The 144179-nt window shown below is 37.8% G+C and overlaps 5 protein-coding genes across 10 annotated transcripts; 4 read left to right on the top strand and 1 right to left on the bottom strand.

The window, feature by feature from the left end:
• Window positions 1-55267: 55267 nt before the first annotated feature.
• Window positions 55268-55804, bottom strand: LOC149072953 (uncharacterized). Its single transcript, XM_089247257.1, has one exon. It carries the CDS (start codon window positions 55802-55804, stop codon window positions 55268-55270), a length of 537 nt encoding a protein of 178 aa, XP_089103383.1.
• A 9815-nt stretch (window positions 55805-65619) lies between these two features.
• LOC149072952 (uncharacterized) lies at window positions 65620-66255 on the top strand. The gene has a single exon (XM_089247256.1). The coding sequence runs from the start codon at window positions 65620-65622 to the stop codon at window positions 66253-66255; it is 636 nt and encodes a 211-aa protein (XP_089103382.1).
• A 4785-nt stretch (window positions 66256-71040) lies between these two features.
• On the top strand, window positions 71041-118560 carry LOC149072949 (uncharacterized). 6 transcript variants are annotated; one of them, XM_089247435.1, is made up of 6 exons: window positions 71056-71162; window positions 77024-77171; window positions 77636-77837; window positions 96806-96938; window positions 108744-109892; window positions 118371-118559. In XM_089247435.1, the coding sequence occupies exons 5-6, from the start codon at window positions 108779-108781 to the stop codon at window positions 118541-118543; spliced, it is 1287 nt and encodes a 428-aa protein (XP_089103561.1). In that variant the 5' UTR covers window positions 71056-71162; window positions 77024-77171; window positions 77636-77837; window positions 96806-96938; window positions 108744-108778; the 3' UTR covers window positions 118544-118559. The 6 variants fall into 6 exon arrangements, with proteins under 6 accessions (XP_089103564.1, XP_089103561.1, XP_089103563.1 ...); XM_089247440.1 differs by having other exon boundaries at window positions 71066-71162; window positions 115280-118478; XM_089247439.1 differs by having other exon boundaries at window positions 71066-71162; window positions 115193-118478.
• LOC149072951 (uncharacterized) lies at window positions 73501-76356 on the top strand. The gene has a single exon (XM_089247255.1). It carries the CDS (start codon window positions 73501-73503, stop codon window positions 76354-76356), a length of 2856 nt encoding a protein of 951 aa, XP_089103381.1.
• On the top strand, window positions 84274-84771 carry LOC149072950 (uncharacterized). The gene has a single exon (XM_089247254.1). It carries the CDS (start codon window positions 84274-84276, stop codon window positions 84769-84771), a length of 498 nt encoding a protein of 165 aa, XP_089103380.1.
• Window positions 118561-144179: the final 25619 nt, after the last annotated feature.

The raw sequence follows: 144179 nt of genomic DNA, 5'->3' as shown, positions 1-144179 counted from the left end.
CATTAAGAGTTACAAGCGGCTTTGATGCTTTATGATCAAGTCTACGAAATAGGAAGTAAATAATGATCAGCCGTTGCCACCAGAAGAAAAATATACATAAAGTTAATAAATAACTATATGACCATATTTCACGGGACATATATAACTCTAATTTTGATCAAAAAAGATGACCATACATCCCGTATTTTCAATGAGGCTTTTCAAATAGACGTCATAATCATCATCAGCATCACTATGAGGGACAAACACTAGATGATCCCCATAGAGATCAATGTTAAAACTGCCGATTTTAGCTTAGAAATGCGTGTTTTCCTCCACATCAATAATTTTAAAAATTGAATTGAATTTTTGGTTTTCGAAAAATTGAGTTCGCTTAGAGATAAAAAGCCCAGAAAATTAAATATAAAATAATGAGTCAGACTCACTTTTGTGGTGGATATTCATGCAATAACATTGATTTCAACTTTTTATTTATATCTTCTCAAGCGCGAAAATGATAATATGTCTCCGTTTTGTCTTATATTATCCAACTGAATCAATCCATATAGTTTAGGATGTTTTTAAATTAATTATGGGCCCACATAAATTTTACATTGAAGAAATCCCGCAGCTTTAATCAAGCATTTTTTGATGAAAAAAACATTAGATCGATAACTTGAAGTTGAAAAAAAATTCGAAATATCTAGCTTCCATTAAAAAGAAAAAAACTGTTCATTTCTATGCTTCTTCAATTTAGGTTTGTTTCTTTCCTGAGTCGCACAGAAAGTCGCCATATTGGTTACCTTGTATGTCCCTCAAGAAAAATGGAAATATCACGTGATCCAAAAAGCCTACGGCAGTCCCGAATTTTTTCTTCTGGCAGTTCGGACTTTTTTGCAAAAATGTCCCGGTTTTTCACGTATTTTCAACAAAGACAGCTTGGAATTTTATTCTTCGAATCAACGATTCAAATTATCTTCCCAACTCAGAAATGGCATTACGATAATTACGACGGCAAATAAAAATATTCATCCAGCTCTGATTCATCCCACATATTTGTCATGGTTGTCTTAATTCACTGCAATTCGAAGTGGTGCTTCATTTCCTGGGATTGGTGACTTTTGTGTGATTTTAGCCAACACCACACTAGAAGTATGTAGTGTATATTTAGTGTGGTGTTGCCTACATCGAAAGTATTGGTTTGTTTCCGTTTTCGTTTAACAAAGCTAATTTGAATTTAATCGCTGTTGAAATCATGGATAATGCTAATTGCAATAACTTATGAATATTATCATGACAATTCGACCACATAAATATAAATTTTCGTCTCTTATATTAGGCATGTTTAAGTTTTTCTTTGAAGTGTACTACATTGCAGCTCACTGCGATTTGCAGCATTCCTTTGTCCATCGGCAATTTTAACTATGAATTTCAATTTTTTTCCCCACATTCAGCGACTTTTTAGCGTATATATAAGCTGACCATATTTTGACCATGGAAAAATACGGGATATTGCCAATCATCGCAAATTTACCAACTCGTGCTTAAAATCACAGAAAAGCCTCTAAGTTTGTCGGTATATTAACAGAACACCCTGTACAGTATAGCGACTTGTTAGTCGCTCCCAGATACCACATTTGTAACAGAAAAAAAAAACATTGGAGGGGGTTTCCCCGAGCTGTGAAAGTTCAGCGCCTATGGCCTTATGACTTAAAACTCCGCTTGACGTTCACTCCTCTTTTACGGTCAAATAATAATTTAAATTTTATGATAGAATTGCGCATTTCAAATCCCTGATTACAGTCACTCCTCCATTACAGACGAATATTTTCGTCCCACCGGAGTCCGCAATTTGTATATTCATTATTTTTGCATACCGGGTGCACCGTTGGAAAAAAAGAATTGATAGTCTGAGGTTTTGTCAGACTGAGTCACTGTGGTAGTCGAGTAGTCATAGTGACGGACTCGCATCGTGAGGATCTGTGTTCAAATCCCCACCGACACTACAGTGGTGGTAGGATGAAGTTGGTTTTCTGTGGTTCCCAACTTGTAGGCAAGAATACGAGCCGATCACTAAAAAAGTCTTAGCACAAAGAACAACAGGCCTAAAACGGTACAGTTATGCAACCATTGCACTTCACTCATAGTTAGAAAGAGTTTGTTTCTGCTTCCTCACGAGCTTCGTGTGGAGGTGATGTGCTATAGATGGTGTTGAGGGATCTCGCAGGAATCAACCTCGAGTGTTGTTTTCATCCAATTTTCTTTATTTCAGAGTATAAGAGGTAACCCTGCCATCTTCCTTCCCAGACAACTTGAGCTTCGAGGCAACTTGATTTCTTGTATTCAGAGTATTTCGACGGTTATTAGCCAAAGCGTATAAAAATTTGCGGGGGAAAAACAGATGTATTTCAGAGTGGAAAAACAAAAGAAAAATAATTTCTTGAAACCTGAAAAAACAAGGAAAAAGGGGCAAATTTTCTAAAACGTAAGGAGTACACTTGAAATGACATCATAAAGAAGGACAAGTACTTCTAAAGACGTACAGGTGAGAAGGACGTGTGGTAATCTTACCCATCGGTATTATTACCTATTCTGGTTTGGGTACTAGGCTTGCGGCCTTTTTTCGTAACGAAATTGTTTTACGCTCTCACTCAGCAAGTGCGCGACGCAAATACAAGCCAATGTATCGTCTATAACAGTAAGACTTCGGTATAACGTCATCACTTTTAACGTAGTCTGGCCTATAACTTACAGGGTTACCAAATGTTCTTTTTCTTGATGTCATTTCAAGCGTCCTCGCTTTCTTTCTCCAGAAATATTTTTTTTTTGCTGGGGAGATTTTCTTCTCACTGAAACATATCTCTTCATTGATATGAGTGTGTTTATGAGGTCCCCCATCCCATACACACGCGTTAAAACGTTTTGACAAATTGCCGTTGGACTTCCCAGAATATAAGAACCCAATTTCCTTCCAAGCAGGGCAAATGCTATTCTAACCATGACCCAACTTGCTCCAGGAGAATATGAAAAAGACAGTCCGAAAAAAAACAAGCTTGAAAGAAGAAAACCTCAACATCCATTGTGAGAATACCATTAATTACTCACCATCAGCTAAGCGGGTGATATTACCTCTTCCATTCAGAAATAAAAAAATAGGCGACATTCTATGGCAAAAAAAAATGCTCCCGGAAGGGGGAAAAAGCTCCTAAAGGTAGAGCTGAACAAGACTATTAAAGTTCTCAGACATGCCAATAAATGTGAAAAAAGACAAGATTGTTGGCCGAAAAAACCTCTTTTCATGTTCCAGACAAAGCAATAAAACTGACTAGAGGGGGGAAACAGCCCCTGTGGTGGTCGATTGGTCATACTAACGGACTACCATCGCGAAATCCTGGGTCGACTGAAGTTGGCTTTCCATTGTTCCCAACTTTAAGGCACGACTGTGAGCCGATCTCCCTGTTGAAAAGTCTCACCACAGAGAGCAACAGGCCGAGAAACGGTACAAATATTCAATCGTTACACGTGACTTTTGAAATTTAGATGGCAGCACTGAAAAATCAGACAACGAAGATACGCACTCAGACTGTTACGTACACACACTTATACTTCCGGCACAACTCACTAGGTAGTAAATTGTTCATGTCAATAGAACTGGTTTGTGCACAGCTTGAAAGAAACGGAAGGAAAAGAGGGTGTGAACAATTAACACCATCTATAGCAGAAGGCCTCCACGCGAAGCTCGTGACGTCATTGAAGAAGCCTATTTCACCTATAGTCATTGGATATACTGCAAAAAAAATGAAAAGATATCGCATGCGTAGGCCTGCTATATCCAATGGCTACAGATGAAATGGACTCCTTCAGTGACGTCGAAGCTTCGCGTAAAGGCCTTCTGCTATAGATGGTGTTGGAACAATTCATCATGAGGGGAAAAAGGCGAGTCTTTATTTGTTCCTTTTTTTTTGCTTTTCATAGGGATTCTGTTTTAGTTGGGAAAATTGTTGTGGTGGTGGATTTTTGCTCATATGGTAGTGACATCTGTTGGGAAATTGGAAAAAATGACGTTACCAAGAAAGCGCACGCAGGCGTCCTCATTCCTCAGTTTTCGAATCTAGTAACCCTACCTATAACGTCACTTTTTTTCGGTCCCTCCAGCATATTAGTGAATTGGCATAACTAATTATTAAGTTACAATGCTTATAAAATCGTTTTTGTTTGGTCCCCACGGGTGACGTTGTATCGAGTTCTGATTACAATAATCTCGATGTGTGTAAAACACACCCCACAATAACCCATTGGTGTTATAGTGAAACCTCAATATAACGATTCTCAGCGAAAAAATATCGCTGTAAAGAAGTTATCGTTGTATCAAGAAGTAGCATTATCATCAGTCGCCACCAAGTTTACACTTCATTCACAATTTGAAATATAGATGGCATTACTGAAAAATCAGACTAGACTAGATACGCACTTGGACTGTTAGGTACGCACGTACACACACACTCTATCGGAAACTGCCATGAAACTGGGCTGGAATAGATCTCGGCAACGGGATAAGTCCGGTATCAGAGTCCTGGCGTTCATTCATTCAGTGTTTTAAGACGTATCCACACGTTTGTACTTGCTGCCGTGTCATCGGAAATGTTTGGCGCCGAAAAAAAAAGTAGCCGAGAATTGATAAGCTGCCCCTTATACCGAAGCTGTTCAGAATGGCTTGATTTCAACAAATAGGGCAAAACCTATAAAAACCATCCGCAATTTTGGAAAAAAAAATTTTTATTAGGAAGTAAATTTTAAAACAAGTATCATATATAAAAATAGAGAAAATGGCGGATTTGTTTACCAATTGCAAAACAAAACCAGTATGATGCTGCCATCTCTGACAGAAAATCTAAATCTTAAGCTATTTAATAGATATTTAAATCTATTAGAGTGCGAAAATTAGTTATTTTTTGATGGAATTTTGAAAAGATGGTTTCACTATGAGGACACCGTGCCGGAAAGGGTTAACATGGTGAAAAACTATGATCTAATAGAAATATCGTTAGAAATATTATTTACAAATCAAAAAGCTCAAGTTTGACTTGAAAATGCTAATCCCGAACACTTGATGGTGCAATAATAACTGCAGTAAACGTTACTTTCATTATTAATTGCATATTTATGCGGTGTATTTCCCTGGTTAACGCCACCTATTGGTAGTATTTACTTTTCTCTGACGAAAAAGTTTTCTTATGGACGATACAATACTTACACTGACAATCGCATCTCGATGCGGTTATTTCTACAATTTTTATTTTTTTTAATGTAATTTTTTCCACCCTGTACATAAAGTATATTTCCACATACGTGCATTTATGCCACATACTGTTAGTTTTCACATTAAAGGATCTCCTACCTTTTAACATGGTGAAAAACTATACTCTAATAGAAAAATCATTATAAATATTATTTAATAATTGATTTATTTTAAATTTGGTGCAGATATATTCTATCGTATGTGCTATCCTTATGATAGTGCAAATTTTTACGTATCTATAATACTTACTTTTTCTTTTTTTATATATTTTCAAAACATGAATTATTAAAACCTTACGTGCATGACAAAACAGCGCGGCATCAATGTAAATTGATTAAGAATTGATTCAATATAAAGAAAACTGTCCAGTTTAGACAATGGTGAAAAAATTGATTCATTGACACAAACTTATTCAAAATTAAATTTTAAAACTAAAAAAAAATTCAATTTTTATACCACCCAAGTACAGTATTAATGAATAAATTCGAATCTCTTCCGTCATTTTCTGAACTGAACAGTTTCCTTTATTTTGAATCAATTTTTCTTCAGTTATGTATATTGATGTCATACTGTTTTATCACACGCGCAAAGCGATAAATGCATTTTCTTTTTTGGAAATTTACTAAAAAAAAAAACCAAACAAATAATGGTGATATGTAAAATACATTGTATTTGGGAAAGGATAGCACATACAATCAAAAATATGTATGCCAAATTTGAAACTAATCAAAACTTAAATGATATTTTTAATAATATTTCTACTGGGGAGAGCCATAGTTTTCATCATGTTAAAATATTGGAGACCCGCAATCACACGAACGACATCCAGCTTCTTTTGCCAACGTCCCTGCAGCTGAACAATGTTCTATCGATAAAAATCGAGAATTTCGTCTTTGATGAGCGATTTTTTTAAATATATTATTGCTCATGGAATTAAATTTCTAGTTATCAAATATTAAAAATACATTTTAATGTGTGAAATGTGTGAACATGGTATCCCGATTTTTTTGTCTCTTCAAAAGGGCTGATTTGAAAATGATAATAACTACTCCTTAGAAAAAAAGTTATTTATACAAAATACCGTAGAATGTTATTCAGAGGTTTGCTGAAAATAAAGATTTTAGTTTCGAGAAGCTGTTTCTTTTTGTCATAGAAGGTTAATTTGTGAGAAATCTATACGCTCTTGAACAATTAGAATGTCTTATAAGAGACTAAAATGTTTTAAAAATACTAGGAAATTTCCAATTAGTGTTTCTTATCAGAATACATATGCCAAGAGTCTGAGTAACATGTATTGCCATCTTAATACTGAAACCCTTTAAGTAGCATTTGTTGGCTATAGGGCTATGATCATGATTCACACGGGCAAAACTGTGAGGGTTTTTTTTTATTACTTAGTAGTCATTCACACACACACACGTTTCCGTGAAGGTTTCCCATGTTTCCAGCAATATCTGTCGACGGAATGTTCTGGAAGAGTCTTGAACAGTAAAACGAATGGAGTTCACTCCATTGCGACCATTTTATCATGAATTTAGTCGGATAGAAATGACATTTGGTGGAAACATCCGGTGTTTAGACCTGTCAACTGATGGCGACCTTCGACATTCGAATCTACTTTCTAAATACAGTTAAATCTCGATTAGTCGAATGTGTAGCAGCCGACAAAAAACCTTTTCGAGTTCTCGTTAGTTCGATTTATCGGAAATTCGTATTTCAGAGGGGGAAAAAAAGAAACATTTATTAAAATAACAGTGTGATTTACGAAATTTAATCGTATTAGTTACGGTACATGCTGGTACCCCATTTGCTGTCTACCAGCATTCCAAGACATCCTCTATAAAATTCGCCTTGTTTCTACAAGATTGCAAATACGGGTTTTTCGAAAAATCGTAAAGGATTGGAACACTCGTTTAAATTGTAAAAAATTTTCCCAGATCGTTCAGCAAAAAAACCGAATCTGTAAAAACTCTACTTTGAATACCCACAGATTTGTCATCTCGCTGCCATTTATCATCGCTAAAATCACGGGTGAGTATGCAGAATCGGCTTTTGCAGTGACACAAGTATTTCTTCCACAAAGATTGTGGGTCACTAACATTCAAAAAGAATTTTAAATTAACAGATAGTATAAGAATGTATTTTTGTAGCCCCCCTCCCCCCCCCCCCCAGATTTGGACTTTGGTGAAAATTCGCGGTTGTGGAACCCACGATTGCACAGTGGTAATCGGCTAAAAATATGATTGATTTTCTAAGGTTTTCCAATTTTGAGTTGTCTATTCCTTTGAAAAAAAGCTCTGGTTGTGCCATGACGATCACACGGACCTACCACACAAATATGTACATTAAATTTCAAATCCATGAATATTTTACCAATTTTGAGGATAGATGCAGGGCCACAACTAGGGGGGTAGCAGGCGGGTCTGGTGCCCCGGACTCTGAACTAGAGGGGGGCGCAGAATTCACTCTTTATAACTGCTTCATCTCTACTTTACACGGGGGCTCCAAAATGCGTGCTTGCCTATTTCAGATAGAAGTTATTTGCGGTCTTTGGATAGATGGCACCACCTACTGAACATAAAACACGCCAAATGCTGGGCACACTTTTAAGTTTCACTAACACAAATCTGACAGCTCCCATATTCATATGTGAAAATATGTGGCAGTTAAATGGTGACAGATCAGGGAGGGAAAAAATCATACCACCAGGAAATAGCTTGGGACCACGAAAATAAGTCGCACTAAAACATTATAAGTGGAATCGACTGCATATTTGTTTTAGATTTATTACATTTGTTTACTTCCATATGTTAAATTCTCAGTGCTAATGGGCTTCTTTTACCTAATTATAAGCTGGTGAATTGATTTTTTTAATGCACCTTTGCATAGAATATGTTTTTAGAAATAAATTATTTGATTCACAGAGATAACTCCTCCTCTTACCCAGAACATGGCACGCTGCTCTGTCTCAATGAAGAGATATAAGCAGATGATCGCAGACCTAGACCATGCTGGAAAAAATTCACAGAGATACCAGTGAATAACGGGGGAGGGGGCTATAATTTTTTTTCGAGAGGGACCCAGTTTCACTCAAAAAGGTTCTGCAGTTTTACTGCAGTTTACTGCAGAAATGCCGGAATTAGTGGGGATTTCCCCCATATCAATAATTTTAAAAAATGAATTCTCTATTTTCGAAATATTGAGTTCGCTTCGAGATTCAAAGCAAAGAAAATTAAGTACAAAATAATTGGCCGGACCTACTTTTGAATTGGATTTCAATGCAATAACATTGATTTCAACATTTTATTTATATCTTGTGTGAAAAACTTGAAATTTATGTCCCCATATTGCCTTTTATAATGTTCACCTCTATGAATTCATATAAGATAATTATTTTTAAAAATTAATAATAGTTCATAGATTACATTGAAATAATTCCACAGCAATTGAGATGATTGGGCACACAGGCAGATAGATAACTACAACTTTAAAAAAAAATCGAAATATTTAGCCCCCACAGCAATGAAAAAAATCTATTTCATTTCTACATTTCTTTTTACAACATTTATTCTACATTTATTTCTTTCAGTCGTTCATGAGCTGTCGAGGAAGTCGCCATGTTGGTTGCCTTGGATACGGTTAGTATTTCCCTCAAAGAAAGAGGGAAATATCACGTGATCCAAAAAGCCTCCTTTATCTCGAGAAAATACGGTCAGCCTACATCGAAATGTTTTAATTTGTTTCCGCTTTTTTTAACAAAGCTAATTTGAATTTGTAATCTCTGTTAAAATCATGGAAGCAGATAATTTCAATAACTTATGAATCACATTATGACAATTATGACCGTAGATATAATTTTTCATCTCTTGTTTTAGGCATGTTGTGTTTTTTTTCCGTGTATATAACTACATTGCAGCTCACTCCGATTTACAGTATTTCTTTGTCCATTGGCAATTTTTAACTATATAAATTTCAATATTTTTCCCACATTCGGCGACGTTTTAGCCCGTATATACAATCTCTGTGCAACAACGTGACCATATGTACCCGTATTTCTCGAGACAGTCCCGGTTTTTTTGCTTTTTTCCAGCTATCCCTTTTTTTTTTGCCAAAAATGTCATTGTTTTTTAGTCGGAGTTTTCTTGAATTTGTTATTTTCCCAAAAAAAAAAAACACATTGATACAGGTAATTTTCATCATTCGATAACTATGAGTTCAGGAGTTGACATTTATTTTGAGAGATACTGTATATATGCAGTCAACCCTCCGTTTAATTCGTTCCTGAAGTCTGTTCGTAAATCGTATCGTTCGCAAACCAAAACAATTTCTCTGTTGGGAATCAATGCAGAATGAATTAATCCGTTCCTGAAAATCAGCACATTTCTAGCGTTAATTTTTACAGGGGCTCCTGTGCATAACGAAAAAACCAATAAATTTATCATTGAACTAACACTGAGAGAGATTTTATGGGCATCTTTTTCTCAGCCACCTCGTTGGGCATTTTGCCTGTTGTGGCGTTGTATTTGTATAACTCTTTGATCTATCTCATTTATGAAGTAATTTTAAATTAACACAGGACAGGTTCGTTGTCATCTATAACCTTAGTAACAAAAAGCCCTCACAAAATCTCCGCCAGTCAAATTCATGGTTCTTTAAAACATTATTGTCAATTTTTGTCAATAAGAACTATACAATGTAGGGTATTAAAAAAATCGACATGTGGCCACGGAGATCTATAATATGCGTTTTCGCGATTTAGTCCGTTATGTATCATTGTCAACAAAAACTAGTTCGTAAACCGAATCATTTTGTTCTGTTCGTAAAGTGAATTGTCACAAACCGAGCCGTTTGTAAACCGAGGGTTAACTGTACTTGTATTTTCTCTGAACATTACACATATTACAACACTTTGAGTATCTTACTAACGCCTCAGAAAGATTTTATATCTATTTGGACACATCGTATTTATTTGGAAACATTAATTACCGTCATTTTCTTTGTAGTTGCATTGTACTTAGTTAAAAATTGAGTTGAAGCATTTTGAAATTTAAGTGAGGCAGTATTACTCGAAATATATACATAAACCATAGAGTAGTATGCTTGTTGACATTCTTTCTCCTTTTTTGTCAGAAGCCTGCTGCTTTGGACATTTAACAGGAAGCTGTGAACAAATTGATTCATTCGACAGAGTTCGTGCAATATCCTATACGTTGAGAGTATAACATTGATTTTTTAAATAAAACTTGGACACGACCGGGAATTTCACCGAAAATCCCTCTTTTTTATTATGTAGGTTGCAGAGTAAATACATTCTGAGCACAAAGTAAAAATATAAACGCATGCTGGTAATGTCCCGTATTTTTCCTTAGGAAATATGGTCAGCTTTTGCCTAATGCTCTTTTTTCTCGATGAAATATTGTCGGCGGCATATGTCGTAGTAAATCATCGAACATTGTGTGACTACGAAGGATTTAACAACTGGCTGTTGCGAAGATATATTTTGGAAAGAGAGAAAATTCAACTGCCCTACGGGGAATCGAACCCACGTTCTTTCACTTTCCGGGTGGACCACTAGACTACAGAGGCACCGAATCTCTCAATCTTTCCTTGGAGCTAGTGTACACTGAAAGGGGCCATACATGGACGGCCGGACCAGACTCAGGCCAAGCTCACAACTGCTGACGCTGCCACCAGATGTCGACTTATGCAAGGATGACGTCACTCTCCGCTTCCATACGAAGGATTTAACAACTGACTGTTGCGAAGATATATTTTGGAAAGAGAGAAAATTCAAGATTGATTGAGAGTTTTTCGGTGCCTCTGTAGTATAGTGGTCTAGGGCGTTCACCCGGAAAGTAAGAGGACGTGGGTTCGATTCCCCGCAGGGGCAGTTGAATTTTCTCTCTTTCCAACATATATCTTCGCAACAGCCAGTTGTTCCAAGGGCGTAGCGAGGGGGGGGGACTTGGGGGTCTGGTCCCCCCCCCCGAAATGTGAGAAAATGACCGAAAAAAGGGAAAAAGATGGCCAAATCCATTGTTCTGTCACTTTGGTCCCCCCCCCCCGAAATGAAAGTGGTCCCTCCCCAAACGAAATTTCTGGCTACGCCCCTGAGTTGTTCAATCCTTCGTATGGAAGCGGAGAGTGACGTCATCCTTGCATTGTGTGATTACACGTCCCGTATTATCCAGGACAGGCCCGGTTTTTTTCCTTTTTTCTCGCCGTCCCGGTTTTTCCTGTTTTTTAAACGAAGCCTACTTGAGTTTTTATTCTTTATCGAAATCAAAGATTGAAATTATTTTCCAACTTATAAATTAAATCATGATAATTACAAATACAAATAAAAATGTTGATCTCATAGTCAACGATTTATTTCAGGGAATTCATTTTAATCTGTAATAGTGCCCCATTTGTTGTCATTCGGGATTTTTCTCATTTATTTCAGCAATATTTGACAACTTTGCTACTTTTTCGCATCATTTTTGGTGATAGTCGGCGATGTCCCGTAATCGGAATCCTAATCTCCCGTAGTTCTTCTGAAGAAATATGGTCAGCTCAATCTAACAGTCTTTAGAGTACAGTAATCTTTAGAGTTACTATCAGTCCTGTATTTTTTCTCGCCATCTATGGTTTTTTCAGTGATTTTAGCAATAGTTGGCGGCTTTGTCTAATTTTTGCATCATTTTGGCAATAATTCACGATGTCCGTATTTCCCCGTATCTTGAATCCCAATATTCCGTGTTTTTCTCGGTGAAATATGGCCAGCCCAAACTGACTGCGATTCGGCTAGTCAACATAACTTCTTTTCTCGGTTGAAGCGCAAGCATCCTAGCTCTTCAGCACTCGAAGTGTCCGCTTGTAATTTACGAGAATTCGCTCAACAAAGTATAAGAAAATTGCAGCAAGTTTTGATGGAAGAAATGGATCTACCTGCTGAAGTTCCAGGTTGGTAATTTTTATACCGTTTTTGTAAGATAGAGAGTTAATTTAACATTGGAAATTTTGGGAGTGAAATTTGACTCGATGTAATTGTTCATGAGCTCACATGGAAGGGTTGATATGTGTCTAGAGCCAGGTTCTGAAATGAATCTTATTATTATTATTATTATTATTTTTTACCCTATAAATCCCACCCCGCCCCTCTGAAGAATATCATGCGTACGCCTATGTATATTTAAGAAGCATTTGAACCTTCCAAACGGACACTTCCCGTTAGCGGACACCTCCAGTTAGCGGACAAATTTTTGAATAACGTCGACGGGCGATTAAATGTATTATATTATCTATTTTTATATTATTTTAAAATCTCCGCACGGGAAGGAGGTTTTCATGATCCAACCCCCCCCCCCCCCACCTGCGTATGTAATTGGGCGTATATGTGATTTTTTTTTTCTTCATGAAAGCGGCGAGCTAATGTCTAAATTTACTGTTTAAAATTATCATTAACTATACGTTGTTAAAAATGTATTAAATGCAGTGAAATGACCATTGCTATAGAGTACAACAACGTGTTGGTCACTCCCTCGCGTATACCAGATTTGCTACTCTGCTCTATGCAGCGGCACCAAGACGAGAACACCTGGTGGGGGGGGGGGGGGCTCTCCGAGCTTTTGACGTTCAGCACCTATGCAGTGCCGTCTTAACGCATGGGCCCACCCGGGCACGGCCCGGGGGCCTCACAAAAATGAGATCCGGTTGAAATTATCTAGGAATTACCAGGTAGGGCCTCAGAAAAACCACTTGGCCCTGCACCTATGGCCCTGTGTACAGTAAAACCCCTCAAAAGAGGTCATCCCACTTTTACAGTCAAATAATAATTTACATTTGATGATAGAAACACACATTTCGAACCCCTGATTACAGCCACCCCTCCGTTACAGACGAATATTTTCGTCCCGCCGGTGTCCGCAATTTGTATATTCATTATATGTGTATTCCGGGTGCACCGTGGGGGAAAAAAATTGATGACTGTCAGGCTGAGCCGCCGTGGTGGTCGAGTGGTCATAGTGACGGACTCGAATCGCGAGCTCTGGGTTCTAACCCCCACCACAGTGGTGGTCGGCTAAAGTTTGTTTTCTGTGGTTCTTAACCTGGAGGCGTGAGTGAGAGCCGATCTCCCTGGTAAAAAGTCTAGCAACAGAGGCCCTTCCATTTGTAATAATCTTTTGCACACTGGCCGTTATAGTCTTGATCTCGCAATCGTGTTTTTATTTAATGCAGACTAAACCCAGCTGATTTAGACGAAACCCTGAAAGCTTTTTTTTGCCCTGATAATTGTATCATTTAAAAAAGAGAACCCTGGTTTTTATTATTTTCAATCCGGTATCTAGACTAGAGCATGTTATATTTTTTCTATCTCCATCCCTTATTCATTCCAAGAATGTTGTTTTGTTTGTTATTGTTATTACTACCTAGTACTACTATCGTAACTACTTAGAATGAGACAACCGTAAATATATTTCATGGGAATTGTATAATATTATATATTGTTTCTAGTTTTTTTTAATTTGGTTGCTGTATTTTAGAAAGATATGGCATCCATATTTGTTATCGGCATTTTTTTCTCAGCCACCTCGTTGGGCGTTTTGCCTATTGTGGCCATGTATTTGTATTTCTCAAAGCGACTCCGTTTCACTCTTGGCGAATTATTATGTGCTCTCGGGCGTTTTTCTTGCCAAAACAAATCGCCAACACGTCGCTAAAAAAAAGATAGCTGCTCCCAAATTAGTAATGCTCACTTCGATTATATACACACTACGTATATATATATATACAAGCTACATATATAGACAGGCTACACATATATATATATATAAAACTAAAGTAACTAAACATAAATAAAACATATAAACTAATGATGGAAATATGGAACCAGACCAGAATGAAATTTTTCCTCCCTTGCCTGGCCCTTGCGGGCCATCTGCGGGCTTAAAAATGGTAGCCTCGGGGACTACGTATGAAGGGAAAGACTAGGGCATAGATGTATGTGTTTTAGTGAGTGCGTGTGGGAGGAGAGAAAAAGTTTTGTCGAAATCGGGAAATATGGTCACCGGTCAAAATTTAAATTTAAAATTTTCCTAGTTGTTAAATGACACCACAAACCTTCAGCGATTAGTATTATCATTACGTTAGTGCTTTTTGCTGTGAAAAAGCTCGGTCGAGCAACGTCTTGAAGTTACGCTACTGCTAGCCTCCCATTGGTCGAGGCGTTGACTGGATCCACAATGGCTGGATTCTTCCTGTAAATAAATGAAGTTAGTGGAAGAAAAGAAATTTTAGAGACAGTATTAGTCTAGTTATTTTTATAGTCCAGAAAAGATAGTGGGAGGGAGACAGAAGAAACAAAAAAATTTTGAATAAATAAGTATATTTTTTCGATTCTTTTCAGAAGAATCCTTATTTTTCACCACGTTTTTTTGAAGTTTTTTTATTTTTTGATAGAGAAAGATGGTTAAAGGAAATTGGAGAAAAGTTGAGAATTTCCTATTAAATAAAAAGGAGGTTTCTGCATGAAGTAAAACAGGAACCATCAAGTTAGTACGAGGCCTAATTTTTCAATAAGATGTTTCCTGCCTGTACTAAAAATTTATCTATGACTGCAGGTCTTTCTTTTTTTGTAGACATCTTCATTATGTCTTCAAAACATGTTTTTGCGAATTCGAACATGTCGTATGTTTAATTACCGCTTGCCACAAAATCCGAGTCAGAAGAGGTGGCGATGGTTCGGCTAGGGCAGTGGTCGGCAAACTCGTTAGTCTGTGGCGGTGCTGTCGGCAAGAGTCCGTAGGTGTTGGCATTCCAATATTATAAATCTGCCAACACATCGTTCTCTTGAGCGCGCCTTTTCTTTACCTCTCTTTCGCTGTTCCAGAGAGAAGGCTTTCGTTTTTTGCAGAGTCAAGATGTCATTTTATATGTTTCCGTGTATTCTCGTTTCTTTTTATATGCGAACGTACCGTGTGTTTCTTCAAATTAATAAACTTTTATATTTAGCCATCCTCTGGAATTTAAGTATATTTTGTGAGTCAGATTTACGCTATCTACGGACAAGTCACTATTTGAATTTAAGTGTCAGCACTCAACTTTCTACGCCAGTGATACATCTACATAGGTGACTATGCCAAATATCAACAGTACAACGATTGAAATTTTGTTTTGAGAGCCAAATACACTCATGTCCATAAATGAAGGATAATTCAGAATCACACGGAAATCGAAATCTAAAGTAAAAATTTCACCTGTAGAATTATGACACACATCTGCAAGAATGATACGCAAATTTCAGGAAGCCACCAGATGATGCCGATAGTACGTCACAATGACGAGAGTGTAAGAGGGGGGTATATAAGGAATGGTGGCAAAGAAGTGAAATTGTTCACAAGAGTTCTGTAAGGCGCTCAGTGCCATAAGCGAATAGTTATGACACAGAGGACGCATGTGGATGATTTTTTACGTGGTAGAATTATCAGCCGCCTGGAATGTGGGCGTACTCAGATGGAAGTATCCGAGGAACTTGGAATTGCCCAAAGTGTCATCTCTAGGCTTTGGCAACGATTCCAAGATAACGGAAATGTCAGTAGACGTTACAGTACAGGTCGCCCCCGAGTTACAACGCCGAATGAAGACCGGTATTTGGCAGTAACTACCAAAAGAAGCAGACGGAGCACAGCATCCGACCTGTCTCGTCAGCTATCTGCAGCCACGGGTACCACAGTTTCAAGGCAAACCGTGTACAGACGTTTGGGAGATATTGCAGGCCTGTCAGATGTGTTCCGCTCACGGCAACTCACTGTCGGCAGCGATTAGCCTGGAGTAGAGAACATGCAATGTGGACATCGTCACAGTGGGCTTGTGTGATGTTTTCCGACGAGTCCAGGTTTAGCTTGCAGTCTGATTCACGTCCGACTTTCATATGGAGAACGCCAGGTACCCGTTACCACCAAGACAACATCATTGAACGACACCGTTACGGTGGTGCAGCATTGCTCGTTTGGGGTGGAATTATACTGGGTTCCAGAACAGATCTGCATGTTCAAACCGGAACCATGAAAGTCCAAATTTATCGGGACATCATTCTGGAACAACATGTACGTTTGTTTAGGGGTGCCATGGGCGCAGAATTTGTGTTTATGGATGACAACGCCCGTCCTCACCGAGCAAACATCGTGAACGAATGCCTTGAATCTGAGGAATGGCCGTATGGAATGGCCAGCATTCTCACCTGACTTGAATCCGATAGAGCATGTGTGGGATATGCTTGGCCGACGAGTTGCAGCCCGTCAACCACCTCCTACATGTGTACCGGAACTTCGGAGAGCATTGCTTGCTGAGTGGAGTGATCTTCCCCAAGATCAGATCGATAATTTGATACTCAGCATGCCTAGGCGTTGTACGGACTGTATTTCATCGCATGGGAGACATACAATGTATTAACCATCATACCAGCCATGTAATAGTAAGTTTTTGTAAAGGAGATATTTTTTACAATTGCTCCAGGGAGCAAAAATCATAGTTTTTATGAATGGTAACATACATACACCATCGTTTTTGTTCTTTATCTTTTGTTTAATAAATGGACTTTATGAATAAGTAACGTGTTTGTTTTGTTTCTGAACCTTTATTTGCCGGAGCTGGCATTATCCTCAATTTATGGACATGAGTGTATTTTAAACTATATAGGTAGGTACATTGTTATTAACTTAATTAGGGTACTCCTAAGTTGGCCTTTGCTAAAAACGTCCTCGATCTGATTAAGGTACGTTCGCTGTGTTCGACCCCTTCCAACTCTCTCATTCACACTCGTCTTGTATACTTGTTTCGTCTATCTCCTTTCGTTCATCCTCTCTATATGTCCAAACCATCTCAACATTCCTTTCTCAATCCTCGACACTACGTCTTCTTTCACCCCACAACGCTCCTTAAAATTAACTTAATAAACTTTACTTAAAGTTTTAAGTCTTAGTTAAACTATAGGTACGTTGAATAAAACTTGATATCATACTTAATAACGATATTATTTATTGATGAAATTGAATTGTAAGGTATCCATAAAATTAAATGACAATGACCGACAAACACTAATGTGAAAGTCAGGTTTGTATTTTGTTGCTTTTTATTTTATGCACGATTCCAGGTTCTCATCAACATCAATTTACTCTTGATAAGGTTCATGCTTGAAAATGATTGTTCGCATGAATTTACAGTTGATCATTTCATCATTTTTGTCGCACCACGGTCATTTTTTGCACACGAGGGCTAATTAGACCGGGACCTACAATTTTTATTGCCGATTCCGAACGGCAGGCTTGTTTTTCATACTCATCGAGAGGTTGGTGCGCTAACCCCTCGATGGGGGACTCCCTGCGGTAGCATTTTTTGCTGCGGTCAAGTCGCCGTTTTTTGTTGTACCCCTGTGTCAGGAAAGTGTATTTTTTACAGACCCGAATAAAAAAAGAACAGCAAACGCTAGGTTTTTCAGTTGATTATATGAGTCAGGAATACTATATATTCCAAGTGTTAAAAATCCACATATCTTCTTTCTCCAGGTCTTTCAAAGCAGACCACTTGTGCTGTGAACGAAATTCACATTTGTTTTTCTCCAATATTTCCTTATCAGCGCAAAGACGTTCAAATTTCGAGCTCCACAATTCTTTGTTTTCTAAATAAAGCAATTGCATTTCAAAGTTGCTAATATCAATATTAAAGGGAAAAAATTTAATTCCGTTACATTAACATTGAGATTTATTTAGCAAAGGCTAACGTCGCTTTGCTGTTACTGAATTCCCGAAACCTGTTGAGAATAGCTTCCCTCATATTGAAAAGTGTTGTTTTGAAATAGCAAATGTCAATATCAGAATTATTTTCTTGGCGATGTTTCAACAGGCTTGGAAAGTGAATCAAAGTTTCTCTTTCAACATCTTGAGCAAAAAGTGATTCCATCTCCAGTTTGCTGGGTCAATAAGTATGTCATGGAAGAAGCAGCTAAAGTAGAATTCTTGAGGGGGGGGGGGGTGAGGGCATTACTTATTTAGGACATTACAGATAAGAATTAAAACAGCAAGGGCTATTCCATTTATATTAAGGTTCAATTTACACTTAGGACCCGGCTGAGTACTGGCCGTGAGTTATCTTCTAGGAACCGAAAATTTTTGCATCCGTCCTCTACAGAGAATGGGGAGTGTATTGTGTGTGTCGTCTTTTGAGAATTTTTTCAAAAAAAAAAAGGAAGTATGGAACAAAAACGAAAAACACATGAAATTGGGCTTCGAAATACGGGAAAATATGGGACATTGGCAATAATCGCCAAAAATGATGCCAAAAGTGAGTAAAGTCGCCGATCGAGGAAAATGAAGCACCACTTCAAATTGCAGCGAACTAAAAAAAAAACATCGCAATATGTGTGAAGTAAATATACTTATTTGCAGTCGCAATTACCATAATGTAATTTCTGAGTTGTGAAGATAATTTTTATCGTTGAATGGAAGAATAAGTCAGGTTTGCTTCTAGAAAATACATGAAAAACTGGGGCATTTTTGCAAAGAAAGTTTTCCAGCCGGAAAAAAAAAACCGGGACTGTCTCAGACAATACGGGACGTATGGTCACGATGTTTTACTCTCTCACTCGACAAGTGCGTGACGCAAATAGAAGCCGGTGGTATTGTCTAATACAGTAAAACCTCGATATAACGTCATCACTTTTAACGTAGTCTGGTCTATAACTTATAGGGTTACCAAACGTCCTCCTGTTGATATTATTTCAAGCGTCCTTCTATGCTTCGGAAAATTAGCTTTTTTTTTTCTTTGTCCTCCTTTCCGGGTTTCCAGAATTATTTTACTTTTTTACCGACTAATAAACGGTTTGCAGGGTTAGTATCGCTAGGTCACGGGAATTTTTTCAAGACAGGAAAAAACAAAAAAAACAGCCGATAGGTGGTGCTTTTACGAGTGACTTCGGTGAAAATATGCAAATGAGACGGTTATAAGAAGGTGCGCTCCTAATCCACAACCAGTTCACCGTTATAAACCGTGTATGTGGACCTCTGCCGTTGCTGGATTTGTGATTCGCTAGCAATGTGTTATACCCTGTGGTGGTGGTCATGTGGAACACATACTGCTGTAATAAACTATTTGGAGGCATTCTGTTCGTTATTTGCGTATCTTTTTTTTTTAATTGTGTACGTCAACGCCACCTATCGACTGTTTTTGAGTTATTTTTTGCCTGTCTTAAAAAAATTCCCGTGACCTAACGATGATAACCCTGCAAACCGTTTTTTATTTCTGTTATTTTTCCGGTTTTTATGAATTTTTAAAGTTTTTACGGACTTTTTGCCCACCCTGTATATTGCGGCCCACAGTCCGAAGAATAGTATCTTCGGGACACTTCGAAATTTGCTGAGACTTCACCGATTACTTTGCAGAGACGCTAGAATTCGTACATGTGATACGTATATATCAAAGCATTATTTTTTAAATTAATTATATATGCAGTCGAATCCCGTTTTAACGAGCTCCAAGAGACCGGAGAAATCACTTCGTTATAACGAAATTTCGTTATAAAGGAATTCCAGGTTTTTGCTTTGTTCCCATGTAAACGTATCTGGGGGATTAGAAAAGTGTTCGTTAAAACGAGATTTTCGCTATAACGGTATTCGTTAAAACGGGATTCGACTGTATATCAGTTAGAAAACAGTTCATTTAATTAATCAATCTAACTGATTTAGTCAATAAGCTCAAGTTTGTGTTGAAAATCTTTATTATGCTCGAACACTTCAATGGTGCAACAATAACTGCAGTAAACATTAACTTCCTTATTAATTGTGTATTTATGCGGTGTATTTTCCGGGTCAAAATGCCACCTATCGGTAATATTTACTTTTCTGTCGCGAAAAACCTGCCTTACGGACAGTGGCGGATCCAGACAGGGGAGGTGGGGCGATCGCCCCCCCCCAAGAGCCTTCAAACAATAGGCGATGGGACGATCGCCCCTCCAGAGAGCCTTCAAATAATAGGCGATGGGGCAATCGCCCATCGCAAGACCCTTCAAGCAAACATAATTCCAGTCACCTCATTTTTTTCTTTATATTAATCCTTAATTTTTTTATTAATTCTTTTTTCTTCTCAACTCTCCTTTCGCTGAAATTGGTGCACCCCAGGAAGTGTAACACTGAGCTTTCTTATGGTGGTAAAGTCTTAAGAGAATAAAAGAAGCCATAGCCGGAGCATGGCCGAAGTTTGTTCTAAGCTCGAACACTTGATAGTGCAACAACAACTGCAGTAAACATTAATTTCATTATTAATTGTGTATTTCCCGGGTCAATGCCACCTATTGGTAGTATTTACTTTTCTGCCATGAAAAACCTTTCTTATGGATGATAAAGTACTTACACAGCCAATCGCATCTCAATGCGGTTATTTCTACAATTTTTATTTTTCTTATATACTTTTTCCATCCTGTATGTAAAGTTTAAAAGTATGCCACATACGTTATTTTTCAAATTAAAGGGTCTCCTACCTTTTTTACACGGTGGAAAACTATGCTCTAACAGAAAAAATCATTAGAAATATTATTTAACAATTGATTTATTTTAAATTTGGTGCAGATATATTCTATTGTATGTGCTATCCTTATGCCAGTACAAATTTTTACGTTATCTATAATACTTTTCCTTTTTTTATTTATTTTCCGAAACATGCATTATTAAAACCTTACGTGCATGACAAAACAGCACGGCATCAATATAATTGATTAAGAATTGAATCAAAATAAATAAAACTGTTCAGTTTATAAAATAGTGGAAAAATTATCCATTGGCACAATCTTATTTAAAATCGAATTTTAGAACTAAAAAACATTCGATTCTTTTTACAACCCAAGTACAGTATTAAGTAAGCATAAATTTTCATTCAATCATGTACATTGATTTCATACTGTTTTATCACACGCGCAAAATAATAAATGCTTCTTTTTTTTAAATTTTTCAAAAGAAATAAGTGCGGGAAATATGCAAAATACATTTTATTGGCATACGACAGCACATACATTCAAAAATATATATACCTAATTTGAAATAAATCAATGCTAAAGGATAGGAGACCCCTTAATCATCAATGGCATCCAGCACCTTTTGCCAACATGCCTGTTCAATAACAATGTTCTATCGGTAAAAATCGGAGATCATGGACGCGAAGGAGTGTCTGGTGTTAATGCTGCAAATCTACCTTAATTCAAGGATTTCCCACGTGTTTGTGACACTGTGTCATCTACCGTGCTCCCCGCACGTTTTGCTAGATTATCCCTTGATCTATTCTCTTGACAATGATCTTCTTGGAAAACACTTCGCTAATGAGGCAGGATTGCTGAAAATACTCACGGATCCCTTTCTGTCCAAGATCCCGATTTTTACTGCCTAGCTGTAAACATACTGGCAAAAGCTACTGAATGCTGATAGGGATCACTTTGAGGAATAACGATATGTGACTTTTGTATGAGTATGGCCTTTTTATAAGTGGCGTAAGTATCATTTTTTTCTAAGTGACGTAAGTATCATTTTTTTCTAAGTGACGTAAGTATCATTTTTTTCTAAGTGACGTAAGTATCATTTTTTTCTAAGTGACTTAAGTATCTTTCTTTTACTGTTACGATCGAAAAACCGCATTTTTTCGTTTTTTTCAGTTTCTTTGTATTGCATGTTTTAATGTCAGGATTTTGTTCCTGTGTTGTATAAAGATGTTTATTTTCCATCTTAATTTTCGTTCTACTTTCATCCCACAGAATGCTTCTCGTTGTCCTCTGATGAAGATGAAAAGGAAAAAAAGGAACCTGCGAAGAAAGAACTTCCGGAGACTTTCTCCAATTTGAATTACCGTCACGGAACTTACAGCATATTGATTAATCAACAAGACGTAGATTGCTTGAAGGAAGGAGAGTATCTAAACGATAGCATCATCGAATTTTACCTCCACTTCTTGATGTTCACGAATTTGACAGCATCGATGATAAAGGATATCTTCATATTTCCCACCCAGTTCTACACTAGACTAGTCGATCAAACTGCTGAGAACAAAGATTTTCTACTGAGGTACAACCGCGTCAAGTCCTGGACGAAAAATGTAGACATTTTTTCCAAAGATTTCCTAGTATTCCCAATCAACGTCAATTCACCTTCATTAAAACATTGGTATATGGTAATAATCACCTCGGCAGGAGTAGTTCCGGATTTGCCTTCACCACCTGTGGGACAGAGATCTATCATGTACATCTTTGATTCAATTCCGTCCAGTAAAGTTCGACTGAAAAAAACTCGGAAAGAGCTTCGGAAGTATTTGTCAGCCGAATATCAAGACAAAAAAGGAGTTGCTTTTGAATTTAATCGTCATAACCTTCGCTACCACGTGCCTGATGTCCCAAACCAAGAAAGTGACGTTGACTGCGGAATTTACTTGTTGCAGTATTTCGAGTCATTTTTCATAAAAAGATATAGTCTCAAATCTTTGGATCTGAGGCATTGGTGTCCGAACAATGAAATAGCAAATAAAAGAAACCTGATCAAAGAGACTATCATGAACTTATCCTCAGAGCAAAACACTGTTCAAGAAACAACGAGAGATGGTTCACCAAAGCCATCTACATCCCAGGACAGGATTGATGAGAGCTTTTAATCGCAGGAAAGATGTTATCCCGGTAACCCTGTTAAGAATGCAATACTGTGGACTTCCAGAGTAGTAACAATGATTCAATGCTAGCTCAACATTCTTATAGGATTGTTGAATTTTGCGATAATATATGGGAATTTTTAAACATTTTACTTTGGCACATATAAACCAGTAAATAACAATTTTAAATTTAATCTATCTATACTGGGAGTTGCAGTCACTCATGCATTCGTGTTTTATGATGCAAATTTATATATATATCAATTATTTTCAGTGTCTGTGAAAAAAAATTGTTTCAAGTACTTGACATATAGGTGTGTGTGTGTCTTTGATGAGCGATTTTTTTAATATATTATTGCTTATGGAATTAAATTTCTAGTTATCAAATATTAAAAATACATTTTAATGTGTGAACATGGTATCCCGATTTTTTTAAGTCTCTTCAAAAGGGCTGATTTGAAAATGATAATAACTACTCCTTAGAAAAAAAGTTATTTATACAAAATATTGTAGAATGTTATTCAGAGGTTTGCTGAAAATAAAGATTTTAATTTCGAGAAGCTGTTTTTTGTTGTTGTTGTGTTTTTGTGTGTGTGTATGTATGGTAGAAGGTTGATTTGTGAGAAATCTATACGCGCTCTTGAACAATTATAATGTCTTATAAGAGACTAACTAGAATGGAAATTTTCAATTAGTTTCTTATCAGAATACATATGCCAAGAGTCTGAGTAACATGTATTGCCATCGTAATACTGAAACCCTTTCAGTAACATTTGTTGGCGATAGGGCTATGATCATGATTCACACAGGCAAAACTGTGAGGGATTTTTTTATAACTTGGTGATGTCATTCATGTTTCCGTGAAGGTTTCATGTTTCCAGTGATTTCTGTTCGACGGAATATTATGGAAGAGTCGAAACGAATTGTGTTCATTGCATTCCGACCATCTTATCGTGAATTTAGCCGAATAGAAATGACATTTAGTGGAAACATCCTGTGTTTAGACTGTGCTTAACCTGTCAACTGATTACGACCTTCAACATTTGAATCCACTTTCTAAATACTGTCAAATCTCGGTAAGTCGAATGTGTAGCTGCCGACAGAAACTTAAAAACGATTTATCGGAAATTCCGATTTCAGAGTTGGAAAAAGAAAGATTTATTTAAATAACCACGCTATTTACGAATATCGTATTAGTAAAACATGTCACACTACTGGAGATGAAGAAATTCGAAAAGATGAGTTATTCTAATTCGATCATATTTAATTATTCAATGAGAATATTTAGAAATAAACTAGACGTACACCTACTGTATTATACAAATACAACGCCACAACAGGCAAAATGCCCAACGAGGTGGCTGATAAAAAGATGCCCATAAAAATATAGATGTCATATGTTTCAAAAATACAGCAACCCAATTAAAAATGCAATTAACACAAATTATAAACAATATATACACATGATAAAATATTATACAATGCCCATAAAGAATACTTATGGTTGTCTTATTCTAAGAATGGATAGCTTCTCGATTTACCCCAACATGTTTATCGTATTTCTTTTTAAACGTGTCAATTGTGTTACAATTTACTACCTCCGGGGGTAAGCTATTCCATTTATTAACAACCCTATTAGAGAGCATTGTCCCTCACCAATCGGTACTGGTGTCCCCTTGTAAAAGCAGTCGATTGGCGGTGTACTAAAAGTTCATGGTCTATCCTATCCATCCCATTGAAAATTTTGAACACTTCGATCATATCTCCTCGACACCTGCGTTCATCCAATGTAAACATATTCAAAAAATGAAGTCTCTCTTCATAACTCAAGCCCTGTGTGCCAATAAGGACACGCGTAGCTCTTCTCTGCACCCCTTCAACCAAGTCTATGTCCCTCTGTAGGTATGGTCTCCAAAACCTTACAGCATATTCCAGTTCAGGACGAACTAAGCCTCGAAAAAGCGGAAGAATGACTTTAGGAGAATGCGAAGAGACCTTTTTGAAAATGAGACCAAGCATTCTATTCGCTTTTTTGACCACCGCTGAACAATGTTCAGAAAACTTAAGTCGCTCGTCAATGAGAATTCCCAAATCGGTGACTCTAGTTGCATCCGGGATAGTGACACCATTCAACTCGTAAGAGAACCGTGGGTTGTTCGAACCAAAATGAGCGACCATGCACTTATCTACGCTAAACGTCATGCTCCATTCATTTGCCCATGCTGCAATCCTGTTTAAGTTGGTCTGGAGCAACTCCCTATCGCTTTCATTCCCGATTACCCCCATTAGCTTCACATCATCTACGAATTTGCTAGTAATCCCATCGATACCCTGATCGAGTTTATCGATAAAAAGTGAAAAAAGTATGGGGCCAAGCACACTTCCTTGAGGAACTCCACTTGTGACGCCTGTCCAACCAGAGAATTCCCCGTTCACCATAACTCGTTGCGACCTATCTCTTAACCACGATTCTATCCAATTCAGCAATTGTTGCCCCCTATCCCAATCTCGTGTAAACGCTTCAAGAGTTTACCATGTTGAACCCGATCGAGTGCCTTCTGGAAATCAAGGTAAACAACATCTAAATTTTTGCCCTCACCCAAAGCCTTAGTCACGTGATCATAGAAGCAAAGGAGGTTAGTCACACATCACTTCTTCTTCCTGAACCCATGCTGATTACCCGACAATACATTGTTCTCGTCTATCCACTTCACAAACTGCCTTTTGATAATAATTTCCAAAATTTTCGAGAGGGAGCTCGTCAATTTCACTGGACGATAATTGGACACAGCTTCTCTACTACCCTTCTTAAATATCGGAACAACATTAGCAAGTTTCCAATCCCTTGGGACGATACCCTCAGCAACACTACTCCTGTATATCTGTGCGACTGGCCCCAACAATTCATTAGTACATTCCCTAAGGACCCTGGGATAGATATCATCTGGTCCTGGTGCTTTGCTTGCACATACATTTCTTAGAAGATTTAGGGCCTCCACGTCTTCCACTTGAATATTGTTGAGGATTTTATCACCCCATGCAACACCCGTATATCGAATATCATTATCTCCATTAAAAACCGACGCGAAAAAGTCATTGAAAGCACTACACATGCCTACATTGCTCTCTACCTTAGAGCCTCCTATCGAGAGGGGCCAACTGTCCCCTTACATCCATTATTGACGTATCGAGAAAATGATTTTGGGTCAGAGCCAATGTTATCTGCCAACCTAGATTCAACTTCCTTTTTACTATCCCTTATCGCTTTCTTCAACAGTCTTCTTTTATCAGTAAACAATGATAGGTCACCTCGTAGGTCACCTGCAAACAGATGCATACAAGATTCGCGTATAAATGAAACGATTTATAAATAGAGTATAAATATACAAGATTATTTATCTGTCGAAAAATGCAGTGATTTTTGACTGTCTCTCTCTCTCTTTCTCCTCTTTCGTGAGAAAGTCATTCACTTTTTGCAAGCAGACATGTGATTCTGCTAAATTCTGTAGCTAAATGCTAAATTATATCACTGAATGTTATTTTTAAAATTTCTCTCTTTCCCAAAAACCTCGACTTATATAAAGAATACAAATACAACGCCACAACAGGCAAAATGCCTAACGAGGCGGCTGAGAAAAAGATGCCTATAACAAATATGGATGTTCATATTTCAAAACTACAGCAACCCAGTTAAAAATGCAATCACAAACAATATATATAGATGATAAAATATTATACAATGTCCATAAAGAATACTTAAGATTGTCTTATTCCAAGTATGGATAGCTTCTCGACTTACCCCAAAATGTTAATCTTTTTAAACGTGTCAATTGTGTTAGAATTTACTACCTCCGGGAGTTATTCCTATTCCATTTATTAACAATCCTATTAGAGAAAACTTCCCTGCGACACCATAACCTGGAATTGTCCCTTACCAATCCATACGGGTGTCCCCTTGTAAAAACAGTCGATTGACGGTGTACTAATAATTCATGGTCCATCCTGATCATCCCGTTGAAAATTTTGAACACTTCGATCATATCTCTGAATGTAAATATAAATTCATCATAATCTCATGGGATGGTCATAACAATGCCATGAACCTTCAGAAAAATGATTCTCTAAGCCCGTCTTCCCCAGCAGACCAAGTGCCATCCACCCGATTGCAAAATCTTACGTCATGTGTTACATATTACTTTGTTTTGCAATGTATCATTAACGTGAGCTCCCTATCTACCTGCACTACCCAGTATGCCCATGCGTTAAGACGGCCCAGCATTCTGGAACCCCTCGAAAACGTTTTTTGACGGACCCGAAATCCGTGACTTTTAGTCTGCCTTCAAATTTATTTCCCATCGGACGTATAGAGGAAAAGTGACTTTATTTCTGTGCTTACCCCCCCCCCCACCATCATAATTATCACTCGTAATATTGAAGAGGGTCAAAAAACACTGTTCTCGCATCGGGCCGCTTAATAACTAAGTCCGGCCCTTTATAGCTCTCTCGGAAGACGGAGATCTATGGCTTTTCCACCTGTTGGCTATACAAACTTTGCCAACCTTCTCCCATTTCTTGACCACTCTTTCCTCAAATTTACCGCCCCTCCGAACTTATCACACTAGGCTATAGCCCGCTAAGCCTTCCCGTAAATACACCTATGCATTCAAGGGCTACTTAGCAATAAAGACAAAATTATCACACAGCCAAGTATCCGTAGCGAGATCCGCAACAAAAAAAACATCAATAGAACAAAACTAATTAAAGCATTCTAGCACAATAAAAAAAAACACATATTCTCAACATGAGCATAACGTTAGCAGCAGAAGAAATTGGTACCATTTGCATAGCAAAAACAATACTTGAAACAATAAGAAGGAGGCCGCCTGAGGCGAATAATTTTTTGCCGTTCCTTGGGGGATACGACTATCTGAAACTAATTTTCTTTATTACCCTAATACAGTGGTTCCCAAAGTGAATGGGATTTAGTGATGCCGCTGTGCCGTTCAAAGAGTTAATTTATCGATTCTTCTATTACGAAGTTTCTTTTCTAATTTATTATAATTTAGAAACAAAATCGCTATCTTAATAGATAAACAACAAAAATCTTTTCTTTTATATTCATTGATGTATCAACTCTTGTCTTCTTTGTTTTTTTCTTCTTTTGTTGAAGAAAGAAGTGAAGTAGAAAAAATTGGGATCATCTCCATCTCTTGTTTCCAGACAGCCTGATGCTCAAGAAAGTAGAGAATCCTGTTATCGACTATTGGGTCCCGGTTTCTGTGGAAGAAATTTTTTTGCCTTGCTTAGTTCCACCGGTTGGGATCATCATTTTTCCTCTCTTTCCGGCCGAGACAGGGACTTTCCCGTCCTTTGACGGATGACTAACAAGGGTGGTAGTGACAGTTCGTGAGAGAGACACACGGGGCGAGACTTTTGGGCCAAGCTGTCCCTTCACGTTCGAACTGATCCACAATTTGTTATATGCCATCTTTACTGTCGAGGGGCCTTGGCGACTCGTCTGTCATAACTCCTTCTTTCTTTGTCTTGTATATATATATATATGTGTGTTGTGTGTGTATGCGCATGTAAGCTTTCTCACACTCACTCGATCACTAATTCACCCGACCCGGAAGCTTTATACCTCATTGCTATCTTTTCTGACATGTCAGCTCTCGAATTTAATTTCCTCTTGCAAAAATCGTATTCTATGTCATGTCGAGTTAAAAATGAGATCGCTTTAGATTACGAAAACCGTAAAACAGGTTAAGGTCTCAATTTTTAAAAAGACTCGGTAATAAACATAGTTTGCTGCGTGATAAATCAATGAGATGATACACATAATTCAATCACGTGGTTGAAGATAAAAGATCACAAACAGTTCAATAACAACAGTTCAAATAACACAAATAATCGATGCTCTATTCTGTTAAAGAATGGCGGTTACTTTTAGACGGCATACCGGTTGTCCTATAAGCCGGTAAAAACTGCACAAATTTGTAAAAACTAAATTTATTTGTGTACTTGAATGCAGTTTCTAAAAAATTTATTTGAAAAGCTTTGTTTCCATTTAGGCAGCAAGCATAGTTACACCAGTGTTGATTCTATATGCCAACACAGCACAAGAAACTAAACATTACAAACGAATGAGAACACTCTAAACCACTGGAGAAGACTTGCTAGATTTATTACTATTAGGAACCCGCATCCAAAAATCAAGTGGTAACAAGATTAAGCAGGGACGTAGCGTGCCTTGTTGGGAGGCACCGGGACAGACTTTTTCTTGGGGCCCTTGAAAGGGTTATTATCATGCAAAATAAGTTTATATTTTTTGCGGGGGCCCCCATTAGGCTCGATGCCCTGGACCAGTGCCCAGGTTTCCCTAGCCTAGTTACGGGCATGAGTTTCAGGGCCACTCATTTCTAAAGAACCCGCTGAAGCACTTTCATTACTAAATGTGCTTATCAGAAACTGTTTTACTGAAAATTGCAATGGGAAGATAATGTCCGTCTTGCATGAATGTGGGGGCGCGGTAGCCCAAGTCAATAAGATGCTCGCCTAAAGTACCAAAGGATGATTAGACGTGTCGCGAGTTCGATACCCGATTCGTCCTTGTCAGAAACTTTCCTGACGCGTGGGTGCAACAGAAACGGGGACATGATCACAAGAAAATATTGCTACCGCTGGGAGTCCCTCACCATGGGCTTAGCGCACCAACCTCTCAGTGAGTATAAAAAAGCTGCCGTTTGGAATCGACGAAATCGTAGGTCCCATTCTAATTAGTCCTCGTGTGCTGAAAATGATCGTGGCGTGACAAAACCTTAAGGCGACAGAGTCCTCGCAAACTGGTGAAGTGTAATTCTTTGTCTGCTAAAGGGCACATTTACTGTTGAGATATGCTTGCAAAAATTTACCTGAATACTTTTCTCGCAGAATTCCGTGATTGTGTAGTGTGAAGTGCAGGGACAGTGGTAAGTTGAGTGAGTGGCACAACATTGTTCTCTTGTTCGTAAGTTGCTCATCTACTACCATAAAAGTTACCGATAATGGGGAAGGACAAATAATTTATTTCCCTACAGAACCTGAGGTGACCACCGATAGATATATGGAACTCCCTAAATATGCCCTCGTAAAGTCCCCCCCAATGCTCAAGATGAGTATAGAAGTATATAACATGACTTTCTCGGGAGAAAGATTTCCGACCCAACGCGATTGGTAGTAAATAGCTGTACGGCGATACGACCGAAGTTGATGTGTGGTTTAGTAGTGTAAAGTGCAGAGGCATCGAAAATTTTTTGCACCTGCGAGTACTCAGTTTGAGCTTTATATAGCAAATTTTGATTTCTGAATAAATTCTGCGAGTGCTCAGAAGCGTGGTACAGAATACTGTGGGTGCTCGAGCATCAATTGAAACTGTTGGTTGACGCCAACGTATTTCTTGGTGAAGTTTAATAATATAGATACACTTAATTTTACTAGAAACCAACATCCGTAATTGGTACAGTCATTAGAGCATGGGACATAACTAAACCCCAGCCGCACGAAGATATAGATCTGTATCGTAAAATTTCAGTTTTCAATATTTATCTATATCGGGCTACGATATCGTAGAGGCATAGTCAGATATAAATAGATCTATATCGTGAATGTGACATATGCAAATACTTCAACTTTTCGACGATAGATGGCGCCCTTTAAAAAGAAATAAAGGAAAAGTTGCAGCTTTTCCCGTGGGTGGGTCCACGTCCCTGAACACTTTCCATCTCTGACCTCACGACTGACCAACCCACCACGACATCACTGATTGCAACTTGCTACTATAATATTTACAAGTAAATACAGTATATATTAGTTTACAAGTAATGGTATTTGTATTTGTATTTTCAACTTTCATTTCAAATTGGATCAAATTTATTCGTTTTCATGTATACACAAAAATTACAGAAGAAAAAATGTCAGACACATTTATGATCTAGAGGCAGATGCATGAAAAACTTATGTTACACTATGAAGTTATAATGCAAATAAACAAAAAAAGACAACATAAAGAAAGACAAATTAATGTATTAAAATTGATGTATTGTGTAATGTATTAATTATTTATTCAAAATTATTAATTTATAATAATGGAATAAAAAACACAAAATAAAATAAAAACACACTCAACACTAAAAAAGTCAAAATTCTCAATGTATGGTAAAAAATTAACAAATATTAAAGAAATATTGATAAATAATTTTAAGGAAATCATACATATACAACGCAACACAAACAAGAGCAAAATTTTTCTAAATTAAAAATTATGTACAATTATAAAATGGCAATTAAAGCTATGGTGGATAAGTTCTTGCTCCTCCTAAAATACCAACATCTGAGATATAAAACCAAACACAGTAATATATGGATTCAATTATAATTGATGAAATGTTTTTGATATATCAACATATTGTGTATCTGATACATACCTTTATCAGGTTCACGATATAGATCTATGTAAGGATCAGGATACAGATCTATGTAAGGATCAGGATATAGATCTATATATTTTAACTATATTGAAATAATTTATTGTTCCAAGTTGTCCTTCAAAGCAAAGATTACTCGCATGGAATCAAATACATATTCGACTGAAAAATTAGACTTAATCAATTAATATCATAAATAATTTGCACCATATAGGACGAGATTGTTCTATATCGTAGTTATGACATCTGATATTCAGATATTCAGTCAGATATTCCTCTGACATTTTGATTTATAGCGATATGGTTCAGATATTGTACTATGTCGTTGTGCTACTGGGGAGGTTGTGGGTTTGATTCCCTCTCACACATACCTAGCTAAAAAAATTATTTTTCCTCCCTACAATCTTCGTTCCTTTTAATGATCTACAATTTATTTTTTATTTTTTTAAATTTAAATAAAATTTAATTTTTTTATTGCATTTAATTTTCTAAACCGTTGCACAGGCTGTGATGTGATTCATTATATTATATTTCACCACCAATCGCCAAATGCACGGAGCTAGGAAGTTGTTCCCAAACAGCGAACGTGGTGTGACGGGGGTACGGGGCCCTCTCCCGTACAATAAATTATCATAAGTTATATAATTCAATAAAAAATGCTTTCATTTTTTTTTTCTGCTTTAATCAAAAAGCGGTTAAACTGCATCCAGTTGATAATAATAACTGATCGCGGAGCGAGCGCACAGCTTCAGTGAGCTCTGCTATCATTTACTGATTCACAGGGAGCCACCCATTAATTTGTTATTGGTTAATAATGAAAATTGCCAAATGCCAAAAATGCCTTTTTTAGAGCGTTCATTCATAAATGTTATTTGAGCGAAATCGCCAATCAACTCTCGCGTTTGGCGATAAGTTGCCAATCATAGTTTTCAATCAAAAAAAAGTTCAATGTTCAACACTGCAGCGAGACTCGTGGTTATACCACATGTTTACCTCAAGGAGATTGGAAGCCCAAGATTCCAACCTCCTTGTGTTCAACTACATACCTCACCCTGCTCATAGCACACAAATGGACTTTCCTTTCCTAATAAATGCACATGTGCAATAGTGACACAGCAGCATAAAATTTTAATACCATATATGTACATATATGTTCATAATGTACATAAAATTATGTACATATTATGTACATAAAATTTTAATACCATATATGTACATATATGGTATTAAAATTTTATGCTGCTGTGTCACTATTGTGTTGAGTACATATGTGTTGAATGGCTCAGTTAAGAGTTGATTATATTGGGGTTAATGAACCGACAAATTCAGAGGGATGTTAGTAGACATGGAGAGGAACAAAAATTGCAATGGAACATGGTGACGCAAACCACGTTGAGAGGGCGAAAAACGTAAGCAGTCTCTGAGTCTAGAGGAGACGAAAGGTGGATGTCAGTTGATCGTAGAATGCGTTCGTGGGTTCGCTCACCATATCGTGACCACGACGTAAGTAGCGTCGCGAAACGCATGCGGAGGATCTCATAGCACGGATCGTCGTCGCTGCGGCAGACATCAAAAGCGTACCTGTTATCGTCGAGCGCGTCCGGGAATCGTTTTTACGTCGTTGTAGACTGTGCAATGACGTCAGCGGCCGCCACTTGCAACAACTCTTGTAATAATTAATCAAATAAATCTTTTTGTAGTTATTATTGAACTTTTTGTCGTTCCAGCGTGACGTAGAAACCTGCATGTGTTTTTCGCGATTTTCACCCTCTCAACGTGGTTCGAAACACCATGTTCCATTGCAACTTTTGCCTCTTTTGATATTTTCTAACAACCCTCTGAGTCCATTGGTCCATTAGCAGAACAGCCTGTATTTTTATATACGAAAGATGAAATTGAAATTCCTATCAGGACGTATTTGTAGGGGAAATTGTTTCGCGATAGTTCATCAACCTGACTCTCACAGGGACCCATTCCTCACACTTTGGGGACCACTGACCATTGTATTAAGATAACAGAGGTTTAAAAATAAAACTCTTTTTAGAAAGTCGTATCTTAAGGGCGGCAAAATGTTCAAAGCCGGCTCTGTTGCTAATGCTTTGTAAGATAACGCAAATGCTGTTGAAGGCTCTTAAAGTGCTTAATGACACCAAAATTCTGCACAAGTCTTTATGTTCGTTATCATTGCACATGCTCATTTGGGAAAAGAAAATCCTTTTGTTTTCTGAATCAGGGTGGATGGGATAATTAACATGCGATTTAAATGACATCGCCTAGCTCTGTTACATTGCATTTGCACAACAGTGTTACCACTATTTTCTCTTTTTAATCCTCTTACTTCCGTGAAGCTGCATTCTATTTATTTGTGGTTGATAAGTTAAGAAAGTTAAGTGTATATGCATATTTATTTACCGAAAAGAATGCGTTACCAGTCTCAATCCCCTTAACAAAGGCGATTTCTTACTTTCAGAGAGAAAAAAAAACCTGTATATCATAATATAAAGACTGCCACACTATTCTATCTTCAAAATCCATACTGCTCTGTCAAAGCCAACGACTGAAATGTGTACCATTCAATTCACGCGAAAGAGATGTAAGTCGGTATCACTTTTCCTGGGATGCGTTTTCTTACATATCCTGCTGGACGCGTTCCAAAGGTACGAAAAGCTCTTTGAAATAAGGATTGATTATTGAAACGAAGCGTAAAATTTCAAGAGACGACAGGGAAGATAGTTGCTTCTCTATTTTCTTTTTTCTCATGTATTGAAAGTTTAGATAGATATGATGTGCAACTTTGGGTAAATGCCAACGATCATCTGAGAAATAAGTGAAAGAAAATCTTCAAATATATATGAAAGTCTACAAAAGAAAGTGAAAGCAATACTTCAAATGCCAATATGTAATAAACTGTTGATGCTGAAAGGAAAACGGACAATTTTCCAAATGATTCCAATACGTACTGTAAATGAATTTTGTGGTGTGTGTGTGTGCGTGTGTTTTTACAAAATATGTTATTTCTACATGCTCCATTACAAGAAGTCGTATTACATGTATTGTGCGGACTGAAATACAATATTTCTTCTCCGACAAATAGAGTGTATGAAATACGAGTATATATATATATATATACATCGAATATAATGTGTGAACATAAATTAATAGTGATTATATAACATATGAGACATTAATAAAAATATATACAATATTTACAAAAAAAATTGTATGTGAGAACAATCAGTTGAAGCGCGAGAAAAGTGCTATCGAAAATTATGGTATGAAATGGTATTCCATGGCACGAAAAATTAAAAATAAAATGAAACAAAATTTAAGAAGATACAAAATAAAGGAAAAGAAAGCTGAGAAGATACAGAGAAAGAATAAAAAGATGAAGGAAAAAATTCAAGAAACAAAAAAAATGAAAAAAACAAATTAATATACAAAAGCAAGAAACAAAAGAAATCAAACATTTAAGATTTTTTCTGCGGTCATGTCGCCGTTTTTGTTGTACCCCTGTGTCAGGAAAGTTTTCTGACAAAGACGAACCGGGTATCGAACTCGCGACACCTCTAAACATCCTTTGGTACTTTAGGCGAGTATCGTATCGACGAGCAGAAGAAAATAATATGCCCCACTGTTTGTATTTGTGTAAAGTTACAGGTATAAAGAGGAGAAGAGGCATGCTTGAAGTGTGTACGTGTGAGAAAAATTAAATTTTCACTAGTAACTGTAAACCACAAAACGTATGTTGAATCATTCATATACAGTGGAGTCGGAGCCGGGGGTGCTGTATTGAATCAGAAATCAAAATTTCCTACGTGTAGATCTAGATCGAGCACCCACAAGTTCCAAACACTTTCAACACCCCTGGTAACAGGAATACCCAGTGAATCATGTTCTTGGATCACGGGAATAACGATCTTGGAAAACTATGGGAATTAATTTTCTTGTAAAGATGACCTCAAAAGACCATGAGAATCACGTTCCAGGAAGACCCACGGGAACCTTAATCAAGGAAGACTATACGGATTTTGTTCTGGAGAAGTTTATAGGACACTTAATCAAGCTTCAAGAACACAATGATCTCGTTCTATGATGATTTGAATAAATTTCTTTAGAATAGCTGTAGAATTAATTTTTCAAGACCACGTGGATCCATATCTATAAAGAATGAGTTTTAGTGACGACGACTACCTTAAAATATCACGAGAATAAACTTCTAGCGGAACACTACGAGAATCTTTCCAAGTGGTTGCCTGACGTAACGCGAAAAATTGATCATTTTCTCTGATTGACATCAGTCAAAAAAAATCACGTCATTTCAAAGTCATATAATGACCATGAATGATGAAGGTTATGAAATGACGTGATATTTCATGACCTTAATGAAATATCAGGTCTTTTCCATGACCTTCAATGCAATGAAGATCATGAAATGACGTAAGACTCACGAATTTTTTTTGAATTTGAAAATTCTCTGTTCCAGATAACAATAATAAAAACTATCCAAAATGTTTCTTGAACAAAATAATGAATTTTGAGAGAATTTCAATATTTTTCACTTATTCGTTACTAATTGTCACAAGACAACTGAAGGTACTTTTATTGCAATTATGTTTGAATGGAATCGTAAAACTTCTCATGCAATAAACAATAAAATTTTGAACGATGACTTGATATGAAATATATCAACAAATTTTATAAATTACAACTGAATCCATATATCATGTTTTACACTGATGCTCAAAACATCTGTGACATGGCCCTCAGAAGGGTGGGGCTGGCAGGGCCCGAGATTGATCTTATTATTATGTGTTTTTACTCCATTAAATCATTATAGGAGCCCACAATGATCTCAGCTTATGGGTCCGACTCTAAGATGTGGGTGGAGGGAACCTGATCATAAATCAGTCAATGATTGAAAAAGATGCAGTGGATACTTTGATATGAATTTTGAACTTAAAAAATGGATTTTAAAATTTAAAATTGCCCCCTTTCTTTTCTTATGCAAATTATAATTCACGCAAATAATCATTATTATGCGTTATTTTTAATTTTTCAAGGATAAAAAATAAAAGCGGACGAAAAGACTTGTAATCATCGGTATTATTCAACACAGTAAAGTTTATTATGTACTACTATGCCATGACTTTTGTCAACTGATGCTATAATAGCACGTGTTAACAACTGTTATTGTACCATGTTTGTTAGAGCGAGAAATCAAGTCGTAAAAGGTGAGTACCCCTAATGCGTGGGGTGACCATATTTTCCTCAAGAAAAATACGGAAAATCTGGTTCGTAAATACGGGAAAATACGGGATATCGCCAAACAGTCACCAAATTAAGGAGTAATTGTCAATTATGGCACAAAGCTAACCAAAGTTTTCTGAAATACCACAAGTAGTGGTTTTCAATCCCCAAGTTTGAAAATATTTTCAGAATAAGTTCTTTTGTGGTGATTCGAAAATTCCGAATAAGTTTTTTTTCATTATACACCATTCGAATTTATTTTTCTACCCACCCTTTAATCCTTTCCCCCAAGTCAAAGAAAGATTTGCTACCAAAACATTTTCACGCATAGTTTCGCTTTGTGCTCTGAATGTATTTATTCTGAAAAATGCAGTATATAATTTCAAAAAAAGGATTTTCGATGAAATTCACAGTCAATGTTCACGTTCTGTTTTTAAAAAAATCAATGTTACTCTCAACGCATAAGATGTTCATTGAAATCTATTAATTGAACTAACTTGTTCACAGCTCCCTGTGAAATGTGAAAAGCAGCAGGCTTCTAACAAAAAAGAAAAGGAAATGTCAATAAGCATGCTACTCCGTATGGTTTATTCATGTTCAAGAATATGCCAACTGCCTCATTCCTCACACTAAATATTTCAAAATCCTTCAATTCACTTTTGATAATCAAATGTTGAAAATACGTGTAATATTCAGAGAAAATGCAAATATAATATATTTGCATATCAAGTGATATACTATATCACTTGGCATTATTTCAAGTGATATAATATATCACTTGAAATAATGCCAATAAATAGTTATTGAGTTATGAAAATTACCCGTGACAACACATCTTTGATTAAAATAACAAATTAAATAATTCAAGTAAAATCTGTTGAAACAACAGGAACAACCGGGACATTTGCGAAAAAAGTCAGGACGGCCAGAAAAACAGAAAAAACCAGACTGTGATCCGGGAAATACTAGACTTATGATCATCCTACTAATGCGGGTTCGATTCCCATCCTCGTAGTTTAGCTTATCCGCTCTTATCATTTTTTCTTCTCATTGAATGGCGCCACCTATCATCCAAAAGTCTAAGTATTTACATATGGTCGTTTTATGACATTTTTGACGTTTCAAAAATGCATGTAATGACCATCTTTGTCACGTTAATTTTGAAACGATTATGATTTTTAAAAAAACCCGTCATTATTGACGTCAGGCGACCACTTGGATTTTTTTTTTTATTTGCAAAAACAAATACAAAATACATATAAAAGACAGCACAAAACCACATAGAAAGAACAACACATGAACACAATAACACAATAAATAGTCATATTGGGCCCCAAGAGACATAACGTCCTTCCAGGTAGCCCTATGGATCAAATTATTATATTTTGCCGCCATTTTCTAAGTACCGTACGTTATGTTAATAAATGTTATGTAATAATATATGAATATTTCAAAAATTTATGCTCTCTAAAAATTTGAATTATGAGATCTGAAATTGTGTTGAATTACAATATTTCTTGTATAAATAATGAGTCTATGGAATGAATTTTCTCTCTCTTTTCCGTTTCACAATACCTTCATATATATACATGCATACACACATGACTACGTACATGCTCATAGAGATACACCTATACATATATACATACATATACCACTTTTCTTTTTTTTTGTACCATGACATCGTAAAAAATGTTTGTTTATTTCAGCTGTGATTAAATTATTCCATTGATGTTTTTATATTTCCCATTGATGTCATTATTTATATTGTATTTTATGAAAGCAATCTTAAAATATATTTTCATAATTTTGTACGCTTTTTGAATACATGAAAGCATTATATTTATTGTTACGATTATGAGCTGTCGACTGAAATGAATTCATTATTTTTGGAGCAGTAAACGAGAAACATTTTTGAAAAAGGTGTTTATTTGTTTTGGGGACTTCAAATTCATGTTTGATTCTTGCCGAAGTTCTGTTTGTTTTCCGCTTTAACCAGTTATTGTTTTTGAACACAAAATTTATAAGTCTGTAAATGCATAGCTGTCTAATGTCCAATGTATGGCAATTGATATTGTTATCGTACGTGTTACATGTTTGTATTATTAGTGTTCTTGCTTTGCTGTATGTGTTATTTAATTTCGTAATATTGGTCAGGTAAGCTCCACCCCAGGCACATAATCCATAGGTTATAATTGAATAAATCCATGCATGAAAAATGTCCTTTAAAAAATCTCCATCTATTAAATATTTTAATTTATAAAAAGTAAAACTATATGAAATCGGATTTTATTAGTTAATTTATCACATCGCAAGTTCCATTTTAAATCATCCTGTATAGTAACTCCTAAGTATTCATATTGGTGCACTCTTTCTATTTCATGACAATTCAGCTCAGTTGTGTTTGTGGTTGGCAAGTGTGTATTTTAATGGAGATCTCGAAATTAGAGTTTATGTTTCTTGTTTTATGCATTGATGCTGGGTTTTGTGTACATTTAATTCGAGTTTGTTTTCGGTCATCCACTGATTAATGTATCTGAGGTCGCTTTCTGTTTTTTCTATAAGGTTCTCAAAGTTGTCATCTTCTACGTAAAGAGCTGTATCATCAACGAATGATACAAGTTGTCCATTTAGATTCAGCAGACAGAAGTCATTAATATAAATCAAGAATAATATAGGGCCCAAAACTGATCCCTGAGGGACACTCTTTTGAACCTGTAGGTATTCGCTTATTTTCTTATTGATGACGACTGCCTGTTGCCTTCTACAATAATAAGTTTTGAACCATTCCAGAATACTTTCTAGAACACCAGCTTTATGCAACTTTTGTGTTAGTATATTTAGATCAATATTATCAAACGCTTGTTTTAAATCCAGGTAGATTATCATATAGAATATTTATTATTATTGTATCCTGTATCCATGTATTGACAAAGTTTGATTATTGCCATTTCTGTATTTTTATTCTGTTGAAATCCATACTGATTTGGTGCAAAAAAATTATGATTTAGAAAATTTACAACTTGTTTGTTCATATGTTTCTCTATTACTTTAGAAAAAATCGTGAGAACTGAAATTGGTCTGTAATTATTCATATTATTAGGATCTCCTTTTTTGTAAATTGGGTAAACAAGGGAATATTTCATTTCGTCATAGAAGTAACTTTCTTTGGTTGACAAGTCAATTAGATGTTTTAGTACTTCAATGTGAAAGAAGGAAATTATTTTTAGCATTTTCGATGTTAAATCTTGACTTCTACACGAGATCAAGATTTAAAGCAAGATCTGAGTAGATTCTTGTATGTGCACACACATAGTTTGTAATTTTTTTACTACATTTTATCTAATTTTCATTCTATAAAATTGAATTCATTCGACTAAGAATAATCCAGTGAATTTCGGTTACTGTTTAGAAAGTCCAAATCAATCCAGAAATCGGATTTTTTTAACATGAAGCTCAAGATGAACACCCGCTCGGATGTTAAACATTTCCAATATCCCTGTTCCAGTGCAATTGTATCAGTAGCTATTATTTTTTGTGGTATTCATGTAGTTGGTCAATGAGATTACTTTGATGTTAGAGAATGTGCATTTTTCACACTGTGGTGAAAATTGTTTGAATTAAGGTAAAGTTAAATAGGCATTTTGACGGTGCCATTATGTTGAAGTATACCTGAAAAGGGGAAGAGGTGAAAATGACAAGGAATGACAAAATATACCAACAAAAACGTGAGACCAGAGATAGCTAGGGTTAACAAAACTTAGAAAAATTACATTTATTTTAGCATTGCGCAAGGGAGATTCTCACCAAAAAAATGCTTGCAAATGATAAATCAAAATCAAATTATTATATGGTCGAGTTAGAATTTACTGATGGTGGAATTAACATTTTGACAAAAAAAAAATTGGCTCTGTACAAATTACTAAAAAAAACGTGCACAAAAAAAGAAATGATTGAATGAGGTACCTCATAAATATTACTACTGTCGATCGTCGCGGTATGACACTTTCAACCAAAGTTCATGCTTGGGGAATGTCCTATCCTGATGAGCGTCGATGCAGATGAGGACCCACCATGTTGATGGATTTCAGGAGTGTTATCACTACCGATCGTCGTTGCATTATGCTTCCGACCAAAGTTTACGCTTGGGGCTCTGTCGTCTTCGATGTTCGATTCACGTTGGTGTGGATGAAGTGAATCGATGAGGGTTTTGTACAGTGGGATCACATTAACTACATTTTATGTTTTGCACAACGACATACATGTTGACTGTGCTGACGCTAGGAACTCCGTTTTTCTCGACGTTTCCACACCTTGGCGATGACGAGCTCGCCAAGTGTACATGAGTGAGCTCGCCGCTGGTGTACGTGACTGTCCTTTTGTACTGTAGCGGTCACTGTAACCGGTGCATTCTGGTTCTTACCGTGCCTGTGCGAAGGACCTGGCGTTGAATCAACGACGATGGTGCGCCCTCAGTTGGTAGAAGGTTGGCAACCCCTATTTGCTGCGGCGACATACAATCTCATCGATTGTTGAAAGTTTGAGAGCTATGTATTCAGTAGAATGACGTTTTGCCGACAAAAGGTACCGCTCGTTCTCTGTAGCGACCACACACATAATCTTGGTGGAGGTGTATGGGTCAATTTTGCGATCGGGGTCGAGTACGAAAAAGTAAAAAAACATGTAAATCCATGCCTGTGATGGCATGACACACACCATAGGCATAAAGTTATCAAAGATATTGGTGGGACGCCAGCTCAACATTTCAATATATACCTATTTAAATTATCAAGATTTCGTGAAATATTGTTGGAGGGGAGGGCTTGAGCCAGTGAAAAGTTGCACCTGTGATTTATACTTCATACTCATAAAATAGATTTCTCTAATGTAGGCTACTATCAAAATATTCTCAATATTCAATAAATTAAAAGAAATGTATTTTCAATGTTTTATAGGTTTTGTCTGAAACATAAAATATTGCTGAAATTTTTTTCTGGCAGGAGGCATGCAATTCCATCTGCAATGGAAAGTCTTGTCGTCTTACCCGCAGCTATATTAAAAAAATGTATCAATATTTGAAAATATTTCTATAAGAAACTTGTATATGGTTTTTTTTCTTTTTTGACACAAAATAAAGTGTTCCAGACTCTGCCACGAAGCTGGACTGGAAGAGATCTCGGCAACGGGATAAGTCCAGTGGCAAAGCCCTGGCGTTCATTTATTCATGTATATCGAGCAATATTAACCTTTTAACGGCAAAAGTATGTTTGGGAACATACTTTTGATTAATTCAAAAAAAATATTTTTTTCCACAAAAATAGCTGATTTTTTTCCCTTGAACATATAAGGTTCTGAACTTGATTTAGAAAAGACAAAAGTTATTCGGTTCAGCTTTTGTCATGTCAATTTATTATTCTAAAATCACCCATTTTCAAGGCAAAATATTTCTAAGTTTATGTTTTAATTATTAAAATAGTTTTTGTAAACATACATGCATCTCAATTTTTTTTTTTAATTCTAGAATATTGCCAAGAATGATAAGAAATGCTCACACACATACACAATGAGACAAAAAAAAATTTGTTCGAATTCCAGGGAACTTTTCCTATGATTGTTCCTGTGGGCGGGCAGAGTGTGGAAGGGAAAGAGACGGCGACGAGAGAGAGAGAGAAACGAAACACACATCTATACTCTGTTCGCTCTAACTTGGGTCCTGATGTAAATAAACCACTGTAGCAATTTTTGATACCACTCCGCATCCTTTATCTCTATTGGTTGTAATTTTACCCGCCCCTTCATTACGTGTTCCGAACACGTGCGTTTTTTCCTCAAACGTGAGATTGTAAATTCGTTATGAAGAAAATTTTCCTGGAAATTTGTTTTCACTGTTCTCCAAATTTTGTTGGAATAAAAACTGTTGATAACATTAATTAAAATAGAAAGAGGTATATATCTCCCAAAAACAAATTCGATAAGTTATTCTGTCGTTATCATGACGGTCAGCGGTCATGTCTGTCTGTCTGTCTGTCGTTATCATGGGACATTCCTCAAGAGTTGGGATGATAGGGCTCCAGCCTGGACATTGTTTACTATATAGTTTACTATATAGAAGGGCTGTTGTAAGCTTGGTCTGAGTGCCCGCCAAAGATCACAGCCTGGGGGTCTTGCGACGGGATGTGGGGTCAAGGTCGTTACAAAAGCTTGTGCGAGTTGTTTATTATTTTACGGCAGATAGTGAGAAAAAAAAAATTCTAATTTTTCTTATTACTTTTTTTTCTTCAAAATTTTACAATTTTATTTCTGAGCTAATTTACGCCGTATGATTTTCCTGGATCGCATATGCTACCAATTGTAACGTGAAACAAATTATGAACAACTTACCGTTGTGTTGCCGCTTTTTTTTTTTTTGCGGGTCTGTATAATTAAATATTTCATAATAATCCACGGGCTGTAGCAGTTCCAATTTGACGAGAGAGTCCACAGTATTTCGTTTCTTTACTTCAACCTGTTGTTGATATCCTGTTACCTGTTTTTTGTCAAGACAATTTCGTTTTTTATCCGTGCGTAGGTTGCGAGCCATGACCCCAACATCGAGCAGCAGGAGCCCCTGGACTGGGATCTTTAATGGGCCCCCAGGCCAGGCTTTCTCACGGGATCTATGGTGTCTGCCATAATGAGGCTAACTGAATCAAAAATGAGCATTACTCTTTCGAACCAGATTTTCAAAACTTTACCTTCATGTCTTCGTGATAATCCTCAGACTTTTTCGGCTTGCCGCCTTCGACGAAAAAGATATTACTTCCTCCCAAAAAACTGCTCAAGCAGAAGTGCCAATTCTTTTGAAATGCGTATATTCACCACGAACGATAAGTGACCCCCCCCCCCACCCGTATCCAGTGTACGTCAAAGCGTGTGGGTGAGAAAATTATCTTGTTGACAGCAGCTTTGTTTATAGGAGTCCAGAGCAGCTGCAAGGAAATGAATTTTCAAATGGCTCTGCCAAACAAGATAGACACGCATATTTCATTTATGTCATCAAATGATAAAGAAGAAAGATCTTTTTCTTGCAAGATCTCTTGAAGAAGCGTATACAAGTGTATATCAAATCTGTTTGCGAATAAGAGTAATAATAATAAAATGAAACTTCTGTTCCTGTCAACACCCACCCTGAAGACATAGCAGCAAAAACGCTTTGACCGATATTTAAAAAATATTTTTTCCCGTCTTCCAGATAACTTTGAAATAATATGGAATGAATATTAAAAAAAAATAAAAATTATGAGGTATTTTATGGTATCAGGGACAAACGACAAAGAACTATATTTTTGGCGGTGTTGCACAGTAAGAAAAGGTGAAATGTTCTTCAACCAATCATTTTGGGCATCGCACACGTGTTTTTATTTACATCAGGAAACAAGTTAGAACGAACAGAGATTACTCAGACGAACGACATTTTATACAAGTAAAGAGAATAACTATCATACAGCAGCGATCAAGTGGAGGGAAAAAAGAAAGTCCCCAAGACAGGGAAAAGTTGCGTATATGGGAAAAGAATATGAATACACACAGTAAAAGGGGGAAAATGATATTATTCCAACACCCCCACTTCATTTGAGCCCGTAAATAAACATAACATTTCTTAATTTAACAACATCAAGTGCTTTTGTGAATCCGTCAGGAATACGACTGCAGGTTGTACGTTCCTCATCATCATTGTCTTCATCCGTCAATTTCTCGGAGAAATTCCCCATGCGATGGTTGTCACCTGCTTTCATCACTTCCAATCTCTTGGGCGGGATGCCTTTTGTTGACCTTTGTGAAAAACGAATTCGGGATCCGTCACCTCTGGGATCCTCCTCTGTAGGGCCTGTGGATTTCTCCTCCTGAGTTTTTATTTCCACGGAGCCAGAAAGTTCGGTTTCACGAACATCATTTTCACTCGCGTCGAAGCTGTCGCTTACTTGATGTTCTAAACAGAACCTGACATCTCGACTGATTACGACCTTTTTCGATGATTGGTTGTAGCAGCGATATGCTTTCGACTCCTCATCGTACCCAAGGAAAATCATTTGTACCCCTGTACTGTCGAGTTTTTGACGCCTCTCTGTTGGTACATGAACGAAACACTTCGATCCAAAAAACTTGTATGTTCTTGATGGTTGGCTTCCTGTTCGTCCACAGTTCGTAAGGAGTTTTTTCATTTACTCGAGTTAGAACTCGATTCAAAATGTAATTGGCAGTCATCACAGCTTCACCCCAAAAGTTCTTCGGTAAGCCTGCATCGATCAGCATACAACGTGCCATCTCGACCAAAGTCTTGTTCTTCCTTTCTGCTACCCCATTCTGCTATGGAGAACAAGCTGCAGTTAGCTGAGTTTGCACACCTTTATCAGCTAAGAATTTCCTGAAGTTTCGGTTCAGGTATTCACCTCCTCGATCGGATCGAATCACTTTTACTTTTCGACCGAATTTATTTTCAACAAGATTCAGGTACCGTTTTAGAGCATCGGATACGTCAGATTTTTGTGCCAACAAATGCACTTGAGTGCACCTCGAATAGTCGTCGATGAATGTGACAACATATCGCTTTCCACTTGGTGTGATCGTTTGCATCGGGCCGCACACATCGGTATGAATTAGATCTAGTGATTGCTCGACTCCCTCGTGGATTTCTTGGGAAATGGTAGTCTCGAAAGTTTCCCTTTCATGCACGTATCACAGGACATGTTGATACCACAGTCAATGAGTTTCAAATCATGAACGAGTCCTTCAGCATGCATCTTCTTGCTGGTTTCTATATCTATATGACCTATTTTTCGATACCATGTGTGTACGCAATTTTCTTTATGTCCAGTCACTCTATGCACTTTATGTAACTGACGAAACCTTAATCTGTACAGATTTCCGACAGAGTCAGCAATACCGATCTGCTTTCCGTCTTTATGAATTTCACATTTCACAATAATCACCATGAAAGTTCACGGAAGCATCATGCAAAGTTAGCTGACGAACGGATATTAGATTACTGACGACATCAAGAGCATACAACACATTCGAAAGTAACACATTTGCCACAGTAGCGATCTAAATTTTTCATTAGCATATTATCGGAACCTATTCCTAGCACATGAACTGTTTCGCCGTTTGCGATTTCAATATTATCTTTATACGAGTTGTCTAATGACGTGAAAAAATTGATATCGCTACTCATGTAGCGCGTGGCATCAGAATCCCCGATTCAGTTTTCCGACCGTATGCCTTGTGAAAGCAAGGTATCCTTTTGCTGAGCGGCGCTCACTTTATTTTCACTTGAGCTCCTGGACGTTTTCTCCGGGTGATTCCTTTTCCACTCGTTGTTTCTCCTGCATTTGTTCTTGACGTGGCCGGGCTTCTTGCAAAAATAGCACTTTATGGAGTTTTTCTTCTCGACGTGGCTTGATCAGAGTTTCATCATTCGTTCGGTGAGGATACTGCCTGGATCCGCGTGTTGCTGCCTTCTTTCGTATTCGGCGATGACCTTTTGCTGGACAACAGCGAACGTCAACTCTATTTCGGCACGTGTTTCTACTGCGGTGATCATCCGGTCGAAACTCCTTGGCAGGCTGCTGAGTAGCATGGTGGTACTCCATTTATCCGATAAGGATTCCTCGCCGAGGCCCCTCAGAAAAAGTTCTTGCATGCGGATGACGTGCTCGGGAGCACATTTCCGCCTTCTTCTAGCTTCAAAGTACAGATTGTCCTCATCAGGTGAACCTTGTTGGTGAGGGTGCTCTTCTTGTGATACTCCTTCGGGACGATGTGTTCCCATCGCCCTGAAGGAGCACATGCTCTTCGCGGATTTACTATCACGGATGTGGACGAGCTGATCATCCTCGACATTTAGTCCGATATACGCTTGTGCTTGGCTGTCGGCTTCATCCCATAGATCGAGTGCCCTTCGATTTGCTTCACCTGGATCCGGGCTGTCGTTCTCGATGACTTTCTTGAAAAGTTTCTCTTTTATTAGTAGAAATTTCACTTTATATTTCCAGTTCGAATAGTTTTGATTATTTAGCTTGACAATATTGTCCTTGATGGTGGCGGTTATCGTGGCGAAGGTTCCTGATGCGCACTATAAAACGAATGGAAACTAAACTTCTACTTCTTTAGATATCAATACTGTCGTCTCGGCACGCGAAAAAACATCGAAACGCGACCGTCTCAAACGTACGTCTCTGGGCCCCATAACCTGTGGGCGGGCAGAGTGTGGAAGGGAAAGAAACGCCGACGAGAGAGAGAAACGAAACACATGTCTAGTCAGACAAACGACATTTAATACAAGCAAAGAGAATAACGATCATGCAGCAGCGGTCAAGTCCTCCAGAATGGGCGCCGAATTCACGCTTTAATTGCTTCTTCTACATGCAAGGGGTGCCAAAATTCCGGCTTGCCCCAGGTGACAAAGTTGCGGCGAGGGATCGAGCGGGACGCGGATATATTCGTGGCGCAAGCGAAGCGCCTTTTAAAATTTAAAAAATTAAATTTTATTGAAGTAAAAATAAATTTAAGATCACACACACATTAAAAAACGAAGATGGTAATGAGGAAAAGAAACCTCAGCCAGACTCCGGGATTCGGACCCACAACCTCTGCTACGTGCGCCTCAAGCCCTAACAACTGTACCATTTGTGGATGTCGAACCTTTGTAGAATTAAGCATATCCATTATATTAAACGTCCCCAGGAAACGTTGGTACCAACCAACAGTCGCCAGAATTGGTAATGTCCCATATTTTGCAGAGGACCAATTTCTGGTATTTTTCTTGAGCAATATGGTCAGCCTACTCGTATCTCATCAAATAATGATTTGTCCCATTTTAAATTTCTGTACAGCATGTTTCATGTATAGCGTCATGTTTTCTGTACATTCTAAAAATTGGTTGAAAACTCAACATGGTATAAGCAATAATCATGCGATGAAAATTGTAATTTTTATAGAAAACATTTTATATATTTTCGTGAACACATGCATGCTATTCTCATGAAAATGCAAAAAATTATTGCACGAAGTTAGTACAATATTTTTCAAAGCTGCAAGTCATTTGCAGCTTTTTCTGCTATGTACAGGGTTGATCAAAAACTTTTTTTTCTTATTTAATTTTTTGCCGATTTCCTAAATGCACTCGTGACTAAATTTTCATTAGAAATGGTGAGATAGGGCATATATGACTGAAATTTCCGAACGATTCGTCCATTACTTTTTTAGAAATTCGAGAAAATGTCTAAACTCCAAAAAGGACACCGACTTTTGGAAACATAGTAAATTTTTAAATGACGAAAATGTAAAACACGGAACTTTACTAATTTATTGATGTGGCTGCTAAATGCTAAAAGTTTAAGACTCCTACGTTATAACCACGCATACATACTCACACAACACTTCCGACATACGCCAATTTGTTAGAAGTTCTCCCAAAGCAGTAGTCTTGCTAGCTCTTGTTGTGCTGAAATATATTTTAAGTTTATATGTATATATACCCCAGTAGAGCACATTGATATAGAACGACGTAGAGATTTCGATACCGTTCGATGGCGTTTACCAATATAGTTCTACGTAAAAATGGCATACATTTGCCTGTATAGTTAGACGTGGAGAATCAGACGTCGAACTATATCTGACACGACATCGTTCGACGTCGTTTACCTATATCGTTCTACGTAAAAATGGCATACATTTGCCTGTATATTTCGACGTGGAGAATCCGACTTCGAACTATATTCGACCCGATATCGTTCGACGTAAAAATGCCATACATTTGCCTGTATATTTCGACGTGGAGAATCCGACTTCGAACTATATTCGACCCGATATCGTTCGACGTAAAAATGCCATACATTTGTCGACGTAGTTTGACGTTTACGATTACGCTATCTATGATTTACGTTATTACAATATAAAACATGTCGACACAGTTCTATTTTGGGAAGTCAGCCATTTCTTCATCCTGCGGCACACTTGCATTCAAATAAAATAGAAAAATAATTTTTTTATGATTTAGTCTCTCTCTCTCACAAAATTGTTTAAAAAAATATTTACTATAATTTGTCACAAAAAAAAAATTAAAATTCCAAAACTCAGCCATTCTGCTGTTAATTTAATTTAACGTTAAATCTGAGTAAGTTAATACAGTTTACAATGTCTGCTTTGCTAGGTCGAATATTCGGCAGGCAATAGGGTTTAAATATCTTCTTGTAAGATTTATTATTTGTAATAGATTTCTGTATTCCATAGTGTCAAGTGCAGAAAAGATTGCTTTCCACAAATATAATAACGTATGATAACAAGAACAGAGAAGTATTTCTCTATGCCTTTTTTTGTGTAATTATTGAAAATTCTTCCATTAAGTGATAACAGAAATGATCCATGGCCAATACTTTAACTATTGTTTTCTCTCAATTGCTGTTTTCCCTCTTACACATGCATCTAATTTGAAAAAAAAAATTATTTTCTGTGGCTTTAGACTTCTTTTAAAAATTAATCTAATAATTTCCTTAAAAATGTTTTGTGGCACAACTACAATTCTCACGTAACAGTACACTAGTTGAAAAACTCTGATACATAAGTAAAGTTCTAGGTAAGTTCAGAATTCAGTTTATGAATTCTACTACGCAAAACATTTATGTGTTCTGAACGTAAAAAATAGAACTTTACTGTTCCATATACCGCCCATTGTTGTTACAAAAAGTAAATGTAACAATAGTTGGCCAGTTCAAAATATTTAATCAGTTATTTTTAATGTTTGAAGTTTGTATATATAATACTTTTGTATAATACTTTTTTTTATTATAATTCAAACTCATCTGTTATTATTAATAGATCAAGTGTTGACTACTAAAAGAATTATATAAATAAAATAATATTTACAGTCTATGTACCAGTGAGGGGCCACCCAGATATTGAATGAAAACAATGAAATATATGTAATAGGCTTCACAAAAGTGTAAAAAGAAACACCAATGAAAAATATTATGATAAGTAGAATATATAATTCCACTTATTATAATATTATACTCTGCTATAATAATTTAAAATGAAAATTTCACTTTCTTGCATTCTTTCACAGATGATTTTTTTTAATCCAAAGAATAAACAAGGTGCTGCTCTTTCAATTTGAACTGTGGGAATAATGCAAGAATATCTGGACATATTATGCAAAACGCATAATTTTATACATGAACAAAACACCTATTATTTCCTGTCAATCTCAAACCTTGAGTAATTATTTTTCTTTTATTTCTTGAAACACGCATATAATTATATGTATTTTTGAGAGAACATTTCTTTTTACATTCAAAAGTGACACAAACACATGAAGCTACTTTAATTTTTATTTTGAGTTGCCTTATTTTTTATTCATTCTTATTTTCTTTTCCAAATTCTTGTTTCTTCTGTTTTCTAAGCTTCATTGCTTCTTTATTTTATATTTTAGCATTTGAGAAGTTGCTTCTGCAGGAATTTAGTCTCATTATTTTTTTATCTTAATATCGGTATATGTGGATAGAAAAGAATTCTCTTAAAAGATATAGTAGGTTTGAAGGCAAAAAAATGTATTTAAGATTGTTCACAGAGAAGGATACCACTCTAACAAGATTGGTAGGCCTGATTGAATAATGTCACATATCATACAATTTGAATAATGTGAAAATGATTGACCCTAGAATGGGCCACCTTTTCAACTTCATGTACAATTTGTTTAATGTCTTTAAAGCACAATCGATTTTATATTTAGAATATGATGGTATGAAATTATTTCTCTTTATATATATATATAGTATAAAATGAAATGTGTTGCTTTGGCTGATTATTGGCGTGGGGGGGGGGGGGGGCAGAAGGCTGGCTAGGATTTCTTGTCACCTCCTCGATCGGATCGAATCACCTTTACTTTTCGACCGAATTTATATTCAACAAGATTCAGGTACCGTTTTAGAGCATCGGATACGTCAGATTTTTGTGCCAACAAATGCACTTGAGTGCACCTCGAATAGTCGTCGATGAATGTGACAACATACCGCTTTCCACTTGGTGTGATCCTTTGCATCGGGCCGCACACATCGGTATGAATTAGATCTAGCGGTTGCTCGACTCACTCGTGGGTTTCTTGGGAAATGGTAGTCTCGAAAGTTTCCCTTTCATGCACGTATCACAGGACATGTTAATACCACAGTCAATGAGTTTCAAATCATGAACGAGTCCTTCAGCATGCATCTTCTTGATGGTTTCTATATCTATATGACCCATTTTTCGATGCCATGTGTGTACGCAATTTTCTTTATGTCCAGTCACTGTATGCACTTTATGTAACTGACGAAACATTAATCTGTACAGATTTCCGACAGAGTCAGCAATACCGATCTGCTTTCCGTCTTTATGAATTTCACATTTCACAATAATCACCATGAAAGTTCACGGAAGCATCATGCAAAGTTAGCTGACGAACGGATATTAGATTACTGACGACATCAGGAGCATACAACACATTCGAAAGTAGCACATTTGTCACAGTAGCGTCTAAATTTTTCATTAGCCTATTATCGGAACCTATTCCTAGCACATGAACTGTTTCGCCGTTTGCGATTTCAATATTATCTTTATACGAGTTACCTAACGACGTGAAAAAATTGATATCGCTACTCACGTGGCGCGTGGCACCAGAATCCACGATTCAGTTTTCCGACCGTATGCCTTGTGAAAGCAAGGTATCCTTTTGCTGAGCGGCGCTCACTTTATTTTCACTTGAGCTCCTGGACGTTTTCTCCGGATAATTCCTTTTCCACTCTACGTATTTTCTGCATCTGTTCTTGACGTGGCCGGGCTTCTTGCAAAAATAGCACTTCATGAAGTTTTTCTTGTCGATGTGGGGGTTGATCCCATAGGCGGAGATAGAATTGGAAGTCTGGGGGGGGGCACGGTCATTATTTCTGGGGAGCACAATGATGATGATGTAATTCATATATGCATAATACATTAGATCAGTCAACTTCACCTTTGACGCTGGGGGGGGGGGGCAATGCCCTCCCACGCCCCTCCCCCGTATCTCCGCCCATGCTTGATCCGAGTTTCATCATTCGTTCTGTGAGGATACTGCCTGGATCCGCGTGTTGCTGTCTTCTTTCGTATTCGGCGATGACCTTTTGCTGGACAACAGCGAACGTCAACTCGGTTTCGGCACGTGTTTCCAATGCGGTGATCATCGGGTCGAAGCTCCTTGGCAGACTGCTGAGTAGCATGGTGGTACTCCATTTATCCGATAAGGATTCCTCGCCGAGGTCCCTCAGCTTCAGAAAAAGTTCTTGCATGCGGACGACGTGCTCGGGAACATTTCCGCGTTCTTCTAGCTTCAGGGAACAGATTGTCCTCATCAGGTGAACCTTGTTGGTGAGGGTGCTTTTCTTGTGATACTATTACAGGGCGATCCACATGTCCTTCGCGGATTTACTATCTTGGATGTGGATGAGCTGATCATCATCGACAGTTAGTCCGATATACACTTGTGCTTGGCTGTCGGCTTTCTCCCATAGATCGAGGGTCTTTCGAATCGCTTCACCTGGATCCGGCTTGTCGTTCTCGATGACTTTCTTGAAAAGTTTCTCTTTCATTAGCAGAAGTTTAACTTTATATTTCCAGTTCGAATAGTTTTGATTATTCAGCTTGACAATATTGTCCTTGATGCTGGCGATTATCGTGGTGAAGATTCCCGATGCACACGAAAAAACGAATGGAAACTAAACTTCTAACGAAATACCACTACTGCGTATCGGCGCGAAAAAAAAAATCGGAAACGCAACCGTCTCAAAAGATACGTCTCTGGGCCCATAACCTGTGGGCGGGCAGAGTGTGGAAGGGTATGAGACGGCGACGAGAGATAGAGAAACTAAACACACATCTAGTCAGACGAACGAGATTTTATACAAGCAAAAAGAATAACTATCATACAGCAGCGATCAAGTGGAGGGAAAAAAGAAAGTACCAAAAAGAGGGAAACGTTGGGGAAAGAACATGAATACACACAGTAAAAGGGGGAAAATGATATTATTCCAATAGTTCCCAATTGGGAACATTGGCCACTACTGACTATTCTAAGTGCAATGCAGAGGAGTGGCATTCCAAAAAAACAATTTATTGCTTTTTCCCTCTCTCTTTGTTGTGTCCCAAAAGGAAGGAAAAGTATCAAATTTCACATTCCGATGTTTACATGCAGCACCTCCCTTTTTTCTGTGATTGGCCTAGGCCCCTCCCCCGTCTTCCCTCTGTTTTGAGTGATTTTGTTGGTATGTTGGTCTTTCAGTTCTCAGTTGATATCTGGTCTTGTGACTTTCTACATCTCTTTTTACCATCTTTTTTGTTATACTAGTAGCTTATTTGACTGAGTTTGAGAGAGATTCTGATGTATCACATCTCTCTGATGAAGAATTCGAAATGTGCTAGCTACTGCCTGATGAAAATGAGCGGGTTACAGATGAGGAAGACATCGATGACAACATGCTTAGCCGGTCGTTCTTGCAGATGTTTGTGGATGTTTTACGATCATCACGTAGTTCATTTGTGGGTGAATTTGCAGATCCTATCAACATGCCTTCTACATCAAAAAATTGCCTTCCCAAGATCAGATAATTACCCAGTCAAAAAAATAAGAAAACATCATGTGTCAAGTGCCAAAAGACTAAAATTCATGCAACCGAAGTGGAAAAAAAGTACTGCATTCGACCAAAATATAGGAAACTAACCTACTGAAGCAATCAGTCATAAGTTTCCTGAGCTAAGTGCAAGCCGACTCGATTGATATTTTTTCAAATTTTTATCGCAAGAGTACCTCAATTACTTGGCTAAGATGACAAATATTTATGTCGCACAACATGGATCGAATTTGAAAATTGAGTGGAAAGAAATCGCAAAGTTTTTTGGATTGGTTTTGCTAAGTGGGTATCACGGAATACTAAGTGAAAATGATTACTTGGGTACTCTCAGAAGACAGAAGTACCGATCGTCCCCACTGTTATGCCGAGAAATAAACTTAGAGACATAAAAAAGAACTTCCATTTGTTGGTAACTCTTTTTTACAACCCGGCGAAGTTGGCTATCTATGATGAATTAAATAAAAAATGCACACACACATTCAGTTTGGGTTGTTCCATGATAAACTAAGCATCGATGAATCAATGGTACCGTATTACGGTCATCATTCAAGTAAGATGTTTATATGGGGAAAATCGATTCGCTTTGGATTTAAAATTTGGATAATTTGCTCAAACAATGGTTTACCATAAAAAATGGAAATATATTAAGCAGTCATCGGAGCCTGTGCTTTTAGGTACCAGAGTTGTAAATAATATTTTATCTTTATATTTTTAAATAATCTCTTAACTTACCATGGGATCCATACATAAACCTAAACCCGTATGTATGTATTCTTTTGAGAATTTTAGACCAGCATTTCAGCTCATCATAAGTTCTTTATTATAATCCAGATATACATGCCTTTTGAGTATATTCGAGAGAAATTTATTTCCATCATTTTTAAAATTCTATGTGTGTGTGTGTGTGTATTCTTTAATTTTTTAAATAAATTTATTAAATGATGACGCGAATTTTGTATCATCCTGTACAGATGGCTTCACTGCGAAAAATATGTTTAGTCACATCCGGCAACATCACATTCAAAAAAAAACGCATAGAGAATTTTTTTTCTTCTATTTCTCGATTGATATCTCTTAACTAAAAAATCAGAAGGAGAAATTAACAAAAAAAATAATGAAAATCAGTTGGAATCTGAGAATTCGGCCGGTAAAAGGTCTAATAATTCTATTTGTGCTTGCTTTATCTTTGCTGTCTTCATTTAATTCCCAGAAAACTGAAACCAGTTTTATTTAAACAAGTCATATAAAATGCATTCAAAATTATTCATGGTGTGTTCAAATAGCCTGAATTTCTAGGATCCTGTATACGTATATAGTGAGGTAAGTACAACAGTAATAGGCTTCCTTTTTCAAGTTTTAAAAAATATATTTCAAAAGTTATGAGAAAACTCTGTAGCCTTTTTGTACCATATACCAAGCCACATTCCTTCAGTTGCCGTTTGGTGTCCAAGCTGGTTTTGGTGAAAAAAAAAAGGTGGGAAAAGGATGCCAATTATCAATCATCATCATCATTAATCTTTGGTGTCCCAATTGGGAAAAGCTTAGGCAAATTTTGCCCATTACTCTAACACCAAGTATTATAACACGAGTTGTGGATCATGTAAATATGAAGAAATATGATTCTGTGAAAAAAAATTCCCAGAGTTTGCACAGCGTTGGGAAAGGAAGACATAGTATCTGCTACTATTTTACTGAATCCCTATAGAAAACTGCAACCGATAAAGGCCATATCTAAATATTTGAGGCTGCTCCTGTCTGCGATATCCTTTTTAGGAAAAGGAGCAGAGGAGGTCTCCCAAGGAACTCAACATGAAGTTATTGGTAAATAACGCATGAGAGTTCAAATTATAGCAGAGAGTAAATACTCACCATGAATTCAGGTGTTTAGTATAATTAAGAAAATGTATCAAGTTGTAAAAAATGCTGGCTATATTTTCCACTTCACTTAGTGTCACCTAATTATCACCAAAGTAGTTCCTTCTCGAGGAGAAGGCGGGACATTGTCCCACATAGTGGAGTGGAGTTTCGTCTTCCTCTCCACACACAGGACAAATAGGTGAATCTGAATAGCCACAGTTGTGTAGGTGTTTCGCTAGGTTAGCGTGACCAGTGATGATCTGCATAACCTGTCGAATCTGTTTTCTGTTCAGTGAGATGAGCTTTTTGGCAATATTCGGTCGGGTTCCCAAGGCGAGCTTAGCCTGTCTGCAGTCCTGCCTCGAGTTCCATTGCCGATGATGTTTATTTCCTATCCATTGTTTGACATCTCCTTTTATGGTTGACATCGAAACAAGATAAAAGGGTTCAGGTCCAGATAGCTTCAGGTTCGTTGCCTCTTTGGCTGTCTGGTCTGCAAGTTCATTTCCCAGGAAATCAACATGTCCAGTGACCCAGTAAATGTTGATGTTGTTGCCTAATGCTTCCAAGTTATTCAGCATGTCTGTGCAGTGTTTAACGTACAGTTGAAACTTGAGGAAGTTGTTGAGAGCCATTAGTGCTGCTTGGCTGCCAGAGAAGATAACAATTTGTTTGCCATGATACCCTTTAAAAATCAGGCTTTCAGTCAGTATGGCTATTGCTAATATTTCAGCTTGAAAGACTGTAGTCGTTTGCCAAGATACAAATGTATGTTATGATAGTCATGATCCACTCCACAGATGCGGAAAATTGCTCCAGCCCCAGTTTCAGTAATCCTAGAGCCCCAGTTCCCAGTTTCAGTAATCCTATGTCTTCCCTGTTGCAGTCCTAGAGGCAGCCCCCACTTCAGTAGCAGGTTCTGCCTGTTGTTCTGCGTGGGATGTACATGTCTCCTCAGGATGTGGAGGCGACACTGGGGCTAGCTTCTGTTGCCGGGATGGCTCCCTGAAGGTAACTGCGCTCAGCCCACAGTGCACCATGAAAGATCTGGTGCCAAGCCAGTCAAGCATTGCCTGCTCCACCCCGATCACCAGGGTGTTACCCCCGTTTCCCGGGATGATAGCACGCAAATGGAGCGGCCCAGGCACAAGGCGCTCGTACACACTTAAAAGTTTCAGAGATCTGTTTGGATCCCTGTTTCCAGGAATCCACACAAAATACTTTTTGGTTGGAGGCCTACCTAGACCTTGGGCTAGATATCCGGTGTGACCCTCAACGTTAGGTGGAAGTGGTAACTTGTTGATCACCTCTTTTAGCCACTCCAGAGTGGTCAGGTCTCTACAAATAATGCGGCGGACCTCCCACCCCGAAGATGGTTCGGTCGACATGGGGATAGATACCCCCAGTATCCTCCAACATTCGGTCCTCAATTGAGTCGGTGATATATGAGACGTCAGTGTCCTTTCAGGGTCCTTGGCTTGGACCCTGAGGGTGATTCCTTTCTTTGCAGCCTTGCTATAGGTTATGTCCTTGCAAGGTTTCTGACTTCAGTTTCTGGCGTGTCGCCGGGAGTTCTTTCTCGCTTGTGCGGGATAGCCCCCTTTGACTGCGAGGCCCCGACAGCGCCCGATGTGAGTCCTGAGGATCCGGGCGTAGCGTCTTTCTCCTCATTCTTCGCATCATCCTCTGCCAGGTTCACTCTCGCCAGAGCCTTTTCCAGATTACGCCTTTCTTTTTGGCGCTTCTTGTTCTTCTTCTACTTTGTTGAGAGAAGTTGTTTTCCCTCTGCAGAAGGATTCCTGGTTTCCGCTTGTGCTTCCACGGGTGTTTCCACTCGTTCTTCCGCACTTGCTTCCACAGACGCTTCCGCTCTCACTTCCACCTCTCCTCCTGGTACAGGGGTTAATCTCTTTGGGGATTGGCCTATTGCGTTTTTTTTTTCTCTTTCTCCGCTGTTTTCCTGGTTCATGGTTTCGTTGTTGTAATGTGTAATCAGCTTCCCTGGGATCACTCCAAGGAAGATTTCCTGAAGCTAACCCCAGATTCCCTCATACAGTAGTGGCCTCGGGAGAGCCCCCTGTATCGTCGAGCATTACCCCACCCAGGTGCCTCCTGGAAATACAGGACGAGCGGAATTATACACCAGTTGATAGGGCAGCCTCCCTGTTGGCTAGACAGGGTTCGGGCCCCTGTACAACCTGGCGGCCCAGGAAACGCCAAACCCGGTTTTTCACCTGTACCCTCTACTGCAGATATCCTCTGAGACTCAATTCCACCCTCCAGGAAGTTCCTCCAGTTTTTCTGGTCACACAGGAGATGCTACCACTTTCTTCGTTCGAATCTCGCTGCATTATCACACAAGAACCCAGGAGGCCCGATGTGGAGGTGAAGATAAGTGGATTTGACTGAACCGGGCCCACCGGACTTCGTCGAAATTACCCGCATCAGTTGGAGACTGGATATAGGGCCAATATCAACTCCATCAGGGTTTTTGACAAGAAATCCTAGCCAGCCTTCTGCCCCCCCCCCCCCCACGCCAATAATCAGCCAAAGCAACACATTTCATTTTATACTATATATATATATAAAGAGAAATAATTTCATACCATCATATTCTAAATATAAAATCGATTGTGCTTTAAAGACATTAAACAAATTGTACATGAAGTTGAAAAGGTGGCCCATTCTAGGGTCAATCATTTTCACATTATTCAAATTGTATGATATGTGACATTATTCAATCAGGCCTACCAATCTTGTTAGAGTGGTATCCTTCTCTGTGAACAATCTTAAATACATTTTTTTGCCTTCAAACCTACTATATCTTTTAAGAGAATTCTTTTCTATCCACATATGCCGATATTAAGATAAAAAAATAATGAGACTAAATTCCTGCAGAAGCAACTTCTCAAATGCTAAAATATAAAATAAAGAAGCAATGAAGCTTAGAAAACAGAAGAAACAAGAATTTGGAAAAGAAAATAAGAATGAATAAAAAATAAGGCAACTCAAAATAAAAATTAAAGTAGCTTCATGTGTTTGTGTCACTTTTGAATGTAAAAAGAAATGTTCTCTCAAAAATACATATAATTATATGCGTGTTTCAAGAAATAAAAGAAAAATAATTACTCAAGGTTTGAGATTGACAGGAAATAATAGGTGTTTTGTTCATGTATAAAATTATGCGTTTTGCATAATATGTCCAGATATTCTTGCATTATTCCCACAGTTCAAATTGAAAGAGCAGCACCTTGTTTATTCTTTGGATTAAAAAAAATCATCTGTGAAAGAATGCAAGAAAGTGAAATTTTCATTTTAAATTATTATAGCAGAGTATAATATTATAATAAGTGGAATTATATATTCTACTTATCATAATATTTTTCATTGGTGTTTCTTTTTACACTTTTGTGAAGCCTATTACATATATTTCATTGTTTTCATTCAATATCTGGGTGGCCCCTCACTGGTACATAGACTGTAAATATTATTTTATTTATATAATTCTTTTAGTAGTCAACACTTGATCTATTAATAATAACAGATGAGTTTGAATTATAATAAAAAAAAGTATTATACAAATAATTATACAAAAGTATTATATATACAAACTTCAAACATTAAAAATAACTGATTAAATATTTTGAACTGGCCAACTATTGTTACATTTACTTTTTGTAACAACAATGGGCGGTATATGGAACAGTAAAGTTCTATTTTTTACGTTCAGAACACATAAATGTTTTGCGTAGTAGAATTCATAAACTGAATTCTGAACTTACCTAGAACTTTACTTATGTATCAGAGTTTTTCAACTAGTGTACTGTTACGTGAGAATTGTAGTTGTGCCACAAAACATTTTTAAGGAAATTATTAGATTAATTTTTAAAAGAAGTCTAAAGCCACAGAAAATAATTTTTTTTTTCAAATTAGATGCATGTGTAAGAGGGAAAACAGCAATTGAGAGAAAACAATAGTTAAAGTATTGGCCATGGATCATTTCTGTTATCACTTAATGGAAGAATTTTCAATAATTACACAAAAAAAGGCATAGAGAAATACTTCTCTGTTCTTGTTATCATACGTTATTATATTTGTGGAAAGCAATCTTTTCTGCACTTGACACTATGGAATACAGAAATCTATTACAAATAATAAATCTTACAAGAAGATATTTAAACCCTATTGCCTGCCGAATATTCGACCTAGCAAAGCAGACATTGTAAACTGTATTAACCTACTCAGATTTAACGTTAAATTAAATTAACAGCAGAATGGCTGAGTTTTGGAATTTTAATTTTTTTTTTGTGACAAATTATAGTAAATATTTTTTTAAACAATTTTGTGAGAGAGAGAGACTAAATCATAAAAAAATTATTTTTCTATTTTATTTGAATGCAAGTGTGCCGCAGGATGAAGAAATGGCTGACTTCCCAAAATAGAACTGTGTCGACATGTTTTATATTGTAATAACGTAAATCATAGATAGCGTAATCGTAAACGTCAAACTACGTCGACAAATGTATGGCATTTTTACGTCGTACGATATCGGGTCGAATATAGTTCGAAGTCGGATTCTCCACGTCGAAATATACAGGCAAATGTATGGCATTTTTACGTCGAACGATATCGGGTCGAATATAGTTCGAAGTCGGATTCTCCACGTCGAAATATACAGGCAAATGTATGCCATTTTTACGTAGAACGATATAGGTAAACGACGTCGAACGATGTCGTGTCAGATATAGTTCGACGTCTGATTCTCCACGTCTAACTATACAGGCAAATGTATGCCATTTTTACGTAGAACTATATTGGTAAACGCCATCGAACGGTATCGAAATCTCTACGTCGTTCTATATCAATGTGCTCTACTGGGGTATATATACATATAAACTTAAAATATATTTCAGCACAACAAGAGCTAGCAAGACTACTGCTTTGGGAGAACTTCTAACAAATTGGCGTATGTCGGAAGTGTTGTGTGAGTATGTATGCGTGGTTATAACGTAGGAGTCTTAAACTTTTAGCATTTAGCAGCCACATCAATAAATTAGTAAAGTTCCGTGTTTTACATTTTCGTCATTTAAAAATTTACTATGTTTCCAAAAGTCGGTGTCCTTTTTGGAGTTTAGACATTTTCTCGAATTTCTAAAAAAGTAATGGACGAATCGTTCGGAAATTTCAGTCATATATGCCCTATCTCACCATTTCTAATGAAAATTTAGTCACGAGTGCATTTAGGAAATCGGCAAAAAATTAAATAAGAAAAAAAAGTTTTTGATCAACCCTGTACATAGCAGAAAAAGCTGCAAATGACTTGCAGCTTTGAAAAATATTGTACTAACTTCGTGCAATAATTTTTTGCATTTTCATGAGAATAGCATGCATGTGTTCACGAAAATATATAAAATGTTTTCTATAAAAATTACAATTTTCATCGCATGATTATTGCTTATACCATGTTGAGTTTTCAACCAATTTTTAGAATGTACAGAAAACATGACGCTATACATGAAACATGCTGTACAGAAATTTAAAATGGGACAAATCATTATTTGATGAGATACGAGTAGGCTGACCATATTGCTCAGGAAAAATACCAGAAATTGGTCCTCTGCAAAATATGGGACATTACCAATTCTGGCGACTGTTGGTTGGTACCAACGTTTCCTGGGGACGTTTAATATAATGGATATGCTTAATTCTACAAAGGTTCGACATCCACAAATGGTACAGTTGTTAGGGCTTGAGGCGCACGTAGCAGAGGTTGTGGGTCCGAATCCCGGAGTCTGGCTGAGGTTTCTTTTCCTCATTACCATCTTCGTTTTTTAATGTGTGTGTGATCTTAAATTTATTTTTACTTCAATAAAATTTAATTTTTTAAATTTTAAAAGGCGCTTCGCTTGCGCCGCGAATATATCCGCGTCCTGCTCGATCCCTCGCCGCAACTTTGTCACCTGGGGCAAGCCGGAATTTTGGCACCCCTTGCATGTAGAAGAAGCAATTAAAGCGTGAATTCGGCGCCCATTCTGGAGGACTTGACCGCTGCTGCATGATCGTTATTCTCTTTGCTTATATTAAATGTCGTTTGTCTGACTAGACATGTGTTTCGTTTCTCTCTCTCGTCGGCGTTTCTTTCCCTTCCACACTCTGCCCGCCCACAGGTTATGGGGCCCAGAGACGTACGTTTGAGACGGTCGCGTTTCGATGTTTTTTCGCGTGCCGAGACGACAGTATTGATATCTAAAGAAGTAGAAGTTTAGTTTCCATTCGTTTTATAGTGCGCATCAGGAACCTTCGCCACGATAACCGCCACCATCAAGGACAATATTGTCAAGCTAAATAATCAAAACTATTCGAACTGGAAATATAAAGTGAAATTTCTACTAATAAAAGAGAAACTTTTCAAGAAAGTCATCGAGAACGACAGCCCGGATCCAGGTGAAGCAAATCGAAGGGCACTCGATCTATGGGATGAAGCCGACAGCCAAGCACAAGCGTATATCGGACTAAATGTCGAGGATGATCAGCTCGTCCACATCCGTGATAGTAAATCCGCGAAGAGCATGTGCTCCTTCAGGGCGATGGGAACACATCGTCCCGAAGGAGTATCACAAGAAGAGCACCCTCACCAACAAGGTTCACCTGATGAGGACAATCTGTTCTTTGAAGCTAGAAGAAGGCGGAAATGTGCTCCCGAGCACGTCATCCGCATGCAAGAACTTTTTCTGAGGGGCCTCGGCGAGGAATCCTTATCGGATAAATGGAGTACCACCATGCTACTCAGCAGCCTGCCAAGGAGTTTCGACCGGATGATCACCGCAGTAGAAACACGTGCCGAAATAGAGTTGACGTTCGCTGTTGTCCAGCAAAAGGTCATCGCCGAATACGAAAGAAGGCAGCAACACGCGGATCCAGGCAGTATCCTCACCGAACGAATGATGAAACTCTGATCAAGCCACGTCGAGAAGAAAAACTCCATAAAGTGCTATTTTTGCAAGAAGCCCGGCCACGTCAAGAACAAATGCAGGAGAAACAACGAGTGGAAAAGGAATCACCCGGAGAAAACGTCCAGGAGCTCAAGTGAAATTAAAGTGAGCGCCGCTCAGCAAAAGGATACCTTGCTTTCACAAGGCATACGGTCGGAAAACTGAATCGGGGATTCGGATGCCACGCGCTACATGAGTAGCGATATCAATTTTTTCACGTCATTAGACAACTCGTATAAAGATAATATTGAAATCGCAAACGGCGAAACAGTTCATGTGCTAGGAATAGGTTCCGATAATATGCTAATGAAAAATTTAGATCGCTACTGTGACAAATGTGTTACTTTCGAATGTGTTGTATGCTCTTGATGTCGTCAGTAATCTAATATCCGTTCGTCAGCTAACTTTGCATGATGCTTCCGTGAACTTTCATGGTGATTATTGTGAAATGTGAAATTCATAAAGACGGAAAGCAGATCGGTATTGCTGACTCTGTCGGAAATCTGTACAGATTAAGGTTTCGTCAGTTACATAAAGTGCATAGAGTGACTGGACATAAAGAAAATTGCGTACACACATGGCATCGAAAAATAGGTCATATAGATATAGAAACCAGCAAGAAGATGCATGCTGAAGGACTCGTTCATGATTTGAAACTCATTGACTGTGGTATCAACATGTCCTGTGATACGTGCATGAAAGGGAAATTTTCGAGACTACCATTTCCCAAGAAACCCACGAGTGAGTCGAGCAATCACTAGATCTAATTCATACCGATGTGTGCGGTCCGATGCAAACGATCACACCAAGTGGAAAGCGGTATGTTGTCACATTCATCGACGACTATTCGAGGTGCACTCAAGTGCATTTGTTGGCACAAAAATCTGACGTATCCGATGATCTAAAACGGTACCTGAATCTTGTTGAATATAAATTCGGTCGAAAAGTAAAGGTGATTCGATCCGATCGAGGAGGTGAATACCTGAACCGAAACTTCAGGAAATTCTTAGCTGATAAAGGTGTGCAAACTCAGCTAACTGCAGCTTGTTCTCCATAGCAGAATGGGGTAGCAGAAAGGAAGAACAAGACTTTGGTCGAGATGGCACGTTGTATGCTGATCGATGCAGGCTTACCGAAGAACTTTTGGGGTGAAGCTGTGATGACTGCCAATTACATTTTGAATCGAGTTCTAACTCGAGTAAATGACAAAACTCCTTACGAACTGTGGACGAACAGGAAGCCAACCATCAAGAACATACAAGTTTTTTGGATCGAAGTGTTTCGTTCATGTACCAACAGAGAGGCGTCAAAAACTCGACAGTACAGGGGTACAAATGATTTTCCTTGGGTACGATGAGGAGTCGAAAGCATATCGCTGCTACAACCAATCATCGAAAAAGGTCGTAATCAGTCGAGATGTCAGGTTCTGTTTAGAACATCAAGTAAGCGACAGCTTCGACGCGAGTGAAAATGATGTTCGTGAAACCGAACTTTCTGGCTCCGTGGAAATAAAAACTCAGGAGGAGAAATCCACAGGCCCTACAGAGGAGGATCCCAGAGGTGACGGATCCCGAATTCGTTTTTCACAAAGGTCAACAAAAGGCATCCCGCCCAAGAGATTGGAAGTGATGAAAGCAGGTGACAACCATCGCATGGGGAATTTCTCCGAGAAATTGACGGAAGAAGACAATGATGATAAGGAACGTCCAACCTGTAGTCGTATTCCTGACAGAAGGCAGTTCAACGACGGCTTCATTGTGCATCAAGCCAATTTGTGTCATGGTGAAGATCCAGAAACGTTAGAAGAAGCTATGGCCAGCCCTGAAGCGGAAAGATGGCGAGAGGCTTTAGATATTGAAGTAAAAGCTCATTTTCACAACAGTTCATGGGAACTTTGTGATCTTCCAGCCGGAAGAAAATCCATTAAAAGTCGTTGGACTTTCAAAACAAAGAAAAGAAAAAAATGGTGACATAGAAAAATAAAAAGTTTGTCTCGTAGCAAGGGATGTTCACAGAAATATGGCCTGGACTATGAAGAAACGTTTTCGCCAACAGTGAAGCACAGCTACATCAGATTTCTGATCTCTCTAGCAGCTCAACATGATCTGGACGTAGATCAGATGGATGTGGTCACAGGATTCCTCCATCCGGAACTTGGAGAAGAGATCTATATGGAACGTCCAGACACGGAACATTTTCCAAAACGACGATTTCCTGTCGACTGAAGAAAGCCATTTATGGGTTATAACAAGCCAGTAGACTATCGTATGACAGCTTAAGTCAGGCGTTGTTGCAGTCGGGTCTTAAAAGGTCAAAAGCAGATTCGTGCATATTTTTTGACAACCACGATGGGAAAATCATCATCGCAGCCGTTTATGTCGATGATCTTCTTATTCTTTCCAATGACAAAAACGAAAAGAACAGAATCAATTGGGAGCTGAAACAGGCGTTCCAGATGAAAGATCTAGTTTAAGCCCACTATATACTCGGAATAAGGATAATCAGAGATCGCAAAAACGGAGTGATAACTCTGGACCAATAGAGATACATCGAAGACGTCCTGAAATGATTTTCCATGGAAGAAAGCAAGCCGGTCAATACACCTATAGCTTCCGATCAAGATCTCACTAGAGGCATGCCGCCGAAGAATGAAAAAGATCGCAGCCAGATGAAGAAGGTTCCATACAGAGAAGCAGTAGGATCCTTGCTATATGCTTCACAAGGAACTCGTCCAAACATCAGCTACGCTGTAGGAGTGGTGAGTACGAAACCAAGTACAACATCGTGGTCGGCGCCATGGACCAACGACTGCTTAACGTGGTCAATGACATCGTCATGTCTCCGCCCAATGATCGTCCATATGCTGCGCTGAAAGAGGCTCTTGCATCAAGAATGTCCGAATCAGAGAGCACTCAAATCAAGGAATTACTCTCCGGTTTAGATTTGGGCGATCGTCGACCATCTCAATTGCTTAAAGAGATGAGAAACCTCGCGGCAAACAAGGTAAGCGATGACATTCTCAAATCTCTATGGCTGAAGCTCTTGCCACACCATGTTCAAGCAGTTTTGTGGGTTAGTTCGGAATCGTTGTCAATATTACCCGATACGGTCGATAAAATTCTCAAAACTTGTGATTACGCGAATCCGAATGTCATGGCTATCACGAAACCAGAAAATGGCGTGTCTCAGTTATCATCGTATGAAATATGCCTCGGCTCTCTTTCGTCTCAGATTGAAAAATTAACTAATGAGGTGCAAGAACTAAAACGAGCGAGAAGTCGACAACACTCAACCAGTTGATCGCGATTCCGACAAAGCAGTAGCAGAGATGTGACACATCACGGAAGGGACATCGCGAACTGGTACCATAGGCGCTACGGAGATAACGCCCGGAGATGTACAAAGCCCTGTGCATATGTCAGCTCATCTGATCAAGGAAACGGCCCGGGGTATCATTGATGACAACGTGTGATGCCAGCCAAATCTCCGGTCGTCTTTTTCTATTCGATCGCTCTTGTAATAGACATTTCTTGGTCGACACAGGAGCGGATGTTTCCGTGATACCGGTGACGGCAAATGGACTACCCTTTCTAGACAAAAAAATTTTCTTGTATGCTGCAAACTCTACTAAAGTTCCCACTTTCGGCACCGAACGTCAATACCTCGATCTTGGTTTAAGACGTAGATTTGTCTGGACTTTCATCGTGGCAGACGTGTCTAAGCCAATACTCGGCGCGGATTTCCTGAAGGAATTCGGCTTACTCGTAGACATCAAATGCCGACGCCTCGTCGATCCTGTCACTTCACTTAGTTCATCAGGCAGAGTCGTCACTGGTCCTTCTTGTGCATTGACGACTGTTTCTCACGACATCAAGGACGACCGCATCAGAATTCTGCTAGCTGAATTTTCCTGTTTGACTCATGAATCATCCGTTCTGAGAACTGTACCTCATCGTGTCGTGAAACACATTATCACGAAAGGCCCGCCCGTTGTTGCCAAAACACGTCGCCTGGCTCCAGACAAGTTGCAAATTGCCAAAAAGAAATTTGACTATATGCTGCAACAAGGCATATGCAGACCCTCCCAGAGCTAATGGGCCAGTCATTTTCACCTGGTACCAAAGAAGACTGGTGGTTGGAGAGCATGTGGTGATTACAGAGGTCTCAACGCCATCACTCAACCGGGTCGATACCCGATTCCCAATCTGCAAGACTTTTCATCAAACTTGCACGGTTGCACGATCTTCTCCGCTATCGACTTGGTTCGTTCATATCATCACATGCCAGTTGCATTAGAGGACACTGAAAAACTGCCATCACAGCACCATTCGGCTTATTCGAATTCACCAGAATGACATTCGGCCACGCGAAATGTGACCCAGACCTTCCAACGTTTTTTTCATTCTGTACTCAGATTCTTAGACTTCTGTTTCGTATACATTGATGACCTCTTGATTGCTTCAAAAAGTGTAGACGAGCATCACATCCATTTACGACAACTTTTCGAGAGATTCAAGGATGCAGGTCTTGTAATCAATCTCGAAAAATGTTCGTTCGCTCAACCTGAAATCACCTATCTAGGTCATCACATCACTGTTGAAGGTATCCGTCCAACATCGGAACGAATCAATGTCATCCAAGAGTACGAGAGACCAAAGACAGTGAAAGATCTACGAAAATATCTCGGAATAATCAATTTTTACAGGCAATTTATTCCCAGTGCTGCGAAAACTCAAGCTATTCTCAAAGGCAACAAGAAAAACGACAAATCTCCAATCGCGTAGTCTGAAGAAGCTATTGCAGCATTCAACAGCTCATTGATGTCATCATTCTCGCTCATCCGTCTCCTTATGCAGAACTTGCTGTAACGCTCGACGCATCCGATATGGCTGTTGGAGGAGTTGTTCAGCAAAAAGTCAAGAATGATTGGCAGCCGCTAAGCTTCTTCTCTCAACGACTGACTCCAACTCAGACTCGTTACAGCACGTACGACCGAGAACTTCTCGCTGCGTATTCAACAATAAAGCATTTCCGTTATTTCGTTAAAGGCAAAAAATTCGCACAGATCATCGTTCTCTAGCTACTCAGCAAAAAGCAGAAAAGGCTTATCCTCGTCAAATACGCCATTTTGATTTCATATTTCAGTTCATAACAGACATACAACATATCTCGGGTAAAGACAATGTGGTAGCTGATACCTTGTGCAGACTCGACGAAATTCATATGCCTCAAACTGTGGACTACGCTGAAATGGCTAAAGCACAGGAAGATGACGATGAACTAATCAAGATACTTTCTTCAGACACAGGTCTCAAACTTCAAATATTTCCATTTTTTTTTGGTTCCAACTTACAAATCTACTGTGATGTTTTTACTGGACAAAGCAGACCATATGTTCCAGAAGTCCTTCCGGAAAATTGTTTTCAACTCTGTTCATGAACTTTCACATCCTGGCATCCAAGCTACTGCCACAGCCACGACTATTGCAAAAAAAAATTGCTTCGCCATCAATCAAAAAGGATTGCAAAACATGGGCAAAATCTTAAACCCATCAAACCACGTTCTCGTTACGTATTGCTCTCTTCTGTTTACTAGAGGGGGAGTAATGTAGTGTCTTTTCGCAGCACTTATAAATTATTATTTTCCTCCCTGTGGCAACACCACAAAAATCAAAAGTCAAGGCCGTCTGGCCAGAGAGCTACTATTGTTTACAGATGCAAGTCGCGTCTTTGCACATGTCCCTGCCCTTGTCCAAATCCTGTTTCATTTTACCTTTGTTAATATTGTAAATAAATATTTTTTGTGTTACTTAATCTACTGTTTTTCGAACATTATAGTTATACTTTAAAGTCAGCTCCCATAACTATAAGGTGCGACCCTTTACCAAGTCACCCTACACGACCCTTTTCGTGAGCCGTACGATACGGTCTACAGTTGTCAGATCATGTAATATTATTTATATTTGAAGATATAGGTATAGATGGTTATTAATAGGCTGACCATATTTCCTCGAGAGAAATACGGGATATTGGGATTCCAAATACGGGACATCGCCAATTATCGCCGAAAATGTCGCCAAACCTGAACAAAGTTGCCAAATATTGCTGAAATTTCGGGGAAAACAATTTGACGGGAAATGAAGCATTACTACAAATTGCAGTGGATTAAAATTATTTCCACGAGAGTTTGAGATTAATTATTTATACTTGTAATTATCATAACATACTTTATGATAATTACAAGTTAATTATAATTTCAATCTTTGACTTCAATAAAGAATAAAAATTCAAGTAGGCTTCGCTTAAAAAACGGGAAAAACCGGGATACTTTTTCCAAAAAGGCGTCCCGCCTTTTGGCCACAAAAATAGAATATGCCGGGACGCGTAATTCCATACTGTACACAGGATTTTTTAACATGGGATGCGCCTCATTGGCTAAGATCACTATTACGTCACTATATCGTCACACCCGATCTTGACTTCGGAACTCGATGTAATGCGCATGAGCGACATATTTAATGGCGCGTTTTTCCGGCGACTGTTGGTTGGCGCCAATATACTGCCTGGGAACGTTTAATAGTACATATATCTAATTTTAACTGCAATCGGCGTGTGCCAGTCGGTTTAATGGTTAGAGTACGGGGTGTGTGAGTTAAAGATTGTGGGTTCGAATATCAATGTAATCCCACTCGAATTCTTTTTTTAATAGTTTTACCCGCTTGATCATTTGATCATTTTGATCATTTTTGTCGCACCACGGTCATTTTCTGCACACGAGGGCTAATTAGACCGGGACCTACAATTTATTGCCGATTCCGAACGGCAAGCTTGTTTTTCATACTCATCGAGAGGTTGGTGCGCTAACCCCTCGATGGGGGACTCCCTGCGGTAGCAATTTTTGCTGCGGTCAAGTCGCCGTTTTTTGTTGTACCCCTGTGTCAGGAAAGTTTTCTGACAAGGACGAGCTGGGTATCGAACTCGCGACACCTCTAAACATCCTTTGGTACTTTAGGCGAGCATCTTATCGACCGGGCTACCGCGCCCCAGTTTTACCCGCGGTCTGTTTTTGGAATATCTTGTTTCAACTTACAAGTTTTGCCATATTTCCGGTTGTGGTGACAACATAGTTGATAATTTCAGTCCGGGGGCAGGGGCCCCCTGTAACGGCCGGAGGAGCGAAGCGACGTCCGAGCCCGAACGAAGTTCGGCCTACAGGGGCATTTATTAACTCTTTAATGCCCAGATAGAAGACCTGGGAGGTTCGTGAAAATACCAAGTTTTTTGTGTTCGAAGTGGACTCGTCCAAATTTCGGATACTTCCCCTACCCCTTTCTCCATGAGTTTCTATTCATGCTACCCTTTGCATTCACGTTCACCCTTTCATTACAATGGATTTTCGGAGATAATTTGTCTACTGAAAACACCCCTTCCCTCACAGTATTATCTCTTTGTAAAATGCATTGAGTACCCTAAGGAACATTCTAGTACATCAGCTTTTAAAATCCCATTGATAGGGCGTTGCAGATGTCTTTTCCGTTCCCGCCTCTGACAAGAGCTTTTACCTTCTTTCCCGTTGGTGACAAAAGCCCACCAAAACATACCCATACCCCCTATCTAGGCCGACTTGAGGCGGTTATGGGCATTAACCTACTCGGCCGGCTACGGCCGATCTGGGCGCTATAGAGTTAATAAAGTAGTCGGAAGCATGTCTTTTTGAGTCGTTATATTATATTGTATATCATTATTATGATAATTATATTATGTTGCTATAAAATTTTATATCTTTGTAATATTATATCGTGATCTTTAATGAATCCTGGTGTTTGGCGATAAGTTGCCAAACGTAACAGCCATACCTCCGAATCGGTAATGTTCGGCTCTTCGGCTAGTACGTCACGAGAAAGGTTCGGAGTTAGAATTTCCCTCGATCTTAAATGACGTCATTGTGATCTTCGCCAATGAGCGTATCCCAGGTTAAAACCTGTGAACATAATGGAATTATGCTGCCGGGACTGTCCCAGGAAATACGGGACGTATGGTCACCCTAGTTATTGGTGACTTTTATGTTGGTTTTTTTAAAATAATTAATGTTAACATGTAATAAATTTATATTATTCATTTTATATTAATCAAGTGGTGTCGCAGTCTAGCCAATAGCTGTCGCGGTTATAAATATCATCAAATACAACGAAACCAATGAGGCTTTTTGGATCACGTGATATTTCCCTCTTTCTTTAGGGACTTACAAGGTAACCAATATGGCGACTTCTTGCTTGATTCATGAACGAAACAAATTTAAAGTAAAGAAACGTAAAAATGAACCAGTTTTTTTTCTTTTTGATGGGCTCTAGGTGTTTCGAAAATTTTCTTAAAGTTCAAGTTACTGATCTGCCTTTTTTAGCTCCAAAAAATGCGTGAATAAAGATGCGGAATTTCGACAATGTGATTTATGGGCCCACATAATTAATTTCAAAACCTCCTCAATCATATTGATGCAGTTATATATTATAAAACAAAGCGGAGACATTAATTTTCATTTTCACTTTAAAAGATATAAATGAAAAGTTTAAATCAATGTTATTGCATGAATATCCAACTTAAAAAGTAAGCCCGGCTAATTATTTTGTATTTAATTTTCTGAGCTCCGTATCTCTAAGCGAACTCAATATTTCAAAAATGCAGAATTCAATTCAATTTTTAAAATTATTGATGTGGCGGAAAATCCCATCAAATTTCCGCATTTCTACGATAAAATCGGTAATTTTAACATTGATTTCTATGGGGATCATCTTGTGTTGTCCCTCAAAGTGATGCTGATGATGATTATGACGTCTATTCGAGAAGCCTCATATGATTCAAGTATTTGATTCGTCAAAGCCGCACAGATGGTCAAGGGCGTCCGAATTACAGATGTGAACGGAAAAACAACATAAACGCCAGTGAAAGGGATAACAGAAGCTTTTGTTTACATGTGTTACTATTACCGTGGTCATACTTGGGAGGTGAGTTCATGAACGGACGTGTTGTGTTTGCTCTTCGTGATTGAATTCTTTGTTTTGTGAATTTGTATTTTTTTTGCTCTAACAATTATCAAGTTAAGGAATATAGATTGAAAGACAGGCCTATTGTGTCGAACATTAGTGGTACCAGCGTTGGGTTAGTTGTCATCGAACAACGTCGGAAGACGTTTTCTAACTTCATACCCGTATTGAATACTTAATTTCAAGTTGTCTTCAGTTATTTATATGGCTTCGTAAATTGAAGCCACCATAGCTCTGGCGATAATGGCGGCAAGTTTAATGGAGACTCAAGAAGGGAATGGTAATGCAAACCAAGGTCAGGGTATTAATTTCCCTGTATGGTCATCTAATTATTCTGATAATGAAATAATAGATTTTTCAACAGACATCACTAGCTTCACCGTGAAATATCACGGAAATACCAGAATTCCAACGTCCAGACCTAATGATCTCAGAAGGAACTTTGTTAATATGATCAGCAATTCAGATCAAATTACTGAAATAAGGGTAGCCAAGAGCGGTGATCTTTTTGTTACTACTAATTCTGCATTGGTGGCGAAGGAGCTACTTAACATCAAAACTATCCTTGACATTCCAGTTGTTAACTCACTTCTAACCGATACACTATCTTCAAAATATATTGTGAGGAATATTCCAGTTGAAATTCCATTAGATGAAATTGCTAATGAGTTAATTCTAAATGGTTTTTACCCTTTGAATATCCGCCATATTCTACGAAACCAAATTCAGACACCAACTATTATTATTATTGCACTAGGGACTTCTGTGCCCATTGAACTTAAATTATGGTATCAGATCTTTAAGCCACAAAGATTTATAGAACGACCTTCCATGTGTAACAAATGTTTCAGTTTCTTTCACAAATCAAAATTCTGCCCAGTCAAGTCTCAAATCTGTTTATATTGTGGTGGTAACCATATTGCCAAAGATTGTGATAGTGAAAAGAAATGCATTAATTGTTCATCACCAGATCATCTTCCTACTGACAGAAATTGTCCAAAATATATCCATGAACAAAAAATTCTCAATTACAAGTCTGAACATAATGTGCCTATTCATGTAGCGAGGAGATTCTGTAAGCCAAATGAGATGTTATATGCCACTAGAGTGCAAACTTCGTCTCAACACATAGATTTATCTAATATCAAAAAAGATATCCAATCTCTTGTTGCAAAAGAACTGGCAGAAATAAAAGAATCAATAATGCTGGAAATCAAACAGTCTGTAGCTGAAATAATTACACAATCATTGAAAGAAATTGTACCAGAAATCATCTCCTGTATATCTAACCAGCTTCAGCCTATGTTAAAAGATCTTGTTAATTCTTCAAGAAAAAGATCGGCTTCTTCTGATGATCAATTGAGAGATGCAATTAGGTTCAATAGCACCATTTCTGAAACTGTTAAAGACAGACATGGTTCAAAGAAAAAGTCTTAACCTGTTTTTATATTTGATTTTATGCCACATTTACTCATTGCCAAACTAATTTATAAATACTACTTTATTAAAAATTTACTTGAAGATTCGGTTTGAATCACACATGACTAACATCCATAGAATTCTTCAATGGAATTGTAGAAGTATTAAAAATAAGAAATATCATATTCTTCGTTTCATGAATGATTTTGATATCATGTGCTTCCAAGAAACATTTTTATCTGATGAATTATATTATTTACCTAATTTCCAAATATACAGATGTGATAGACTTAACAGTGGGAGAGGAGGTGTATTAATGGCTATCAGAAATAAGTTTCCATCAAACATTCTTTTCAAATATAACTCATCTGGTGTTGAAGCTCTTGTTATCAAAATTTATTTGCAGAATTTTCATTTCACCATTGTAAACATATATATATCAGATTCTTCAAATATTATTAACGTCATGAATGTGATTTTTGATCAAATATCTCCACCTTTTGTTATTTTGGGTGATTTTAATAGCTCACATCCTGCATGGGGCTCATCCAGAACTGATAATGCTGGTCGTCAGCTTTATAATTGGTATCTTCAGAATTCTATTGGGCTAATTCAACCGCTTGCTCCAACTCATTACTCTTCACAATCTTCCAACTCAATTGATTTGAGTTTTTGTAGTACCGATTTAATTGGAAATATTACTTGGTCATGTGGTAACTCTCTGTATGACAGTGACCATATTCCAATAACATTAGAATTGAAAACTCAAGCAAGATCTACATCCATTATTCATAAATACACTAGTTGGAGAACATTTAATGACAGTCTGAATAACTATGATGAAAATATTACTTACTTTAATTTTGTGAAAAATAAACACATGGAAGCTCAAAGATCTTCAAATCGTCATCATTTTAAATACAATGACTACTTTGATGCTAATCTACGTATGCTGCTAATAGCAAAGAAACGATCATTTCGAAAATACAGGAGATGTCCATGTCAGGTATGCTGGATTAATTATAAGAAAAACTCAGCTATTTTTAAAAGAACTCTGAAAAATCAAAGAAATAAATCATTTGAAGATCAACTGTATAAACATGCAGCCTATCCAAAAATTTTTACTATTTTAAGAAGACTGAAAGTTATTCACTCCAAAGTATATGAAGATGAAAATTTGTTATTCTGTCATAACAATACAGTCATCAGTGATCCTTATAAACAAATTGAACTCTTACAGCAAACCCTCATCAAACCTTATATCCATAAAGACTTCGATTTTTTTTGTGGCCCTTGTCAAAACTTTGCCACAGATATGAATTCTCCAATACAAATTTCGGAATTGAAGACAGCAATTATTAAATCACCACATACAACTCCAGGTCCTGATTCAATTAACAGCAAGGCCTATTCATTAATTCCAGATGATCATCTAAAATTCCTCAATTCTGAACTTAATGAGATTTGGTCATCAGGCACCATTCCTTCAGATTGGAAGCAGGGAAAGATAATATTTCTTCTCAAACCCAACAAGACACCTACTTGCCCTTCATCATATCGACCACTTACTCTCACAAACACAATTATGAAGATTTTTGAACGCATTGTTTTATCTCGATTGAACTGGATATCACTGAAATATAAACTGTTCCCTTCAAACACATATGCTTTTAAATCTAAATCTGGGACACAAAATTTGTTAAATGATTTAAAGTGCAATATTGTCAATACTTTCAAATCTAAAGAGATTGGAATTTTAGTTTCTCTAGACATAAAGGGTGCATACGACTCTATAATACATTCTGCTCTTATATATAAACTTCAATCCACAGGTTTTTGTGGTGAATTTATTGCTTGGTTGAAAAGTTTCTTATCTGAAAGAAAATGTTATATTAGTTGGAGAAATCACAAGTCAAATCTAATCAATTTTGATAGAGGCCTTCCTCAAGGATCAGTTATATCACCATGGCTTTTCAATTTATATATGAATGATATGTTTGCTCAATTACCAAGTTCTATCCATCAATTTGTTTATGCAGATGACATACTGTTATGGTGTAGTGATAAAGACATTAAAATCTTAGAAAATAATATAAACAATGCATTGTTGAAGATTACTGATTGGTTAGGAAAATGGGGTTTTACCCTATCAGTTGAAAAGTGTTCATATAGTATATTTACAAAGAAAAATGTTATTGGTACTTGTAATCTGGCCATTAATAGGAACCCTCTGTCATTAGTACAAAACATCAAGATTTTGGGTGTCATCTTTGACCAGAAACTTACTTGGAATCCTCAGGTTGATCACATCCTAAAAAAAGGAATAAAAACATTAAACATAATTCGGATCATTGCTGGTCGTCTTAGAGGAGCCCCTGGTAGCAAACTCCTTGCTATTGCATCAAATATCATTTGCAGTTTTTTCAATTATAGTTCTTTACTCTGGCACAACTGTTCACAACGAAATTTAAACAGATGTGCAGTATTATATCGTCAAGTTCTCAGAATTGCAGCTGGATTACCCATTTCAACTCCAATACCATTATTATTAAGTATTTGTGGCAAACCTCCTTTTGAACTAATGATTATGAAATCTGTATCAAGACAAATTATTAAAGCCAGAGCATCAACGTACAACACCAGCTTTAAATTCATTAGTGCCAACTTAAATAATACAGCTGTGACTTCTTCTCTACCCATGTTTAGTTCTTCAGTCATAAATTTCATCCAGGACAATCATCTACTCATACCAGTTCAACCTATAGTTTTTGCTAATCCACCCTGGATCATCTCTAATATATCGTATACTACTGATGAACTGCCATTCCAGATTACGACAGATCCAAATTTGGTCAACCCTTTATTTCAACAATACGAACAATTACATTGGTCTAACTCAATTATAATTGCTAGTGATGCATCCAAATCAGTTCATACAACAATAGGAGTCTTTTGTAATAAAAATATGAGAACTTTCCAGGCTACAGTTCATGACTCTTCTTCTGTTTTTACAGCTGAGTGTCTTGCCATTGCTGTTGCTGCTTCAAAATTTATATCTGAAAAACGTCACTATGTTATATTATCAGACAGCAAATCAGCAATTTCTGCATTAGCCTCCATAAATCCAAAGTCACATTCAGCCATCTTTACTACACATCTCTCTTTAATAGATGCTTCTAGCCGGGCAGAATTCATTTCAATTGTCTGGTCACCAGGTCACAAGAACATCTCCTACAATGAAATTGCAGATAAACTGGCTCGAACTGCTGCTAATAATGCAAACCCTACTTTTCCAGATTTTTCATATGTTGAAGATGTGCTGAATTTGCTTGAGAAGTCATGGAACATCCACATTGAACGATATTTCAGATATCAGCTTCTTTATCCACTTGCATCACGTTTTTTTAATACTATTAATAAATATTCACCTTACTTTACGAAGAGAAAATATGAAACATTATTTTACAGATTATTGTCAAACAGAGCCCCAACTAATGGTTATCTGTGCAGAATTAATCAGAAAGAGACTGCGAAATGTGACTATTGTGATGATCAAGAATCAAATGATCACTTCTTTTTTATATGCAAACATTGGAATAAATATCGCAATACCTTTTTCCAAAGTATTGGTATAAGAAATAATCAGAATTGTAATTGGAAAGCTATGTTTATTGCTCCTCCAAAATTATTTGTCAAAGGATTGGAAGTGTATTTATCTAAATGTAATAGATTCTGATTTTTTTTTATTTTTTTTTTCTCTCTGAAAATTTGATAATTTGATATACATCCTGTTTTGAATAGTCAAATTTTTTTTAATTTTTTTTTTTTTTTTTTTTTTTCTCTCTCTCTATCTCTCTCTCTCTTTCTTCCCCTCAAGTCCCTGATTAATCTGATGTAAATATCACTGATTTTTTTTTCCATCTACTCATGTCTTGCAAACATCGTTATAATTCTTGTATATATTTTTTTTTTTTTTTTTTTTTTTATAATACATTTGTCTATTTTATGGAATTTATTTTATTTATTTTTATTTTTTGCTTAATGTATTGTGATTTTTGTTATGAATAATTATGTTGGATCATACAAGTATGATTGTTTTTCTTGTATGTAGCTATTTGGTTTGATGCGAGAAAATTTCTTGTGCTGTATATATTGTGAATTTGATTTAATATTTGTACAATTTGTGATAAAGCTGTGTACTGGTATGGGTTTTGTATAGGTGGTATATACAAAGTGAATGGGTATAGTTATATATATGTTTCAGTTATTTTATAATTTTCTAAATGTATGGTATTTTCCATATATGTTGATGTATCAAAAATTTTTTTCCTACCCTAAAAAACTAACAAACTAACACATTAACCTTGTATATTTCTTTTTTTTTACCCGTCCTAAAACCCTAGGTTGGTACAAAAGGACGTAAAACAAGTCAAGTCAAGTCAAGCCAGTGAAAGGACACGGACAAAAAAATATGACGCCACTGAAAGCAGGCATAGAGGACGTAAAACTATTTGTATTTGCCAGTGATAGGGTCAATATTGAGGACCGTCGGTAAGAACGGTCGGTTTTTCTTTTTTGGCTTGTGACCCCCCCCCCCCCCCAAGGATTGAAAAAAATCATTTTGTAGAGCCGCAAAGCTGTTTTCGCAACGGGCCGCAAAATACTTAAACCCATCCCTGCTCCCTCATACATAAGAAAACTACATGCTGCAGAGTAGGCTGATTTAAATTGGCATACCCTGCAATCAGCTTGATTTAAATCATGATTAAAATCGCTATTTAAATCACTTTATTTTTTTTTTTATAATCATTGATTTCAATCGCGAAATTTAAATTTAATTTTTCCTTTATTTAACCTGATGATTGTTAGAGCCTGGAGGTTCAGCCAGAATGCCATAAATGTTTCTTTTTTTTTTGCCTATTTTCAAACTTTTTTTTGTGAAAGTGACTTTTTTGAGTGTTTCCTGCTGTGAATGCTTGTTTTGACGCTGTTTTATGTTTATTTTTGAATTTTAGAGGCCATATTCTGTAGAACCTAAATGTTTGAGAACTTTGAAAAGAAACTTTTCTTTGTGAGATCTCCAACCCTTAGGCCGAACACATACTGGGGATGTGAGCGGAGAGGTACGAAATAGCGGCGAAAACAAATGTACTGTTTTGTTCTGCGCCTCACATACTCGGGCAGCGAGACGAGGAGGAGAAAGAGGCAGCTCAAGAGGTACACGACTCTTTCAAGCCGGTTTGTTTTCATCGCGAGGTAAAATCACACGCTATTTGGGGATTGGTCAGTTTTCTCCCCCTTTTTTTTTTTCTCCTCTCTCACTTGAAAAAAAAAAAACTTCTGAGGGGGGATCATCATCACCCATTTGGTTTGGAGGAAGCATTTCGGATTTTTTTCCACTCCCCTCTTTTGGCGCTCCCCTCTTCTTTTCAATTCCCATTGTGATTAACCTAACCCAGTGGTTCTCAACCTTTTCGGAACCGCGGCCCGGTGAATCAAATTTCCATGAGTCTACGGCCCGGTGTGGAATAGTTTACTCGTTCATAAGACAAATAATTGAAAAATAACCAACTACCTTTTAATTATGATCTAATTATTTAAAACCCCTTAACATTCGATTAATTAAACCATAAAGAATTTTTAATTAATCTATTAAATAATTTAAGCTATTTTAGTTGACTAATTAATTTAAACCCTTTTAATTAAAATTATTTTAATGGATTGAATCCATTATTTATCTGACGGACGGATGTAAAATTTTTTTTTTCCTTTTTGGTAGAATATTAATAAGTGCAGAAGTCAAAACATAAACGAAGCGTTTCATCAGCAACTGCAGTAAACTTTCTCATTGCATAGGCGTCGGAACTTGAGTACTGAGGCTGTTTGAGCGCCCCAATGAATTTTACAAGGGGGCTGAGCCCCCCTATAATTAATTAATATACATTGCAACACATCACTCCCTCTCCTCTAAGGGCTTCAGCCCGTATATACGAGACAAATAGAAACTTTCAGCCCCTGCAATGTTTTCTCATTTCGGCGCCTCTGCCTCATTAGAAAATGCAATTGATCGCAAATTAATCGAAACGTCTTAATATTCAATTTTATAGACTAATTTCACATAGTTTGTGTGATACAAAGTTTTCATTCACAGTGGGCAATTAAATTTATTTGTCCTGACATCAACGCAACACTTATTAATTAGCACTTCTTAAATAATTTAGTGTAAAATATATTTTGCAATCAAATTTTGCATTTAATCTTTTCTAGAAAGACGGTAATGATATTTAAAAAAATGGTGTATATTGTAACTCGCCATAAAAAAAAAATTTAGTGGAAAAGCAGGAAATTGTTTCATTTTGGGCGAAACGCTCGGTTCAGTATATTCATGGTAGAGGCTTATGTTAAATTGTGTAACTTAATAAATTTCAAAACGTTGAGCACTTAATTTTTCTACTCTAAAATTTGCAAACTTTTCTTCTGATACTACCGGGAGTAGTATCAGAAGGTGCGCAAATTACATCCTTTCAATTTTCCCTCAATAGCTTCTAATAAGAAACATACTGCAATGGCGCATAGGCACCAGAACCGGGTGGGGAGGGGGGCGAGGCTATTTCAGACACCCCCCCCCCACTAAATTTTGTTAGGAGCTGAGAACCCCCTTCCCCAATTAATGAATAAATAACGCGGGGCACTACATCCTCCTACATACGGGCTCGAGGCTCGTCACGAGATGACTGGCAACTTTCAGCCCTCTCAATGTTTTTTTCATACTCACGTCTTTGCCCTGGGCTGCAAAATGTACAGGGCGGTAACTTTTTTTCTGGCGGAAACTGATAAACCGCTATAAAATTATTATGCGGTCTTGAGACTGAAATATAATATCTCCCTACAAACACATCGAAATCTTGTAGAAAGAAAACTATCTATATAGCTGTGTACTGTCTATACTAGCGGTTCCCAACCAGTGCTCCATGGGCACTTCCCAGGAGCTCCACGTCCACTCGATTAAAGTAAAGCGAATCAATAAATTTTATAACCAAATATAAAAAATAAAAAAAACGAAGCCTAAGGACTTCGTCACAGAAATTATATACGAAAAAGGGCTCTTGCGAGTCAGAAAAGATTGAGAATTGCTGGTGGACACTCATTTTCTACTCAATACTGAACATGTTTTTAGAATTTCAAGAGATTTGTCAACACGTTGATGGATTATCAGGGGTTCTCAAACTGTGCGCGCCAACCTTTGTCAGGGGAGCAGCGGCGCAGTGGTCCTGACAAAGGTATTTCGAAGAAATGTTTTGCTTATAACTGCTCTTCGTAAGGGAAAGGGGTGGCACGGGTGGAAAATGTTTGAGAACCTCCTGGGTTTTAAGGAAACGGATAAACACCGTGGCAATTGCCCATCGCTTACTACCATTATCGAAACATGGTTTCTGTTGGTTTTTTTTTGCTTGTATTTTATTGTTCTGAATATCTGTTATTTCTGTGAATTTGAATGCCGTTTGTTATGAAAGAGACACCAGATTTTTTTTTCTGATTACATATGAACATCTCACACACAATATATCTCTGTATTTCTTACAAAATCGAAACCAGTTTATTTCATCATCCGTGTTTTAATTGAAATTTGTTATGCACAGAACATGCCGGATATAGCCAGCGCCATCTTAACATGGCCCGGGGACCTCGAGAAAAAAAGGGGCCTCACAAAAATGAGATCTGGTTGAGATTTTCGAGAATTTGCCTGGTAGGGCCTCAGAAAAATCATTGGGGCCCATGATGCTCTTATGACGGCCCTGCATGTAGGAGGAATCTATAATTCTGGGATGACATAAATAATGTGGATCCACTTTTATAATTTGTGATTAACAACCACGTATACATTTATGGCTAATAACAATCGTTTTTAGCCATTCACCTTGTTGGGCAACTTGTGTGTTGCGGCATATGTATTTGTATCATTTGTGTTGTGTGTGTGAGAAACTATTCTAAAATTATTAAATACAGGTGAGTATTAAGAATAATGAGCATTTCATTGTCTTCTCTTACAAATGTCAAATGATCGGAATCCAGTAAAGGTTCTTATGTTGTTTATTAGAGGGAAAAGCTGAAGGAATATACTGTTGTAGGAAAACTTTTGATTTGATTCTTGTTTTTCTAGCGCAACAGTAAACATGTTTTTTACACTGATATTACTGACACTCTACTTTTTTTGAAAGAGCAACTACTATTTCTCTACTAATAATAAAAGAAAAACCAACTCTCCTTACCCTTTTGAAGTCTTTTTGCCGCACGAAAGAATTTTTTACCATAGGGAACCCATCGGGGCCCTTTGTGAACTTAACACTTCATTAACACATCTGTATCTGGATGGTATCGTCCGGCGCTCAGGTACCACAGAATGTAACACGTCTGCTGCGCTGCAATAACGCCTTCGTTGCAGCATTTCATTGCACAAACATTGCATGTTCATCGATTTTTTTAATGGGAATTTTTTCCAACCATGGAAGCATCTCTTTGGAACCAAAATTTTACAATTTGGAATAGATTCCAATTTACCAAAAAGTTTGACCATACTTTCAGGAAAGACTAATTTTGAAATTTTTATTGTGAATTCATCAAAATTTGTTACGTTCATTTAAAAAATGATTACAAAAAAAAGGTGGCCCCGCAACAAAGGGCCCGGAACTAGAGGGGGACGAGAAGGTGCAACTGCCCCGGGCAGTAACATTTTGGGGTGGGAGTTTTAGCTGCGAACAAAGAACAGCTTTCTAAAATGATCAAATTTTAAAGTCGGGGGGGGGGCAAAAATCCTATTCCCGACCATGCCGCAGCACTCCATTCCAGGGCAGGGACATACGCATAATTGACCTTTGGAAGAGGCCAAAAAATTTTCTTCCCGTGCAGTTTGAGTAATCAACATTCAAAAAGCATTTAAATTAACAGAAATAGATCCAAATAGTATATAAAAGGTATTTTCTTTCACCGATACGTTGAAATTGTTCCTAATTCTTGGTTAGCTTAGGGAGCAATGCATGAACCCCCTACGCCCTTCTCTTGCGTACGCCTCTTCCCTAGGATGCCATGCATAGGGATGAATACTATATACAGTTTTTTTTCCTCCAAGAATTTGAAATGGAAATAAATGTTCCAAAAATTAATTTGCAATAACATAATTTTTCACAGATTTATAGATAGATATGTATTCAGACGCAACAACAGGCAAAATAACCAACGATGGGGCTGAAACAGGATGCCCGTAAAAAAGTATGGATGTTAATTTATCTGCTATGCAGTAACCTCATATGGAGAGCGATGACCACGTGAAAGAAAAAAAAAATTATAAAATAATGTACAGTGCCCACAAAAAGAATTACGGTTGCGTCATCGAGGTGTATGGATAACTTCTCGCTTCATCTCATTAACGTTGATATTTTCTTTAGAAAGTATCGAAATTAGCTTCTTCGAATTATAGGCATGTATTTTTATTCAGAGTCCATATCTTGATTGAAGTATAATTACTTCAATCTTTACACATACTATGCAATAATATCCGAAACAACAGCTTGATACATGAAGTCATTAAAAACATATATCAGGAATTTTACTGTTTTGAGGATTAACGGGTTTATTTTATTGGAATCTTCCAATATTTCCAAACTGATTGATTTGGCATGAACAGGCTGGTAGGTTTACTAGTTGGCGAGATGTCACGTTTCCTGCTGAAAGGCTTTTCCTCTTTAACCCTTCAAAACGCCTGCGTTTATTTTCGCTCTCTTCTACATTGTCAGTATGTGTGGGGACATCAAGATGAGCATCGATGTATTTTCTCTTTTGAAATCGCTCACTTTGTTCCACTCCCCGGTATGTGTTCGGCCTTAGTATTAATTTTCATCAGAAAACCTTCCTGCTCTTGGCCTCCTCTGAACACAAATAGGCATAAGTGCCGAAGAGATAGGAAAATTAGTGTTGGGCATAGAAGTGACAAAACCTTTTCACGATGCTATAGGTAGCTTTTAGATAGCAATCAACGTATATATATATACCTTTGAAGACCGGGCACACCCTGTTTCCCATCTCAGAGAGATATCGAAGCATTCCCGAAGGATAGGTGTGTCCGGGAAGTTTTATTAAAAACAACATAACATGACTACCTCAGACGAAGGCAGCAAAATAAAATAATTTACATAAAAATTGATCGTCAACTCCTGAAATCATATAACAAATAACATCTAAACAATCAACGCCAATGGGCAATCAAAATTATAAACAGGATTATAAGATGGTGGTGTATAGCCGTCCATCCCATGAGAATATAGTAATCGTTTTATATATATATATATATACCATCGAATCTGCATCAAGAATATAAAAGTCCTAAACGAAAGCAACCCATGTATAAGAAAAGCTGAAAATAAATTAGAATTTTGTTTTTCCACATGCTTCTCAGATCTTGCTCATGTATTGCATAGCATTGTAGTTGAATAGCTGACTGGTAACTGTTCTAATAGCCATTGATTGACGTCATAGCTGCAACAGGACGAGATGAAAGCTGACAGGTCCTGGAGCCCATGTTATTTTGATAGTATTTTTTACACGATAGGTAAATGGACTGCAAACAATCATGGAGAGTTATTTGTGATATGGATCATTCCCAAAAAAGTTTACAAACCATTCCCCCCCCCCCCTCCCCGAGACTATAATTTTTTTACAAAATTTCAGAGTGCTCTGGTAATAATTTTCTTCTAGTTCTTAATTTAATTCCCTCTCATGTGGTGTTCCTTAATTTGTTTCAGGCGTTACCTAATTTTTTTTTAAATCATTGTAGCAAAACGTCAAAATATGGCTGTTCCCAGCTTGAAAAAAAAGTGTTACACAAAAAGATGGTGCAAATCGGGATTTTTTTTTTTCGAAAAACTTGATTTCATATATGTGCCATAGATAAATAAAACTCACAGTAAAATTTTGAAAAAAAAATTGTTTCTCTGGAAAAACAATTTTTTTTTTGTTTGTGTCCTGAAAATTTTCCCATCATTTTAAAATGCCTACTCTGTTACTGTGTCAATTGGTAAATATATTTTCATAGCAGATTAAATCTGATAATACTTTTGAGCTCATTGAAAGATTCACTTTTAATACGTTGTGGTGTCCCACGCAGATGACCCCCAAAAGTCGGGTCAACGACCTCGAGAGTGTCACGTGATCCCGAGTACTGGAGACGACTGTCTGGAAAACAGCAGAGCAGAGAGTCACTGCACACGAAAGCGTGAGGTTCGAAAATTTCTATGCCTGTCTTACTTTTTCATTAACCCAGATAATCATTATGTGTCATCAAAATAAATGTTTATTCCAAAGCTGTGGCTCTGTGTGGTGACTCCGCAGTGGTGACCAGCGACGTTTAGGAACATTAACCATCAAACAAAGTCCATCTTCATTGAAGATTTAATCTCATGCATTTTCGGAAATTTTCTTCTTTCCGAGCCTCCATTATGTCTGTGGTTACGACGACTAGATTCTTCCCTCAAACAGGCCCATGAAGAACAGACCCCTCTCACCCACGCATCATCATCTGCTCTTCTTCTCTTCTGGTATGACCTCCTCCTCTCTCTCGTCTTCTCTACTTTTTTTCTCTCTCTCCCGTTGGAGCTGAGCGATGGCGGAAGAAAATGCTCAAGTTTCGAGGATTGGACTTCAATTACCTCCGTTTTGGAAATCCAATGTCCAACTATGGATTCAACAGTGCAACAGTGCTTTTCAACTCAGTAGAATCACTAACGATGACATGAAGTATGCAGCCTTGGTCTCTTCCGTGGACGGAGAATGCTTGTCTTTCGTCTCGGATCTGATATTAAATCCTCCGGCAATCAACTGCTATCAGGCCTTGTCGGATCGCCTGATAAAGGAATTCGCTGCAACGGAACATCAAAAAGTCAAGGAACTTTTGAACGAGCTACAGCTGGGTGATCAAAAGCCAAGTCAACTGCTGCGAAAGATGAAAGAACTCTCCGGCAACAAAGTCACTGACGAGTTCTTGCGCACCTTGTGGATGCAATGCTTACCGCGAAATATTCAAGCAGTGTTATCGGTTTCCAGTGAGCCATTAGATCAACTTGCTGTCCTAGCCGACAAAGTGGCTGAAGTCACTACCTAAAATTACGTGTGTCGAATCCAGCCATCGTCGTCATCTCAAATGCAGTCGACTCCAGATCGAACCGATTCGACATCGGCCATCGAAATGCTCACCAACCAAGTGGCAGAGCTAACGGCTACTGTGAATAGACTCTCTAGAGGGAGATATCGTAGTAGCTCCCAACAGCGACGAGCTAGGCATTCAACATCTTGTTCAAGTCGAGCACGGGATATCTGCTTTTATCACAACAAGTTCGGTGAGAATGCCTGCTACTGCCGTCAGCCATGTAAATTCCAGAAAAAAAACGACGACCTTCCATCATCGCTGGTATGATGGAATCGGGCAGCAAATCCAGCAGGCTCTTCGTGATTGACAGAGTTACGGGTGATCGTTTCCTTGTTGACTCTGGCAGTGAAGTTTCTGTTATCCCGCCTAACAAAAATTCGTCAGCACTACATCCAAATTTCCATTTGTTCGCCGCTAACAACAGTAAGATTCTTGCCTATGGTTCCACGGTCAAGAAACTGGATTTAGGTCTCCGGAAACCTTTTTCCTGGACATTTCTCGTAGCTGACGTCACTTCACCAATATTTGGAGCTGATTTTCTCAGCAAATTCAACCTAATCGTTGCTGTGCGACACCGACGACTTATCGATTCGCAAACATCATTACGGTACTCAGATCGATCAAGCCCACAACACAATCTTCCATCACTACCATTGGAGATTCTGAATACAGTGCTATATTTCAAGAATTCCCGGATGTCTTCAACCCTTCACAGATTGGTAAAACAATGAAACACGTGATGCGACACCATATCATCACTCAAGGACCACCGGTGGCTTCGAAGCCTCGACGTCTCAATCCAAAAATTCAACAACAGGTGAAAACCGAGTTTGAATTCCTTTTGGAGCAAGGCCCTCCAAAAGCCCTTGGAGCTCACCGTTGCATATTGTGCCCAAGGCAGATGGTACTGTACGTCCTTTCAGTGATTATCGTCGTCTAAATAGTGTTACGGAATTTGATTCTTACCCGATACCCTATATTCAAGACTTTTCACAGGAATTGCACGGTAAATCTATTTTTTCTAGACTAGACGTCTTCAAGGCATATCATCAAATTACCATTGCCGAAGAAGATATACCAAGAACCGCAATCACAACCCCTTGGGGTTTATTCGAGTATACAAGATTGAGCTTCGGTCTCGTAAATGCCGCTCAAACTTTTATGCGGTTCATGCATGAAGTATTACGAGGTTTACCATTCTGCTATGTATATCTTGATGACATTCTATGCTTTTCTGAAAATGCCGAAGAACACAAAATTCATTTAAAACAAATATTCCAACGTCTTCAACAGTATAGCTTAGTTTTAAATGTGTCAAAATGCATATTTGATGTTTCTAAGCTTGAATTTCTTGGACATGTGATCAAATCATCGGGTATCACACCTCGTCCAGACAAAGTGCGAGCTGTACTCGATTTCAAGCAACCGGAAACAATTGAGCAATTGCGTAAATTTTTAGGTCTCATAAATTTTTATCGCCGTTTCCTACCGCATGCAGCTGAGACACAAGTGCCACTGCATGATCTATAGAAAGGTTCTACGAAAAAAAGAAAAGACAAAACAAAAGTTGTGTGGTCTACATCAATTTTGAAAGCATTTGAAGATTGCAAAAAGCTACTAGCTAATGCCGCATTGTTGGCACATCCATCCCCGTCTGTCCAATTAGCTCTACACGTAGATGCTTCCGACTATGCTATAGGCGGTGCACTGCACCAGGTGACGGACAATGGTCTTCAACCACTAGGTTTTTTCTCACGCAAACTTTCACCCACCGAAACACGATATAGCGCATACAATCGAGAACTTCTTGTCGCATATTCTTCCATAACATTTTTCAGATACATGCTTAAAGCTCGTGAGTTTATACTTTTCAGTGACCATAAACCACTGTGCTATGCGTTTCCACAAAAAAGTGAAAAATGCTTACCTAGACAGCTAAGACATTTAGATTATATATCGCAGTTCACAACGAACATTTGCCATATTCCTGGATCGCAAAATATTTCCGCTGATATCTTATCACGCGTAACAGCAATTTCAGTTCCTGGACCTCTCGATTTTACTGCCATCGCTGAGCAACAAGAGGGGGATAAAGAACTAGAGGAACTCTTAAAGAGCAAATCAGCTTTGCAACTGAAGAAAGTATTTCTTCCAGACGCAGCTAAAGCACTCTACTGCGATTTATCAACAGGTGCTGTTCGACCTTATATTCCAGAAAAATTTTGATATGATGTGTTTTGGAATATGCACAAACTCTCACACCCAGGAATTAGACGCACTATTGATTTGGTCAGGAAGCGAATCATTTGGCCATGTCTAGCTAAAGGCTGCGCTAAATGGACAAAAGTGTGCATACCATGCCAAAGATCCAAAGCGCACAAGCACACGAGATCCACACTACAATCGTTTGTGGAACCTTCCCAACGATTTCAACATATTCATTTGGATATCATTGGCCCACTGCCCATTTCCGATGGATATTCTTATTGCCTAACAATGATAGACCGGTTTTCACGATGGCCAGAAGCGGTACCTATCCGCGACATCACAGCAACCACGGTAGCTACAGCTTTTCTTTCCACCTGGATTTCTCGATACGGCATGCCTTTGACAGTAACAACTGATCAAGGTCGCCAATTCGAATCGCAGCTATTCCGAGAGCTTTCCAAATTCATAGGAGCAAAATGGGTTAGGACAACTGCATACCATCCACAAGCAAACGGTATGATGGAAGAGTGGCATCGCCCTCTCAAAGCCGCGTTGAAATACAACCAAACCCATAAATGGACTGAAGTATTACCTACAGTTCTACTCTGTCTTACGTGTTCTCTGAAACAAGATTTGGCGTGCACACCTGCAGAACTACTGTACGGAGAAACTTTACGACTACCTGGTGAATTTTTCCAAGCACGAGCTAATTCCAACTCAACTGACGCTTCCGAGTTTCTACAAATGCTGAGAACTCACGTCCAAACTTTCCAGCCACGACCAATCAAACGGCATGGAGGACATCCTACATTTGTTCACCATGATTTGAAAACTACTTCTCACGTTTTCGTAAGAACTGATAGGGTGAAACGTCCTCTGGAACAGCCATTTGAAGGACCATACAGAGTGATCAGCCGGACCGACAAAGTGTTCAACGTGGATATAAGAGGAAAAACTGTGTCAGTGTCAGTCGCTCGGCTTAAACCGGCATTTCTCGTGAATCCGACGGTGGAGCCGGTACCTGTATCTCCAAACGTACCAACTGCAGTTACGTCTGACAGTCTCGCAGCTGATTCTGCTGTGAAACCAGTCAGAACCACTCGTTCTGGACGTACTGTCCACTTTCCAGATCGTCTACAGTGCTCATGATCACTGATGCTACTCCATAGTACGCGATCATCTCTTACTACTCGTGATCACTGGGGAGGGAGTGTGTGGTGTCCCACGCAGATGACCCCCAAAAGTCGGGTCAACGACCTCGAGAGTGTCACGTGATCCCGAGTACTGGAGACGACTGTCTGGAAAACAGCAGAGCAGAGAGTGACTGCACACGAAAGCGTGAGGTTCGAAAATTTCTATGCCTGTCTTACTTTTTCATTAACCCAGATAATCATTATGTGTTGTCGAAATAAATGTTTATTCCGAAGCTGTGGCTCTGTGTGGTGACTCCGCAACATAGTCAACAATTTTGGACTTGACTTTTGCAAAATCAGCACAGATCCAGGAAGATGTGTCATAAGGGGTATTTTAGTATGAGTGAAGGTAGTTATGGCATTACATCCTGTATTTTATAGGACAGAACCATTATTTTCCCATAATTATTTTTGTTTTCAGTCTCTACTTCCCCCAGTCCACTCTGGATCACAAATGTGAGAGGCGTAAACGTGAGATTTATACTAACATTAAATTACTATTCAATTACAACACAAAAATATTTGAAATAACAGAAAAATCATTCTGATATAATATACAGTTAAGCAAGTTCAGTGCCCACTTTGACCAGATTTTAATAATTTTACCAGACCAAATTTCAAATTACCTAGAATGGGGTGCATGTTTTTAGAATTTGGTCATGAAGTGGACGTTGTTCAAAGGTAATAAGAGGAGTCTCAGGGTCACCTATCACATTTTATATATAATTTTTAGGAAAATAAAAGTGTATTTGCATGGCCTACTTAGAATATTTGAGATATCTTTCTCTCAGTTAAACATTTCTGTGCATTCTGTTACAATGGTGTCCACTTTGTTATGGGAAGCATTTTTGCAGTTCACAGGCAAAAAAATAAAGAATACTTCAAACTGGGATGTTAAATTTTAAATTGCCAACCCATTGTCTGTCAGAAAAAAAAGTTTTGATTTTAAGTAGCTAAATATATTAATTATTTATATATTTATAATTGGGGTGCAATTAAAGTATAACAGAGGATCTAAAATGCCGAGTATGTTAGTCATGGGAAGCTTGAGATAGTTAAAGGTTAGGCAATGGCCATTGGGGGTTCTCGGGGTCTTGAAGGGAGAGTCGCATGGACAAAGAAATTAGGGATGGATCTGCAATGGCCAATCTTATGAATAAATCTTCAAGAAATGAATAGAAACTTAGAGATGTTGGGTAAAATATCAAATCAAATTAAAGGGGTGGAGTTTTCCAAGGGACTGGGACGTCCGAAATGAAATCTTATATGGCAAGAGAAAATCTGGATACGGGGAGCTAGAAAGGCAGTAACGGACGAGACTGAAAAAGAGATGATGAGTGAAGACGAGAGTTGTAATCTCTGTAATTGGCTTCCTGGCTGCAATGAGTTTCTAAAGGGCTAAAGACTGCAGAGGGTCTCTCAATGAACCTGGTGAGTGATGCATGGATCATATTCTCTCTCCCATATGTGACTTATAGTGTAGGTTCAGTTCCATAATTAACTGTTTTGGGGGTGAACTGAGGTGTGATGAAAAATCAGGTGTCATACAATGTTCAGGGTCAAGAACTTAAATGTTTTGGGGGCCAACTGAAGAATTTGTTAATTAATTTTTAAGTGGAGTATGTATTAATATTTTTAATAAGGATGGTGATTAATAAGGTGCCGCAGTGGTGGTCAAGTGGTTATAGTGACGGACTCTCGATGCGAGGATCCGGGTTCGAACCCCACAGTGGTGGTCGGCTGAAGTTGGTTTTCTGTGGTTCCCAACTTGAAGGCGCAAATGCGAGCCGATCTCCCCGTTAAAAAGTCTCGCCACAGAGAGCAACAGTCCTACAATGATAAATCATTCAATCATAACACTTCACTCATAGTTAGAAAAAAAACTGGTGGCAGATGGCAGCACTACACATAACAAGCATTACAGAGAAACAAAAAAAAAACTTCACGTCTGGTTTCACTACACGCACACGCACATTCCCTCATGTACGATTGGGGGTTCCGCGGGGGAGGGGGTTGTGTGGGCGGGGTGCAGGTGTGGTGTAGCAGTACTATGTAGGGCCTCCAAAAAATGGCTCGGGGATCCATGATGTTCTTAAGTTAGCCACCTCATTGGGCAATTTACCTGTTGTGGCGTTGTATTTGTATAGATATGTAATATACAATTGGCATTAATTCAATTAACTACATTGTAAATAAACTACTTAATTTCCACTATCTCGTGCATGACTACTTGTGTAAACTTTGCCTGGGTTATACTTTATATATACACAACGCAATGGAATAACGAGAACGGTCTCAAACCCAAACGGGCTAACACAGTGATATTTGTTTTCGTAACAGAAGTGGACAAAATCCATGACTTTTAGTCATAAAACCCCAAAAATAAAATATTAATACAAAGTAAAAGTGAAAAATATTTATGAAATATTAAACTTCAAGTTATTGGCTATAATTTAAGATCAATTTTATTTAAAAAATTCAATTTTAAATTTTTCATTTAAAAAATGTGGAATGTACTTTTTTTTAGAATGACGCATATGCAAAAATCATCTCTAGAATTTGAGAGATCTTTTTCAAATTGATGCAGACCAATCAAATACAAAGCTTAAAGTTTGAAAATTTTGATAAAAACATGCTGTTATTAAAATAATGCCTTTTAAATAATTCCATATGAAAACATTATAGTTTTGACGTGATTATCCTGGTATTTCAGCTAGCGCTATTTTGCATGCCAGCTAATTACATATTAAGTATTTGATTGAATCAAATCTGACCTAATATTGAGGGACCACAAACATTTTTCCTTTGGCATGATAATATCAAATTAACTTGGCTAATAATGCAGTTATTTGAATCTCTTATTAAAATGGTAAAGTGAGTGAGTGAGTGCGTCTGAGATTTTCAGACAGCTTTCAGAGCTTTAATGTCGTAGCTTTTAGTTACTTTTCTTTTAATTATAAATGCCTTTTTGATGCCTATTTTAGGCATTTTTGCCTGCCTATTTTGTCAATTTTTAGTGCCTAAACTTCCGGGCTCTAATGATTATGATTTAAGTTCAATGATATTAAAGTAAAAATAACCTAGTATGACATGCATGTTATTGAAATGTGGTAAAGCTGTTAATTGAAAAAAATATAGAAGATCTGGTTAATGTAGACTTGAACCTAATCCCTATATACAGCGCAGAAAGGTAGCTGTTCTATTTCTAGATTTTCTTGGAGAAAAAACAGGGAGCTAAACTTAAATATAACTGCACTAAATATTTGCAATGCATTACAATGAGGCACCAGGGTTCCCCTGATAAAAAAAAAATAGTTTTGTATAAAGCCTTAAATTCTATGCCGTAATTAATGATTTAAAATACAGGGCGATTATAAAAAAACTATCCCGACATATGGGCCCCTAACTATCATACCATTCACAGAAACTGAATGAAATTTTGGCATAAGGTATTTTGAGGTATGCGCTCAAGAATGATATGGAAAACAACAGTGTCACTCAAACAGTTACGGTTACAGTGAGAAAATTTCGAAAATATCAAATGGCAACACCAAGTTTTTTGTATTGGAATGCAATCTCCATACTGAAAAATACTAAATAGCATTGGAATGGCACCTGTAGCACGAAAATCCCAGGAGCTAGGCAAGGAAAAAGTAAAAAGGACTTTGCCGTGCACCAGAGCATTAATGTTCCTTTCATTCGTCACACCGTTTCTTCGGCTGAGATCCCAGTCTGATTAGTCCTCCACAAAACGAGAAGAAGAAACCAAGAAATGCAAATTTCGGGTTCTACCTAAGACACAGTGATGACTGACGTTGTCACGCTAGGTGGAAGAAAAGGCACTGCGAAATGCGAGCCACATATGTTGCTTTCTGTCATTCCGAACAAGATGCCGCTTTCAGGGGAAGAACGTGGGGGAAATTGTAAAAATTTATTACCTGAATGGACAAAATGCCGCAGAGACATTGCGTGTTTACCGCAGAAACCATGGATTACGGCGAGGCCCGTGCAATGTCAAAGCTGTACGGGACTTGATTCATAAATTTGAAGAAACTGGTTGCACATGCCATCGACCTCGGTCTGGACGACCTTCCGTTCCCGTGGAAGCTGTTGCAGAAGTTCATCAGACGATAAGCACAGTTCGTCCCGCAAGTTCACGCAGTGTTTCACGTGTTCTGAATCTGCCAAATTCAACTGTCCGCAAGATTCTGCGCTTTGTTCCAAACATGTTTCCATATCGATTCCAGCGTGTCCAGATGTTGGAAGCAGGAGACTATCAATTACAGCTGGATTTTGCAAATCAATTCCTTATCCGGTACGATGAAGATAGCAGCTGGCCTTTACGCATTCTGTGGACAGATGAGGCGCATTTCTCGTTAACTGGTAACGTGAATTCGAAAAATTGTGTTCACTGGGCAGACAATAATCCACATGATGTGCTTGCACGTCCATTACACAAGGAAAAAGTGACTGTGTGGTGTGGTATAACGAGTACATTCATCCTCGGCCCTTACTTTTTTGAAGAGGTTACTGCCGGTGATCTGCAAACATGTATAGTAACGAGTGCTCGCTATCTGGACATGTTAACTCGTTACGCGATTCCCGCATTGCAACGGCAAAATTCTCTATCTGAAGTTGTGTGGATGCAAGATGGCGCTCCTCCACATGTAGGGTCTTCAGTCAAACGTGTCTTAAGTCAACAGTTTGGTGACAGAGTTATCTCCCGTCATTTCCCGTTTCTGTGGCCACCAAGGTCTCCTGATCTCACACCAATTGATTTCTGGTCTGGCTGTGGGGATATCTGAAATCCAAAGTGTATCAGTTTCGTCCGCAAACTGCATCTGATTTGAAAGATGCCATCAGAACTGCGATTCAAGAGATTCCTATTGCCATGGTACGTGCTGCAATGCTATCCACCATCTGCCGCATGCAAAGTGTCATCGTGTGTGAAGGAGGTCATGTGGAAAATTTGTGAAACACAATAAAATGCTTTATTTTATGCTGCTTCTCTGTCCTTATTGGTTGTCCTCACTTTTAGCCTATCTACCGCCGATGATTTTCATGCTACAGTTGCCGTTCGAACGCTATTTAGGGTTTTTCACAATGGAGATCACATTCCAATGCAAAAAACTTGGTGTTGCCATTTGATATTTTTGAAATTTTCTCACTGTAACCATAACTGTTAGAGTGACGCTGTTGTTTTCAATATCATTCTTGAGCGCATACATCAAAATACCTTATGCCAAAATTTCATTCAGTTTCTGTGAATGGTATGATAGTTAGGGGCCCATATGTCGGGATAGTTTTTTTATAATCACCCCGTAATAATAGATGTTTGTTGTACCAATGTAAATATCATTGGACTTGAAATTTTATTATGAAAAGGGAAAAAGTCTAAAGTTTGCTCATCTTTTACCAAATCTGTGAAAGAATAGAAATGTGTGGAGGGATTAATCGTAAATATTCACCCATAATCAGTTTCACACTTCTGATTTGCAACATACCCTGAGCACATAACACTGATATTCCAAACAACATTTTATGATAACAAAATCCACTCGGTTTCTTGTCAAAATCTTTTTTGACCACTTTATGCAGGGCTAGAACGAGACAGGGACAAAGGGAGCAACTGTTCCAAGTGGAAAATTTTAAGTGGTAACAAAAACATGGTTATAAATTCATTGAATTTTACATTTGCAGGGAGATCATGCCCCCCCCCCCCCATAAAATCCTCGTTACGGCCTGGTTTTATATACCTTTCAAAATTTTGAATGATCCCATTATGTCTTTACAGTTCCTTCTTCCACCTACGGGAAATATGTCAAAGTATGTGTTTCTTAAGGCTGAAACACATTACGCTGATGTGGCGTGTTACCACACATTAATGCGTGTGATATAAAGTTCCACCAATGAGTCTTCTGTAGGTATGTTCACATTGTGCTGATGTGACGTGGTAAAGTCTGTGATGATGTAATCTGACATAACCAGCAAAAATCTGTGCATGCTACTCTGAAGTGACGTAGGACCACGTAGAATAGAAATACGTGCAGTATAAATTCCACCTATATGAGTCTTCTGTAGGTACGTTCACACTGTACTGACATGGTGTGGGAATGTGCCGGATTATGAAATCCAGTGTAACACCCCTTATTATGTGTCAAAAACAAATCAAACCTTTCAGATTTTTGTCAATAGCATGTGTAAAGATGCCATATTTGTTTTTCTCGTTCTTTTTGCTTCATTCGTGTTTTGATCAACTTTGTTTTTCGTTCGTGTTTTTATTCATTTGGGTTTTTTTTGTGTTTTTATTCATTTGGGTTTTTTTCGTGTTTTCATTTATTTGTATTTTGTTTGCTTTTCGACGATGAAAGAGGAACCTATTGAACGTGTTCGGTCAAATTCTCTGTTGTATGACCCTACCAATGGCTCTGGGTGTCATAATCCCAACGCGGGCAGATTTAAAAATTTAATTTCACCGTATAAGCTGCAGTTTGTGCTTTCTGTAGGGATTTTCATTTCTTGGCATGAGGCGGTGATAAGAATAATAAATTGCATCAAATACATTCTATTTATTTGATTGCAACTTATTCTTATCGGCACCCCAACGCCCCTCACCGCAAGAAATGCAAATCCCGACAGAAAGCGTGAAGTGTGGCTTATACGGTGAAATTAAATTTTTCAATTCAACCCTGTCTGGATTATAAACAGAACCACCTACCAACACCATCTAGAGCAGAAAGCCTCCGCACGAAGCTCATGACATCACTGAAGTCTTCCATTTCACCTATAGTCAATGGATGTGCTGTAGAAAAAGATAAAGATTTCACAAACGTTGGCCTGCTATATCCAATGATTATAGGCGAAATGGATGACTTCAGTGACGTCAAAGCTTCGTGTCGAGGCTTTCTGCTGTAGAAGGTGTTTGCTCGCCAGACAGCTGTCAATCTGCATTTATTAGAATCAGAGCCATCCTTAAGGGTGTAGGAAAAGTGCGGTCTCACTGGGCCCTGCGTTTTGGGAACCCGCTTTTACGGTAGCAATAGTTTCTTTCATTCTGGAAATCTGCATTTTCATTAAGAAAGAAATAATTCTGAATTTCTATCATATCTGGAATTGTTTTTTTTAATAATTTCTGAATTTTCATCAGTTCTGGAATTACAATGAAACCTCAATATTCTGCGGACCTAGGAAAAATATCGCTGTAGATGGATTATTAAAATATCGAGAGGCAGCAGTTTAACATTTGAATATAGACATTTCTGAGCAAGACTTGAAAAAATATCATTGTATCAGTTAATGCTTTAGCAAGATTTCACTATATTTCTATTATTCTATATTTTCACCAATTCTGAAAAAAAAAAATTCTCCTTGCATTTATTTCAAATTTTCATTATTTTCATTTTCTGAATTTTCGATTCCTCTGTCTCACAGAAGAAAAAAAAATCATGGCCAAGGAGCAAAGCTATTATTTTTGCAACAGGATCCCATGCATGGTAAAGGCGGCTCGGTATGGGATGCATGCACATTCTTATCGAACACTTTACTGCAATGATTAATGCAGTCATTTCTTCCTCTTCCTCATCAAGGTCATCCAAAAACATGTCTCACATCCATGGGTGTTGAAAAAAAAAACAGATTTTTCAAAAAGTCAAAACAGATATCACAACCAACACACACATTGACTTCACTTCGACTGATAGCGTAAAGGCTGAAACGCACTACACTGACGTGATGTGAATTCCACGTCACAGAATTTCCACGAATAAGATTTCACAAATTCGTTGTCATGCCTTAATTCATTTCTTAAAACATCAGACCAGTGTACACACCATATAATGTCTGATATGATCCTGTGCCATCTGACGTGGCATAGTTATGCATCACGTCAGTGTAGTGTGTTTCCGCCTGTAAAGTTTTTACCTTGCATATCCATCAACAATCACATCAAATGTCTTTTTACACCACATCTATCAAATTAATATTGCATGGGCTGCATTTAGATTTGATGGGGCCCTATTCTGTTAAAAGCAATAGGGCCTGTGACTGGCCCCCATTGCCTTGAATTTCTCCAAAACATAAGTGTGAGATTTTTGAGATTTTCTGCTGTTGTCTGGGCCGCGGCCAGGCTATCCTATAGGGAAATCTAGCGCTGATCACACTGTAGATTTGGCTTTCTATGCTCCCAACTCATGGGTCCACCCAGGCATTGTCCAGTAACCTCATGAAAATGAGATCTCATTAAAAATTCGAGAGTAAGCGTGCTAATTGATAGACAGAAATTTCTAGCCAGGTAGGGGGCCCTCAGAAAAATCCCTTCAACCGGGGAATCATTACCTACTCGTAGGACTGCCCTGAAAACGAGACAAAAACAACCATCTTCATCTTTTTCTTAAATCGGATAGAACAAAGTGAGGTCTTTTGCCTTGACCCATCCTTAAAAATCCAGCTTCATAGGAAACAATCACATAAAACAATTAGAGAAGATATATAATTATGATGTCTAGCCTGTTGGTGTATTTCTTTATGGTAATGCATAAACTTTTATTTGAAATTATCATTCATTCATGCATGTGTGTGTATGTGTTTAGATGCAGCATCACAGCAAAATCAAGACCATCCATCACAGAAGGCTCAACCATCTTTGGATCCCATGAAAATTGTTCTCACAGCTCATTCACGTCACAGCCACCAAGTTTCATACAAGGAGCCTCATCTTAATTTGTGAGTGATTTGTTCATCGCCCTTCTCTGTCTGTTTTTTTTTCAAATTTTGAATTTAAAACTAAATGAGTATCATGTACTAACTCAGACCAATTGAACTAAAAACATTATAATACGGTCCAGTCTTCTTTTTGCAAACAGGGTTTGTAGAGTTCTTGAAAGCAAGTGTTGATCAAAATCAAGATTTTTGAAAAAATTGGATTCTTTTTATTCAAATCTGATTTCTTTTAAATTTAAATTATTTTTATTTATTTTTATTTTAATTTTCACCTTAAAATATTAACTTATGCCGAATAAAACATAATCTAGTTTTTATTTTATTAACACAGTCAGTTGGGGGTTTAAAAAATTTCGTCTTTAGAATTTAGTACTGTTCAGACATATTTTTAAAGATAAGTATACATTTCAAGTATAGACATCAGACTAACACCAATTTTTGGGATGATGTTGAACTTGGTAAATAAAAATAACTGCACAGAGAGAGTCCAGGGTTCCTTGAAAATCATTCAAAAAAAAAAAGTTCATTTTCAAGTCTCTAACACTAGAGCCACTGCACTTTCGGTATACCTAGAACCGCAAACTGAGTCAAATTGACCCAAACTGTGTTTCATAGCGAAAACAGAAATTTGTTTTTGGTTTTCCTCTGTTTTTCCCCCTACTTTTATTCAATGTTGTTTAATTGTGTATGCATAATGGAAAACTATATTTCTTTATTAAAACTATATTTGTTAAATGGGCTTCAAAATTAGCTAAAAATTTATGTAATGCTGTAAAAATAAGACTTACTATACATTATTTACACTGTTCAGTTCAAAAACTTTTTTCAGTAATCCCATAATATGACAAAGATGTAAAATAAGCATATGAAATTAAGTATTTGAATGTCTATAATATGATTCTGTCAAATAAAGTATTGATTTCTTGCTGATAAGGGGAATTTATGATGAGCAGTGAGCAATTTTTTTTCCATTATTCTTGCACATTCACCGCATTTTCATATTGCACAACCCATGCAAAAATTAACAGTTTTGTTTTAACATTTTGATGTTACCTGGCATCAGACTCGTTTATTTATTTGTTTTTATTTTTTGATGGCTAATGAACAGTTACATGATCAAGAGCGCACACACATTTTCCCTTGTGCAAGGGCAACAAGTATGATAAATGCAGCTCTTCAATAAGATTTTAGAGGAACTGTGTTCGAAAAACAGTTTTGGCTTCTGTACTGCTCTATATAAAATCCAGGATTTTTTTAAAATTGAGATCTAAGATGTTGTAGAAAATGTAGACAGGCTTAACCGAACATTTTCTGGCCATTTGATCAGCTACAACTACGGCAAACTTTGTTGAATTGTAGTGTGAAATAATTTATGGAAGCTTTTTGGAGCTACTACTGTCGATATCAACTGTCAGATGAAGCATTTGCTTTGAGTAATAAAACATTTTTTCCTTCATGAATTTTCATTGCAGCATCATTGTTTTCCCACAGCGGTGTTTCATGAAACTGTAGTGTCACTATATTGCGTCAGATAATATTGCTCTTCGATTTTGTCTCACCATCCCTACTAAGCTAGTATCTTTTAACTTTTAGCATTTGAGTTAGCTTCAGTATAGTGAAAAAAGGTGTCGGTTGAGGCATTTCTGCCCTTGTTCTCAAATGGCTTGATGAGTTGCCTCACTTACGTGCTCTGAAAGACAGAGATTTATTAGACGCTGATACTTCCCAAGGTTTGGAAATCTGTGCAAAACATATTTGGCCCAAAACAAAATTTTATTCTTTTCCTGTGACATTTTTTGCCTACAGAAATTTCAACTGCATATTTTTTCTAGAGTTAAGCTTTTATTCTCCCAAAATCTTTATTGAGTCCCATCAGAATTCCAGGTATTGAAGTTTACAAAGGGAAAAAATATTTAGCTTTACTTGCCGTTCCTTCATTGAAAAAAAGATAATCTCCCCGGACAATAAATCAACCTTGACCTTGAAAGACCTTTATTCTTCACTATCTTCATTTAAAAATACTTTTTAGAAAGTGTAACCGCTTCCAAGAAAATTATGCACCCCTTTTCCTTATAGAATAGTATGTTGGGTCAAAATGACCCAAACTGCGGTTCTAGGTATAAGCGCTTATAGCTCTGAAACATGAAATGTGAAGATAATAAAATTTTCATGAATTAATACTCATATAATATCATGAAAAGTCACAACATTTTTTTATTATCAGAGCTTAAGTTTACAAGATAAATGAAAACGAAGTTTGATTTGGGTCTAATTGACCCACTCCGCGGTTCTAGTGTTAAAAGTCCATGAAGAATCATTGCAGTCCTTGAAAAAAAATAATGGTTTTCAAGTGCTTATAAGTGCTTGAAAAAAAATTATTTTGTGTGAATTTCTTCAATCAATTTTTGTCCCCCTTCAACCATATTCCACTGGGCGAAAATGTGTAGAGCAACAATGGTACAATGATTATGTGCATGTGTGGTGTAGCAGTAGTAGGTAGGGCCTCCAAAAAATGGCTTGGGTATCCATGATGTTCAAAGTCAGCCACCTCGTTGGGCAATTTGCCTGTTGTGGTGTTGTATTTGTATTTGCATTGTTCAAAACAGGACAAATGGTCACACATACCCGAGGTATTTCTATGCTTAAAAGGATGTCTAAAATTTGGCAGCAAAACACTGCGCTCAAAATACTGCTTCAAAATATTTTAAACTATTGAATTAATGAATGTCAGTTGCATATATGTGAGCTGACCGTATTTCCTAGATAAAAATGTGGGGAAATCACAGATTGTCACCAAAAATGATAACAAAGGTAAGCAAAGTTGCCAAACATTGTTAAAATTGCCAAAAAAACCACCAAAGGCAGAAAATGAAGCACCGTTATTTTGAAACAGTAGTTCTAAATGAATTCTATGGGAAAAAACGTTAACATGACAATATTTAAAGTCATAATTATCAAAAAATAATAAATAGGATTGGGAAAATAATTTTAATACTTAATTTCAGTAAAGAATAAAAATTTCAATAGGCGGCTTTGTTGATGAAAATAATAGGACATTTTCATGAAAAAGTTGGAATGACCAAAATTACATGAAAATATTGGAATGTCCCAGGAAATACAGGTCATATAGTCACCCTAGATGCTTTCTAATTTTTTTTATCGAAGGCAAATTTCAATACTGTTTCAAACATAAAATGATTTCTGCTTAAATGTCATTTGCATTCTAAACTAAAATAGCTTTTTTTAAAGCAAGATCCCCTTCAGAACTTAACATTGTCTACAAGTTGAAATGAGAATTATGATTGTTTTAAAAAAAATTATATATGTTTAGTAAATTAGCATTTCAAAATGAGAAAATGTTGAATATAAATTTTAAAAAATCCAAGTAATTTCATTTTTGTAAAAACTCACGGTTTTTATCAACTGCGATATAAATATCCTTGAATTTTTTTTACTTTCAAAGAGCATGAACCATGTAGTTATACATGGAACAGACATTTATTTATATCTGCATTGGGGAGAAATTACTGTTATAAAATCTGTTAATTTTATCCTTTATTAAGTCCTGGGGCAGGACCATCCATTTGTCCTTCCTAACAACTTGTCCTAAAGGATAGTTTTAAAGGGCAAGCTCAACGATGATTTTTCCAAGGACAATCTGAAACGATAATTTTCTGTTCCTTGAAGATTGTCCTTCAGACCATGTGACAGGAAAAGTAGGCGAAAATTCTTCGAGAGAGTAACTCAACGACCAACTAATCAACATTATGTTCAAAGTATGCAACCACTACTAAGAATATAAATTTCTTTTTTGATTCTTAAGGAATAGCAACAATGATCTTGCAATCCCAAACTAGTTTATTTTATTTTTGTTTATTTATTTTTTTTATTAATTAATTTTTTTGTGATTGCATGTGCTCTTTTGTGGCATTCAGTCCTTTTGAGGCTTGCAATATTGCATAGAAAGGAATTCTTTGCTTAAATCTCATTGAACTATGCAAAAAACTTTCTGTTTTGAAACCGGATGGGAGGGGACACTCCAAAGATGATCAGAAATGAAAACAATTTAGTAAATAAACAAATCTGGCGAAAATTCTTTTCATGCTATATTTTTTGTTTGCCGTCAATTTAAAATGCTTTCTGAAGGTAAGTAACTCAAATTTCTGCATAAAATAATGTTATGCCCTCTCTACCCCCACTTCCAACTTTGATCTTTTGTTTGCCCCTTTACAAGGCAAGGGTATATTGGTTCTTTAAATATGTATTACAGCAGAAAAAATAAATAAATAAAATCAATAAATAAAAATTAAAAGAATTTCTAAAAAAGCACTTTGCTTTGCGATGAGTTTTCATTTGCACTAAGTGATAATGCTGCGACTAAATTCTTAAAATCATTTATTTTGTTATGCATTTTTTATTGTAGTTTATTTTTGTCTCGTTGCTGCACTTTGGACATTTTTAATTCATTAAAATGTGGGATTTTCCTAATAATACACTGTTCAATACACAATTCAATTGCACAAATTCTTTGTTATTACATCTGCCACATGGTTCCCCCCTGGATGATACGCCTGCAGAAATTTCCAAATCGTAATAATCACAACTGAATCATAATAATAATAATCGTAATAACACAAGCCAACTGCATCGTCATTGCTGCTGAAAAGTTATACTTGAGCTTAAAGAGAGGATGTCGACTCTTATTCAAAATTGTCCTTCCCAGCTATCTGCATTATTGTTCATGAAGCATATGGGTGCAAAAACTTCCTTTTTATTGTTGATAACAAGAAATTTGCTAACTGAAGGATGGAATCCTTGCCGGGATAAGTAGATGGTCCTGCCCCTGGATTGATAAAAATCAAATAAATTATTTTTGTTTTATTTGAATCAGATATTTTTTATATCAATTCTATATTTTTACTCATTTTTAATTCCAAGTTGGAAAAGCCAACTTATCAGGGGTATTAAATAGTTTTCATTACAGTTATAGTTCTCATTTTAACTTATTAAGGTCTAGCGATCTTGCTTATAGAAAAAATACCATTGGCATATTAAACCAGTGGTTCTCAACCTGCGGCCATATGGCCCTCTTGCGGTTCTACTATATTCGAAGGGGGCCACAGATAGCTGGGAAGAATTACAGCTTTCAAGTGGAATATGGTGTGAGAGAATGTTACTATTTTCAGAATTTAGCAGAGTTGTCCATCAAACCACGATCATCTTAATCCACTGGCTCATCTGGGCATGACCTGGGGGCCTCATATCCATGAGGGATGTGTATGTATGTATATAGGTTGTTACTTCCAGCTAAGTATGGAACCCTGAGTGGGGACATGAATTAAATTATAACAATTTTTTTCAATTGTATAATCAAAGAATTTATTTATTGGTATGTATTGATTGTTGAAGTTCAGGCAGTTAATGGTGTAGCTACTAGTAAATCGACTGGCTGTCTCCATGTTACATCAACTGAGATAAAATATTATTTAAAAAAATTATATGTTTGTGAAATCAGTATCTTTCAGTATGAATGTTAAGAAATCATCGGTTGACCGAATTCTTAAAGCCGGAGATTTTTCAGAGTTCCTAACAAACAGTTTTCCGTTCCGAGTCCACACATAATGATATCCCGATTCCTTGGCCCATACTCTACATTTCCAATGCAAATTGCTGTGATAAGGCGATAGAATTTCATTGATGTAGATTCTCTGATCGTTCCCACCTGGTTGAATGTCTTGATTGAAAATTATTTTTTTCCTATTCAAAAACAGTTTGTTACGCACCATCCTAGATCTGAACTGAACAATACGTTTTCCCTTAGATGAACCCTCACTTCTACTTCTGATTAGTTCATGTACATTCTGTTGACCAGTAGCTTTCTGCTTATGTAGGTGATGCCCTGTACATGATCATATTTGATTTCAGAACAAAATGCACTTGGATCATTTTTTCAACAGTTCTGCTATTGTTATTATTATTTATTGCAGCAAAACCATGAAAGTAGCTGTGACTGGCTTGGACGATGTTCCCAATAACAAACCCCAATGTAACATCAACTTGGCAAATTTTGATATAGATAAGATGCATATGAGTGCCACAGATGATGATACTACTAGCTTACTGTTTGAGAGGAGTCTGAGATGTCTTCAGTTTTGTGAAAAAAATTTATATTTTGCACAAATAAACAAATTGTCAATTCATACTGTGCATAGGGTACTGTGAGGTGTCTTTAGTCACCAGAGGCGGATTTACGGTTTTTCTGCCCTTCTAACGTTCTAGTTTTCTTGACCACTCACTCCTCGATTTGCCATTCTCAGCTCTAAATCTTAGTCCCATTCCTGGAAAAACGCCTTTGTTTCTAAGTCACTCTTTTGGTCACATAGGTGTAGATAGACATGAAAGGGGCTGGGGGGCCAATTCATATATACATACATATGTTTGAGCAGTCTGCTACGATATTAACGCTGGGATATATACAGTGCCGTCTTAAGGCATGGGCCCACCCGGGCCTCACAAAAATAGGATCTGGTTGAGATTTCCGAAAATTTGCCTGATACGGCCTCAAAAAAAAACATTTGGACTGGGGGCCTCAAGAGAAAAGGGGGGCCTCACAAAAATAGGATCCGGTTGAGATTTTCGAAAATTTGCCTGGTAGGGCCTCAAGAGAAAAGGGGGGCCTCACAAAAATAAGATCCGGTTGAGATTTTCGAAAATTTGCCTGGTAGGACCTCAAAAAAATCATTTGGCCCAGGGGCCTCAAGCGAAAAGGGGGGGGGCCTCACAAAAATAGGATCTGGTTGAGATTTTCGAAAATTTGCCTGATACGGCCTCAAAAAAAATCATTTGGACTGGGGGCCTCAAGAGAAAAGGGGGCCTCACAAAAATAAGATCCGGTTGAGATTTTCGAAAATTTGCCTGATACGGCCTCAAAAAAAAATCATTTGGACTGGGGGCCTCAAGAGAAAAGGGGGCCTCACAAAAATAGGATCTGCTTGAGATTTTCGAAAATTTGCCTGGTAGGGCCTCAAGAGAAAAGGGGGGCCTCACAAAAATAAGATCCGGTTGAGATTTTCGAAAATTGGCCTGGTAGGGCCTCAAGAGAAAAGGGGGCCTCACAAAAATAGGATCTGGTTGAAATTTTCTAAAATTTGCCTGGTAGGGCCTCAAAAAAATCATTTGGCCCAGGGGCCTCAAGAGAAAAGGGGGGCCTCACAAAAATAGGATCTGGTTGAGATTTTCGAAAATTGGCCTGGTAGGGCCTCAAGAGATAACGGGGCCTCACAAAAATAGGATCTGGTTGAAATTTTCTAAAATTTGCCTGGTAGGGCCTCAAAAAAAATCATTTGGCCCGGGGGCCTCAAGAGAAAAGGGGGCCTCACAAAAATAGGATCTGGTTGAGATTTTCGAAAATTTGCGTGGTAGGGCTTCAATAAAAATCATTTGGCCCGGGGGGCCCTCACAAAAATATTATCTGGTTGAGATTTTCGAAAATTTGCGTGGTAGGGCCTCAATAAAAATCATTTGGCCCGGGGGCCTCAAGAGAAAAGGGGGCCTCACAAAAATAGGATCTGGTTGAGATTTTCGAAAATTTGCGTGGTAGGGCTTCAATAAAAATCATTTGGCCCGGGGGGCCCTCACAAAAATATTATCTGGTTGAGATTTTCGAAAATTTGCGTGGTAGGGCCTCAAAAGAAAAGGGGGCCTCACAAAATTAGAATCTGGTTGAGATTTTCGAAAATTTGCCTGGTAGGGCTTCAAAAAAAAATCATTTGGTCCGGGGTCCTCACAAAAATAGGATCTGGTTGAGATTTTCGAAAATTTGCCTGGTAGGGCCTCAAGAGAAAAGGGGGCCTCACAAAAATAGGATCTGGTTGAGATTTTCGAAAATTTGCCTGGTAGGGCTTCAAAAAAAATCATTTGGCCCGGGGGCCTCACAAAAATAGGATCTGGTTGAGATTTTCGAAAATTTGCCTGGTAGGGCCTCAAAAAAATCATTTGGCCCGGGGCCCATGATGCTCTTAAGACGGCCCTGGATATATATACTCATATCTCCACCCATGTTTTGTCACTCACATTCTTGCACACTTCATCGAGCACTTACTGGCTTGGTTTCTCATTCTCTACATTATTCGCATGCTTGTACAATCTTTTGGTCCCTCACTTGCTTGCAAACTTTCGAGGTCACTCTTTTAGAAAATCACTGACCTGGTCTTCTTGACTGAGGTGGATTTATGGTTTTACTGCTTCTGAGCTATACAAACTTTGCCACCTTTCTCCCATTTTACTAATATTTTTTACCACTTGGACTATAGCTCACTGAGGCGCACCCCCTCCCATAAATAAATATATTACACTCATGTCCATAAATTAAGGATAATTCAAAATCACACGGAAATCGAAATCTAAAGTAAAAATTTCACCTATAGAATTATCACACGCATCTGCAAGAATGATATGCAAATTTCAGGAAGCCACCAGATGATGCCGATAGTATGTCACAATGACGAGAGTGTAAGAGGGGGGTATATAAGGAATGGTGGCAAGGAAGTGAAATTGTTCACAAGAGTTCTGTAAGGCGCTCAGTGCCATAAGCGAATAGTTATGACACAGAGGATGCATGTGGTTAATTTTTACGTGGTATTATCTAGAAAAGTGGTATTATCAAGAATTATCGGCCGCCTGGAATGTGGACGTACTCAGATGGAAGTATCCGAGGAACTTGGAATTGCCCAAAGTGTCATCTCTAGGCTTTGGCAACGATTCCAAGATAACGGAAATGTCAGTATACGTTACAGTACAGGTCGCCCCCGAGTTACAACGCCGAATGAAGACCGGTATTTGGCAGTAACTGCCAAAAGAAGTAGACGGAGCACCGCATCCGACCTGTCTCGTCAGCAACATTGTAGTATGGTTAACTACCATTCTAATCATATCTTCGGCAATATATTTTGCACAGATTATGCATTAATACTACGAATATGTACAAGACATTCTTACATTGAGTATGAGTATATACTATTAAATAAATGCTAATGATGTGATTAAATGTACACTAATGTCCATAAATTAAGAATAATTCAGAATCACACGGAAATCAAAATCTAAAGTAAAAATTTCACCTGTAGAATTATCACACACATCTGCAAGAATGATATGCAAATTTCAGGAAGCCACCAGATGATGCCGATAGTACGTCACAATGACAAGAGTGTAAGAGGGGGGGGGTATATAAGGAATGGTGGCAAAGAAGTAAAATTGTTCACAAGAGTTCTGTAGGGCGCTCAGTGCCATAAGCGAATAGTTATGACACAGAGGATGCATGTGGATGATTTTTTACGTGGCAGAATTATCGGCCGCCTGGAATGTGGGCATACTGAGATGGAAGTATCCGAGGAACTTGGAATTGCCCAAAGTGTCATCTCTAGGCCTTGGCAACGATTCCAAGATAATGGAAATGTCAGTAGATGTTACAGTACAGGTTGCACCCGAGTTACAACGCTGAATGAAGACCGGTATTTGACAGTAACTGCCAAAAGAAGCAGACGGAGCACAGCATCCGACCTGTTTCGTCAGCTATCTGCAGCCACGGGTACAACAGTTTCAAGGCAAACCGTGTACAGACGTTTGGGAGATATTGGTCTATATGCTCACAGGCCTGTCAGATGTGTTCCGCTCACGGCAACTCACTGTCGGTAGCGATTAGCCTGGAGTAGAGAACATGCAATGTGGACATCGTCACAGTGGGCTTGTGTGATGTTTTCCAACGAGTCCAGGTTTAGCTTGCAGTCTGATTCACGTCCGACTTTCATATGGAGAACGCCAGGTACCCGTTACCACCAAGACAACATCATTGAACGACACCGTTACAGTGGTGCAGCATTGCTCGTTTGGGGTGGAATTATACTGGGGTCCAGAACAGATCTGCATGTTCAAACCGGAACCATGAAAGCCCAAATTTATCGGGACATCATTCTGGAACAACATGTACGTTTGTTTAGGGGTGCCATGGGCACAGAATTTGTGTTTATGGATGACAACGCCCGTCCTCACTGAGCAAACATCGTAAACGAATGCATTGAATCTGAGGATATAACCCGTATGGAATGGCCAACATTCTCACCTGACTTGAATCCGATAGAGCATGTGTGGGACATGCTTGGCCGACGAGTTGCAGCCCGTCAACCACCTCCTACATGTGTACCGGAACTTCGGAGAGCATTGCTTGCTGAGTGGAGTGATCTTCCCCAAGATCAGATCGGTAATTTGACACTCAGCATGCCTAGGCGTTGTACGGACTGTATTTCATCGCATGGGAGACATACAATGTATTAACCATCATACCAACCATGTAATAGTAAGTTTTTGTAAAGGAGATATTTTTTACAATTGCTCCAGGGAGCAAAAATCGTAGTTTTTATGAATGGTATCATACATACACCATCGTTTTTGTTCTTTATCTTTTGTTTAATAAATGGGCTTTATGAATAAGTAACGTTTGTTTTGTTTCTGAACCTTTATTTGTCGGAGCTGGCATTATCCTTAATTTATGGACATGAGTGTAGTTGCCATGGCGATCTGGCATCCAGGATTTGTTGGGCCCTGCTATTTATATTCTCAAGGCATGCAAGATCTGTCCCATGATAATCAAGCTTGTCTGTGGTGTGCATGAAGTTTTTAGAACACACACATTTTTCGTGTGTGCTTTCCTGGATACATTGGCAACTGTTGGGTTGATTGCTGTTTCGGGATAAAATTTTGTAAATAACTCTCTCTGTCGTGCATCTTTTAATTTTTCCCAGAAACCTGCACTGTTGTCCATTAAATGGCTTTAAGACACCAACACTTTTAAGACCTCCTTGTTTTGAAAAAATGTATATACATTTTTCTGTACCAGGGCTTTACAAATCCCAAGTCACCATCAGGACTATAATATTGGTATCAGCACCTAGAATTTTTTATGAATGATTGATAAATTGGGCACAAAATTTTCTGATTTCACAACAGTGCATCTTTTGACTTAGGAAGAGGATATTGAGTCCCAGAAAAGTAAAAAAACTGTATAGGATAGTTTTTCTTGAGCAATAAAACAAGGTTAGTTATGTACAATTTTCATTTATTTCATCTTTTGATTTAGCAAGCCCTGTTTTATTTTCTTGATGAAACCCACTATAATTAATTACAGCAATTTGTCTAATACAGTGATCTCTCATTTACACACCCCTCTTGCTCGTACAGCAGAGGTAGTCTGAGTTGAGTTCCACAAACCACATAAGTCCGGCCACATCATTGTATGCAATTTATTGCCATTTACGAGTTGGTTTTAAAACAAAAGGTGTCATCTATCTGTAGTCATCTCAAGCTCATTAGGAAAAATAACTTATCTGTATTATTATTCTTCCTTCCCCCCCCCCCCCCCCCCCGTTCAAACCTGGGGCCTGATAGCAGCCTTCAGATAGACTAGCATCTTACCATCACACCATTCAAGCTTAAAATTTCATCTCTGTAGCCTGCAGCTACTGGAACTCAAACCTGGTTCCCTCGGATGCCAGTCGAGTTCTCTTCCAACTAAGCTATAGCAACAGATATCACATGCAGGCTGGTCGATTAGATAAATGGACATCCCTTTTCACAATTGCACTTGGGACAGTGTATAAGTGTCACATGCACACTAGTTTTGTTAAAGAATCATTTGTATAAGATAAATTGCAATTATTACAAAAAAAATTGAAGTCAAGTGAAATTGTTGTTTGCCTATGTTTTCATTGGGTAATGTGGTTTTGGTGATAAATTTTTTTCCCTCCAATGCAGATGCTGGTCTTCAGTTTAAAATCTTACAGCTAGACATGGAAAATCTTCAAATCACTCATGATGGAGAGACGCAAGATACAACATTGAAACATCAAACCGTCCGCAAGTCTTCTTCATTGCCCAAGACAAGTTGCAATGGCAGCACGAGACGAAAGTCTGGACTTGTGCTCGGAACCAACAAGACCCCTCTTCATTCGGAGCGAAGGCTGTACAAGAAACCAGACAAACCGCTGCAGCCATCTTTTGTGAACCACAATCATGTTTGTCCAGTCAACGATGAAAGCAATGGAGTGGCAACCAGGAAAGCAAAATTGGAAAACAGTGTAATCATTAATAGTTTGAATGGGAAAGAAGTTGTACACCAAGTAAATACTAGAAGGAGCACATTCATTTTGCAAAACAATTCTGATAGTGGTGCCATTACCGCTGAGGTTGGGGTTCACTCAAATACAAAAGACATGTTGTCAAGTGCTCTTTCACCTGATGACCACAGAAAGATGTTTGTCATGTCTGAAGAGAAAAAGGCATCTGCCAACAAGGTGAATGAATGGAAAAATTCACTGTCTAAACTCAAGACTTTCTGTGTGCCAAATAATAAAAAATCGGAAAAAATTTGTCCAAAATCAGACGAAGTTACAGAAGAACCAGAGACTCCATTAATTACTTCGACCAAAGATCAGCCATCAGTCTCACCTCTCATGGAGACAAGAAAAGATCAGCTATCGTCTTCATCTAAGGACAATGTTTCAGTGGAGAATGAAAGTAACAGCTTCAATGGGAACATCGGTCAGGATACAAATGATCTTGCAGTGAAGGATTTGCATGTTACTGAACCAAATTTTGTTCCAGATTTACCAGGGATATTTGAGATAGGAAATGTTTGCTCCTTATCCAAAGAAAATTCATCCAAAGTTGCTGGTAAATTAGTGACACAAGTTTTTACTGCCATGCAGGTGTTGAATGCCACAGTCCACAATATCAAAGACATAGAGTTTGATGACTGTAGCAACATTCTCAGCTTCAAAGATGAGTGGTTCAGTAACAGAGGGGTCATCGAGGGGTCTCATTCTGACAGCAGTCAAAAAAGAAGTCCACCTGGTGTATCCAAGAAGACCAAGGTCGTCAACGATTTGGACAAGGAGAATAAAGGTATTATAGTTTATATGATAAACATGCTATGACTAGCGAAAAAAAAAGTTAATTTTTTTATACAAGTAATGGCACACTGAAAGTAATTTGAATTGGCATACCCCACAATCAGCTTGATTTGAATCATGATTAAATTTAAACTTTGAAATCAATGATTAAAAAAATCAAGTGATTTAATCACAAAATTCAAATTTAATTTTTTCTTTATTTAACCTGATTATTATTGGAGCCTGGAGGTTCAGCCAAACTGCCATATATGTTTTTTTTGCCTATTTTCAAACTTTTTCTGTGTTTCCTGCCATGAATGCTTATTTTGACGCTGTTTTATGTTTATTTTTAAAGGTATTTACACCAGTGATATACATGCCACTAAACAAAAGCTCGATTATTTGCTACTAGGTAGCGTGCTCATTTATAGTATGGTCACCATGCATATACATTTGCTAGGACCTAGCACAGCCACAGGCTTGTTTGTTATGGGCATATTTTTTATGTATTTGTTTTGTGTGTGTGTGTCACACTCAATACTTGATGAAAAAAGAGTACATAATTTTCCTTATTTAAGAAACAGATGTGATAAATTCGAAATGTGCCAGTTTTTATGAATGAATACGAAAATTAAATTTTCACCCTTTTTCAAAACTTTTCAGCAAAGTCCATATTAATAAGCATCGAAAGCCCATGAATAAGTGCTAATTGAAAGAAACTAGGTAATCTTTTAAGAGTAGACTCACAAAATTTCGCTAGCACTTTTTGTTTTTCTTGAAGTTATAGTATACATATGTACCTTTTCAGTTACTTTTAAATTTCCCACGTAATACATGGACAATTCTAGGCCCGGTCCAGGTGCCTCAGGTGCAAAAAGGACTTTATGAAGATGAGATTCAGTTAAAATTTTCGAGATTAAACTGTTAAACAGGCATTTCTAAACAGGTGGGGGAATCATAAAAATCCCTTTGATGCTCGTAAGACGGCGTAGACCACCAATGTACTGTTGTAAGAAATAAAAAAACAAATAACGCCTGGAATTTTGCTTTAAAAAGCGATGGGTATATATAGTGCCTTTATATTACAGTAAAACCTGTCTTCAAAGGAATCGCAAGGGACCAAGATTGTTTTCAATTATGCAACAATCCCGTGTGTGATTGAAATGAAATAAAATAAAATTAATTGAATATAAAAAGTAAATAATTTTTAAATATAGATTAAATAAATAAATAATTAGTCTATAATTACTGAATACCGCATTTAGGTTTCGACAGTATCTGTGTAAGATACCTTCGAAAACCAAACACACCCCGCTTCCCAATACTGATGTACATTGTTTTTGTTCTAAAGTAACAACATTTACGTTTTTTCTAACTTCCTCAAAAATTTTCAATTAGGGTGTCAATATCTGTCGAGTCTGATTCAGTTTGTACATTATCATCTATGTTTATGTAATCCACAGCATCAAGGCTGTAACTAGGAATTTTGTGAAGGAAAGATCAAAGAGCAACAGAATTTTGGCACCCCTACCTCTGTAAAATTTGATGATTTTATAGCAATGTTTTTGTTCCCACCTAAAATTTCCACCCCCCTGAATTTTTTCCCTTTCCTTCTCTGTAATTGATTCTGGTCCTGCTCAACCTTGCAATCACGGAATACACTATCCCACGTCTGAACATGCTTCCAGACGAAGAACTTGAAAACCTGCACTTCCTTTTTCTTCTCTCAAATGACTAGTACAAACCCAATCACTGTGAAACTGCAAGAGGCTCATGCATATATAAATGGAGATTTATTTTTTATCACTCATTATTCTCATCAATGAAGGTAGAAAATGAGAAATTCAATTTTCTTTGCTGATGCAATACATTTTACAATATATTTTGTGGACTCTTAAAATACAAGAACTGCATATAGTAAATCAGTTAAATATTATAACAAAAGCATGCAGAAGAAAATTAAGACCAATAATGTTATAAAAAACACAGTTGTCTTTCAGTATCTTTTCATTTCCCAAGTTTGAATTTTTAAATATTTTATATCTGTTTACGACTAATTGGTGTGCATAATATATATTTTTTATACTATAATTTTTCTGTTTATTTTTAGTCGATTTGCTATCAAAAAAATGAATTGATAAATTCAAGAAATATTGTACTAAAATTTTAGTGATCAGTCCCTTTAGCTGTTTGAATATTTCAGTTTATACCAAATTTATAATGTATTTATATTTTGCCCAATCTTAAAACTTTAGTATTTAATAAATTTAGTATATAATAATCAATAATTTAGTATATAATAATCAATAATTTAGTATATAATAATCAATAATTTAGTATATAATAATCAATAATTTAGTATATAATAATCAATAATTTAGTATATAATAATCAATAATTTAGTATATAATAATCAATAATTTAGTATATAATAATCAATTTAATATTATAACATGAATGAACGCCAGAACTTTGCCACTGGTCTTATCCCGTTGCCGAGATATCTTCCAGGCAGAGTCTGGAATAAGTGTACCTGTGGCGTATGCAAATTACCGTGCTGTGACGGCATCTGGCGCTGCAGTCCATCTCCATACGCATATAAACCGGAATCAACCTGGAAATAGCTGTTCTTTATCACTTCGTCACTAGCCATCACATCCACGCCGGTCGTGCTGATGATCTAAATTCCTAAATTTTTTTATGTCAATTATTTCCTAATACTTAACTGTTTAATTGTTGAATGTTTAATAATTAATAGTTTAATAAATAGTTATTAACCCTTTTCAAGTTGGTATATTCAATATTAGAGTCGCACACCGCACCACTAGAGATGGTGACCCGGACGTGATTTTTAATTCTGATAGGTTGGTGCGTCTTCATCGCCGTTGCTTTGCTGCATTAGTTTTCCGATGCGTTCGCTCGTTTTTGAGAATCGCCAAAGTTTAATCGTGCTAAAAATTGAAAATTGGTTGTGTTCTGTCACATTAATCGTGTCGTCAATAACCGTGTGCTTCCGCCCCGCCGTGCTACAGTCGATTGAGACGATCGTAAGTGCGTGTGTGCATTTTCATTTTGTTACTATTACTGCATAGTTATACCCTCTAAAATATTTTTTAATGCATTATAATTATACATGATTTTATTTGAATTTTTAGACTGTATACATATAACATATTTGAATACATTAGCGTGTTAATTTATATATAGCATAAATATTTGTTTCTTGCACCGTGATGGCAAAAGGAAATGACGAGACTTCCGAATTGGCAAACGATTACCCCACAATACACAATAGATTTTGTCTATAAGTGATCAAGATTTATCTAAATTAGCTATTATGGCTGATAGAATAAATGAGGTATCCCCAGTCACGTGTACTAGTGTCTCGTCCAATTCGGATACTGCGGCCCTAATCGCCAGGATTGAAGCCCTTGAAAATAAGTTATGAAGATTACAACGATCACGATCTCGTTCAGGAGAGCGTTATAGAAATCGGTCATTTTCAGGAAAACGATTGTGTTGGTATCATTTGAATTTTGGCGTAAAAGCTAAAAAATGTACTGGCTTGTGCCAGTTTAACGATCTTCAAAATTCGGATAAACTAAACTGAAAACTGCGTGGCTCATCGTTAGCGGCGACGCACGATGTTAGCCACGAACAAAGTCTCCTTTTTGTTCGTGATCGCATCACAGGAACTAGTTTTCTTGTTGATACTGGTGCTGTAATATCAGTTTTGCCCTATTTTGGTCTTAAGAAGCCAGCTCGTGATTTTGCCCTTTTTGCCGCAAATGGCAGCAAAATTTCAACGTTTGGGACAAAAATCATGACCGTTGATATTGGCTTGCGACGTAAATTTTCTTGGCCTTTTTGTTTTGGCTTCCGTAAATCGAGCAATTTTAGGCGCAGATTTTCTAAAACATTTCAAAATTCTTGTTGATTTAAATAAAACCCGTTTAATTGACAGCACTACATGTAGCGTGGCTGGGGGGGGGGGGGAATTTCATTTTGTTCTACAATTGGAATAACAACAGTGTATAATGATGTTGATTTTCATGGACTTTTGTCAATTTCCCGATATCATTCGACCATCACTTAAGTATGGAACTGTTTCTCACGATGTAGTTCATATTTTCATTGTAGTTCATCAAAACAATTTAACCTAATGATTGCAGAAGGCATATGTCGCCCTTCTAAGAGCCCGTGGGCTAGTCCATTACACATGGGTCTCAAACGCTCTGGTGATTGGCGGCCATGTGGGGATTATCGCAGGTTGAATAGTGTCACTTTGCCCGATCGTTATCCGGTCCCACATATTCACGACTTCACGTATGATCTTCATGGTAAAAATTTTTTTTCTATCATCGATCTGGTCAGGGCTTACAATCAAATTCCTATTCATCCTGACGATGTACCAAAAACTGCAATCATCACGCCATTTGATCTTTTTGAATTTACAACTATGACATTTGGACAGCATAATGCTGGTCAAACGTTTCAAAGATTTATTCATCAGGTTTTGAGAGGTCTTGATTTTTGCCATAGTTATATCGATGATATTTTAGTTTCTTCTAAAGATGAGGATGAACATATTGAACACCTAAAAATATTATTTCAGCGTTTATCTGATTATGATGTTGTCATAAATGCTAACAAGTGTGTTTTCGGAAAATCGGAAGTCCAGTTTCTTGGATATTTGGTATCCGCAGATGGAATTAAACCACTTCCGGAAAAAGTTTTAATTATACAAAATTTTCCTAAGCCTTGCACTATTTTAGAGCTAAGACGTTTTTTGGCAACTGTCAATTTTTATCGCGGATTCATTCCGAATGCTGCTTCATCTCAAGCTCTTTTGAATAATTATTTTAAAGGTGTATAAAAAGGTGACAAAATTCCAATACACTGGACAACCGAAACTTCCGAAGCTTTTGAAATATGTAAAACTGAAATTGCACGGGCAGCACTGTTGGCTCACCCTGCACCTTCAGCTCCGTTAACACTTAACGTTGACGCTTCCTCTATTGCATTGGGTGGTGCTTTGCACCATTTGTCAAATTCTTGGCAACCCCTTGGTTTCTTTTCACGGAAACTCACACCAACAGTGTGTCGTTATAGCGCTTATGACAGGGAACTCCTTGCTGCCTATGCTTCAGTTCGATATTTTCAGTACATGCTTGAAGGCTGGTCATTCACAATTCTGACTGACCATCGCCCTCTTACTCATGCATTCCGTCAGAAGCTGGAGAAATGTTCTCAAAGACAATTCCATCAGCTTGACTTCATCAGCCAATTTATGACTGATATGTCATATTTCAGGACTGAAAAATATAGTTGCCGATGCACTGTCTCGCATCGAGACTATTGAATGTCCTAATTCTATCGATTATTCTCAATTGGCTGTAGCTCAGCGGGATGACCAAGAGTTCTCACTTGATTTCATCTAATACTACTGGACTTTCGCTGCAGAAATTGTCTTCCCGATTCGAAAGTTTCTGTATACTGTGATGTATCTACAGGAAGAATACGACCATATATACCACCTGCATTTCGCAAGAATGTGTTCCTGCTAATACATGAATTATCCCATCCAGGAATTCGGTCAACAGTGCGTCTGATCAAGGACAGATTTATCTGGCCTTCCCTTGCTCGAGATTGTGCTAAGTGGTGTAAAAGTTGTCTTTCCTGTCAAAAGTCTAAGATACACTGTCATTCGTCCAGTGCATTAAGTGATTTTTCAGTACCCAGTGCGCGTTTTTCCCATGTGCATGCGGATCTTGTTGGTCCGTTACCTTCCTCACAGGGATACCGATACTGCTTGACTGATCGACAGATTCTCTCGATGGCCTGAGGCTATTCCGTTGCCTGACATCGAAGCGTCGACTGTGGCAAAAGCATTCATATCCGGATGGATATCCAGGTTCGGTGTGCCGTCTCGCATAACCACCGATCAAGGTGCTCAGTTTGAAAGCCGTCTCTTTCGATCCCTCGCCCATTTCCTTGGCGTTGATCGGATTCATACTACAGCATACCACCCTCAGTCAAATGGGATGGTCGAGCGGTATCACCGACAACTAAATCTGCAATGCGATGTCATCCCTCGTCTTGGACACAGTGCTTGCCATTTGTCCTCCTAGGCATTCGAGCTACCGTAAAAGAGGATGTCGGACTCGGTTCAGCGGAGATGCTGTACGGAGCAACTTTGAAGCTGCCCGGGAGTTCTTCGATCCTTCACAACCCACCTGCAGTTCCGGAGCCGCATTCACAGAGAACCTGAGGGGGTTCATGAGTAAACTCCGTCCTGCTCCTGTGGCTCGTCATGGTTCCCATACAGTGTTCGTGCACAAGGATCTTGCTACCTGCAGTCACGTCTTTCTGAGACGTGACTCTGTTCGACCGCCGCTACAGTGTCCTTATGATGGCCCATATGCTGTCCTGAAACGACATCCAAAGTTCTTCACGATACTCATTGGCACTCGGAAGTCTACAGTATCGTTTGACCGGCTGAAGCCTGCATATTTGGAGCATTCGTCCGAAGATCCAGAACTATCTAAATCAAATGTTTAGCACGAACCGTCCGGAATGACTTTACGTTCTGGCAAAAAGGTGACATTCAAAGTGTAGGACTACAGTTCCTCGTCCACCGGTGGGGGTATCCTGTGGCGTATGCAAATTACCGTGCTGTGACGTGTACATCTGGCGCGGCAGTCCATACGCATATAAACCGGAATCAACCTGGAAATAGCTGCTCTTTACCACTCCGTCACTAGCCATCACATCCACGCGGGTCGTGCTGATGATCTAAATTCTTGTCAATTATTTCTTAATACTTAATTGTTTAATTGTTGAATGTTTAATTATTAATAGTTTAATAAATAGTTATTAACCATTTTCAAGTTGGTATATTCAATATTGGAGTCATACACCGCACCACTAGATACCTAACAGTCAGAGTGCGTATGTAGTGTTGTATTTGAGATTTTTCAATGCTGCCATTTATATTTCACAAATGAAGTGAGTGACATGTTATGATTGAATTACATTTGTACTGTTTGTAGGTCTGTTGCTCTCTGTGGAGAGACATTTTAAAGGAGAGATCGGCTCGCGTTCGCACCTTGAAGTTTGGAACCACAGAAAACCAATTTAAGCCGACCACCACTGTGGCGACGGTGGGGTTCGAACCCGGGACCTCGGGACGCGAGTATGACTACTCAACCACCACAGCGGCTAAATATAACAAAAAATAATCAATTAAATATTACAACTTGTTTGCGCCAATGTTCCGCGATCGGATACGAAAATGAAGATATCGTAGAATTACGCACATTATCATAGAGGCTGAAGCAACGTGATTGGCTGTGTGGAAAAAAATTATGAAAAATAAATTGTAATCGCGGAATACTTTCACTGCCAGTGTGACGAGGTATTTTATTCCCATTTTACGATCACGGATGAACAACCTGCTGGTCTCTGAGCTCGTGTGTCATGCCAGCTATGGCGGAGCTCCTTCGTTTTTTGATGCGCTGAAGTTGCACGGTGTAGTGCAGCGCCGAGCATTTTTACCGAAACGATGATGATAGCAATAGCACATTACGGAGTAATTTCGCCTGGTTCTGGAACCGGAACCCCTTCAAAAAAGTTGTTTCAACCACAATGTGGTGAACGTCCACGCTGAGAGGCAAGTTCATCCATTTTTTTGGTGAGTATTGGGGGTTTGTGCACGCAAGTCATCTTACGCAGGATCCGGTGGTGGAGAAACAGAGTACAAACGGATGTATTTCGGCTTATTTCCGTGATTTTTGTTATCCAGTTCCGCGAGTTTATCCAGTTCGCCACTCGATATCGGGAGGACAGTTTGGATTTGAGTGGGAAGACGTTGCAGCCACAATATCTTTTTATGAAATCGGTTAGTCGAGATCCCGATATTGTTGGCGCATTTTTCGGAGCAGCTGTGATGTTTTATCATCTCCGAGTTGAATTTCTGTGAGCAACTTCTTTATTTTTGCCGAGTCGGTTTCGGCAAACTCCTGGATCAGCCGGTTCGAAAGTGACTGAAATTTCCCCGTCGCTGATGGATTAACGACTGTATCGGAAACCACGTAAAGTGTCTGTGTCGATATTAGCGACGAGAGCGGCGAATTTGGTATTGTCACTAGTAATGCAGCTAAGGAAAGCTTGCTCACATTGCCTCACCCAAAGAGATAAGTTGGTCTTCCAGAATGGGGAGGTGGAAAGCGGCACTGGAAACTTGGGGAGCGGTTCTATTGTCTGGGAATGGGCAGACGTCCCCCACATAGAATGATTTCGGTAGATATCAATCCCATAGAGCAAATTTGATGGCCAGCTTTCAATTTGCAGAAGAAAGATAGTGGTTTGAATTACTTTACAGATGCACAGTTAGTTAGTAGATAAATATATGTATGTGTAATTATAGTTTTTAGAATTTAGTTAGTTTTAATGGTTTCATATATTATGTAACTTTTGTCTCCGTAAATAGTTTGGAAACGAATATCGATAAACATGTATGCAAGCATTCTTGATGGCCAGCTCGAATTTGCAAATGGAAGTTTATGTATTGAACGAAATAAAGATCTCGAAAATTTTATTCAATGTTTTTTATGCAAATTTATTGTTGGAATAAAATTTTGTATATTATGTGAAGAAAAATAAAATATTTTAATATTTTAAAGTGTTAATTTTTTTACTTTCTTTTCGTGAAATACGTTCTTGCATGTTTTTCACATAAATAATGAACATATGCTAAAATGTGAGTAAACTTAGTTTCCATGTTCAGGAATACTGTAGTTGTGCTAATAAAATTCGGTTGGTTAGTCTCAGATGTTAGGAAGAAAAATCTCAAGAAATGAATAGCGATTTCAATTTTATGTGATTAGTTTTTATTATACTTCCGTTTTAAACGACACCTGGTTGTCCATAAATACTGTAGTAATTATTTTGATTAAAATGTTAAAATTATGAGTAATTAAATCAGTAATTTCCAAAATAATTTCAGCTCAAAAGTGAAATTTTAGTGGATCGAAGATGTTGCTTTTCTTTGATCACTCCCACGGTAAATTAATAATTCCACTTCATACGGGAACTTGGGATCCAAATAGTGAAGCTATGAATGTGTGTGAGACTCCATATAGTATCCTTCTAACCTCGTTGGATCCAAATGCACGTCGCTAACTGTCGCCAAAAAAAGAAACTAAAAGTTGGAAAAATAAAGTTGCCAACTTTTTATATATTCCTAAAATCGCAGGAATTATTTTCTGAGCCTCCCCAGGGGGGGAAGCAGCAGGGCGCTGGACCAGAGGAGGCTCTGAATTCACCCTCTGACTCGGGAGTTCTTGACCTATGGGTTGAAAGCAAAACGTAGGTCGCAAGGGCTTCCGAGATGGATCGTATATCAAATCAAACATTTTGTTAATAAGTAATGTTTATTAAGCATTTTTGTATCCGAAATAGAGCCATGCGTCGTAAAGTAGGTAGCGTTGGTGATTTTGCCCCGCGACTGAAAAAGGTTAAGAACCCTTGCTCTTTTAACTGCTCCTTTCACATTACACGGGATGCTAAAATGCGTACTTACCCCAGCTAACCAAGTATCTACTTGCGGCTATGATAATTTCCAATAGCGGGAAATGAAACGCTTCTGCAAATCGCGGTGGATTAAAATGAAATCTACGAAAAAACGCGTTCCGTTGAAAATGAGATTTGTGTGTACCCATAACTATCATACAGTTTTGAAGTTTGGAAAATTAATTCTTGAAGCTGCTTTTTGTTGGAAATAACGGGAAACTTAGGAAGGCTAAAATCACGAAAAGAATATCAGGATATCCCAAAAATTACGGGTTATTTGGTCACGCTACTCTACTGACGACTCGGAACATTTTTATACTACCCATAGAGGGCGGTAAAATATACAAGGAACTTGAATCTTTATTATCACTTGAAATAACGTCCAATAGATGGCAGTAAATTACATAATGAGAATGACATTGATTTTTGCTAGCACACAAAATAAAGTCAAATTAATCAGTACATAGCGTTACTAGACATCCTTTTTTTATGTCATTTCAAACGTCCTTCTAGGTTTCGGAAAATTAACCCTTTTGTCCTCCTTTTCAGGTTTCTGGAATTATGATTTTTTTTTTTCCTGGGAAATTTATTTTTCTTCACTCTAAAATATATTTCTCTCCTCCTCCAGTTTTTTTGGGTTTTCTTCTCACACATTTATACGTTTTTTTTTAAGTTAACGTAATCCCAAGAGATCACGTTATTATTAGGATTGGTCCAGGAATCAATCACCGTCGAAATTCCCAGAATAGAAGAAATCAAGCTGCCTCTAAGCACAGCAGATGCTATTCTATTGCTTGCCATTCTAATCACGGCAAATTTTGCCCCAGGGTAATATGAAAAAGACAGTCCGAAAAACCTCTCTGGAAAAAGGAAATCGCAACACCCATTTTGAGAATACCATGCTCAGCAATAGTCGTGTAAAGTGGGGAAATCGCCTCTGGGCAGAAATGCAATGCTTCCGAAAGAAAAAGACACCCCCAAACTATGAAAATTTACAGAAATGCCAATGAGAGAGAGAAAAAGAGAATGTAGCAAAATACAAGTTTCTTGGTCAAAGAAAACCTCGCCATGCTCCAGGCGAAATCCGCAAAGCAATAAACCAGACCAGATTGTGGGAAAAATTTGAAGAGGATTGATTTTCAAGAGCGGATCAGTATTTTGAATACTTTTTTTTTATCGGTTCTGTTTTAGTTTAAAAATAATTGCGGTGGCCGTGATTTTTTTGGTGAGTACAGTGACGCCATCTGTTGTGGAAATTTGAGAAAATGACGTTACAAGTTTCGTTCAAAAAGTGATTGTATGGAAAAACTAAACAAGAGATCAAGTGTTAATTTAAAAAAAAATATCCGTTGAATAATTTCAAATTTTTTTTATTAAGCCAGCCAAATATATAATGTTGTTCGGAACGTGCAATTAAAAAGAGGTGCCGACATGAAGAAAACATTGGGGGAGGGCCTGAAAGTTGCTGCCCAAGTAGTCGCCTGACGTCAAATATGACGTGAAAATTTGGTCATTTTCTCTGAATGACGTCAGTCAAAAAATCACGCCATTTCAAAGTCATTTGATGACCACGAACAATAAAGGTCAGGAAATAACGTGATTCTTAATGACCCAAATGAAATATCAGGTCATTTCATGACCTTATTAGCCATGAAGGTCATGAAATGACGTGATTTTGCGTCATAAAAATCACGAATTTTTTTCCAACTGAAAAATTCTGTTCCGGATGAAAATATCAAAATTATCCAAAATGTCTGTTAATGAACCTTCAGAGGGTGTTTCAAAATTACCCTAGGCCTATTCGTTACTGGTTGTCACAAGATAAATGAAGTACTTTTGATTGCGATTTTGTTTTGAATGGAAATGCAAAATTTTTCAATGAGTAATATATAATGAGTTCATATAAATTTATCAACGTACGTTATATAAATTATAATTGCATCCATATCATGTTTTTTACGGACGATCAGAAGATCTGTGAAATCTGTCAAAAATTCAAAAAGATGCAACGAATTCATTGAGCTAAAAAAATTAATTTTTTAAAAACTTTTTTTTTCGATAATTATAAACAACGCAAATAATTATAATAATTATATTGCTATATTTTTCATGGATAAAAAAATAAAATAAAACGAAAAAATAACTGCCATCGGCTAAACTCAGCAAGAGATTAAACGGCAATTGTAATATAACTAATCAATAGTTTTAAAGTCCTCATTAAATAACACCAGCTGGTTATTGCTACGATAGCGCGATCGGTAAAGGCATGGCGTGAGATACATAGGGACAATCCGAGAACGAACCACGTATCTTCTGAAAGTATAACTATTTGCAAATGGTCATTTTTTGACGTTTCCAAAATGGACATAATGACCATTTTATCACGTCATGTTTGAGATATTTTATGACTTCCAAAAAACGTTTTTATTGACGTCAGGCGACAACTTGGGTGGTCGTCCCGTATATACGGTACTCGAGCGCTTACGAGGAAGAGGGAGTGGGCATTCCGTTGTTTTATCAGAAACTATTGGGTGGGGGCTCAGATGGCCTCATCCCCCCCCCCTAGGTTCCGGCGCCTATGCAATTAAAGTATATACAATCAACCCCCGATTTACAAACGCCTCAGTTTGCGAGCAGTTCGGTATACGAGCAACAAAAAAATTATTCGGTTTGTGAACTTGTCTTGTAATCAGATTAAATCTGAAGTAACGATGTAAAAATATGCGACTTGTGCGTTATTTTTTTTTATGCCATTGTCCAGATATGACTCACATCGGAAAGCCATTGAATCGGTGCAGTCTTAACGCAAGGGCCCAGCTGGGCATGACCCGGGGGCCTCACGAAAATGAGATCGGATTGAAATTTTCTAGTATTTACCAGGTAGGGCCTCCGAAAAACCACTTCGCCCGGGTGCCCATGATACTCTTAAGACTGCCCTGCCTTGAATCAGCAGGTCATTTCAAACTCAGATTGTCATTTCAAAAGAGTGATTTGAAGAAAGAGGGACCAAATCAACGAGAAAACAAAAGCGCGCGTGTATGAGCATAGAAGTGACCAGAAGAGAGTGTGAGCATGGGAGTGATAAATATTAGGGGCCTAGAGATCCTATTTGGATCCCTTATTCGGTAGATTATAACAAATCCCTACAACAGTACCTCCCACTCTTTACCAAATTACTTAAAAATAAATCCTACCAAATTTTGGTACTTCCTCAGACCTAAATCTGTTGGACCAACTTATCTCAAATAAAAACGTCTCGTCCCCTTCGGATATTGCTACTGAATTCAATTTGGCTTTCTGCTCAGTTTTTCAGTTGATCCCACTCCACCCCAATACTCATTCGTCAATTCTATGTATAACTCAAATCCGGTACTTTTCACTAAAGAAGGTAATACAATTCAATAATCGACGTTTCGATATACCCAAAATTCCAAAACGAACACGGCTATACGCATTTCGGAACTATATGAAGTTCCTTCATCAGTAGCAGAAGCAAAGAAGAAAGAAAAATATTGAAAAACTTCTTATAGCGGGAGTTACTCGCCGTTGTAAACAAGAGAGTAGAGTAAGAGGACGGGGGAAAAAAATGGCGGAGCCAATCGCAACCGACAACGTGATAGTGACAGTGGCGGATTACCGCACAGGCGCATGAGGCGCGCGCCTGGGGCCTCGGCAGAGCGGGGGGCCTCCAAATAGTTGTGTGCTTCATCCTACATATGAATTTACATGCGCATCAACAAATCTCTTGAACTAAGTACAGTATCTGCTCTCCCTTTTCTTTTTTAACCGCAATTTTTTTTTTTTTATGTACACTGTACGTGAAAAACGGGAACTGAAAGAAAAGAACAATTTACAAGACGCAGCTCTCAAGGGCCAGTTCTTCCCCGACAAAGAAAGAATAGACATTGTAAAGCGATCATTCAGGGAGGGTCATTTTCAAACAGTATTTCCCTAAGGGCACAAGCAGGAGGAGGGGTGAGAACAGCAGGTCCTAATGTCTGTCCGAAATGAAAATTGGAGTGAAGGCATAAACAGATGTCTCATTCCACAGTATTAAATGCTTTTATGGGCGCCGATAATACGACAGCTTTGGTGTAAGCTTTTGTATACAGTATAATGGATGGCAAGATGGCTATCGGCAGGCGGCGACATCGACAGGAAGAGACACTCGTACTAATTAAAATGAATGTAGTAGAGCTCTTATTGTGATTTTGTCTCCCACTTGTTTGAATGAAATACTATAGCATGTACTAAGCATGGCCCCCACAAGGGGGAGGCTGACAGGGCTCCAGCCCTGGGGCCCGGGACGATTCTCATATTTTTTTTTGTTTTTTCATGCCATAAATTCACTATAAAGGGGCCCCGTGAAAAGTCTAGCCTGGGGGCCCGCCAAAGGTCCCATCCTAGGGGCCCCGCATCAGGATGTGGGGGCCATGACTATAAGCTGGTTCAAATAACATATACATTTGCAATCTATAACTGGAACCATACGACCATATGACAAAAAAAAAGTGGGGTTTGAAATGAATGCTGAATGACATGCATTCTGAATCACGTGATTTTTCTGTTTCTCTTTTAACACTCCCTCCCCGGCTGAAAAAAATCAAGGGAGTTTCTTTTCCTTCTTTCTAAAAAAAAAAGAGCTACATTTTTGGATTGGTCAAGGAGGCTTGGGTAGACAACATCTTTGTGTCAGACCGAAAAGTGTTTATTGTTAATGCAATTGTAATGTGTGTTATTGTAATGAAAAAAATTTTCATGCCGATCCTCAAGATTTCCTTTAGGATTTAGATTGCAGAATCTCCAAAAATAACGGTAAGCAAAACTAAAAAATATATAAATTATCTGATAAATTTTTATTTGAGCATTTCAATTCAACTACAGTAGTCTCTCGAGAATTCGGTCGTGCTCTAATCCAGCACGTCCAGTAGTCCAGGATATTTAGGTGGTGTGGTGTCACTTTTCTCCTGATGCCCTAACCCCTTAACACGTTCTAATATTTCTTAATTGCTGATCAAGTCCTGACTATGTCTTTGCACGAAATTTCATATATTATTTCAATGGGTTTCTTCAAAGTTAATCCAGCAATTTCGGTAAAATCTGGCACACCGTGGTCTAATACGTACCGGATTAGCGATAGTCTACTGCAGGGGTCTTCAACCTTTGAGGCATAGCAGGCCATATTGAAACATTTTATAAAGTACGCGGGCCACAATGTTATACTGTGGCATTTTTCGTTATTAAACGAAACGGGGGGGGGGCATAATATAGAAGATTTTTATTCACTCTGAATACAAATAATACAAAGGCAAAGGCCACAACAGGCAGAGTGCCCAACGAGGTGGCTGAAAGAGAAAATAATAATAATTAATATAATAATAGTAAAAATAAAATAGAACAAACAAATAAAAAATAATAATTTCTAAAAAAAATTTTTTTAATAATTTCTTTCATTGACAATAATTTTAATTCATTCTGAACTAATTTCTTCCATTAAAAATATAATTCTTATATTTACTCTGATATAATTTCTTCCCTCTATTGAAGAAATGTTTTTCTATTAAATATTATCAGTATCTTTATATCAAATCAAATATATTACATTTGAGATATTATCAAATCTTTATTAATCAGTAATATTAAATTACTAAAACTATGACGGATCTCCATTTTTGCCGTGTGGCTGAAGGCACCAGGACGGACATCTTAGATTACTAAAAATATGATGCAGAATTTTACTGTGATTATTTTTTTTAATGGGAGTGTGATTATTTTTCATCTAGTACCAGAGAATATCATTATATTTCCTTATCTTATTTTTGTGTTTATGGTTTTGGTGATGCAAAAATAAAAAAAAGTTATGATTTTCATAATATTGTTCATTTTAGTGAACCATCTCGTTCTTATTAGGGCCAAAAGGGTGCAGTGGTGGATAAACGCAAATTTGTGGGTGGTGGTGGTGGTTGTGACCATGTGTTCAATTTTTCAGGACGGTTCTGATTTTTTTTGGAAAAAATTCTGAATTTTCCCCCTTTTTTAAGCAAATTTATTTTCTTGGTTTGTTATTCAGTCAAAAACGTAGAAAACATTTTTTTTTCCATTTAATTTTTCTGCTCTGGAGGGGGGGGTGACAGCCCCTACCTTTAATCCGCCCCTGATAGGGGGGCCTCCAGATCAGGTTGCGCCTGGGGCCTCCCAAAATCATGATCCGCCACTGGATAGTGATGCTGGTGGCAATGCCGTCTGAAGGCATGGGCCCACCCGGCCACGGCCTGGGGGCCTCACAAAAATGAGATCTGGTTGAAATTTTCGAGAATTTGCCTAGTAGGGCCTCAGAAAAATCACTTGGCCCGGGGGCCCATGATGCTCTTAAGACGGCCCTGGCTGGTGGCTATACCGCAGACGTGCTCCTTTATCAATTTAAGAATCTAGCAACCATACTAACAGGTGTCTTGACGAAATCGGCGTGCTTCCATCTGTTGGGGAAATAATAAACGCTTCGAATGCACGCTATCTATCATTCATTATTGTTACTATCCCTTTTCCTTATGATATTGTGAGATGTAACCGCGTTTTTAGTTTTTTCTTTTTCAAAATCCTCCACTTCAAGAATTGATATCAATGGAAAGGGGATTTTAAATTTCCGCCGTGAAGGGGGGAATTCGTATAACCTGACCTTTAACCAAAACTATTTTATATCTCATCCATATATAGAGGGCGCTTATTTTTTTATTTTCATTTTTGAATCAATCTCTAACAGATGGCAGCATCAACCGTCTTTTAAATACCTCGGATAACGAACACTTTGGAATCCGAATTTTTCGGATAACAAAGACTTTGTCGTGGTTTTTCAGCCACGGCTAACGAACATGGGAGGAGATAGGGGGGAATAGGGCGGGGGCAATGACCCCAGCGTCAAAGTTAAAGCCGACTGATCTAATGTATTTGCGTATATTGGCGTAAGCAACGGGGGGAGGGGCTCTAACCCCCTCCAAGCCGAGATTATAGTGCTATTTTGCACGGAAAAACGGAAATCCCCACCCTCCCCCGAGAAGAAGAAAAAATTGAAACCCCCCCCCCCCCCCCATGAGAAAATTCTGGTTACACCTATGTTTGCGTATATGAATTGACATCATCATGCCATATTGATGTTATATGAATTGACATCATCATGCCATATTGATGTTATATGAATTGACATAAATTCTATCTCCACCGTTCGTTTTAAATATAGTTTTTCTACATTTGAGTATATTTCTTAAAGAATTTGCAAAAATGTATATATATTTAAAAATTTAAGAATGTTATGTTTTTTTGAAATTTTTTTCTTTTGAAATTAATTACATATGCTATATGCAATTGATATATACATTGTATGTATCAAAATACATGATGCATATTGTTCAGCTATGAAACTGTTTAATTTGTAGAAATGTTCGTAGATCAGTAATATTTAATTACATAACACATCTTTGCCTATTCACAAATAATAGTGCGTTCATCCGTATCAGTTTCGATTTTCTTTTGTATGAAAAAGTTAATTTTGTCAGTCAAAGATTTTGATGTAATAAATAAAGTGAAAATATTTTGCAAAAATACTAGACGGTGTACATACATTGAAAGCGAGCTTTGCATTAGCAATACCCTGCATGTGTACTTAGTGTAATCATGTGCAATCTTCATCATGTGTCACTCAACTTCAGGATAAGCATTTCTGAGTATGTTATCGTGCGAGTGTTTTGGACAGCAGTAAATTCACCAACTTGTGACTTTCACAGCAGAAAAGTTGTTTTAGTCAGAAGAGCTTGTGAGAGGTACTTGGGAAATGACTGTTGATTGCTCATACTGCTCAAAGCCGCTGTGGTGGTCGAGTGGTTATAGTGCCGGACTCGTGATGCGAGGATCCGGGTTCGAACCCTACAGTGGTGGTCGGCTGAAGTTGGTTTTCTGTGGTTCCCAACTTGAAGGCGCAAATGCGAGCCGATCTTCCCGTTAAAAAGTCTCGCCACAGAGAGCAACAGTCCTACAGCGGTAAATCATTCAACCATAACACTTCACTCATAGTTAGAAAAACTGGGGGCAGATGACAGCACTACACATAACAAGCATTACACAGAAACAAACTTTACGTCAGGTTGCACTACACGTACACGCACATTCCCGCATGTACCGATTCGTTGGGGGGTTCCGCGGGGGGGGGGTGCATGTGTGGTGTAGCAGTAGTAGGTAGGGCCTCCAAAAAATGGCTCGGGGATCCATGACGTTCTTAAGTCAGCCACCTCGTTGGGCAATTTGCCTGTTGTGGCGTTGTATTTGTATTTGAATACGGATTCGACGAACGAACATTTTCGTTGATGTGGATGTACACGCTAACCATGTTCTGACAAGATCACAACAATAATTTTCCCAACTCGAAAACAGACCTCTAAATCCTCTAAATAGAGCAGAAACAGATAATTTTTTGAAAATTTCGACGGCTATTGGTCGATGCGTGTGGCAAAAAAAAAAAAAAAAACACAAAAGCAGTCATATCAAACTAAAATCTCCGTACAACGCAATGCTTATTGTTCCCAATGAAAAACAGTCCCAGAATCCTTTGCGTTATGTTCAGCAAAGGCACTGAGCTATTGAGGTAATCTGAGGTAAGGTTACCTCAATAAGCCTTGTCACCAAGATGGCATTATGCTGCCATCACTTAAAACAGAATTAGATTGGTAAAATATGAAAAACTAACGATATTATATATATTAATGATTTCGCTTTTATTTAGTCTGCTCGCGTGACACTAAAATATATGATTTAATAGTAATATTACATAATGATCATAATAATAATGATATAGAGGTGGTAACTATTGACCGCCCAATAATTACACACGTGATTCCTTGTGAAAAACTTATATAGAAAAGTGTTTTTTCCGTTTTTCGATCGGACGAATATTGAGTGAGTTATAAGCTTTCAAAATTTTGTGACGTGTCATTTTTCTAACGGTCAGTTATATGCCAAACACCAAACCAAAGTGCATTTCTCCGCCAGCAGCGGGTTGTCACTTCTTAAAAATGAACTGAAATATTCAATCCCATTAGAAGCCAAGTTCGGTCTTCTTCCTTCACGATTGGCACTTTTTCTCTCCATACCACTACACCAATTGCGGTTGTGCGTCCGACGTAAGCATCTCATCGTCGTCGATCATCGAAAATTTTTTTCCAGCACGTTCTCCATAAAAATAAAACATTGCTTCAGGTGAGACAGTAACAAGAAAAGTTTTGAAGCTCTCAGGGTTACGGGATCTTTAGGGTTCCGTCACTTTTGATTCCGCGGAACGCCAAAAATGCTCTCTTTAACACTAGGGTTCCGCGGGGCACCAGTTGGAAAATCCTGCATTAGATACGCACTCACACTGTTAGGTGCACATACACACAGACTTACACTTTCTACACAACTCACTAGGTAGTAAATCGCCCGTGGCGATAGACCGCAGTTGTGCTCGGTTTGAAAGAAAAAAAAAAAAGAAAGACTTGGCTAAAACGAATACGAATTCGACGAACGAACATTTTTGTTGATATGGATGCACCCAGTGGCCAAAGTGTGTGTTGCGACTTGCAGGGGCGTCGCAATGATGTTCATGTAAACTAAAAGATTATGCTAAGAGAAGAGAGGTGTACTAAAAAAAGTCACTAGAATGTTTGAACTTCTGTTGACTTGAAGCGCACAGAGTAAGATTCTTGACATAAAAATGATATGATACACGTTCCTTCCAGTGCGAGACTCTTTAGCATCAAACTGAGCAGTCAAGACAATCTAGGACAGTGTTTCTCAAAGTGGTCGTCGCGGCAATCTCGATTTGTGTGCCTATCAATGTTTTGGAGTGATTCGTTTATAAGTGAAAATATCTACGAAACTATTCTGGAGAGCCGCCGGATGAAACATGAATTGAACAAAGGAGCTGCGGGTCACGAAAGTCTGAGAACTACTCATAGGCGTAGATATATTTGAATGTCTGGGAAGGGGCACGATGATGATTGCTTGGGGTATGATGATGCTGATGATATCAATTCATATATATGCATGCACATTGGATCAATCGGCTCCACCTAGAATGTCTTGACGCTGCGGGAGGGGGGGGGGAGTAATGCCACCCACACCCCGCGGTATATCCGCTCATGGAACCACGGTTCTAGAAGCTTATATTTTTTTTCATCTGCATGCGTGAGACAGAATAGAGCCAATCACATCTCATAGGTGAACACCAATGTCCCGACTTGAGTTGTGTATATAGAGTAAGAATAACACACTTACAAATTCCATGGACAGATCGTAAAGATCTCTTGGGAATACGTAGTGACTATATTAAAATATGTTGTATGGTATACTATGTCTATGGTTGTGTACATAGTGTAAAATGAACTGATCCTCAATTTCTCATCTTTTTGTAAATTCTCATATATACAATTATGATTTCAGTCAGTTTTTGTCTTTTTCCACAGCCTTTTTATGAAACTTATCTTCAAATTTTGGGCAGTAGATGGAACAAATTAAATGATTTTTCTTAGAAACCTATGGGAAATTGCGTTTCGGTTAACGAAGATTTCAGCTCAGCTTACGAATGTGATTGTGGGACGATTTATCTTCGTTAGCCGAGGTAGAGCATTGTATTTGCGTATTCGGCCGTTGAGAAAAAGAATATTGAGTTATAGTACTCTCTGCTTTAGTTTTACACGTTCGTAATCTATTCTGCCGGACAATTCAATGCTCATTCTTAAAATTTGAAAAAGTTTGAAAAAATTCTTACCTTCAGAAAAGCGTGGAAGTGTGTGCACGAGAAATCTCCAATTTCTCTTAATTGGGGGCATATTTTGAATATTAATTTCAATGGATGCTACAGATCATTGCTTATTCAAATTAATTTATTAACATTTTATTCAAATGAGCCTCATTTGAATAAAATCCTTTTTTGAAGATCATTAATCCGTATGATCTTTTTCAGTCATACACATAATTGCACACCCTTTTTGTCACTCACCGACCTGGCATCTCGTTCTCTAGATCAGTGTTTCTCAACCTGGGGCCATATGGCCCCCTTGCGGTTCTGGGATATTCTAAGGGGGCCACGAGTGAAAATCAGATGAAAGGGGGAGTCATGACAAGTGGTGAAGGGGGGCCCGCAGAGGTATATGAAGAAATTATAACATATAGTGAAATATGTGGGGGGAAAAGTGTGACTAAAATTTCAGAATCCAGCAAAGCTGTCCATGAAGCAGGAGCCATCTAAACCTATGTGGGCATGGCTTGGGATGCTCGTGGAGGCCCTTCATGGTCACATATGGTACAATAATTTTTGAGTGTAAATATGTAAGCAGTTTCGATTTCGTATAGGGGCACCCCAGAATATAATTTTGCCCGGGGAATCATTATAGTGAGACGGCCATGCATAGAACCCCCAAAAGAAGGAAGTTCACTGAACTTCAGCCCACGGTAAGGTGCAGACCCATAATGATGTGTCGGTAGAGGCGATTTATTGTGTAGGTTCGTTGGATCGTCCAGAATTTCGCACATACCTATTATTCCCTTATAATTTGTCCCTTAAGAAATCTGGCAATCTCCCCTTCCCCCACTTAAATTGATCTTATCTATAAAATTTTTGTTCATTATAAATTTAGTTTGGACTAAACTAAATTCAGTAAGTATAAGGTTTTTCGTTCCTTCATGAGGGTGGGGGCCCTAGGTAAGACGAGGGGGGGGGGGGCACGAGAAGAAAATGTGGTTCAAAGTGGGCCATAAGCTAAAAGAGGTTGAGAACCACTGCTCTACATCACCCTTTCGGTCATTTACACACTTGAACGCTGTTTTGGTCACTCACATGCATGCACCCTTTCCATGTCACTCCTTTGATCGATCACTGACATGGTCCCTCGCTCTCTAGGCCATACATGCTCCACCAATGTCTCGCGGGGCGAATGTGGCCCTCGGAGTCATCTCATGTGGCTCGTGATCTCATATCAAACATAGTTTTGTGAAAATGAACAAAGCGACTCATTTACAGACTACTTATGCGACCCACTTCATATTCACAGACCACTTGAGCAACCCGCGGCACAGTTCCAGATCACTAGAGTGGCCCGCAGCACATTTACAGATCACTTACTTGACTCGCGGCATATTTACGGATAACTCAGGTCACTTAAGCGGCCCACGGTGCAAGTCCACGTCACTTAAGTTACCTGCGGCGGTGTTCTACATCACTCAAGCGGCCACGGCACATTTCAAGGTGATCTGCGGAGCTGTTCCAGATTACTTAAGTAGTCCCACGACACGTTTTTCCAATCAATGAAGTGGCCCGCACTCTCCTAAAGGTTGAGCACCCCTGCTGTAGGCAGAGGCAGACATATTTTCGGTTTCACCGCCCTTTCTATACCATCCAACTCTAATTTTCTTCCCTACCCAAACTTGTTTGCTGCCCTTCCAAACTTACTTATCGCCCTGTGCTACAGCCGCTTTGGCATCCTCCCCCCCCCCCCCATGAGAATACGCCTCTGTTTTCATGTTGATGTTTTTTCGAAAATATATTAAATGACAAAATATAATTAATGTTTGGTTAAACATGACGCAACAAAATTATTGTTTTTTTGCTGTATTTTCAGAAGTAGTTGGTCAACCACTTTCCGAGCAAGAACGATGTCCTTCACCATTTTTGAGTCTACAAAAATACAAGATCTGGTCAAACTACACGGAAATCATCGATACGACCTATGAAGTTTCAAAAGTGGTTATCAACGAGCTGAGAAACCAGTTGAAGAAGGACATACAGGAGAAGCTGCTCTGCACTGCAGTAAACAGTCTACACGACGCACAGACTGCGAGAGGCAGTAGATGTGTCCAGTCGGAGCAGTCAGAGAAACTTGTAAATAATTTTTTTTGTCCATGAAGATTTCGTGCTTTTTTTTGTAGCCAAGAGTCCTCTGGAGGTTCTCTTCTTTCCTTGAAGTCGCTTTATATCAGGGGTTCTTAATTATTTCGAGTCGCGATCAGGGGCGGAATTATGTTGGCATAGGTGATCCGCAGGCAGAACTTGATAAAATTATTCATCCCTTGTAATTCACATTAGTAATGTCTACAGCCCGGATCATAAGCTACGATCCGGTACGAATCTACTTACAGCCCCTGCTGTAAGTAGATTCGTACGACCTTCCTCAGAAGTCCCTGCGAATCAAGTTTCGGTCGGAACAAAAGCTCAGAGCTCCCGTCTGTTAGTGGATTAGGACTGTTTGGATTCGGACAATGGCCCATCTCGAAAGCCCCTGCGACCTAGTTTTGGGTCGCGACTCATGGGTTAAGAACCCCTGTACTAATGTGTGCAAGATTAGTTCTATCTTTCTATGCTTCAAATTTAATCAAAAATCTTTAACATTTTCAAGAAAATATTTTGCCAATGATTATTATTCATTTTAGTGCAAATTTTAGGGCACTTTTAAATGCATATTTCTGCACTTCTAAGCAAATATGTTTATTTTTTGCGCATAGGTTAGGCCATACTTCAGTGCTTTTAATACATATATTTTCTTTTTATTTTCGTGCATATTTCTCTTTTTATGCTTATTTTTCCTTTTTGGACATGTTTATCATTTTTAGGAAAACTTCAGCATTTTTCAAAATGCAGCATATTTTTTCATTTCATGTATATTTTCGATATACATATAATGTATATTTCCTTTAGTGAATATTGAAGAATTTTTAAGCCATATTTAAAAAAACTGCATATTTCTGTATTTTTAATTCATACATGATTTTTTTTTTTGTGTACTTTCAAATGCGTATTTTTTGACTGAAAGAATGTGCAAGCATGGAAGTGACCCAAAATGTGTGAAAGCATGTGAATCATCTCAGAGTGACAGAGAGAGTTAGGGGTCAGGTCAGTGAGTAAACAAAATAGTAACTTAGAGGGCGAAGGGTGAAGCCAGTGACTGACCTAAAGAGTGTGCAAGCACGTGCGTGACTAAAAGAGTGTGCAAGCACGTGCGTGACTAAAAGAGTGTGCAAGCACGGGCGTGACTAAAAGAGTGTGCAAGCATGTGAGTAACTAAAAGAGTGACCTAGAGTGTGTGCAAGCATGTGAGTGACCCAGAGTGTGTGCAAGCATGTGAGTAACTAAAAGAGTGACATAGAGTGTGTGCAAGCATGTGAGTAACTAAAAGAGTGACATAGAGTGTGTGCAAGCATGTGAGTAACTAAAAGAGTGACATAGAGTGTGTGCAAGCATGTGAGTGACCCAGAGTGTGTGCAAGCATGTGAGTGACCCAGAGTGTGTGCAAGCATGTGAGTGACCCAGAGTGTGTGCAAGCATGTGAGTGACCCAGAGTGTGTGCAAGCATGTGAGTGACCCAGAGTGTGTGCAAGCACGTGAGTGACCTAGAGCAGGGGCTCTTAGCCTATGGGTCACGGGGCTTACAAGATGGGTCGTTCAAATTCACTTGCAGCCATGAATTCTTGAGCTAGGTGTCACGACCCAAACTTGGTTCTCACAGGTTTCCGGGATGGGTCGTAAAAATTCACTTGCAGCCAGGGATTCCCGAGCTATAGGTCACAGTCCAAACTTGACTCGCAGGGGCTCCCTAGATGAGTGAGTCGTAAAAATTCACTTGCAGCCAGGGATTCTCGAGCTATAGGTCACAGTCCAAACTTGACTCGCAGGGGCTCCCTAGATGAGTGAGTCGTAAAACTCCATTTACGGCCGTGTTATGACTTATTGGGTCACTGTTTTCACTAATTTCGAAAAACAAACAGTGCCATCGGTCGCGAAGCTGATTCTGTTGTTGATTTTGGGTCGCGGCTGATTAAGGTTAAGAACCCTTGACCTAGAGTGTGTGCAAGCACGTGAGTGACTCGAAGTGTGTGGATGCATGTGAGTGGCCAAAAGAGTAAAATTAATGCTTATGTAAAAGTTCCTCCATTCAAGGACCTAAACAGAGGTGTTTTAGATTTGTATGCTGTCTAGTATTATTCAAGATATGAAATGCTCCTTTAGCTTATCTCATGTACTACAATTTGCTGATTTTTGCAATATTATTTTCAGAGACAAGAAGCGCCCTCTGATCAAGAGGTTAAAAACCAGGAACCATCATGTGCTGCTGCTCCTCCGCATGACCCTAACTCAGCTTCAGTTCCTGGTAGGTGTATTTTTTTTTCGTGAAATCGATTAAAATTTTGAAACAGCGGGAACGCCGCTCAAAATGTGTGAGACATTTCTTTCTACAGGTCATGACGTTAACATATACACTGGTGTGCAGAAAATAAGGACAAAGCAGAAAAATTGAGGTCGAGTACTCTATGGATGAAAACAAATTTAGGCTGACTAGTGATTCTGGACGCATGCACATACTCGATCTCTTTTGGGGGGCCCCAGAGCTTGATATCCGTACATCTTCCAAGGTGGTTCAGTCACTGGTGCCCGTTATTGCACCGAGGTTCTCCTTCCTCACGTGCGTCTTTTTTAAAGGTTTTTCTTCATGGACGACAATGCTACACCTCATCGTACAGTGGAGATATGATATTCTACCCATGGAGTGGCCGGTAAGGTTCCCTGATCTATATCCAACCGAACACGTGTGGAACACTAAGGCAGGCATCTTCAACCCGTTGCTCGTGAGCACCATGTCAAACTTGCCGTAAGGGTGCTCTTCTCTTGATGATTGGCACAGGTGGTGCTCGCGACTAGGAAAAGGTTGAAGAACTCTGCTCCAGGGAGACGTTTGGCAGCACGTCACCAGCAACGATTCCGGAGCTGTTTTTGGCGCTACAACAGGAATGGGCAGCAATGCCTCAACAGCTCGTTGACAACCTTGTACTCAACACGGACAGACAATTTAAATTCTGTATAGCAGTCAAGGGTAATCTTAGGGGTCATTCAAGTATTATATATTATATTCAAGTATATGTCAGCATCGGGGGTGGGGGGGTTCTGATTTTCTGACTTTTGATGACGGGGGGGGGGGGGTTGAAGGTTGCTTACGTCATCAACCACCTTTTTTTGAAAATATGATCATCTAAGCCTCGTCCTGGCCCATTGCGCTATACGACAAGATCTGTTAATCTGACGCTGAGTGAGCAATCCCGCTCAAGATGTTTTCTTTAAAAATTAAATGTCCCCATGTCAGTGGTGCGAAATGAATGCATATAGAGCTGTGTCGTCATTATTGTGTCTCCTCTCCCGGGGGCCCTTGCTTATCCCCAACCTAAAACAAAAAAAAATACATACCAGGGGTTCCTACTGGGTGCCCATAAACCATATTATCTACTAATTCAATGGCATTAATTCGTCTAGTGTGAAAAAATATGCACTCAATATGGTATGCAATATCTTACGCATGAAACATATATTGACTGAACACACTGAACATACATTGAAACACTTATAGCCATATTACCATGTGCGCCATATCACAATGGCGCAATTATGCCAAGTTTGACACACAATATACGCGATATACATTATCGTGTATTCAGCTCTATCACATAACCCAGTCAAACTTTATTTAGATTATTCATTTAGCGTATGAGATTTACAATCTCAATTAACTCTTATAGGTAAAATACCAGTCATAGATATATCCATCAGCAAAAGTCAGCAAAGACGAAGATTAAGAATCAGTTGAAGATATGAAATATTCTAAGCTGCTGACAAGGTGGGGGGTCAGTGTTTTGCTGACTTTTGCTGACAAGGGGAGGGAATCAAAAAAATGGCTAAAAAATTGCTGACGTAATACTTGAATGGCCCCCTATCCCCTACTAAAGGCAGGATTTTTCTTTCCCGTCACTTGTCACATGGACGTTTCGAACTTCTGTCCAATTGTGCTCGAAGTTAATTTTTCAGTAAAGTTCCTTTTTTTTTTTTATCCTTTGAATTTCTTTTTTTTTTTGGTCATTTTGATCATTTTTGTCGCACCACGGTCATTTTGTGCACACGAGGGCTAATTAGACCGGGACCTACAATTTATTGCCGATTCCGAACGGCAGGCTTATTTTTTATACTCATCGAGACGTTGGCGCTCTAACCCCTCGATGGGGGAACTCCCTGCGGTAGCAGTTTTTTGTTGTACCCCTGTGTCCGGAAAGTTTTCTGACAAGGGCGAACCGGGTATCGAACTCGCGACACCTCTAAACATCCTTTGGTACTTTAGGCGAGTATCTTATCGACCGGGCTACCGCGCCCCTTTTTTTTTTGGAAAGTTTTTGTTTGCTTTTCCCATGTTCTTACGTCTTGGGGATCTTATGATATTATTTATGTCGATTTGGAACCCTTTTTGCCCGACGTTACATTAGAAAAAAACCGTCTCGTCCTTAATTTTTTCACACCATTGACCCTACTTTTTGAAATAGAATGATCCATTTCTTTGTTCCTTTAAAATCGGCATTTCATTTCAGCGATGACGCGTAATTCAGCCTATTTTTTGCGGTTATTTGGGTTCGTAATCAACGGTTCGCCAGTAAAATGAGGGAAAGGGAAATATGGAATCATCCTGTATACAAAGGTATTTTCTTTCGATATCTTGATTTCTTAAAAAAAAATTTTCTCATTTTTGATCATCTTGGGGAAGACCCAGGACCCCTATACCCCCCCCCCCCCGCCCGCACATGGGTTTACATATTTTACTGAGGCAAAAATCTGACCATTACCGCAAAAGTAGGTTGGAACGCGTCAATCGCTGAAATCAAAAATACGGATTTTACTCCAAATTTTACACACTTGTTTCTTATGACCTATTTGAGATAACTAAGCATCTACATTTTTAAATCCATCAATATTTACTGCTAAAAATGTGAATTAATTGTTAAAAAAAGGCCAAAAAAAATTGTCGTTTGGAATGATTATTTCAGTCTTTATTTTTTTTTTTTCTTGCATACCATTTGACACATCCTAAAATGCATGCATAATGTTTGTGTGTATCTTTGGAAGCGCGATAAAAGTATGAATGGATTTCATTAAAATAGGAAACGCAGGGAACAAATATAGCTCATTTCAGTTTTGGAGTTGTTTTTCAAAAAATTTATTCATTAAAATTAAAAATTTTCCAAATAATTTTATTAGATTCACCACAAAAATGCATTTATTGTGTGTGTGTTCAAGAAATGTTGAAGAAATGTAATCTTCATTTTGAGCGTCCCTTGTCGCAGTAACTATTATTGCATAATGGCAACAAACTTCCTTCTGTGCCTGTGACTTAGTACAGTGGGCATAAGAGAAACATATGAAAGTATGCTACTGAAAGCAATCAGATATAGAGATTATCAGTGGCAAATATGCTGTAATATTAACTGTAATATTAATACTCTCCTTGGCTTCGTAGTGGTGGTAGAGTGCAAACATTTTATCTTCACTTCATATCAAGTTTGGCCTAATGAAGAATTTTGTAACAACTCTCCTGAGAGGATCAGGCTTTTAATTATCTGAATGAAATATTTCTTAAATTCAGTGAGGGAAAGATAAAATAGCCCGTATTCGAGTTTTACTTTAAATAGAATATCTGTATAAAAGATGACTTTTTCTGTAGCGAACTGGTTTATCATAAATTAATATTATGGTAATCAAACATTTAAGTTTCATTTCCGGTCACGTGACCCGTGTCAGCTTGTGGGGCTGCCGAGGTTGTTAGATTTCAAGGAAATATACATTTTCTGGATTTTGTGCAGAGGTGGACTCGAAAATAAGAATCACCTGGTCTCCGACGGGAATGGAACGCAGGTCCTCTTGCAAACCGAGAAAATGCGACACCGTGTACACATGAGTAAAATGCCGTCTGACCTGGGGGACCATTTACTGAAGATAAGGGATACCAAGGCCACAACAGGCAAAATGTCCAACAAGATGGTTGAAAAGAGATTCCCATCGAATTTATGGATGTCAAATAATCTAAAATACAGAATCGATACTTGTGTCTCTTTGTCGAAGCGGTAACTGCATATAAGGAAGGAAGGATCGTGTCTCTCTCCGGTGGTGTATATGATAGCGCACTTGCCCAGTTTGCAAGAGGACCTAGGCTCTAATCTCGGCGGAGATCAGATGACTTTTCTTTCCGAGTCCATCTCGACATAATATTCATAAAATGTCTATTACCTTGATATATTGGGCTAAGAAAAACCCATCTTACTCACATTATAAGATTACATCTTTTCAGACTATCTATGTGCTCGACTTTGCGGACCACTGCACTGGTCCATAGTTGTGATGCTGAGATCACCAAATATAAATAGTTTATTTTTATATAATTTCATTGCAGTTGATAGCGCTTTCCCCACGATCACATTATCCGATGACGAGGAGAACATAATGCCAAGTACAGACATATTTACGTTACCAACGTGTTTCAGCAGAAGTGCGAAAAAAATGCAATTACACGAAAAGAACGTAGATTGTCTGAATCCCGGAGAAGAGCTTAACGATCTCATTTTAGATTTATTATTAAATTTTACAATGAATACTGAAATTTGTAAATTGTACAGAGATGATATAGTTTTATTTTCAAGTATATTTTATCCTATATTGTTCACTAACATAAATGATGACAAATATGTGTTAAAAAAAGTTCAGGCATTCACCCCGAAAGTCAATGTTTCGCGGATTAAATATTTAGTTATGCCAATTCATTACATCAATCATTGGCTCTTGTGCATTGTAGAAAATATACAGCATATTGTAAATGTACACAACATCGTGGATAAACCACGAATGGTAATTATGGATTCATTTCATAGAAATTCTAAAGCTCGTGCAGAAGAAATTGCTCCGGTAATTAGGAAATTTTTAAAATTAATGTGGAATGAAAACAACCCCACAAAATTGTCATTTAATGAATACAATTTGCCCCTTGTCTGTGCTAAAGTCCCTTTGCAACGAAACAAGTTCGATTGTGGCCTGTTTGTGGTAAAGTTTTTTGAAATTTTTTTTTCTCCATCTCGAAATGAGGATTTTAATTTTGAAGAACGCTTCACTCAAGATGTTATCACTGATATGAGAGTAAATATGTTAGAGTTGATGAAAAGTTATCGAAACAATAATGAATAAATTCAGATATAAGTGCCTGGCCAAAATAAAAGGCACAAGGGTAAATTTGACGTCACCATCTCTGGTACGGTGCTCGGTTAAACGAGCCCTACACAGAACCTAATAGAATAGGTTCTAACCTTATGAAGAACCTTTAACCTAGAGGGACCCGTGCTTTCATCGTTGGCTTCTTAATACTGATACATACACGCCGCAAAGCTTCCAACACTCTCAATCTTTTGAGCCTTTCTCTTCCGGGTCCTTCCCATATCCCCGACAATGGAATCTTTCCATCTTGTTGGAGGTCTACCTTGTTTTCGTTGACCATATCTAGGATAACAGTTGGTGAATCTGGATGTTTATCTGTTGTTTTTGAATCTACATCATATTTTAAATGTACACAGCATCGTGGATAACCCACGAATTGTAATCATGGATTCATTTGATAGAATATATATATATATATTGCCTTTATAACATCACATTCACATTTGTTTTCGCACAGGTATCTATATTTCTAATGTGATCAAGTTTGCTGACATAGCACGCATGACTCTCTGTATCATGCTGAGTTGACTTCAGGCTTTCCTTTTCCTTTTTCGTTGGATTTAAGCTCCATAAGTCATTGAAGAGAGAATATGACTATTGAAAGACTTCAATTTTTCAATCTGTCAGAGTGCTTTTAATTTTATTAAATGCAATCCGTGCTGCTCTTTTCTAGTTCACAAACTGCAAAACGTAAATTTAATTCAACATGTAAAAACTCTGTGAAAAATGTAATTATCATTATGATTAAAAACGTAAAATAGTTTCGTTGGGGAAGAGATTTTTCTGGTTTTTAGGACGATATGAAGACCTTAAGAAGAAAAGTTAGCTGTCTCTTCCGGGAATCGAATCCGGATTCTCTTGCACACCGGGCATGTATCCTACGGACAAACAAAATTTTAATCACCCTGTTCATGTGATTGGTTCAAGAAAATTTGGCTGTTATGTATGCGCGATTCTGCGAAGAGATAATCAAAGCAATATTCTTTGCTACTTGTGTGATGTAGTAAATGAAATCATTTCGTATCGTTCATACATTGTTTCGATAATTTTTTATCGGTTATCATTCATTTATGCCAGACATTTTTCAGTCTCGATTTTGTTACATTATATTATTCAAATCTTGAATTTTGTAAAATATTTTTCGGATTTTATTTTATTATTTTTTAAATTCAATTCAGTTGGGAAGCTTGAGTTTCACTAATTTTTCAAGTTATTATATATTTTCGGGGAGAAAATATGAATATAAGTATATTTATTCTTTTGGAAATGATGTGTGTGTGTGGAAACTTTTTATTTTCACATAATGATAGTAAAGGAAGTGATCACCTTATGTGTTCTTACCTTACCTTGTTATCTCATGTGTTCTTGTTAACCATTTTTTGCTGCTGAAAAAAATCGGAAAATTCTTGATTTGTTTTTACTTTTTGCTATGCTTGATATAGGCTTACACTGAATGGGCAAAGTACTATATTACGGGCACGTATAAGGCATAAGATTTACTCGTCGACGGCCAAAGCCCGATTGTATCATTCCGACAAAGTGTGTTTTTTGATAACCGATAGGTACATGTTAATCTACACTGACACTCCGACCATTAGTACTCACTACATGCAGCGTGGCCGGTCATATAGTTGTGCTAAATTTAACATATTTTTTACCCTTTTTTAGGATGTTTTGTCTGAAATCCCTATCAACTATGCATTGTTGAAACCTAACATCCACACACACAACGACGTTCCCTCTAATTTTTATTTTACTTGCGTAGAATTGTGATATGCCATATCTACTATATCTAAAGCGGAAGACTAGTCATGTAATGTACACAAGATGGTTGTGTGTGTAATTAAACTTTTAATAGTCTGGACCGTCAACTGTTAGATGAATGGCAATAATTCGTAATTTTTTTTCTCCTTCTTTCTGCTTTAATAAGTCTAAACGATAGTCCAACACTGGATAATTAGCTAATACTGTATATAGAGAGTATGTAAACATGTGATACACTCATTTGAGCTTTAATTGAAAATTATAAGAGCTTACCTCATCACTCATTTTATGCAGATGTTGTTGATGAATATGTTGTTTTATGCAGATATCATTTTACGTGTGTTTTTTTTTTATAGAAATTTTATACAATTTTGAAAAAAATGTTTCAAAGTTTATTCTTCCAAAATGTGTGTGTTTATTTTTTATATTCTGAAGTACTCATTAAAGAAGACTTCCTAAAGCATTACGCATTATAGTTGTATTTGAATTGATTTGTGTGATTTTTGATTAGTTTACTTAGGTTATACGATCGGTCGGTAGTACACTATAAAGTTTGATAAAAGTTTTGTAAAAGCTCTTTGATTATAATAAATAATAAAAAGCTAAAATTTGAAAAATTCAACAAATAAGATCACCGGTTATATTTGCTCGAATGTAACCAATGCTCTTATTGGTTGAATTTTTCAAGTTTTATGATAGATCTTTTATCAAACTTTTATAGTGTAATCCCGGCCTTAGGCATTATTACTATCAGTTTGGCTGGGATTACACTATAAAAGTTTGATAAAGTCTTTTACAAAACTTTAAAATTGCAACCAATAAGCGTATCGGTTACATTCAAGCGAATATAACCAATAGGTTGTTTTTTCAAATTTTGTAAAAGATCTTTAGTCAAACTTTTATAGTGTAACCGCATATTGAAAAATTAAAGTTTATGATATGATTGACAATAGCAATATGTAGTCGTTAAATTTCGTATTTAGAGCGCATATGAATGGCAGTGCTGAAATTCGTAGCTCATCAATTTGTTGCAGTGTCAATTTTTCGTGACTTAAATTCATGTCAGAGTCAATTTATCGGGATTTAAATTCATCTCATTGTCAGTTTGTCGTGACGTGAATTCGTGACGGCTTCAATTCGTCAAGATGTGAATTCTTCGCATTGTATGTTCCACGTGATTTTATCAATAGTTTTTGTGTTTTACGCTAGGATTACACTATAAAAGTTTTATAAAAGTTATTTTTTAAAACTTGAAAAATTCCCTCAATAAAGCGTATCGGTTACATTCGAGTAAATGTATCCAATAGGGTTAGTGGTTGTTTTTTCCAAGTTTTGTAAAAGGTCTTTTATCAAACTTTTATTGTGAGATATCGGCCTTGTGCGTGAAACAATTCAGGGAAACTAGTTATTTTTAGTCAATTTAAAAAAATAATTCAATCAAGTGTACGATTAAATTTTTAAATATAAAATTAATTTTTTATTGCAGCTAAATTTTAATTAAATTTAAAAAAATGAATATTTTGAATCTTCAAGCAGTTGAATTTTGCAATGATGAAATTTAAACATTGTGTGATATTTATATAATTACTATTTGCCGTTTTAAAACGAGATTATTTATAATTTCTGACGAAATTGAGGGTTTGAAATGCTGATATAAAGAATCAGTATTTATTCACAATATATTTTTGTGCCCCTCCATATATTTTGTTTGCACGTATTAATATTTTTTTAAAAATTGAAAATTTTAATTTTCTAATTTTAAAGAAATATTGAAATTTTTCGAAAGCTCCACTCCATACGACGAACACGTTTGTGACGTAAAAACACGTACAAAAAATTAAAGCTTCTGAAGTAGGATAGGAAATTATTAATTAACTTAATTGTTAAATTAAGTATGAAATCGGTTCACTAATAACTAAAAATTCTGCTGCAAAATATTTCACTTGGTAATTTGACGCCCATTCGGTGGTGTAATGAAAAAAGTTGAAGCTAACTAATCGTGTGGGTTTACGGAAACTTGCCCGTTTCGGCCGCGACATTTCGCCACTAGGAAGCTTCGTCCCCGGACATTTAATCACGGATGGGGCCAAGTAAATGGGTGAGTGACAAATTTAGTGGGTGAGTGACCGTATGAGGCACCAAATGAGTGGGCGTTTTACCGACTGAGTGAGTGCCCATGTGACAGACTTGCTCACCAGCTCACTCACACTCTCACTTGGTCAATCACTCACTAACTTGGTCACTCATTCACAAACTCTGTCACTGATACGGTCTCTCACCCACTCGCTTAGTCAATCATACGCTCTCATTCACGCACTTACTTGGTCAATCATACTCCCACTCACTTACTAAATTGGTCATTCATACAGTCACTCACCCACTCGGTCCTTCATAAGATCGCTAATACGATCACTCAACCACTCACTTGTCCCCGTCCGGGGTAAAACGTCAGAGGTGAATTTTCCAGATCTATTTCGGCGGCCTGGGCTTGGACTCGGACATTTTTATGGCCTCTTGAGCCACGATTTTATATACAGTATTTTAGGCGAGAAGTTGGCACCCGAAGCCGCATTTAAGATCATCAGATTTTGTTTACAAACCATAATGACCAAAAATTTGCTAATCTATTCTTTTAAAGTAAAAAAAAAAAATTAATCACTTGCATGGTGAATCAAGTCATGGCCTACTAATACTAAACCCATAGCCCCCACAGGGTTACAGCCCTGGGGCCCGTGACAATTACCGGCATTTTTTGTTCTTTTTCACGCTATAAATTCACTATAAAAGGCCCCGTGAAAAGTCTGGCTTGGGGGGCCCGCCAAAGATCCCATTGAAATTTGATAGAGTCAAAAATATCTGTTAAAACAAGTTTTATTTATT

Source organism: Pholcus phalangioides, unplaced genomic scaffold, assembly GCF_987345545.1.
Source record: "Pholcus phalangioides strain wild (caught in Gottingen) unplaced genomic scaffold, Ppha-v1.0 ptg000017l_1, whole genome shotgun sequence".
In the NCBI taxonomy this organism is placed as follows: Eukaryota; Metazoa; Arthropoda; class Arachnida; order Araneae; family Pholcidae; genus Pholcus; species Pholcus phalangioides.
The sequence above is the reverse complement of the archived record's forward strand: the minus strand, read 5'-3'. Positions and strand labels throughout refer to the sequence as shown.

Bases quoted from the DNA above. Each gene is read 5' to 3' on its own strand.
- LOC149072953 (XM_089247257.1), bottom strand. From the start codon at position 55,804: ATGGCTCTCAACAACTTCCTCAAGTTTCAACTGTACGTTAAACACTGC.
- LOC149072952 (XM_089247256.1), top strand. From the start codon at position 65,620: ATGACAACGTGTGATGCCAGCCAAATCTCCGGTCGTCTTTTTCTATTC.
- LOC149072951 (XM_089247255.1), top strand. From the start codon at position 73,501: ATGGAAGCTCAAAGATCTTCAAATCGTCATCATTTTAAATACAATGAC.
- LOC149072950 (XM_089247254.1), top strand. From the start codon at position 84,274: ATGGCGGAAGAAAATGCTCAAGTTTCGAGGATTGGACTTCAATTACCT.
- LOC149072949 (XM_089247437.1), top strand. From the start codon at position 108,779: ATGGAAAATCTTCAAATCACTCATGATGGAGAGACGCAAGATACAACA. The intron at 109,893-118,370 runs GTATTATAGTTT...CTCCGTAAATAG, and splicing joins TTTGGACAAGGAGAATAAAG to TTTGGAAACGAATATCGATA.